Source organism: Trichosurus vulpecula, chromosome 1, assembly GCF_011100635.1.
Source record: "Trichosurus vulpecula isolate mTriVul1 chromosome 1, mTriVul1.pri, whole genome shotgun sequence".
NCBI lineage: Eukaryota > Metazoa > Chordata > Mammalia > Diprotodontia > Phalangeridae > Trichosurus > Trichosurus vulpecula.
In genome coordinates this window covers 39,789,482-39,933,660 of record NC_050573.1, presented here as the reverse complement: position 1 = coordinate 39,933,660, position 144,179 = coordinate 39,789,482, and the positions used below count along the sequence as shown (strand labels likewise).

General features: G+C 41.9%; 1 protein-coding gene across 2 annotated transcripts; it reads right to left on the bottom strand.

Annotated features, from left to right (window-relative positions):
• Positions 1-42,180: 42,180 nt before the first annotated feature.
• AACS (acetoacetyl-CoA synthetase) lies at positions 42,181-128,456 on the bottom strand. Of its 2 annotated transcripts, XM_036740770.1 has the most exons (18): positions 128,019-128,456; positions 117,923-118,026; positions 116,992-117,112; positions 109,210-109,323; positions 102,906-103,003; positions 92,082-92,196; positions 83,671-83,752; positions 79,270-79,417; positions 75,718-75,798; positions 72,835-72,959; positions 63,988-64,052; positions 63,726-63,848; positions 60,181-60,294; positions 57,229-57,354; positions 53,292-53,361; positions 50,009-50,067; positions 48,429-48,631; positions 42,181-43,713 (listed from the first exon to the last, which is right to left on the bottom strand). In XM_036740770.1, the coding sequence occupies exons 1-18, from the start codon at positions 128,149-128,151 to the stop codon at positions 43,576-43,578; spliced, it is 2,019 nt and encodes a 672-aa protein (XP_036596665.1). In that variant the 5' UTR covers positions 128,152-128,456; the 3' UTR covers positions 42,181-43,575. The 2 variants fall into 2 exon arrangements, with proteins under 2 accessions (XP_036596665.1, XP_036596666.1); XM_036740771.1 differs by lacking the exons at positions 48,429-48,631; positions 50,009-50,067 and having other exon boundaries at positions 43,580-43,713; positions 128,019-128,330.
• Between the last annotated feature and the right edge of the window lie 15,723 nt (positions 128,457-144,179).

Below are 144,179 nucleotides of genomic sequence, written 5' to 3'. Positions count from 1 at the left end.
TACCTTTGACCAAAAGGAGGAAATGTGGAAAATATTATACTATTTTATATCATTTTTGTAATTTCAATAAGACTCAGGGCCTGAACTACTTAACCAGAAGAAAAGCCTGATCCTAACAGTCTCTTTGTTCTCTTGTATCAACAAATCCAGATGGAGCATTTCTTGCTCTGTCCATGGTCATTAAGGGTGAAAACCTTGAGCCCAGACACTATCTTGAATTATGTGACTTTTCCTTATCTTAATATTTTATGGGCATATACTATGTGGTGGAATGTTAATGGCCAATTAAACACAGAGATCCTGGGGCTACAAATCCAATTGACACTTTGACAACTATCTAATTTGTTGTATTTACAATCTATTTCATTAAGGAAAATCCTCTTCTTGTATCATGGTTAAACATACATGGGGGTCATAAAAATGAGGTCATACAGGCTTGCCAGCTCTGCTAAAATAACGTATATAAGTTTTCTCATTGCTTTGTTCAGGCAGCCAGAGCCTATGCTCTGACTCCTTGTACGTACAAGTAAGCTAGCTCCGCTATGCTTTAAGGGAAAATAATAAACAACATGGATTTTTCTATCACCTAGCTCTGTTGTTTCCTTCAACCAAATTTTCAGGTTTAACATATTACATGAGAAGCAATGTGATGTAACAGGTAGAACTGGCCCCAAGGTCTGGAAGACCAGGGTTCAAGTCTCCCCTCCTCCACACAATGAGTGTGTCACCCTGGGCAAGTCACTAACCTTCAAATGCCTCCCAGGAAACTTTCTAAGGCTGTCTATAACAGAGTCTCTGTAGTGTATGTCAGCAGAGGAAGTTCTTCACTGGACATTCCCTCCATGGATGAAATCACAAATCTGTTTAAAAGATAATTACTATATACACATGTCATTTGAACCTCACAACAGCTTTGTAATAGACATGATATGAATATTGTTATTGTATTATTTCCATTTTCCAAATGAGAAAACCGAGGCTCAGAGCGTGAAGTATTTGAGCCATACAAGGTCTGCTGAATTCAGGCCCTGCTTACTTTCTGTCACACTAGGCTTTCTCAATGCAGCCGATAGTATTGTCGGCTCCTGCAAACTCATCACTTCAGTCACTTTCTCATCCAGGGGACAATGTTAGTACACAGGAGCCAAATTCATTTGCTCAAAAAATTTGCACTCCAAAATCATTTGCACACAAAAAGTAAATTAAAAACATATTGTTTACCTTTCTCCAGGGCCGAGCTTTAAAAACGGAAACGGAGAGAGAGTAGGAGAGACAGACAGACAGAGACAGAGACAGAGAGACAGACAGAGACAGAGAGAGAGAGGAAAGAAGAGAGGGAAAGAGAAAGAAGGGAAGGAGAAAAAGAATGAGAGAGAAAGGAGGAATAGTGAGAGAAAGGATGGAGGGAGGGAAGAAAGAGAAAGAGGGAAGAGAAAGAAATCAGAGAGAGAGAAGAGGGAGGGAGGGAAAGGAGGAAGGGAGAGGAAAAAGAGAGAGATGAGACAGAGGAGGGAGGAAGAGAAAGGAGGGAGGGAAGAAGAGAGAGAAAGATAGAACAGAGGGAAGGAGAGAATAAGAGAGAAAGGAGGAAGAGAGAGGAGAAAGAGAGAGATGAGACAGAGGAGGGAGGAAGAGAAAGGAGGGAGGGAAAGGAGGAAGGGAGAGGAAAAAGAGAGAGATGAGACAGAGGAGGGAGGAAGAGAAAGGAGGAAGGGAAGAAGAGAGAGAAAGATAGAACAGAGGGAAGGAGAGAATAAGAGAGAAAGGAGGAAGAGAGAGAAGGGTGAGAGTGGGGAAAGAGGAGAGAGAGAGACGAAGACAGAGAGAGACAGAGAAGAGACAGACAGAGAGGTTTGAAGATTGTCATAGCAGCATTATTAAAATGTACATATATATATATATACATATATATATATATATAGTTGCAAAAACAGAAGCACCTTGGTAGCTCAACAATGAGGGAATGATTAAATTGCGATACGTTAATGGAATGGAACGCTGTAATGCCATCAAGACTGACAAGTGTGAGGAATACAAAGAAATCTGGACAGATTTTTTATGAAGTGAAAAAATCAGAGGCAGAAGAATGAAGTGGCCCAAAGAGCGATCATATAAAAGGAAAAAGCAACAAGAATGGGTTGTTGGCCTGGACCAGCCTAACGTGCCCTTCAAGGGAGGGGCTGAAGGACTATTCTAATACATTTTGCATTGATGTGATTCTAATATTCCAATGGATCTGGGATCTCGTGGCTTTGGATTTCCCTCCCAAGAAGCAGATTCCCAAATCATTGACATGGACCCATCCTATGCCCCACCCCTTGTCTGTCTCTTCCCATAAGGTCTTCACAGGGCTCTGAATGTACATAGTTTACAAACAAGTTTAGTTGATTGAACAGAGGTTCCATGTTAAGCTAATAATAAAACACTTCATTTTTAATGGGACTGAAATTCAGAGCAAAATATTTGGTCTGGGGGCAGGTGTGCAGAGGCCTCTGAAATTTCTCCCAACTATATTATCACAAATCCCCAGAGAAACATTCTTAATATGTGGGAACAGGTACAATTACATGTCTTTGATTTAAGAGCAACCAAACAGTTTCCTCTTCTGTGTGTTTCTGCAACCTGACAAAGGACCAGATTAATGGCGGTCGTATTTCACACTGGGGGCTGTCACCTGGATCCCAAAGAAAGAACAGTGAAATGTCTCTACCCAGGCATGGGGCTTGTCCGGCAACTGATGCCATGCTTGGGACCCAGTGCAGTGAAAGGGTGCCCTGGAACAGTGATTTTTTCCTTTCCAGGAAGAACCTCTTCCCATTGGGAGCAAACAAAAGAAATCTAATGTTTCCCGCACACAACAGCCTTCCACACACACGAAGACAAGTCTTTTCTCCAGGCTCCCCCATCCCCAGTTTCTTCAATCAGTTCCAGGCAGCATGATCTATAGCCCTTTTACCGTTCCAGTACCCGTCTGTGTGACCCTGAGCAATCCATTTAAACTCTCTTGGTCTCAGTTTCCTCATCTGTAAAAAGGAAATAATCATAATCTCCCTCACAGAGTTGTTGTGAAGATCAGATGAAATAAAATGCAAAGTGTTTTATGAGCCTTAAACCGTTATAAAAGTGCTAGCTAGTTCTATTATTTCTCAACATGGGACCTCCAAAACTGAACAGAGCTCTCCAGAACGGTTCAGACAGAGGCAAAGCACAGCAGGCTTATCAGATCCCTCATTCTGAATATTATTCCCCTTTTCCATTCAACCTAAGATCAAATTAGCAGTTTTGGCTGCCATGTCACACTGTTCATGAATATTGAGCTTGTGGTCCACTATAAACCCCAGACTGTTTTCAAACAGACTGCTTTCCCCATCCTATACTTACACAGTTGAATTGTTGGGCCCAAATGTAGAACTTGGCGTGCTCCTCTATTAAATTTATCTTGTTAGCTTCAACCCATCTGCCAAATCATTTTAAATATAAATTCATTGATACATTTCATTTTGTCACAACAGATACTTTCCAACAAAACCCTTGATAAAATATAGAAACTTCAGCAGCATGAATAATTCGATCATAAGTTTATGGGAAGATCACTCAATCATAGGTTCATGGAAAGAACCTCTGGGCTCATTGAGACCTCTCCCTCTTATTTTACAGATATATAAACTGAGGCACAAAATGTTACTAACGTCAACTGTTACATTTTACTAAGGCAGCCTTGCCTTAGTCACACTGACTTCATTTCCTTCGTTATGGTCAATGTGAATTGTTGCTGTTTTAGGCTCTGCTTTCTTTGCTCTGAATTCAAGTCTTCCCATGCCTCTCTGAATTCTTTATAATTCAGAGGCAGCCAGGCAACACCCTGGAGTCAGGAAGACCTGAGTTCAGTTCTGGCCTCAGATACTTACCAGCTGTGCGATCCAGCTCAAGTCGCCTACTGTTGTCTGCTTCAATTTCCTCAACTGTAAAACAGAGATCATGATAGCCCCTAACTCTCAGGGTTATTGTGAGGATCAAATGAAATAATATTTGGGAAGTGCTTAGCACCCTGCCCGGCATAGGGTAGGTGCTTAATAAATGCTTCTTTCCTTCTTTCCTTATAACCATCATTCCTTACAATTTAGTACTATCCCATTGAGCTTTAATATCATGATTTATTCACTGTCATAATCTTTTTTCAGTCCTGATTCTATCATCTGGAGTGTTAGACATCTCTCCAGCTTTATGTCATCTGCCAATTTGACAGTCATGCCTTTTTCCAGATCATTGATGAAAATCATAAGCAGCATAATCACAGAGTTCTGGGCACTCCACTAGGGACCCTCTCTATGTGGACAAAAACATATTAATCAATACTCTTTGGGTCCAGTCAATCGACTAGTTCCAAACCCAACCAAATGTACTAAAATCCAGGTCATCTGGGCAGGAGGTGACTATTATCCTTGTTTTACAGTTGAGGAGACTGAGGCAAACAGAGGTTAAATGGCTTTCCCAGGATCACACAGCTAGTAAGTGTCTGAGGCTGAATTTGAAGTCAGATCTTCCTAACTCTAGGTCCATCACTCCATCTATCTACCGTGTCACCTAGCTGCCCCAAAGATATGACTTACTCTATGTGGATTTCAGCAAGGTATATTTTACAATATCTCCTATTAGAAAGATATTCTTAAGAGACTTGGCAAATGTAGCTTTCAGCAAGGCATATTTGAGAATACTCACCATTAGAATGTGAGCTCCTTGAGGGCAGGGACCATGTTTTCCCCTTCCTTTATATCCCCAGTGCTTAGCACAGTACCTGGCACATGGTAAGTGTTTAATAAATGCCTGTCGACTGACTGATTAACAAAATATCCACCTCCCTGATCAAAAAAGAAAATGAGTTAAAGCTGCCATGACTTTTCCCTAAGGAACCCATGCTGGCTTTTAGTGATCACTGTTTTACTTTGTTACCTGCCCAGAACTCTCAGAGAGGCTGAAAATTCCTGCCCGAAGGTTTGGCCAAGAAGCTTCCCCCTGGATTTTGGCCAGTCTGGCAGTTCTGGAGAGGGACACACAAGCAGTATATTAAAGCAGCCCAGTAACGGCCTTGGCCCAGGCCAGGGTACAGGCAGTTTTTGTAGGAGAAATTGATTAGATTGAGTCAGCGACATATAAAAGCAAATTGGCCTGAGTGGTGTCCAATCCATCCAATGGACCTGGGAATAGGAAACTAACAGGAATGCATCTCAGCTGCCAAGAGATACCAGAAAAATTTCTAGTGACAGACTTTATCTGATTGGAGCCAAACACAAAAAAAAGCAACTGATTTTGGAAATGGACCAGAAAGTAGAGAAGCACTTTTTTCCTCTTTATTTATAGGTTCTTTTCCACAATCAGAATGGTGTTCTCAAATATACCATTTACTATCTTTTCATTACAGAATCACAGAATTTCAGAACCTGAAGGCACTTTGGAGGCCTGCCAGTCCATCCTGTACCTGAATAGGAATCTCTCATATACCGTCCTCCATAAGTGGGCATCCAGCCTCTACCCGAAGACCTCCAGGGAGGAGAAACCCCTCATCCCCTGAGGCAGCCCATTCTGCTGGGGAACAACTCTAATTGTGAGAGTTTTTCCTAATATCAGCCTAAACTGGCTTCATTGCAGCTTCCACACTGTTCCTCCTTCTGCCCTCTGGACTTAAACGGAGCAGAGAATTTGGTTTTTGAGCATCTCACTGTCCATAGTCATGAGTTTGTGCCAAGTGGAATCAAGAGTTTTGATTCAAGCTTAACTCTTTCCTACTTTTTGTGATTATCCAGTAAGGGCTGTAAGCCATGACACATAGTAGGTGCTCAGTAAATGTTTCTTGATGATAACTCCTTTACTTACAGGATTAAGGATTTAGAACAGGAAGGTACCTTAGAGTTCATCAGGTCGGGCCCCTTCATTTGCAAAAGCAGATGAGGAAACAGGGTCCAGAGAAGGGAAGTGACTTATCCAATGCCACACAGCCAGGATTCAAAACCAGTTCTCCTGAATCTACATCCAGTGCTTTTTCTAACCCACCTGAAAATGTCTCACTAGCACTCAAAGTTGCCATTGGAAATGGAGGGGGATGATGGTAAAAGAGGTTGGAATGTAGGGAAAACGTGTCTCTTTTCTTCTCAAAATGGTGGGAGTGTCAGGCAGGGTGATAGACAAAATGGAGTCCTTGATGGATTCCCCTCCAGGTACAATTTGTGGACTAAAACCCATGACTCAGTGTTTGCACCCATTTCTGCTGTTTTAATAAAGAGTTATATTCAATTTCCCTTCTCTGGACCTCAGTTATTTCTTTGGTAAGACAAACAGAGTAATACTCTCACTGACTAGCTCACAAGGTTGTTATAAGACTCAGACAACAGGCATTTATGAAGTGCATACTATGTGCCAGTCTCTCTACCCTCAAGGAGCTTGCACCATATAAAATGGAGTTGAATATGTTGAAGATGAAGTTGAAGGAGGAGGAAGTGACCAATGGGAGAAGTGGAGCAGCATGGCAGAGGGAGGGTGAGAAGGCCATGGGGAAGTAGGTCAGATGTTCCAGGATCAGGAGGCCCCGGTTGCAGAGGGAAAGGTGAGATGGGAGCTAAGGCATGATGCTGATGTGCCAAGTGGTCAGAAGCACAGTCAGAAGGGGAATGAAGATTGGCCAACTTTGAGCCCTTCCCCAAAATGGAGGCCCCAAGAGTAATTCACCAATGAGAGAAGGTGGCTGTCATGGTGGATAGGTGTTCCACAGCAAGAAGGCCACAGGGGAGGATGGATATTCCAGAGGAAGGAGGCTCCAGATGCTGAGGGAGAGATGGCAGCTAAAGTATGGTGTTGCGGGCTAGAAAGATTCAAATAAGATAATGCAGGCAAAGTGTTTTAGAAACCATAAAACTCATATCAATGTCAGCTACTATTACTTTCCACCTTCTTCTGTTTCAATAACAATAACTCACATTTCTTGAGTGCTCTAATGTTTATAAAACACTTTCCTCACAACAATCCTATGTGGTAAGTAGAATAAACATTCCATCTTCAAGGAATCTATGATCCCTCCAGTGATCCAGCCTGCAACTCCTCCATAACTTTTGCTTAGATGACCCTTGCCTATGGCTCCCATTAGTCTTCCATAAAGGGCTCAGCCAATGTTCTAGAAGCCGGCACCACATCATGGCTGGGCTGTCCACCCATTGTGCCTTCTTTCTGCTAGATGACCAGCTCCCCTCCTCTTCTGATCCTAGGTTTCCAGGATTACATCTTTTACTCACTTTTAATCCATAAAGGATTATTAGTGTTACATACACTCAATTTACACCCACCCTGCATCTCTCCATAATCGTCCAGATCAGCTTCAATTTGGATTCTTCGGAGACAAAGATGTTCTAAGATTCCCAGAATGATACGGCATCACTGGAAAAATATTGGCATTTTAAAATGGGTTATTATTTCTACTAACAACTTGGGATCTCTGAAAAGGCCATATATTCTTCTCTAATCAATAAAGAAGTACTTGTTAAGCTCCTATTGTATGCCAGGGACCATGAAAGGTACTTGGGATACAAGAAGCATACAATCTCACTCAGCCTCTGTTTACCTCACTTTTTTCAGCTCTAAAATGGGACTAAAAACGTCTGCCTCGGGCAGCTAGGTGGCGCAGTGAGTAGAGCACCGGCCCTGGAGTCAGGAGGACCTGAGTTCAAATCCAGCCTCAGACACTTGACACTTGTACTAGCTGTGTGACCTTGGGCAAGTCACTTAACCCCAATTGCCCTGCCAAAAAGCAAAAAAAAAAAAAAGTCTGCCTCACAGGATTGTTGTGAGGATCAAATGAGATCATATTGGTGAAAGTGCTTAATACAGTGCCTGGCACATAGTAGGCACTATAGAAATGCTTATTCCCTTCTCCTTCCCTTCCTATTCTATAGGGATGGGAAGGTAGATAAATAGATAGATAGATAGATAGATAGACAGATAGATGGATGGACAGATAGATGGATGGACAGATAGAGAGATGGATAGAGAGAGAGAGAGAGAGAGAGAGATGGAGAGATAGATAGATAGATGATAGATAGATGGATGGATGGGTGGATGGGTAGATGGGTATGGATGGAGGGAGGAATGGATGAATGGAGAGATGGATGGATAGATAGATAGATGGATAGATAGACAGAGACATATAATTTCTATAGTGAAATAGAATATGTATTATAATATAGAAATAAAATATATAATTTCTATGTAGAGAATATATATTCTATATACAATATCTATGATAATATAAAATAAAAAATTTCTATGTAGAGAGATATGTACTCTATATACTATATTATAATATATAAATATATGATATATAATTTCTATGTAATGAGAATATATGTTCTACATACAGTATCTATTATATATCTTTTCTATGTAGAGAGAATATATATTCTGCATGTATCTATTATAATATATATAATTTCTCTAAACAGTTTCTATGTATATTCTACGTATAATATCTATTATAATATATAATATATATATTTATGGAGAGAAAATGTGTACACACATTATACAAAATACAAAATAAGTATTTACAAAGTGCATATGGAATAAGTTACAAGGTAATTTTGGAGGAGGTGGAGGCATGAGCAGCTAGGGTAGATCGGGAACAGCCTCATGTAAAGGCTAAGCTAAGGTTTGATAGGGATGCCAAGAGGTGGAGGTGAGTGGGAAGGCCTTGCAGGGATGGGGAGCAGCCTGTGCAAAGATACAGAGAGATTCATGAGGGGTGTATGTGTGTGTGTGTGTGTGTGTGTGCGCGCGCGCGCGTGTGTAAACAAGAGCAAGAAGGCCAGGTTGGCTGGACCAAAGGGATTATGAAGGACAGTGATGTAGAATAAGGTTGGAGAGGTAGGCTGGAGCCAAGCAGTAAAGGGCTTCACATTCCCAATAAAGGTATCCCCCCTAGGTGGTTCTCTTGCTCCTAATCAGTTCCGGGCCCAGTTCATTGTCCATGTTCAGTGTCTTTTCAAGAGATATGCCCTGATAGACCAAACCAATGGGCCAACCATTCAACTTTAAAATGGAGAAAGCCAGAATGTTAACCTCTGGGAATCCCATAATAAAATGCTGACACAGGACAGAAAGACAAAGATGCCTAGATATAGAGCATCATTAAGAAAGAGTAAAGTAGTCTGGACAATATGTATTCTTTGTCTCCTTGGGGTTTTTGTGTGGATAGTTAAGCCAAATTTAATTTCAAGTGACCATGGATCTCAGTAAGGTGGCATGGAATTGAGGTAATCTATACAATGCCCCTAGAAAACAGGAATATTTGAAAAACCTCGACCACTACAAGAAACCTCTCCCTTCCCCTCGAGCTTTGCCCTGCATAGACATCCTCAGGGACAAACATTGCTCCATTTTATTTCTCACATGATATTGATCATCCGAATCAACAGAGATATCTCTGTTGTTGCATTTGTAAGAATAGAAATCAATGGACAGCTAGGTGGCGCCATATTGCACACAGCAGCACACATCATTTTCTCAAGTTCAAATCTGGCCTCAGACACTTACTAGCCGTGTGACCCTGGGCAAGTCACTTTACCCTGTTTGCCTCAGTTTCCTCATCTGTAAAATGAGATGGAGAAGGAAATGGTAAACCACTCCAATATCCTTGCCAAGAAAACCTCAAATCTGGCCTTAGGGACCCTGTTTGCCTCAGTTTCCTCACCTGTAAAATGAGATGGAGAAGGAATAGCAAACCACTCCAGTATCTCTGCCGAGAAAACTCCAAATGGGCTCACAGAGAATCAGACATGACTGACCAACAACAAGCAATCTCATAAAGAGACAGCTTTAAAAGACTTTAGAGCCCTGATTGTGGCAATGATAAACCTCAATTCCAAATAAAGGAAAGTGAAAAAAACACACCACTCACCCCCTGTTAGGTTTGCCTCCTGATAAACTGAAAAGGCACAGAGATATTTACTTTCAGACATGGCTAATGTGGGAATTTGTTTTGTGGGACTATACAGTCATGTATTGAGGGATTTATTTTTCAAGGTTCGTTTTCGTTTTTATTTGCTTGATGGGGAACAGTTAAAGGGATAGTGTTTTTCTTAATGTTTGTTCACTGGAAAAAGAAAAGACAGAGATGGAGAGAAGAAAACACACTCGAGCAGTGTGTACACACACACACACACACACACACACACACCCCACCCCGCCCGCCCCCCACCCCCACCCCCAGCAATAGGAGAATGGTGTGAATTATAGTAAAACTTGTGGATCACAAGTCCACAGATTCCCCATAAGGGAGGAAGTAAAAAGATACTCTGTATGAACTTGAACTGGGTATAGAACAGGGAGTTTATTCCTATCCTGAGGGAAATGCTAGACATAGAAAGAATCACAGGGTGCATTAACAGAACCATTTAAATAAGACTCAGTGATTTGTAACTACAGTTAACAATCAGTTGGGAAGCTAATATTTAAGCCTCATCAGAACATAAAACAGTTTGAAAAGCTGCTAATTAGCCATTTTGCATTTCATCTTGGTTTAGCACCGTTCGGTCAAAGAGCCAAGTTCGATCTTACTAGAAGCTTTCCTTGCCAAAAGCCTACATCTGCCATTCTGGGGACCGCCTCCCCTGCCGCCATGCATCCAACTGCCAGTGGAATCTCTACGGGGTCCTGTGTGTTTGTACCTCTCAGGGTACTCGCTCACCTAAGATCGTGAAATGACAAACACAAAAGGGGGAAAGGCAACCAGCACAGGCCCAATCCAGTCCACACTCCATGCGGAGAATAGAGGCAGAGTGGTCGTGGTACTGAGTAGAGCCTCCAGTGGAGTCACATGATGCCACCTGAAGGACCACAGCATAGAGGGCCAAGCCAGAAGCTGTCTCTTCTTTTCAAAGGCCCACTGAGTCATCAGCTTTTCCAGCTCAGCAGCCCATTAGGGGACTGTTTGTCATATCCATTGCCAGCCCATGAGACATGAGTCACGCCCTGCTTCCATGGGGTCTCCTAGAACCAGGAATGGCAATTGAGCATGCTGGGGGTAGGGTGAGAAAGGAAGGCTTCCCACTTCTTACATGTATTTTTCATTTACTCATCTATGTACACATCACCATACCCCTGCCTCCAAGTAAAACTAAGCTTCTTTTTTTAACTTTTATTTTGTATTTTATTTTCCCCAGTTACATATAAAACAATTTTTAACATTCATTATTAAAACTTTGATAGAACTAAGACAGAAACTGCTTTTGTTTTGGTCTGCAAAGCTCCAACTCCTCGCATTTTAAAAATGCTTGTTGAAGGAACAAATGAAGCTGGACTGAACAAGCAGATGATAAGGCATTAAAACCCACTTGTCAGGCCTCAACTTATTTTGTTCCCTCTCGGTGGCGTATGAGAGAGTTTAAGGAGGTTCTCCACGTTTACCTAATCGCTCCCTGATTGGGCCAATGCTCTCAGCAAACACGTTCTGTGACCCAATTTGAGTGGCCCTTTACAATTACATGGAGCCAGCTAATTGCCATCTTTGGGTTCCATTTGTTAAGCTAATTGAACAAAATAAAGCTAAGTAATAATCAGAATGAGATTTATAATTGGATTCTTGAAAACCTGGACAGGGAAAATATTTCAGGTATAAGCGTTCAGAGAGGGCAGGTTTGGTAGATTCTCAGGGCATGCTGTGACCATTATCCTATACAAGGATAGCTATCAAAAGAAGGATGGCAAACTCTTAATAATTATATGAAAGAATGCTGCAAAACAATAAGAAAAAGAGAAATACACACCAAAAACCCTGAGGTTTTGTTCTACTCCTATCAAACTGGCAAATACAACTGATGATTTCTCAATACTGAAGCCGGTATTAAAGTGACCAAAGGAGGACCGGCACACCAATGCATTGTTGGTAGAGTTGAAAGTTAGTCCAGTCTTTCTGGAAAGTAATATGGAATTATTCCAAGAGAATGACTAAAATGTCCAGAACCTTTGACCTAGAGATTCCTGTGCTTGGCATATACTCAAAATAAGGCAATGACAAAAAAGAAAAGCCCTATGTAAACCAAAATATTTATAGCACCACTTTTTGAAGCGGCAAAGAACCGGAAAAAGAAGCTAAAACAAATTGTGGTATGCGAAAGCAGTGGAATATTACTGTGCTATTTAAAAATGATAAATGGGGTAAATACGGAAGAACCAGGAAAACAATAGATGTAATAATTACAACAGGACACATGGAAAGGACAAGAGAAAAAGGACCGAAGATGAATGTAGCAGAACTACGCTAACCAAGCCTGACCCCAAAACAGATGCCAAAGAAGGCACCTCCCACTGCCTCTTAGCAAAGGGGAGGGAATCCAGGCGGGGAACACTGAATTCTAATGGCAGATTTTGTGCACGCAGTTGTTGGTTTGGTTGATTTTTTTTTCTTCACCCACTCTTTTTTTGTTTCAAGGGATGGTTCTCTGCAAGAAGCAATGTAAAAACAAAGAAGATTAATAACTTCTTTTAAAGTCATGACTGAGTTTCACCCTGACTCATCTAAAAGGATTTCTTCTTCCCAGCTCCATCACTAAGGTTAATCGTGCGCCATAGCAATAGCTGACATTTGTATGACACTTTAAAGTTTGTGGACCGCTTTACTTAGATGGTCTCACGTGAACTTCACCAAAACCCTGTGAAGTTGCTGCCATTATTACTCCCATTCTACAGATGGGGAAACTGAGGCTAAGGGCTTGCTCAGGGTCACACAGTGAGTAGATATCCAAGGTAGGATTCTGAACTCAGGTCTTCCTAACTCCAGGTCCTTCATCCTATTTACTGTACCAAGTTGCATGGCTAGAGTAACAGCTGACATTTCAATAGCCCTATAAGATAGACAGACAGATAGACAGACAGACAGACAGACAGACAGACAGACAGAGATAGACAGACAGACAGACAGACAGACAGAGATAGACAGACAGACAGACAGATAGATGGATAGACAGACAGACAGATAGATGGATAGACAGACAGGTAGATAGATGGATAGACAGACAGATAGATGGATAGACAGACAGACAGACAGACAGACAGGTAGGTAGATAGATAGATAGATAGATAGATATGGACAGACAGAGATAGATACACAGATAAATGGATAAATAAATTAGATAGATAGATAGATAGATAGATAGATAGATAGATAGATAGATAGATAGACAGATAGATAGATATGGACAGACAGACCAACAGATAGATAGATGGATAGACAGACAGACAGATAGATAGATAGATAGATAGATAGATAGATAGATATAGACACAGACCAACAGATAGATAGACAGACAGACTGACACATAGAGATACTCACATACACATACATATATACACACATGCACATACATGTATGTGTGCGTATGTGAGTGTGTGCATATATATAATGTATCTGTATATATATATATATATATATATATATATATATATATATATATATATATATATATAATTTCATTTGAGTCTCACAAAGAACAAGTGAGGGAAGTATTTCTATGGAATTTATTATCCTTATTGTAGACAACTTGCCCATTCAACATCAGACAGAGATACAAACACAAAACTAGTCCTTGCCCTCAAGAAGCTTATTTCATAAGGTAATAGTCAACTCACATTCAAATCCCTTCCCTCTCCCTCTTCTTCCAGCCTCAGCTTATCTCCCACTTTTCCCCAAAAGGTAATGTCTTCTTCCAGCCAAGCTAATCTCATTGCATCCCCGACAGGCCAAACTCCCACCTCCAGGCCTTTGCTCATGCAGTTTATCACCATATTCTACCATAACTGTTGATAAGAATCCCAACCTACCCTCAGGGCAGCTGGGTGGTGCCATAGTGCATAGAGTGACAGGCCTGGAGTCAGGAAAATTCATCTTCCTGTGTTCAAATCTGGCCTCAGACACTTACTAGCTGTGTGAGCCTGGGCAAGTCACTTAACCCTGTGTGCCTCAGTTTCTTTATCTGTAAAATGAGCTGAAGAAGGAAATGGCAAAACACTCCAGTATCTCTGCCAAGAAAATGTATACAGAAATATATACTTTTGCCACATATGTATATATACATATATATATACATACATACATACTTGTCAAAATGATGTACATATAGATGTACATATAGATGGTGTACAGAAATATACATATAGGTGATGATATAGATATAGATAGATATGGAGTTTTTTATTGTTGTTCAGTCACTTTATCAGTTGTGTCTGACTCTTCATGACCCCATTTGGGGTTCTCTTGGCAAAGATACTGGAATAGTTTTGCCATTTCCTTCTCCGGGTCATTTTACAGATGAGGAAACTGAGGCAAACAGGGTGAAGTGACTTGCCCAGGATCACACAGCTAGGAAGTGTCTGAGGCCAGACTTGAACTCATGAATCTTCATGACTCCAGGCCTGGCGGTCTATCCGTTGCACCACCTAGCTGCTCTATATCTGAACAACATGACCCCAGTTCAATGTAAGCTCCTGGAGAGCAGGAATTCTTGCATTTTTGTCTTTGTGTCTATCCCCAGACATCTAGTACGGTGCCTGATATGGTTTGTGTTATCCAGCTCCTGGTAAGAAAACTCCTAATGCAGTACAGCAAACGTTCTTAGAGAGTGATTCAGGACATCGTGAGGTTAAATGATTTCCCCAGGTATCTAGAAGATGTGCAATAAATGCTATGAAGGGAAGATGGGCTTTTTTCTGTTTTATTGATGTGCTTTTCAATTCAAGTTAATACGCATTTATTAAGGATATACTATGAGGCAGGCACTGGGTTAGGCCTGGGAAATACAGTATGACCAAACAGTCCCTGACTTCACGAAGCTAATTTATTGCTGGGTAAGAGAATGAGGAAGGCAGGGCAGGGGCACATGTGAACTAAGATAATTAAATACAAAGCATCTATACATATAAAGTCATTTGGGCAAGTCAGGGCCCTAGTAAACCGAAGAGGCTTCCCAGAAGGAAGCTAGGACATTCTCTAAAGGAGAAATGAAAGGGAGAACTTCAGGCATGGGGAAGGAAAGCCTGTGCAAAAGCATGGAAATGAGAACTAGAACACGGCACTCAGGGAGGAGAAAGCAAGCCATTTTGGCTGGACCATAGAATGAAGGACAGTACTGTCTAATAGGCCTGGAAAGGTCAACTGTAGTCATATTGTAAGTGGCTTTATAAGCCAAGCAGAAGATGCTATATTTTATCCAAGAGACAAGAGAGAGAAGCTTCTGAAGCAGGGCAGGAACATGGCGGTAAGGTGGTATGGTAATATGGCGACAGACTGTAGGGATGTCAACATGCAGCTGCATAGAGAATGGGTTGGACAGGCAACTTCCAACTAGAAGGCCCTTGTAATGGTTTTTGTTTTGTTTTGACTCTTGGTAACTTCCCATTCACAATATTCCCTTCCAGCACTCTCACTCCCTTTGGGACAAAGAAATATAATCAAAGTAAATCAACACATTAGTTATGTCTAAAAATGGACTCTTCCTGCCATGCCTCTGGTTAACCCTTTCTCTGCCAAGAGGTGTGAAAAAGGTTTCACTATCTGCTTTCTGAAGTCATTCATTGATCACTGCGCTGATCAGAGTTCTAGCCTTTTCACTGTTGTTTTCCTTAACATCATTGTGACCATCATCTATTTTAGAGGGTTTTAATCTAAGGCATGGGTGGGGAACCTGCGGCATTAAGCCATATGTGACCCTCTAGGTCCTCAGGTGCGGCCCTTTGACTGAATCCAAACTTCACAGAAACTAGTTTGGATTCGGTCAAAGGGTGCCACTTGAGGACTTAGAGGACCACATGTGGTCTCGAGGCTGCAGGTTCCCCACCCATGATCCTTAGATGAACTTATTTTTTCTTAATATTTTGATATCTGTGTTTCAATATCACTGGTTTCCTCAGAAAACCTACATATTTTATTTTGGTAATTAAAAAAACCCTTATTCTGGGAAGGGGTTCCTCAGCTTCATCAGACTGCTCGAGGGGTCCATGACACGAGAAACACCTGCTTTAATCTGTTCTCCTGACATCATATACTTCCCTCTGCATCCATTCAGACAAGTCCTTCCAAGCTTCTCTGAATTCTTCAGTCATCATTTCTTACAGCACAGTAATATTCCACTGTATTCAGGTACCACGACCATTCCCAACTTGGGGGCACCCACCTCTAGTTCTTTACTGCTGTTGTTGGTTGTCCTTCGTTTTCAAAGAGGACAATCTCAAGGGTGATGACTTGACTTGTGTGTGTATCGGACTTAAGTGAGGCATTGCTGTGCAGAGCCGTGAGCTTCACTCCCACCTTGAATCATCAAAGGTCAGTGGCAACACAAAAGTCCTTGACTGGAGATGGCCTGGGATGTGGGTACTCTTTACTATTAAAAAGGAGGCAGCTAGGTGGCTCAGTGGATAGAGCAGGCATGGTGTCAAGAAGACCTCAGTTCGAATCTGGCCTCAGACACATACTAGTTACGTGACCCTGGGCAAGTCACTTAACCCTGTGTGCCTCACTTTCCTCATCTGTAAAATGAGCTGAAGAAGGAAATGGCAAACCACTCCAGTATCTTCACCAAGAAAACCCCAAATGAGGTCATGAAGAATTAGGCATGACTAAACAACAACCATTTTAAAAGTTATTATTAATATTGTTGTAATATTCCATTCCCTTTGCCTACTCTAACCCCTTTGGTGTACACACCCAGTAGTGTCATCGTTGGCAAAAAAAAAAAAAACATATGTAAACTTTAATGACTTTTTGAGCATCATTCCAAATTGTTTTCCAGAATGGCTGCACCCATTTATAACTCCACCAACAATTTATTAGTGTGCTCACCTTCCCACAGAGCCTCCAACATTCGCCATTTTCACCTTTGGTCATCTTTACATTCTGATGCATGTAATGTGCAACTTCAGAGCTGCTTTAATTTACATCTCTCTCACTAATTATTAATAAGTATTTGTTGAATTGATAGATATCCACCATGTTCCCACAGGCCATTTGACTGCTGAACTCATAGGAGGGATGATATGCCTGAGAGGGACCCCATCATGGGACACCCAGAAGGCTTTCTCAAATTAAATATAATCTCCCAGGGTTAAACAAACCTTTCCCAGATACTCCACCAACCTGTGAGGGGGAATTAATCCTATCCATGAGATAGAATCACTTAATGCCAATTGGCAGCGTCAACTATGCAGGGACCCCAAGCCTAGAAGAATTATCATAATGGAGTCTCCTGTAGTTTTGAAAGTATTCTCACCAAGTTGATACATGAAAATAATTATGTAACATTTATGTATTGGCAAGAACTTGAGATTCCTCTAATGGGGGAAGACTTTCCAGGTTGGGAAAAAGTACAATTCATCCGAATTCAAAAGAACTTGAAAACTCCTTGAGGGCAGGGTCTGTTTGATTTTTGGTTTTGTATTAGCATAAATTAGCCCAGCACAGAACTTGGCACAGAGTAGGTGCTTAATAAATGTTTGCTAATTGTGTGGAAATTTCCACTTCCCTAGAAATAATGTACTGATACATAAAAGCCAGGAAACATATTCTTAACGGGAACAGCTTTATTGACTTAAAGAGTATAACTGCCAATACTTTTAAAGTCTCAGTAATGAACCACTCCCTCTCCTAGGGCTGATAGCAACCCCTCGTGTTGTTTGTCCTTCGTCCTTGAAGAGGACCAATGACATCATGAGGGTGATGTCTTGACTTTCCAGTGAATTGGATTTAAGTGAGGCAGAGCTGCAAAGTCATCAGCCTCACTCTCTCCTCCAGAGCCATAGGAGTCCAGTGGCAAGACAAATGGGAAGGGGGTTGGCTGCCTTGGTAGGCACTGTACCTGTAAAATGAGGTCCTTCTGTGCCTGGGATGCTCTCCCTCCACACCACCACCATTTCTTGAAATCCCTAGTGCCCTTCAAGGTTATATTGAGGTACCATCTACTGATCCCCCAAGTTCTTAGGCTCTTTTGCCAAAATGTATTTTTGTACTTACTTGAATACAATTTATATTTAGTTGTATCCACCCAGAAGAATATGAATTCTTTGAGTGCAGGAGTTATTTCTTTGTCTTCGTATTCCCAGCACCTACCACAGTGTCTAGCACATAGTAGGTGCTTAATTAATGCTTATTGAGTTGAGTTGAATTGAATTGAATTGGACTGAAAGGACTTGCTATAGTTTGCAAACCAAGAGTCACCTCCCCGTCAGGACTGGGGGCTTTAGCAAAGGGAGGAGTATAAATAGCACTTTTAAAAACCTCACCATTTCAATCAAGCCAGAATAATGGAAAATCCCGCTCACGAAATGCCATCTTTTAAAATTTTGACGTATGAATTGACTCTTCTTCCAAATCTAATTATAAGTTTAGTGTATGCGAGAGATTGCAGCTGAGTCAATATCGTTTTTGAGACTGCGTACGGCAATCGATATATCTCACTGGGGCACAGTTTTTAAAAATCGATTTGTCACTGCAGAGCAGCAATAAAAGAGCGGAGCCGCTCCCCCCATCCACAGACCCTCACCCACCCCAAGAAAATAACCTCCACTTCTTTGCTGTGAACAGGGCCTGTCTAGAGGAGCTGGCTCCTATCCCCCAGGCTGCTCCCTTGTAGGGGAAATATGTATTGAGATGACTCCTCACCCACTGGGCCTTGGGTTTGGAGGAAAAAAGTAAGACTTCTCTAAGATTAACTTGTCTTTCCCCAGGGCTCTGCAGATAGGCTTATACCCACACTTTGAGGGAGGCTTCCTTCTCATAGCCCTGCATGCAAACTTTTATTTGCTTCTGTGTGAAATTAAATTTTTTTAAAAATAAATAAATAAATAAACCTGCAGAATCTTACTAGCCCAGGGAATTAGTACACTGGCAGCCAACAAACCCTTTTCTTTCATCCCCAGTAACATTAGATTCTAGTTTACGCCTGACACACTAGTGCCAGAGTGAGGGTCAAGACGTCTCACACACACACACACACACACACACACACACACACACCCCATTCTCATGGAATCATAGTAGTTTGAACAGGAAATAATCCTGCCAATCATTTAATCCAATCCCTTCTTTCATTTATTTTATAAGGAAGGAAACCAGCACCTTGAGGGCAGGAACTACTTTGACTTTTTCTTTATATCTCTAGTGCTTAGCATAATGCTAGGCCCTTAGTAAGTATTTAATATTTAATTAATTTAATTAGCTAATTAAATTAATTAAATATTTAATAGGCTTATAAGTTCATTGATTTATCCTAGGCCTGCTTGTCAGTAAAGGGTGAGGAATTTAACATTCATATAGCTAACCGGGACGTAGCCACAAGGCATTGTGGCTTTCAGTTCAAATGACAAACATTTATTAAACACCTATCCACTGTCTGCAAGGCAATCTATCAAGCAATCAACAAGCATTTCCTAGACTTGCTGTGCTAGGTGCAGGAGATGAATAGGAAGCCCCAGCCATCCAGAAGCTTACCAGCATGCTACTGGTGGAGAAAACATTAATCTTATAAGTAAATGCAAATCATATGCAAAGTAGTGCCAAGTAATATCCAAACACACACACTCACTGACCTGCTGAAAAGAGCCCTATGTCTTGATCAGCCCTTCTCCATCCATGAGGCTGAGCAGATCCACTGTTGACAAAACAGGGTGAAAATCAATCGATATTTATTAAGCGCCTACTATGTGCCAGGTAGGGCAGCTAGATAGGACAGTAGATAGAGCGATGCAACTGGAGTCAGGAAGACTTGAATTCAAATAAGGCCCCAGACACTTCCTAGCTGTGTGACCCCAAGTAAGTCACTTAATCCTGTTTGCCTCAGTTTCCTAATCTGTAAAATGAGCTAGAGAAGGAAATGGCAAACTGCTCCAGTATCTCTACCAAGAAAACCTGAAATGGGGTCATGAACAGTCAGACATGACTGAAAACAACAACAAACATGTGCAAAGCATGGTACTAAACACAGCCAGGTTACATTTAATGCCATGTCAACCTGTTATCTGCAGGCAAAATCAGAGGGACCGAAGCAAGACTAGCTAAACTATCTTACCCTTCCCTAATCCAAAGGCATGAACAACAGCCTAAATTAAAACCAAGGCTCTGCAGAGCCCATTCTAAATCTGATTATGTCCAACAATTTGTCTAAGATCGATACCTCTCCCCTACTACCACCACTATCAGCCTCTGAAGACCCAGGATGATTACACAGCCTGATTCAAGGGAAAAACATTAACTTGGAGTCAGCAAGACCTGAATTCAAGTCTCAGATGTGACCCTGACTAATTATATAACCACAGGCACGTGACCTTACAAAAAAAGAATTCTGGATTCATTATTATGCAATCTGGGGCAAATCACTTAATTTCTCTGGGTCTCAGTTTCCTCATCTGTAAAGTGAAGGAGTTAGATTAGATGACCTCCCAGCTTCACTCTAGCTCTGTGCCTGTTTCCTTACCTGTAAAGTAAGAAGGTTGTCCTAGATGGCTTCCTAGCACCCTTCTAGTTCTATGTCTATTACACAGTACAATTTTTCTGAGTTTTGTTGCCTCATTTACAAAATAGGGATTATAATACTGGTCCAAGATTCTACTAACCAGCACAATTTGTCAAACAGGGAAAGAACTACAAAAGAATCAGGTAAATAAGAGCCTCTTAGAATGTCAGAGCTGGGAAGGCCCATAGAACATAGACTGCAATCTGGGAGTCATCATTCCTCATCAGGGAATTCCCTTTACCAATGAACTTAAAGACTGAGTGTCTATCCAGTTTCTCTTCTATCATCTAAACCTTCATTGAGTCTAAGCTTTTTGCTGGTGGAGGGTGTTGCCTCGATGTTGGTGGCTGCTGACCGATCAGGTGGTGGCTACCGAGAATTGGGGTGGCTGTGGCAATTTTTAAAAATAAGACAACAATGAAGTTTGCTTCATCGATCGACTCTTCCTTTCACATGAACACTTGGAGGTCATTGTAGGGTTATTAATTGTCCTGGTTTCAATATTGTTGTGTCTCAGGGAATGGGGAGGCCCAAGGAGAGGGAGGGAGAAGGGAACAGCCGATAGGTGGAGCAGTCAGAACACACGCCATTTATCAATTAAGTTCACCATCCTATATGACCGAGTTTGTGGTGCCCCCTAAAAATTACAATAGTAACATCAAAGGTCACTGATCACAGATCACCATAACAGACATAATAATAATGAAAAAGTTTGAAATATTGTGAGAATTACCAAAATATGGCACAGAGACACAATGTGAGCACATGCTCACATTGGAAAAAAATGGTGCCCATAGACTTGTTCAATGCAGGGTTGTCACAAGCCTCCAATCAGTTTAAAAAAAAAATAATAATATGAGTGTAGTAAAGAAAGCTAAGTAGAATAAAACAAGGTATGCCTGTACTTCACGTCTCTCCCCACCCCAGTCCAACTTCCATTCAGCCCCTAAAATGTAGGTCTGACCATCTCTCTCTCTCTCTCTCTCTCTCTCTCTCTCTCTCTCTCTCTCTCTCTCGCTCTCTCTCTCTCTTTCTCCCTCTGTGTGTGTGTCACACACACGCACACACACGCACGCACATGCACACACACGCACGCACACACATACCTCTACTAAAAAAAAAACTCCTGCATCTCCCTATTGCCTCCAAGAGCAAACACAAAAGGTTCCATTTGACATTCAAAGCCTCCATAACCTAGACATTTCCGGTGTTTTATACCTTAGTTCCCTCCATGTACCCTTTGATACAGTTTCACTGGCCTCCTGGTTGTTCCAAGAATAAGACTCTCTATCTCTCCACTGTCTCCCATGCCTGGAATACTCTCCCTCCTCAACACCAACTACTGACCTCCCTGGCTTCCTTTAAGTCCCTAACTAAAATCTTACCTTCTACAAGAAGCATCTCCCAACCATTCTCAATTCCAGTAACCTCCCTCTCTTAATTATTTCCTTTTTATTCTATATATAACTTACTTTGTATATATTTGTTTATATGTTGTCTCCTGGATTAGATCATAAGCTCCTTGAGGGCAGAAACTATCTTGTCTTTTTTTGTATCCCCAGTACCGGGCACATAGTAGGCACTTAATAAATGTTTTTGGATTGAATGATAGTAGTCTCAGTGTGTGTTGTTTTCTTAGCTCTGTTTACTTCATTCTGCATCAGTTCAAGCTAATCTTCTCATGCTTCTCTGAACTTATCGCATTCCTCATTTCTTATAGCACAGTAATATTCTTGTATTCATGTAATATTACATTCATGTACCACAATTTGTTAAGCCATTCCCCTATCTGTGTATCTGCCCTACCTCTACCCACATCCCAAAAGAATATAAGCTCCTTAGGAATAGACACCATTTCATTTTTATCTTTGTATACCCAATGCCTTGCACATCATAGGTATTTTATAAATGTTTGCTGAATGACTGATAGATTGATCCCCATCTAGGAAAAAGAGGCAATGGGAGAGAATAGCAAAATTTTTATCCAAAACACATCCTCCCTGCTGGTCCACCCAACAGCCCACCAACTGAGGGAAGTTTAAAAAGTCCCAGCCAAAATGGTTTTGATGTAATGCAGGGAAAATATATTTGTTTTCCCTTCTTCAGTCTGGAGCCATCCATGCCAAGACTAGGTTCTGGATATATATATAGTAAAGTGAGCTAGCACTCCACTGTTGGTTCAAATATTCTGGACTCCAAAGGCTGGTTACCCCAAAGCACCCAAGTTTTTTTAGGAAATGTGGCTTAGTACTCCTTTTCATAGAGGATGGACCCAAATAGGGTGGAGAAGGAAGAGACAGGCAAGCCAAGACCCAGCTCTGTCCCAGCGAGGTTTGAAATAGTAGAAGACAGAGAATGAAGAGCCAGAAGCCATAGGCTCAAATCTTGATTCTGCCACTAATTTGGTAAGTGACTTTGGGACCTCTATTCACTCCAATCTGTCATGAAATGACACCTCGAAATGATCAAGGCCCTTTCTCACTTTGACAGTCTATGAGATTATACTCTAATGCGAAATTAGATGAAAACCAATCAGAACATGAAAAGATAATTTCTGCCACATCTTAAAAAAAAGCAGCACTCTAGAGAAGAACTCGGTTCTGTGGGGAAAGTCAAAGATTCCTCTAACCCCAGGCCAGGCTATAATTAGCTCCCTTTTACAGGAAGGCTAATTAGAGCCTGGTCTAATCCTAATGATCTGAAAAAGCTTTTGGGTATCATATTTTAGGAAGGAAATTGAAAACTTGGAAAATATCTGGAGGTCTCCTCCCCATCTACTCCTCCTGGCTTCCCAGGCTTCCTTCAAGTCACAGCTAAAACCCCACCTTCTACAGGAAGCCTTTCCCGATTCCTCTCAATTCTAGTGCCTTGCCTCTGTTGAGTCTTTCCCATTTATTCTACATGTAGCTTGTTTGTCCATTATTGTTTGCATATTGTCTCCCCATTAGACTGTAAGCTCCTCAAGGACAGGGACTGTCTTTTGCCTTTTTTTTTATACCCCCAGTGCTCAACACAGTGCCTGGCATACACTGTTATTCTTCAGTTGTTTTCAGTCATGTCCAACTCTTCATATTTGGGGTTTTCTTGACAGAAATACTAGGGTGATTTGCCATTTCCTTCTCTAGATCATTTGACAGATGAGGAAACTGAGGCAAACAGGGTGAAGTGACTTGCCCAGGATTACACAGCTAGTAAGGGTCTGAGGTCAGATTTGAGCCCACGAAGATGAGTCTTCCTGACTCCAGGCCTGGCACTCTACGCACTATGGCGCCACCTAGCTGCCCCATAGCAGGCGCTTAATAAATGCGCATTCACTGGTCAACTAGGATGGCCAGAGGGCCTCACGTTGATGGCATATAAAGACCAGTTGAAGGAACATGAAATATGGAGAATTGGAGAAGAAATACTTGAGTGACAGAACTAGGGAATTTGCAAAGAAGAGAACTTTAGGCTTGTCATAAGGAAAAATCTCCTAATTAGCAATATACAAAGTGGCATGGATTGGCTGCCTCTGATGCTAGTGGGGTCCCCCTTCCCACCTTGGAAGTCTTTAAACAGAAGGCAGATGGCCACTTGTGGGGTTTGTTGCAAGGAATCGATTCTCAGTCAGATGCAAGTTGGACTGCCAGGCCCCGGAGGTCCCTTACTCTTGTGAGATGCTGTGAGAAAGCAAATGAGAGTATGGCACAGAGGAAAGACAGTATTGGATTTGGAGTGGGAAGACCTGAGATTGAATTCCACCTTTGCCTTGTACTATATGTGTGACCCTGGGAAAATCACTTATCCTTTCTGGGCCTCAGTTTCCTCATCTGTAAATGAGGGGATTGGACTAGATGGCCTCTGAGGACCCTTCTAGCTCTCAGTCTACATAGCTGAACTCACCCAGGTGAGCCAAAGGAGCAGGGTGACACGTATGTGCCAACAGCATCACACTGCTCTGGGAAAGGAGAGAACATCCATATAGCCAGAGCTGTACGCCCCATCTCTCCTGGGAGCACAGACAGCAGGACTACATCCAGGTACTGGTGGGCTCTGAACCACCATCCCCATTCCCACTCAACTCTTTAATGAAACCCCCAGTGAACACGTCAAAAACCATCACAATCTCTTTTCCACAGTATGGACCCAGCACATCTTTGGGGATGTTTGTTTGTGGGTGGTTTTATCTGGGAGGGAGAGGAAGAGAATGAGGGAGTTACGAGATGAACAAGTTTGAAAATCGCCATCAAGGATAATGAATTGACTAACAACTGTTTCTCTCCCTTGGAAGCCTTCCCTCAGAAAACATTAATGAAAATATGAGATAATCCATTTACAACAACAGTGGCCAGGAGCTCCGACATGATAAACCAAGACAAAAGAGACAACGTTTAGCTGGTAATGGATTTTAAATATCCTCCTAACAGGCCTCATGCCCATTAGCTTATGACAGTTCTGAAGGTTTTGTGAGCAAAAAGCAAAACGCTATTAGAAATCCTTTCCATGAAGTGAAAGGTAATAATGACTTAGAAAAAAGCCACAGTCCATCAAAACGGCTATTGAGGCTTTCAAAGCCCTAATCATAGATCCCCAGAATGCAGCTTTCTCACACACTCAGCACCTATTTGCTTGATCATCCAGAACATAGCTCCACTTATGGACCCAAGTCTGACCCCCGCACCATCAAGGAGCAGAGGCATTCTGACTCGGGGTTCGGCTGGCCCTGGGTCAGATTAGCAATCAGAAAGTGGGTAACCCATGAGCCTGGGAGGTGGCTCAATCACTAGTAGAAGCAGAATCAAACCAGAGCCTTAGTCCAGGAGACTTGAACAGAGAGCGGTGTGTGACTATGGATTCACTCACAAGCCCTTTGGAACACAACACCATACGTTAGTCCCCCACCTTAGCAGCCTCAAAGTGATCCTCAAATTCACTCCTCCATCTCCATTGTCCCCATATCCATTAGCTGCCAAATATTATCAATTCAGTCTCTACTACATCTCTCAAATCCATACTGTCCTCTCTTCTCCCATCATCTCTTCTCTCCTGGACTAATACAATATTCTCTAAACTGCTGTCCCTTCCTCAATTTTCTCTTCTACTCCTATGCGTCCTCCACTAAGCTGCCAAAAGCACAGATCAACCTGTACAGATTGGACCTATACAAGATGGACTCATAATTGAACAAGAGGAGAATGGAGAGGATTGCCTTTGGGAAATTGCCATGAAAGCAAAGGACCATCTTTTTAATACCTGGGCTGCTGTATTGCAACAAAACCTGTATGTAATACACCAGTCTCCCAAGAATTAAAAATGAATATCACACAGAGGGCAATGGAAAGGCCCATCGTGGGTATTAGCAGGATGTAGCATCTGACCAATGCAAAACTTTGAAGCAAAACACCAAGGAATCGTAAGATAGGAGGGGAAAATGGGCTGCTCACACAGCAAGGACAAGGGGTGATATATACATAGCCAGAGCGCTTCACTGGTCCCCTTAAGATTTCAGAAGAAAGGATGGAGAACTTCTGGCCTTCAGCACATTAGATGGACCCCTTGTAGCAATAGGAGAAAATCACATGGAACATGTAGGCATAGATAGGGTGCAATCTGCATCAGGGGAAGGAATGGCCACATTGAAGATCTCAGAATCATAATCAAAGTTTAGGGCTGGAAGGGACCTCTGAGGTCACAGAGTCCAATCCCCTCATTTAATATGTGGTGAAACCAAGGCACAAAAAGGTTAATAGCCTAGGGTCATATACTCAGTAAATATCTGAAGCAGGTCTTCCAGACTCAAAGTCTATGGTCCTTCCCACTATGCCAAGTTGCCTCACAATTCCACCAGAGTTGTCTCACCGTGTGACTCTCCTCCTCAACAAATTGCAATGACCCCTCCCCCGCCATTACCTCTACGATCAAATACTAATTCCTCTGTTTGGTACATAAAAACCCTTCACACCCTGGCCCCAACTTACCTTTCCAGTCTAATTATATACTACTCTCTTTGGAGGCAGCTAGGTGGTGAAAATAGATAGAAATAGATAGAAAACTGGACCTGGAGTCAGGAAGACCTGAGTTCAAGTCTGGCCTCAGACATTTAGTGGCTGTGTGACCCTGGGCAAGTCACTTAACCTCTGTCTGCTTCAGTTTCCTCGGTTGTAAAACAAGCTTAACAATAACCCCTGGGTATTTTACTGCAAACTCAATACGAGTAAATAGTTGCCACACGTCCAGCGTAAAAGCTAATTTGATCATAGGCTGCGTTAAGAAAGAAATTTTGTGTCCGATGCACAAGAGGTGACCATCTTGTTGAACACCGCCCTCATCAGGCGACATCTAGAGTGTTTTGTTTGGTTCTGGACAACACGTTCTAGGAGGCAATGGGTGATGCAGTCGTGGATGGAGTGTTGGATACGGAGTCCGGAGGGTCAGAGTTTGAATCCTGCCCTGGGCATTTGCTAGCTGCGTGACCCTGTGCAGCGGCAACTTAGGTTTGAAGATCTTTCCCACCCATCAATAGGCCATGTGACCTGCTTACGTCACAGGAAGCCTAGGTCACATGAGGTGGGAGGAGCTTCCTGACAGGAAAAGGAAGTTGTGCCACAGGAAATGCAGAGAGAGAGCAGCAATGGCTGCTAATGGCCGCCCTGAGAGTTAGAGCTGGACAGATTTGTTTTTGGGAAGACCCCAGCAGGGGGTCGGAGAGTTTTTGGGGATGGCGAGGCTCCATGTTGTGACATTATGTATCGAAGGCTTCACTGCTGTGATGGATCAGGCAGATGGCTTATGGGACGTGGTTCTCTGGTGTCTGAATAAACGGTTTACTTCTTCTACCTCCTACGTGGAGAGTCTCGAATACTTCGCGATACAGAAGCACACAGGCATTTTGACAATCATCATCTACGCTGTTATTACTGCCTTACTGATACACCCCGGGCAAGTCATTTTACCTCTCAGTCTCCGTTTTCATATTCGTAAAATGAGGACAATAACACGACCCACCTGGCAGAGTTATCGTCAGCATCAGACGAGGGAATATTTGTAAAGTACTTTGCAAAGCAGGAAGCGCTAGCTATTGCCATCACCATCACCATCATCATTATTTTAGGAAAGACACTGACAGGCTGGAGAATATTCAAAGGAGGGTCACCAGGAAAATAAGGGGACTTGGAACTTTCCAGGACTTAACACAATGCCTGGCACATAGGAAGTACTTAATAATCACTCGCTGGGTGAAAGGATTTATTAAGGATGCCTAGCCTGAAGAAGAAATTGGAGAGGACCAGAAAGCTGTTTTCAAATATCTGAAGAGTTGTCATGTGTAATGGGGATTAAATCTGCTCTGCTCGGCCCCAGAACTATGAGTGACGGATGGAAGTTGGATGGAGAGATGCAAAAGGCACCTAATAATAAGCACCGTGTAGGAGTAGAACCAGTCGCCCCAAGATAGTCATTTCCCTGTCACTAGAGGTCTTTGGATCAAGACTGAATGACCTGGGTCTGGGATGCTTTAGAGGCTTGCACAGGCGCATTCAATAGTTTCTGAGGGCAGCTTTGAGGTTCGGTTTCTTCGTCCACTCTCCTTAGCTAAGTAATTAATAGGCCCCAATAAGAAGCATTTTCCTACATTCAGATAAACCCCAAGATGTCTCTAAATGGGAGCCTGACTCAGAATTACTGAGGCAGACCTCAATCAGGATGAGTGCTCCTACTGGTTGTGAAGTAAAAATGAGATACAATAAAATGAGATACGGAAAATTTTGGAGACTAGGAGAGGTACCACAGGGCTGGATGTGCATGAACACTGTTCTGATCTTCAGAAGGGTGAAAGGAAGGTAGTTCCTTTAAACTATGAGCCGATGAACTCAATATTTATGCCTAGCAAAAATCTTAGACTGAATTTGAAGGGTGAGACAATTGCACTTCAGCCTCCTGGTCCAGATTCCCCACTTGATTCTGATGCTCGCCAGCAACAACAACAAAATCCCTGGCATTTGTTCTGTATTTTGTCCAGCACAAGACTTTCTCATCTTCTTACAGATCCAACACAGAACTTGTTCTCAAAGAGTTTACGATGGGGCACCATGGCCGGCTAAGCATGGTGGCCTAGGAGTGATCACCAAGAGCAAGCAGAGGATAATTAAGAAAAAACCACACCAATATAACTGGATGCTGGTAGACAGCAATTCCCCCCTGTTCATTCACTTAAGCATCATCCTCTCAGGAGCTCATCCCTCCATCTGTTGGCTCACTTCTCACGGTCAGGCACAGATTTAACACTCTTCTCTTTCCTGTCTCTCTCTTTCTGGAAATGGAAGGGACTGAGTTCTCCTTGAGCTCAACTACATGTCAATTGGAGAAGTTCTGTCTGCCACAAATGTCATGTTATACCATAGAAGCAAAGAACTGGAACCAAAGTAGGAATCCAACAACTAAAGAAAGGCCCGATTGTAATCAGCCTTTTTTCAGTCGTGTCCGACTCTCTGTGACCCCATCTGGGGTCTTCTGGGCAAAGATAGTAGCGTGGTTTGCCACTTCCTTCTCTAGATCATTTTACAGATGAGGAAACTGAGGCAATCAGGGTTAAGTGACTTGCCCAGGGTTACACAGTTAGTAAGTATCTGAGGCTTGGGGCAGCTAGGTGGCACAGTGAGTAGAGCACCAGCCCTGAAGTCAGAAGGACTGAGTTGAAATCCAGCCTCAGACACTTGACACACTTACTAGCTGGGTGACCTTGCTTGGGCAAGTCACTTAACCCCAATTGCCCTGCCCTTCCCCCTCCAAGAAAAAAAAAAGTAAGTATTTGAGGCCAGATTTGAACTCAGGAAGATGAGTCTTCCTAAATTCAAGATGGAAGCTCTATGCATAATAGTGCCGTTGAGGGAGAAACAAATGTAGAGGGGGAGAAGAAAACCCAGGGATGCAGGGATCCCAAACCAAAGTTCCCAGGAAGGGGCCACCTGGAATGAATTTGCAGACACAAGCATTCTTTAAGTCAAGGAGGCAAAGATTTATTATGCTTTTTCAGCAGGCAAGAGTTCTTAGAGAACCTGCAACCATACAGAGGTACAGTGGGGATCTTTATAGAAGTTAACAGGGGATTGGGGGGGGGCATGTCAGTTAAGTGTTTGGGGGTGGGATTAGGGAGTGCTTTAGGGCATGTTCAAGCAGTGGTTAGTTCTTAAAGGAACATGCACATTTAGTATCTACTGCGCAAGCATATTACCCAGAGTTCTCTAGGAAAGAGCCCACGGGGGGGGGGGGGGGGTGTTCTAGGGGGTGTGGTCTTTACTGTGAAACTGTCACTAAGTTCACTCTCGGTGGGGGCTAAAGGGGGATCTCTATGTGTTTTCTTATCTAGGGTCTTGTTAGACAAAATACTGTCTCTAAGATACATGTTAGAAAGGGCAGTGAATAGTAAATATGGTTATGACTCAATGTTCAGTCAATTATCAGCATCTGGAATCCAATCTATAGTTGCGCATAGTTGCTTGCTGAGGAAGAAACAGAGATAAGTTGGGTCATGCTACCCTTTAGCTAGAGAGAGACAGCCTGGGATAGAATGTTTTGGGAACAAGATGTGTTTATGAAAACTGGATGTATTTTGAATTTGGGGTTCAGGCACAGGCACCCAAGCAGAGGCTGTTAGGATTTAGGGTCCAAGTACAAACACCTCATCAGTGCCACTTATCTACCCCTTCAAATTGTAATACATGAATATAATGGGATATTACAATGCTCTAAGAAATAACAAATTGGAAGGATTCAAAGAAACATGGGCACACTTATATGAACTAAAGGCAGAGTGAAGTCAGCACGACCAAGAAAACGAGACATACAATGACTACTACTATGTAAATGAGAACAAAAATAAATAGAACTGTGAACTCTAATTTCAATGATCAAGTTTGTCCTGGGATAGGAGTTGAGAAAATAACACCTCTCTCCCTTCATTGGATTAAATGAGATAATGTATTGACAGTGCTTTTCAAACCTTATAGACCTATATAAATGCTAGGTATTATTATTATCATTATTAATGCTGAGGTGAGGAAAAAGGGGTGTGGAATATTTTATATAATGTCAGACATAGCTGATGTTGGTCATTTTTACTTAATTTTTTCCTCTGTCTTTTTTAGATACATTACAAGGGAAAGTTCCCCTGGTATAGGAGTCAGGGAGGGACATGTTCAATTCCATTCAATTAAACAAACATTCATTAAGCACCTACTATGTGCCAGGCACTGTGCTAAGTGCTAGGGATACAAATAAGAAAAAGACAAGGGATTAATACACAAAATGAAACTGAAAGTATGGGGGGAGAAGAATCACCAGTGTGTACCCAGCAAAGGGTCATGGTATTCTACTGACTCAAAGCCTAGCTAAGCTGCTGATGGAAAAACAGTTACCTGGAAAGTCCTGAAAGTTCAGAGCCCTCTGTAAAGGAATGCTTTGGGGGGAGTTTATTGATTCACCTTCCAATCAGAGAGGAGAGGGTAAAAGTGGGAGTTGACAAGGTGTTGAGTATCAAAACTGAGTCAATCTAAATGGTGACGAGATTTCGAGTGTTCAGTTTACCCTGGGGAAGGCATGATAGTCCATGGAGTCAAAACCAAGCAGAACTGCTGATGGAAAACCGAGAGTTAGCTTCTCAGTAAATATCCATCTGTAAAAAGCTAACTGGCCAAAATTGATTTAGAGTGCTACTTACTGGCTCAACCAATGATACAGGAGATGCAATCAGTGGCAGTTTCTATGGGGGAAACACATTGGAATGGGGCCTCAAGCTGATAGCATTACAAGAACCCGACTCCTTCCTAGGCATACCCCTAGAATCAACAGTAGTTTTGCTCTGGGAACCCAACCTGCTTACACACATGTGGGTTGAGGAAGTGAGTCCAGTGTCTACACTGATGTTTGCTAACAGGGTATACTGGGAAATTAGAGGAAAAAGGTTTATAGAAAAACTAAATGCAGTCCAGCTGGTGTACCTTATGGCCATATCAAACACTAAAAATGCCCAGGAGTATTATATTTTCCTTCTCTCTTATTAAGTGAGTTCTTACTATATTTGGGCCAAGTCATGTCAAGGGAAGTCTCTGCTCTGTGTGTCTTCAACTGTCTGTTGTTCCAAACCATCTGTCTTCCATTAATGAAATATTCCAGCATCACTTATTAATAAGTATGTGTATACTAAATGTGTCAGGGACACTTCACAAGAATTAATTCCCAGTGTAAGGAAGCGTTAATGACTCCATACAGCTCATAAGAAATGAATATTGATCAAGCTTCAGAGGACCTGTGTTGAAGCAAAATCAAGTGGAGAAATTTATGGCATATCACCAACACACCCCCAAGATAGGGCTGATTCCACATGTAAACATACTTCATGCTTGCTACCTGTGTGACCTTGCAAGGCACTTAAACTCTCTGGGCTTCAGTTTTTTCAACTGTAAGATTAGGGGTTAGGATATATGGCCTCTGAGGTCCCTTCCATCTAGAGAGGGAGAAAGAGAGAGAGAGAGAGAGAGAGAGAGAGAGAGATCATATTAGATAGATAGATTCTATAGAGAAAGTTAGAAGCCTCCCTCCTTTTGTGGGGCTATATCCCCTAAATTGATTTGGGGTTGCCAGTGCTTACATGGTACTGATAGCTGGCATAAAACTTGATCTACAGGCCAAGACAAAGACCCATTCTCCCTCTAGAAATGCCTGTGAGAAAAGCATAATATCTGTATCCTGTTCTTGATTCTTCATCTCAGATCCATCTGGCTTTAACTTGTGCCCTTCAATATATTTTGCTAGGATACACGAATTTTGTTCATGGGTTTCTTGTTATTTCTCTGGAATGTTGGTATATTTAACATATAACCACTTCTATCGAGGCTAGGAAGGGTGAAAAGATGAGTAATAAGAGGCAACACAGTATCTGAGTTAATTAAAACACAGCATGTTGCTTGACTGGTTCCTATATTTAATTGTATTATTCTGAACCCTAGTATAATCCAGGGGTATATTTGGATAATTTTTTATTAATTAATAAAATTGTATATCTCTGTATTGATAATTAAGATGGGTTTTTAGCAGTTATTCAATCAAGTGCCCTTGAAGAGTTTGGCCTTTGTTTCCTTGATTAAATTGGGAGTCCTTGATGACCTCCTTGCCTCAAGGGAAAGCCTAGTTTACATGGGTTTGAGTGACATGTTTGTGACATCAGAGGCTTTTAGACCACATGGGTTTAAGTCGAATTTTTGTGATGCTTTTAGGTCATGTGGGTGAGTTGCGTGTGTGACTCACCTTTGACCCTGAACAAGATATATAAACCCAGAGGTTGGCGTTCTCCCTTGAGGCTCTCACTCCTGGAGGAGTGTTGGCATGGGACTCTGGGCAGCCGCTCTAAGAGCCTCCCGGCTTGTCAACCTACATATTGATGGTTTCTTGGTAACTATGAATTGTATTTTGTCTGTTTATCATGTACGTTTGTAATTTGTTTGTATTTGCTCTGAAGTTCAGGGTGCTGGCTTTTCCCCCTGAACTAAGTGAATGATATTTGTACGTTGGATTGAAATAAGATTGTTAACCCCTTAATGTTGCTTTCCTTAGTAAAGCAGATCCAAAGAACCTGTGCTGGCAGCCTTCTTGTTGTTGGACTTGTGTTGGTCTTTGACCCCCCACAACAGCTGCTAGCAGAATTGTTGCAACAATCGCTCATTAATTAAACTCACTGCCCCCACCAATTCATCAAATATGGAAAAAGCTTCTTATTCAACAGCATAACCCTCTACATATTAACTCCCTTAACCTCTTCAGATTAAACAAATATAAAAGTTGCTGAATATATAATGTACCAACAATTAAATTAATAATATAACAGACATATAGTTATTTACAATATTTTAGTAAGAATGATTACAACCAGAATTTCCTTAAACCCTCAATTGAACAGCAATGACTTCTCTTTACTTCTGAGGACACAATCACACACCACTCAGTTCATCCAGAGTAACACATAATATATATATATATATATATAATAAGCATTCTCTTTATCTCTTTTTAAGATAGAAATTAAAACAATTACATTAAGAAAGAAGGCCTCTCCATTTTCTTTTTCTCCAGCTTCTCTCTAGCTATGTTAAAAAAGAGTATCTTTAGTTTCTTTCAAGCCCTTATTCTTAATAATCTCTCCAGACTTATTCCTCATAAAATTCTCTTTATTCATAAAATAACAGTTGATAAAGTAACTGTTTTAACAAGAAAAGTATTTTTCCTCACTTTTTTTTCTCTCTTCTCCATAGTTTATCTCATAGATCAAAATTTAGTTCACAAACACTCCCTCTGACCCCAAAGGGCAAAATGCCTCACAGAATGACAATTACAACTCTCCAAACCATCAGCCAAATTGCCTTTTCCACAATATTCCATTTGGTTCTTAAAGACGAAGTAACAATGTCCATAATCTCCACAAAAGAGCCTAGTGAAATGGGTATTATACACCCATTTAGAAAACATTTCCTACTAAAATGTGAGGAACAAATAGGATAGCCTAATCACCTCTCCAGCTTTCAAACCAAAATCTCCAGAATGCAGAAGAATAGTACCTTCCACCCAATGAATGAAGTCATACCAGTGTATCAGAAAGGTCCACGGGGAAGGGAATGGAATAGAAAGAAATAAGCATTTATACAGCACCTACTACATTCCAGGCACAGTGCTAAACAAATATTATCACACTTGATCCTCACAACCCCACAGTGTGAATGCTGTTACTATTCCCATTTTACAGTTGAGGGAAACTGAGGCAAACAGAGGTTAAGTGATTTTGCCCAAGGTCATAGAGATAGTGAGTGCCTGAAGCTGGATTTAAACTCCTATATTCACTGCACCAGCAACCGCTTCTGCCATATGACTTACAAATCACTGGCAAGGAAATAGAAATGAATCTTAAAAGAGTCAGTCGACAGATTTACGAATGACAGACCCATCAGTGAAATTAAGAACGACAATTTACATTCCTATAGCATTTTAAGGTTTACAAAGTATTTCCTTCACGATAACCTTCTGAGGTAGCTTGTGAGACATTACCCCCTTTCCATAGATGAGGCTCCTGGTGGGACATTATCCCCTTTCGATGGAGGCTCCTCAGAGTGAGAGAGGAGAGGAGATTTGCTCAAATTCACGTGGCTAGTACATCCTGGAGCTGAAACTTGAACCCGGGCCTCAACTCCCAAGTTTAGCAGACTCTCCATTACACACTACCTCTTGCCTGTCAACCCGTGTAAGATTCATTTCTATTTCATTGCCAATGATTTGGAAGTCATATGGCAGAGGTGGTTGGTGGTGCAGCGAATACAGTGCCAGTCCTGGAATTTATATCCAACGTCAGGAGCTTACTAGCTGTGCGACCCTGGGCAAATCACTTAACCTCTGTTTGCCTCCATTCTCCTCAAAGATAGAAGAGGCAAAAGCCGGGACATTCATTCAGCTTTCAGCCGAGCATTTATTAAGCACCTACTATGTGCTAAGCATTATGTTAGGGACTGTTTAAAGACAAAAAGGTAACATTCCCTGGACAAAAGAAGCTTGCATCCTATTAGGGGAAAGAATGTATTACACAGAGAAGTAAATTAAAAATATATACCAAGTAAGATCAGGAGTGAAGGGTATAACTGGGGGAATAAGGATTGGCTTCCTGTAGGAGAGGTCACTTGGGCTTCTAGAATGTGAAGGTGAGGAGGGAGGGCATTCTACATTTGGGAGGACAGCCTGTCCAAAAGCAAGGAACTGGAAGCTGGAATGTCACATATGGAGAACTACTGGCAATTATAGGTCAGTAGGGCTGGAATGTGTACATGTGAACAAGAGTAAAGTGAAATCAAGTCAGTTTAGGAAGAGCTTTAAAAGCCAAATGGAAGAGTTTATATGTTATCCTAGAGGCAAGAAGGAATCACTAGAGCTTCTTAGCCAGTGGAGTGAGTCAGGGCTGCGCTTTAAGAATATCAATGTGGTAGCTATGTGGGGAATGGATTGGAGAGAGAAAATGAAAGCAAAGTGAACCAGTTAGGAGTCTATTATTATGTTCTGGCTGAGAGGTGATGATGTCCTGAACAAGAGTGGTGGCCATATGAATGAAATGGAGATATGTATGAGAAATAGTGAGATAGAATCAATAAAGAGGTGAGGCTAAGTCCTAAGTTACAAAAAAAGATGTGGGGTCCTCAAGGAATTAAGAAGGGAGAGAGATTTGGGGGGGGGGGAAAATAATGAATTCTATTTTGGACATGTATTTGAGATGACTGTAGGACATCCAATTGGAGAAGTCCAATAGGCAGTTGGTGATGCAGGACAAGAGTTAGGGCTGTACATATAGATTTGTAGAGGTAATATTTGACCCCACAGAGGCTGATCAGATTACCAAGAGAGACAATAAAGAGAGAAGAGGGACCAAGGCAAAAGAGGAATGGGACATAGATGATGGTCTAATAAAGGAGACTGGAGAAAGCAGTCGAGAGTGAGCAGCATCACAAGAACTCATGGAGGGTAAGTGGTGTGTCTAGGAAGAGATGCTGACCAACTGTCAAATGCTGAAGAAAGGTCAAGAAGAATGAAGACCGAGAGAAGGTCACCAGATTTGACAGCTAAGGGGTCACTGGTGAGCTTGAAAGGAGCAGTCTCCATTGAGTGATGAGGTCAGAAGACAGATTGCAAGAGATTAAGGAGTGGAAAGTGAAAAAATAAAAGCAATGAGTATAGACAGCTTTTCTTGGAGTTCAGCTAGGAAAGTAAGGGGAGATTTAAGATGCTCATTTGAGAAGGGAGGACCAGGCACCTACAACTACTATAGCCAACCTCAAGAACCAGCCCTATGTCATGCACTCTATCTCATTATTCCTCCACCTTCCAGCTGCAGCCAGGCCTCCCTCATTGTCCCTCACAAATATCATACTTGCTCCTGAAGTTAGGACTAAAATCTGTCAAGTCCACCAAAGTGTTTTGCCAGGATCCAATGCAGCACCCCTTTCCTTCACTAAATTTCAAAGAAAGTAGCTCTAGACTTCCCCAACAGATTGTGAAAAGGAAGTTAGAGGGGAATTGGGGGGAGATAGCCAAAGGGAAATGTGGGCAAGAGACATATATTATTCTGGAGGATAGAAGGCAAACTAATTATTCACCACAAATCTACATGGGGTTGGACAGAGACTTGCTTTTTAAGGGACAAGGAGAGTTCTTAAAGCTCCAAGAAGGAGAACTCTTATATGAGGGTTGGGGCTGTGGGAACCATGTGCCAAAAAAAAGTAACTGTAGTTCATGAATGTAATGGACTATTACTGTGCTGTAAAAAAAAAAAACAAATATGATGATAAAGAGAAGTATTAAAAGACTTACATGAAGTGATGCTGAGTGAAGGAAGCATAGCAAAGAAACTATTATGTTTATAATAATATTAATGAAAAGAACAAATACAGAATAATCAAAAGGGAATATTGCAAAATTATAAAAGACAAGCATTTCCCCAAAGGAATAGTATGAGAAGACACAGACAAAATATTATATTTTTCAGAGGTGGAAAGTCCAGTTCAGTCATTTCAGTCATGTCTGACTCTTCCTGACCCCATTTGAGGTTTTCTTGGCAAAAATACTAGAGTAGTTTTGTCAATTCCTTTTCCAGCTCATTTTACAGCTTAGGAAACTGAGTCAGAATTAAGTGACTTGCCCAGGGTCACTCAGCTAGGAAGTATCTGCAGCTGGATTTGAACTCATAAAGATGAGTCTTCCTGACTCCAGGCCCAAAAGCTTGATCCACTGCAGTGCCACCTAGCTGTCCCAGGAAGTCCAGTGGATGAAACATTGCATACATTTTCAGATTTTTCTATGTATTGATTGATTTTGCTGGGGGAGGCTTCTCTTACTCTTTTTTTTTCTTTAGAAAGAGGGCTCCCTGGCCTTCCATCGAAGCCTTTGGATCATGGCAAAAAGACACAAATTCCTTTTGGCTTGCCTGTGCCCAGGCATTCTTCCATCCCCAAATGCTTTCCAGCTACTCACTGTCTGAACAAGTCCACCCACACTGCACCTCAATAGGCAACGGTAGCCTGCCTAAGCTCATTCCTTAATGATTAACATGCTCTCACCTCATCATTCCCTCCCCATCCCAGTGATTCCGAACACCCAGCTGCCATTGCTCAGATTCCATCCTTGGCCCCCACTGACCGTCCTTCACTGGGTCTCCATCTGGCTCACACATGCTATGCCCCACAGGGCTCTATTCTCAGCCATCTTCTCTTCTCATTTATCATATATCACTTGGTCAGCCCAACTGTTCCCACGGATTCAATTTTCATTACTAAAATGGCACCTAGGTGGTAAAATGGATAGAGAGTTGGGCCTCAGTCAGGAAGACCCGAGTTCAAATTCAGCCTCTGAACCTGTGAGCTTGGGCAAGTCGTTCAACTTCAGTCTGCCTCACTTTTCTCAAATGTAAAATGGGGAAAAAAACACCTAACTCCGGGAGTTGTTGTAAAGATCAAATGCGGTGTTTGTAAAGTCCTTAGCACAAACGCTTGCCACAAAATAGGCACTTAATAAATGCTTGTTACCTTCTTTATATGCAGATGATTCTCAGATTTGATTTTCAATTCTCAGATTTATTCATTTTACTTTGCTCCTGACCTCTAGTATGGCAGTTGTAGCTGCCCACTGGACATTTCAAAGTGGATCTCAAAGACTTCTTAAATTTAACATCCCCAAAAGAGAACTCATCATCTTTCCCCCCCCAAAAAAACCTCTCCCTCTTCTTAACTTCCCTACTACTTTGTTGAAGCTACCACTATCCTCCCAATCACCCAGGCTGGTGACACCTAGGGATCAGAGTCCACTCCTCACTCTCTAATGCTGCCAGACCCCACCTCCCACATCATCAGTGGCCAAGTCTTCTTAACTACGTATACGTCTGTTGTGATGGCAAGCTGGGTGGGACTTTTTGCCTTTGTTTTTTGTTTAGGAGTGCTTCTCAGTACTAAGTCAGTCAAATTACAGGAAAGTAGGGTGGAAGGGAATGGTGGCGGGGGCGGGGGGGGGGGGGGGAGGGGGTTAATAGAAGGTAGGGAAGATTGGGGGAGGAGGAAGTCAAAAGCAAACACTTTTGAAAAGGGACAGGGTCAAAGGAGAAAACTGAATAAAGGGGGACAGGATAGGATGAAGGGAAATACAGTCAGTCTTTTACAACATGACTATTTATGGGAAGTGTTTTGCACAAGGATACATGTTTAACCTATATTGAATTGCTTGCCTTCTCAAGAAGGGTGGGTGGGGAAGGAAGAAGGGAGAGAATTTGGAATTCAAAGTTCTAAAAACAAATGTTAAAAAATTGTTTTCATACACAACTGGGAAATAAGATATACAAGCAATGGGGTATAGAAATCTATCTTGCCCTACAAGAAACTAAGGGAAAAAGGGATAGGGGGGTGGAGTAGGGTGATAGAAGGGAGGGAAGACTGGGAAAAGGGGCAATTAGAATACATGACACCTTGGGATGTAGGGGAGGGCAGAGATAAGGAGAAAATTTGTAGCTCAAAATCCTGTGGAAATGAATGTTGAAAGCTAAAAATAAATTTTAAAAAATAATATTAAATAATTTTGAAAAAAGACAGTCAAGTATCTTTGATGAGTCTTGCCTTTCAAATGTAATGGCAAGCAAAGTGGACTTTTTGTTGTCTTTTGTTCTGTAGTGCTTCTCAGCACTAAAGCAATCAAGTTCCTTTGATTGAGTCTTGCCTTTGTTTGAATCAAGTCTTTGAATTAAGTCTTTGATGACCTGCTTAAATCACAGGAAGGCTTAGGTCACATGGGTTTGAGTCACACGGTTGTGACACCCTCTGTCCCTGAAGAAGTGTAAATATACTCTGAGGTTAACATTTTGTTTTGGGGGGGTTTCACTCATTGGAAGAGTGGTCGAGTGATTTGGCCAGATGAGACTCTGGGTATCCATTAAGAACTCCCTCAGCTTTGAAAACCCAGATGTTGGTGCCTTTTTCTGGTAACTACGTATGTAATGTCCTGGTCAGACAGCTAGAGGCCTGTCGATTTCTGTGTTATTTGCTCTGTTTAAACAATTTCTGCTTGTAATTTCTGTTTGTGTTTTCCCTGAAGTTCAGGGTGCTTTTTCCCCTGAACTAAGTGAATGATATATGTATGTTTAATTAAAGTAAGGTTGTTAACCCCTTTAAGTTGCTTTCCTTAGAAAAGCAAATCAAAGAACTGTGCTAGCAGCCCTCCTGTGTGCTGGTGCTGTTGGTCTTACACAGCCACAGTAGCTGCAAGTAGCACTGTTGTTACATCTGTCATCTATGATCCCACCTCCCCCCCCCCACCCCTGCTTCCCTCCTCTGATACTGCCACCATCCCACTCTAGGCCCCTATTGCCTCACACCTGGATGACTGGAAAAAGCCTCCTGGTTAGTCTCCCTGCCAAAGCCTCTTCCCCACTGCAGTCTATCTTCCATTCATCTGCCATATTATGGTCTTCCTAAAGCAAAGATATGACCAGGTCACATTTGTCACCACTGTGACATGCTCATATTTGATTCTGGTGGTTCCCAATTCCCTCCAGGATCAAATATAAAATCCTTAACTTGGCTTTTAAAGCCCTCTTGGTTTGTTCCTGCTTCTCCAGTCTTCTTTCACTCCACCTACCCCTCTCCTAAGTACTCTGAGATTCAGTGACACCAGTTCCCTGGCTGTTCCACAAACAAGACACTCTTTCTCAGCTCTGGGCATTCTCACTGGCTCTTCTCTTTACCTGGAATATTCTTCCCTCCTCACCTCTATCTCCTGGCTTCCCTGGCTTTCTTCACATCTCAGCAATCCCCACATTCTACAAGAAGCCTTTCTCAATCCCCCTTCAAGCTAGTGCTTCCCTTTGTTGATTGTCTCCAATTTATCTCCTATTTGCATATAGTTGTTTGCATAATATCTCCATTAGACAGTGAGTTCCTTTTGAGCAGCGGCTATCTTTTGACTTTTTTGTATCCCCAGTAAGTGGCACATTGCCTGTCACATAGTAGGCACTTAATGAATACCTGATGACTAACCTATTATATAGGATGGCTCTCTGGGAGGGAGAAAATGTGGGGGGAAAAGATAAAAATAAAAATTTATTTAAAAAAAAAAGTAAGAGGTGTTACTCCTGTGTAGAGGTGGAAGGCACACGGGTAAAACATTGCCTCTGATGCTAGATGTTGTAGATGGGAGAGCAGGAGGACATAACCAGAACCAAGCAATGCTACACAGAGAAGTTTCATGGTTGAAACACTGATTCCCAGGGAGCAAACTTCCACAACCCTCACCTTGTCCCCACTGAAGGCATAACTAAAAGAGCACATGAAAACTAAACTGATTACCGGGCAGGAAAGGATACTAACCAATGGGTACCACCATTATGCTTATGGGCTCAGACGCAAGTCCTGATTCTATCACCATGTAAACAGTAAACTATGCATCTTTTGATTCTGGTGATCCTGGTGAGTTGGTGTTTACTCCAGAAGAGGGCCGGGGGTGGATACTAGCATTCCCAGGTCATTCAGGTGGAATAATAAACCAAAGAAGTCAGAGGCTTCCCCAAGTGTACTCAGGCCTTCTGTATCAGGAGGGATATTCTAACACAAGGGTCAGACTTCCAACTCTAAATCTTTATATTGTTTATATTGATTATACTGTTTTCCCCCATCTGGACTATCTTCTGCCTACCTCTTCACATAACCAAATACTCTCCATCCTTCAAGGCCCGGCTCAAATTCCATGTCTGTACCATTCCATGAAAGTCTCAATAAAGTCCATATGCACATCTCCATCCTCAGAACTTATGCCATACCTTGTTCCCATATCTTTCACCTTGGCATATGCCTTATGTTATTAGCAGGTTGTCCCAGGTAGACTGTAAGTGAATTCTTGGAGAACAAGGACCAGTCTTGTAATTCTCTTGCATTGAACCCCCCATAGCAGAAAGCAGCCTGCTAAGTGGAAAGAACATGGGATTTGAAGACAGAGGAGTGGGCTTCGATTCCTAGCTCCGCCACTCTAGGTGACCATGGACAGATCACCCCATCTCTCCTCTCAGAGCCTCGTTTTTCCAATCTATAAAATGAGGGAGCTGGACTAACTAGACTCTAAGGTCCTTCCCAATTTTAAGCCCGTGGTACTATGTGTGACTATACAAAGGGACATTATGCTGATTATTAATCAAAACCTAATATTCAATTGCAAGGATATCTACACCTGAGACTTCAAACACGACTCTACTTTCTCCACATTCCTGTAATGACATAGTAGAGATTACAGATTATAAACCTGCAGAGTTTCTGTCTTCCTCAAAGGTCAGAATACCACGCATATTGGACCATGAGTGTGACACAGAGAAAAATGTTGTTCCCTCACACAAAACTACACTCTGAGCCCCAAGTCCCATGTAAATGTGCAGGTGGACACAAGGGAGTTCTGGTCAGTACCCCCAAAGGCTCAGAACAGCTAATCACTCTTACTGGAAAAAGTTTACAAATGCAAAACTTGCTGATAAGAGGAAGCAGGTGTCAATATAACAATATGTCAATTCGTCAGTGGAAATTAGCACGGTCTTCCTTTTAAAAAATGACAGGCATTTATACATATGTATAATATATAGACATCCATTTATTTGTTGCACCATATTCCTAACAGCACTTTTTCCCTTTGTATTATAACCTGGAAGAAAAAAAGAACTGAAAAGATTAATTTCATTTGGAACATTGTGCTCTGTTTAAAAAAAATACAAAAACAAGTAACAGAGTTCATAAAATTCATAATGGGATAAAATAAAGAGTTCACCAAAATAATTTGTTGGTGTAACATGGGAAGCTCTAATAATGAAATTTCAACATGAAACTAAAGAAATCACCACATCCAGAAAGTACAATAATAACAGAAACTGAAGGAGTATTTTCCTGAGGGCACAAAGTCTCAGCCAAGCTCCTGGGCATCCTCACCTCCATCTCTCCCAGAATCCAGGGCTAGCCCCAGTGCTAGAAGGATGCACCTCATCAACAAGGCTAAATACATTACGCAGAACAATCTTTCTATTTCTACTTCCAGAAAAGAAAACATCACTCAAGGGTGCAAATGTCTATCACCAAAACATACAAACCCAACACTTTACAATCACATTTAAAAATTTTTAAACTACAAAAAATCAAAAATCAATTCAAGAGGAAAGTCCTATGAAATATTAAAATCCATTTGTCAATGGGAAAGTGCAGGCTTTTCACAAATCTGGTTCAGTGAGCTGTGACACACTAGCACAGGCACATCTAACACAGCCTAGCAGCCACTCAGCTGGAGAGTTTGTAGCAATCACCTATCAACAGCTCTGGGTCTAGAGCTACACCTAGACCTGTCTGAGGGCCTGCTGATGCTCAACGAGAGATTAGCCTCTCCTGAGGAATTGTCCAAGGTGCAGTATAAAACCTAAGGTACATTCTTAGAGTCCTGAGGTCCAGTTTCCCCTTGAGGAGCGATCGAGGTCATTCAGCAGATCCACTAGAAAGCTCTCATCATGAATCTAAAATCTCTGTCACTCGTCAGAATAAGGAACTTTTTGAGAGCATTTCAGTTTATCTAGAACATTAGCCAGGCCCTCAACTTCCCCTTGGACATTATCCTGTCACTGAACAATGGTCACAAAATACACATGTGCACTCCTATATACAATTTATGTGTGTCTGTGTGTTTGCATGTGTAGTCATACACATATTCAAAGTCTCTCTTTAACTAGATATACATATAGATAAATAACCCCACCCCAAAGCTAACTTTCCCTCTAAAAACCAAGATAACCCTCCAAGTTGTCAAAAATGCAGGATACAAGATCTATTTAACTGCTCAAGAGGGAAATCATTTACCCCTACTATTTTATAAAGCACTTTGTGTAAGTTTCCTTTGTGAAAGAATCTTCAGTATTTAAATAATTTTTGAAGATAGGAGAGTTCTATGTACAAAATGTATGTCAGAGAGATGCACAATTCAGTCACGTTTAGAAATTCTGAAGCTCGGGAATATTCTGGTACAAGTCCAAGGACTCGGGGTTGGAGAAAGAGCCACGCTGTTCCACCGATTTCCCAGCAATGATGTGTTTCACCGCAACTTCCACTTTCTTCCCATTAATTGTATACTGGAAGGTAAGACAGAAGAGAAAAATTCAAGACACGTTCCTCATAAAAAAAAAAAAACCCTCCCTGTCACGTGCACATACTATTGAAGAAAATCACTGCCCTGCTCAAACAAGAATTCTGGTTATCTGACCATATGCCACACACCTCAGTCAGTCTCAGACCTAAGCCTTCCAGAAGTACCAGGGGAACACAAGAGGTCACCTTTCATTTGGAAGAATGTCTTCTCCTCCTAAAGCTTACTCTATCATCTAGAACCTGAACTCTGCTCAATTTAATGAACACTGGTGAAGTGCCTATTATCTATAAGGCACTGTGAGAGACACTGGAGGCACAATTTTTTTAGTAGTCCCTGGGGCTCTCTCTACTAAAGGATAGGACAGAGAGAGAAACATATACAAGACAGGGAGGGAAGAGTGGAAAGGAGAGATTGGATAAATTATTCCAGGATACCTTTCTATCACTAAAATCAGGGGGATTGTGGAAAACTACATGGAGAAAGTACCACCTGAGTTGAACCCTGAAGGAAGAAATTCAAAAGGTGGGGGGTGAAAAGGGAGTGCCTTCTTTAACAACCCCCCTCCTCTCCTTACTGAAATAAAAGCACCAAACTGCTAGGACATCAAAAGTCTATCTGACCAAGCCTATTACTCTAATATTACAAGTGAATTCAGTCTTCATCACTGCACAGGGCTTCAGGGCCTTCTGTTCAGCAACACCTGGGGAAGAAGCTAAATCATGGCAGAGACCTTGGCTTCAGAAAGTTTACGGTCAAACACAGTACAAGAGTTGTTCTGTCCTCTTGGTTACTTCTCAGGGTTCAGACTCAGAGAGGTAAAATAAATGTGTTTTGTCAAAGTGAATCTCAATTCCTATAAAATCAAGGAAACCTTCCTGGAAGAACTAAGTTTCAAAGAGTAGAGAGATTGGAGAGGGTTTAAAAGCAGAGATGTCAATGAACCTCCAAGAAATAAGGCTGCTGAAGAGCCTAGGAGTCATCAAATGAATGAAACAGTATCAATTAACTTCAAGGTAATTCTTCAGGTCTGACTGTTAACAATTCTAGTATGAAAGTTCTTCCTGAAGTTCTAAATTGTACTCAGCTCTCTCTAGAGATACGTTGTGCATAAGCTTCCCACCCACCCACTCCCCATCAAGATTGGATTTAAGTAACTAACAAGCATCAATGGGTAAAGAAACTTTCTTTTGGAGCAAACCCATCGAATATAGAATACAGCATGGTAACGGCATGACCACTTTACCATGGACACATTTTTACCTGAAGCATAATTAAAATTCAGTCATTTGAAAGAGTCCATCAATGTGCAAATAAATTAATGATCTGAGAAGCAATGCCCCAGGGCCTGCCTGTCATCCACATCACACCGCCAACAGCTTATTTCTCTCCTATAAAGTCAAATGTCTCCTGTGCTGTATGTGCTTATAAGTGCTATACAAAAGGGTCCAAGGAATCAAAAATATGCCTCTCCTGTCAGTCAGGAAAATAAATAGACTGTCATTTAAGATAAAGTGTGCAGCTTTTGCCTTTAATGGAAGAATCACAAGGCCCAGCCTCTCTTTTCTGGATATGTTAGTGGTCACTAATGGTGACAGATGTCCTAATTCAACTATCTGAATGTGGTAGGAGGACTTGTAGAAATTGGAATACTGAATCCAGGTCCTTGCTAGCCCACTGGGCTCCATGGGAAGGTGGTAAAAATAAATCCTTAAGTTCTGTTGGGCCTCTTGTCCCTAAATGTCATGCCAGCTCTGAATGAATTCAATCCAATTTTATAAGTATCCAATGTGTATCTACTATGAGTTTAGAACTGTTTTACAAAGTATTGTGTGTAGTTGAGAGACACGAGAGACTCAAAAAACAAGACGGCATAGGCCAAACGGTTAAATAAATCACAACTACAGGAATTTAGATCAGAACAAGCTAAGTGTGGGCTGGAGTCGTCAGGGAACGCTCCACGGAAGAGAAGGACCTTCAGCCAGGCCAAGAGAGACAGACAGATTTGGAGAAATGAAGAGGAGAAAGAGCAGAACAGTATGTTCTAGAAAGAGCAAAGAGGCAGAAATGAGAAGGCACCATCCAAAAGGCCTCAGAAATATGATGTCAGAGTTGGGAGGGCCCTTAGAAAATCATCTCAGTCCAGCCCCACCTTTGACAGACTCAGTCCCACTTCAAGGAGACAGGCATACTATCACACTGCTAGGCAATCTGTGAATAATTTGGAAAAAAGATTACTGAAATGTCCACACCATTTGACCCAGAGATCCAACCACCAGGCAAGAGCTCCAAGGAAATGAAAGAGAGATCAACTCTAGCAAAAAACTAGTTACAAAGTAGGGGCTCTGTACCAGAATTGCCTCCCCCGCCCCAAATTACTTTGTTTTTGCTCTGTATATATGTGTAGCTTTATCTGCTGTTTCTTCCAATACAGCGTAAGCCCCCTGAGGGCAGGAGTGGTTTGCTTCTTTATGTAACTACAGGACCTGGCACAGGGCCCAGAACATCATTGGTGACTGAGAAATCCTTGCTGACAGACTGTTTCAACAATCTGGCTAGCAGCTATTGTGGGGGTGAAAGACCGACACAAGCACACTACCAGCACGCTGCAAAAGCCCAGGTTCTTTTGATCTGCTTTACTAAGGAAAGCAACATTAAGGGGTTAACAAGCTTACTTTAATTCAGCATACAAATACTATTCACTTAGTAGTTCAGGGGGAAAAGCCAGCACCTTGAACTTAGGAGCAAATTACAAACAAATTACAAACATCGACAGACAGACAAAATACAATTCATAGTTACCAACATCTAAGTTCAGCCCGGGAGCTCATAACAAGGGCTGGCCCAGAGTCACGAGCGCCACCACTGCTGTGGGTAAGAGCTCAACCCCTGGTTTTATATCTTTTTCAGGGTCAACGGTGAGTCACACATGTGACTCACCCACATGAGCTAAAATTGTCACAAAGAGGCGACTTAAACCCACGTGGTCTAAAAGCCTCTGATGTCCCAAACATGTCGCTCAAACCCATGTAAACTAGGCCCTCTCCTGAGGCAAGGAGGCACCAAGGACTCCCGAATCTAATCGAGGAAACAAAGGCCAAACTCTTCAAGGGCACTTGGTTGAACTGAGTGCTGAGAGCCCATTTTGTTTACCAACACACAGATCAATGGATCATCATTGAACTTTGATAAGTGACACATAGGAAGAATTCAAAGAAACATGGGAAGACTTGTATGTACTGACAGGAAGTAAAGTGAGCAAAACCAGGAGAACAAACAGAAAAAGCAACACAGAAATGAATGCCGTCTAATTACAGTGAACAAGGCCAGGCCTGGAGAAGAGTGCAGGAGAAGCCCCCATCTCCTCCCTTCATCAGAGAGGTGGGAGACCGAGGGCGTGGGATGTAAACACTGCCAGACATACTTGATATGTGAGTTGTTCTGCTAGAGTTTTTTTTCTCTCTTATAAAGAAGACTTATTGGATGAGGGAGATGAAGGGATATGTCGGTAAACTAAAGTGAGGTCAAAACAACAAGTTCTTAAGCCCCAAAGACAGGGAATGACTTGCTCAAGGTCACCCAGTGAATTCACACCAAAGACAGACCAAGGGCCCAGGCCTGATAGTCTCATCACAGTTTTACACACAGCAACAGACACTCAATATACTTCTGGTTTGTGGATTTCTGTATTTTCAGATCAACTGTCCTCACCCACTCTCCATATTCACATTCCTAATCCATATTAACTATCAGGTTTCCTGACACATGATTAAAAAGAAATCCTAACAGTTCAGGATATTTTGTTTTTTAAGCAAAAGAAAGAAACTCAAGGTTGCCAGAAAAAGAAAATAGTTCTAGTGATCTGAAAAATTTAATGGAACTATAGTAGTCAATATTTCCTAATAATGCATTTCTACAGCTAAAGAACTTATCATGTCTTACACATTCACACCAACTTCTGGGCAGCATTTTATTTTGTTTTTCTCATAGTGGATCAATTTAATTTCAAAAATATGTTAACCAGGTGGTGTTTTCTTGTGGCCTTTCCTTGGGAGACATAGACTCTGTAAGCTTAAAATACACAACACTGTTTGTACACACAGGCGTGTATGTACACACATGCTCAGCAGTTTGTGTTTCAGATTTACAGAATGCTCTCATTGTATAAGCAAATGAGAGTTAAAGCTGCTCTCCAATCTGCGTGAATTCCTACTCTTGCCTCAAATGAAAAACTCAGCAGATGGAAACCAAGAAGGGGAAGCCAGCTTTCTTGAGCTAAGCCTCTAAGGTACCTCAATCTAAACTTTCCCTCTTCTTCACAGTTTAATATCAAACCTAAAGTAGACAGACTACCTCGGTGGCTCTAAAAAGTCACAATTCATCTTCTGAACAATACTTCCAAGAAGGCTCAAAAACTGTATTCGTGAAAAACAGGCATTTCTATTGGGCTGTACACACACGCCCAATGGGCGTACATGCTCAGAGACAGTTTAAATGCAATCTCTGGACAGCAGAAGGCAGGAAAGTTAAAAGAAGACAATGCACTAGACAATGCAGAGAAGCTATGCAGAAAATGTGAGCACAGCCCTTCACTGCAGAAACTTCCGGCACATCTGCTCCAAGGTAAAACGACATGCACCTAATGGTTATTCCAAAAATGACAGAAAAGACAGCCACCTGGGCGAGGGCTCACCAACATACCGGGATGTCTCTGGTCTCCAGGATGAGGCTAGGGACGTGCCTGGCTGACAAGCCAAGGCGAATGGCATCCTTAATCCTCTTCACCAAGTCCTGACTGAATAAGTGCTCAGGAACCATCTTCAGGAACAGGATCACTCTCTCTTCCCCATCCTTATTGTACTGTGGGACACACAGGCTGTCCATGACTTCCTCAAAGGCTTCGACTGTGGAATACAAAAACAACCCCCACATCTTCTCAACTCTCCAGCTTGGGTTTTATTCCAGTCGAAGTCTCTCCAATTTATCCCAAAGGTAAATTTCCTCCCCTTACCCTCCCATTTCTTTTTCTACCCACACATACATATGCTCAACAATCCAGGGGCTGACAATCCCAAAGGGAAGCCTTCAGGAACCCCAGCATTGCTTCTCCCGGTGGCTCATGAGCCCCAGAAGGGCTCAGGCAAAAGGGAACTCTGCTGCAGAGTGCAATTACATCAGAAAACACGTTTCTAATTAATACTTTGGCCTTTATGGTGTAAACAGTAACCTATTTAGTCCATCACAACTGTAATAGACCTGAAATTCTCTCTACCCCCATGTACTCCTTAATGCTGCTCCCTACAAATCACTGAGAGTTTGGGGAGAAGAATGGGAGTAATTCTTTGAGATTTTCAAGAGGAAATTATACGTGAAAATATACTTTGTATAACTAAGATTAGCCTAGCTAACAGCGCATATCAACATGGGCCTCTTTCTTCAACAGCATTATTACGTTCTATTGTTAAAAGAGGAAACTTCACATGGTTGTCACTGTTAACCATATTTAGGCTGCAGCTATTTTTCCAGCTGTTGGCTGCCACATAGAACTTAGCTGAGAGGGAACAGCACCCGAACAAGATGAGGCAAAGCCCCACAAAAAAGCTTCATACACAACAGGAGCTAAAAAGAAAAAACTGTTAACCAAACAATAGGTGTTATGGCCAAATACTTAAGGAACAACAACTGCCAGTTGTATAAATTTCCAAGGCACTGGCTGAAATTCAAGTATAAGCACCCACTGCTTTAGGGGATAGTTTATATTTCCAACAAAACTGGCCATTTAACTCAAGCTCTTGGTCTAGCTGTGCCACGTGTTAGGGACCTCAGCTTCATTTGTAAAACGAGGGATTTCAACCTGGTCATCTCTAATGGCCCCTCCCACTGCATGAAACTATGTATGTAGCTAAGGCTGACTGTTTGGACCTAGTGCAGAAATCACTTAGTCAGGAGAGCTGGGCTCTAGTCCTTTTTCTAACGCTAACTGGTGTATAACTGGCAATGCCACTGCACTTGTGATCAATCAGCTCTCCACTTGCAAAGGACACTGATTATCCTTTTAAAGTATTATGAGGCTAAAACCAGATCACTCTTAAAAGCACTCTGGAAAGCAGAAAATGGGAAGAAGTCTCAAACATGGCAGCAAACGAATAAGTGACTTGCTCAGAAATAAAAACTGGAGACTTGAAAACTCTGAGTTCTGGACTGCAAACCCTCCCCCCCCCCCACCACAATATTTCTCTTTGCTAGTAGAGGCCAGCAGGTAAATGAAACAGAATTCATACCAATATTATAAATTTCAGAGCTGCCAAAGCGGACTCCATTAGGGTTGAGTGTACCATCACTGAAAACAAAAACAAACACATTAACCCAGGGCTGCTCCTCAGAGAGGTGGCAGGGAGTGAGCTGCTTCCCATAAGCATCATCAGCCATGACATTTATAACCACATGCATAGTTAAAAGTCACACTCAGAAAATCTAAAGTCAAACAGCAAGACTTTCAAACTAGATCTTAGTTAACACGTTCCACCTTCATGCAGAAATTATCCAATGTCTCCACTAGAGAGTTGGGAGAGAACAAGCTTTGAATTCTGACTCAAACACTGATTAACTGTGTGACCCCGGCAAGTGACTTCTGGGCCTGTTATTTCATCTTTAAAATGGAGCTAATAATATCTGTTAATATCTATACCACCCAGGATTGTTGTGAGGGTCAAATAACATAAAAGTATGTCAAACACTTTGAAAACATTAACATGCTATGTAACTGGGCCGTTAAACTCTTACTCTATCTACTCAGGATTTTCACTACAACGGCTCCCTTCCCATAAGGAACAAGAGGCGGCCTTGAACTGACAGCCACATTCCCCTACGTGTCCTTAGCAAAACACCACCAAGAACATACAGGTGTGTCAAGCTTTATGATGCAGCTGGAAGAATAAAAATTCAATTAAACAAACAATTATTACTAAAATGGTCCCTGCCCTCAGGGGGCCTACATTCTACTGGGAAGGTACAACACAGACACAAACGTAAGTTACAGACAAAGTAATTTCAGGACAAGAAGAGGAGGGAAGGGAGGAGGACAGGAAAGTCTCTCCTAGGAGGTAGCAGTGATTTGAGCCTTGAGAGAAGCCAGAGACTCTAAGAGGAGGAGGTGGAGACTGTGTTCCAGGCAGAGAAGTCACACTGGGCAAAGATAGGGGGAAGAGATGAGGGGCAAGAGGGAGACCAGTTTGGCCAGAACATAGAGCAGGGAAGGTGGAGTTGGGTGGGAAAAAAGTCAGGCAAAGTGAGTTGGAGCCAGACTGTGAACGACCTTAAATGATGAAGAGCAAAGCTTCTATTTGATTCTCTAAGCGATAGAGAGCTCTAAGCTTTCTAATAAGGGGGATAACAGGGTAAGACTTGTGCTTTCGGCAGAATTTCTGGGCAGCTCTGTGAAGGACGGATTGGAGCGGGGAGAGAATGGAAGTAAAGGAACCAGTTAACAGACCTCTCCAACAGTCCAGATAAAAGGTAATGAGGGCACAAACCAGAATAATAGTAGTAGCTGTTGTACCAATAATGATAACAGAAATAACTAGCATTTACATTAACTGGCTGAATCCTCACAGGAATCCTGGGAGATGAGTGCTGTTACTGGGCCCATTTTACAGATGACCTGCCCGGGGTCACACAGCGAGCAACTGTCTGGTCCTGAATTTAAACTCAGGCGGTCCTGACTAAAAGATGATACAGCGCCTGCCTCTGGGAGGGTCTACAGAGTAAAGGAAAGAACGTGAACACATGAAAAGATCAAGAACGATACCAGAGAGTCGATGTTAAGGGTCAGATCAATGGCAGAAACAAGTTCAAGGGAGGGCGCGTTCACTGAAGGCCAGTGGCTTCCTGGAAGCAGAGGAACTTGAACTACGTAAGACCCAGTTAAGAAGGAGACGCCTGAAGAGCAATTCAGGCAGACAGAATAACGTATACAAAGGTAATGAGGCAGAAATACATACGGCCTTTTCAGGGGTCAACAAAGTAATCTAGAGAGGGGAGCAGTGGGATGCATGGCTGGAATAAGGCTAGACCCAGATGCCATCGGGGAGTGAATAAGAAGAAATGACATTCATATGGGATGTCCCAAAAGTCTTAGTGCAGTTGTAACCTTTTATAACTTCAGAACTCTAAATGCTATAACTTAAATTTTAAAGTCTAATTATTTAACTTTTAAATACTTATTTAAAAAATACTTATTGACTCATAACGGAACATGCTATCCACATTCAGAAAAAGAACTTGGAATCTGACTGCAGACAAAGCATACTATTTGCTGTCTTTTTTTGTTTCTTCTTTCTTGTGGTTCCTTCCATTGGTCTTGATTATTCTTTACAACATGACTAACATGAAAATATGTTTAATATGAATGTATATGTAGAGCCTACATCAAATTGCACACTGTCCAGGGGAGGGGAGAGGGGAGAAAAGGGGAGCAAATTTAGAACTCAGAATCTTATGGAAGCAAATGTTGAAAACTAAAAAGTAATTAATTAATTTTTTAAAAAAACTCCAAATGGGGTCACGAAAACTCCAGCATTACTGAAATAACTGAACACAAACTTCCTAACTCCAGGTCCAGTGTTCTATCCACTGAACCACCTAGCTGCTTCCCCTAAAAACTTTTAGAAGAATTAAAATTCAAAATCTAAAAGAATTTTAAAATACTTAGTTTTATGCATTTTGAATCCCAGATTTTTAATTTTAATTTTAACAAGACTCAGCAGCCTGTCATCATGCAGTGCATGTACGACACTAGATGACACCTCTTCAGTCTGAGGTCCACCTTGGTCAACTGATCTATTCCCATTAGACTTTTTTTTGGTGGGGTCACATCAACACTATGACAGATGCACCAAAATCATATCCTCTGGATAATCTCTAGGCCAGGACTACAAATGTAATCCTTTCATCACTGACTAAGAGCTGAGGAAAGGTTTTACCAACTTATTCAGAAACAGACTAGACCAATGTATACTTTTTCATAACAAACATCAATATGCAAAAAAAAAGTCAGTAATTAACCTTTAAAATGTTATTTTTCTACATTTGTAGCATTTATAATTCTGAAGTTATTAGAACTCTAAACTGTACCAAGTCATTTGGGACACACCTTTAAGGTCCACAAAGCATTTTCTGAGCCTCATTCACAGGCTCAGAAAAGCTAAGAGACTTGTTCATGGTCACACAGCAACTAAGTGTGAGAGGCAAGAGCCCACTGCTACAGCCGCTGCACTAGGCTCTGCTCCAAAGAACAGGATGGGGATCTGAGAGGTGACAGAATCCCGTGGAGTACCCAGACTCCCCCTAACACAGGCGTTAAGGATGATACTGAGGACGTATCCAGGAGTTAGCCTGACTACTGGTCCTTCTTGCCCCACCTGCCCATACCCTTCACAACAACCTTGCCTCATCACCCCTCAATCACCCCCCTTCACATCCCTCTGCCCCCTCCCTGTTAAAATGAAGTGGAAAATCTGGATATCAAGTGGAGGGTGGCTATAAAGTGAGAAAACAGCACCTTACCTCCGACCAAGCATGATGATCCCTCCGGTCTTGGGATTTATTTTACAGTAGTCACCATGGGCCCAAATACCTTCATATAAACAAAAGGCAGAAAAAAGCTCAGTTCTCTGGTAGAAAAGTTCTTTGGACATAACAGCCTGTGTAGACTTCAAGGCTGGCATTACAATGATAACACATCACTATTTATGTACAAGATGCTCCTGGTCCACCAGACTCCCTAAAATGCATGCTGAGATGTTTTCCCATTAACCAGCTAAAATCTCTCCTGTTACCATGCTGACCAGTGCTACATACGTGTAGGATGGCTGGCTGGGTTAGGCCAGGAATGGGTGCTAGGTCATGGCAAAGAAAAAACAAGGGGTCTAGACAAGGACCCATGAAGGTGCCCTCACTAGCACGGCATTCTAGCCCACCAAGGGAACCTGAGTGCTGTCAAAATCTAGGGGGAAAAATAAAGTTCCCGTTTCCAATCCTATTTCTCATTCCATTTCTCCTCCTCTCAGGTGCTACAACGTCCTTTCCGTCCCACTCCCCCCGCCAAAAAAAAGCCTAAAGAAAGTCCAGGGCCTGACAGGAAACTCCCATAGGAGAAAGCTGAACCCTGCTCAGAGCCTTGGGTAATACGGTTAACGCTCAATTATCCATACTAATAGAACCCAGATCGGGGTACAAATAATCCAAAAACTGGAATGCTTTACATGAACGTTCCTGCAGCAATACTGAAAGAAAATCAAAATACAAAAAGTGTCATGGAGTCCTTACAGCCTCAGCGAATCAAACCAAACCTAATGACTGAGCCATCTCAGGGCAGCATGATACAGTGGGAAGAACAGTGGCACCAACTCACTCTATGCATGACCCTGGCCAAGTCTCTTGACTTCCCTAGAGCTGGTTCCCCATCTATAAAAAATGAGAAGCCTGGACGGGAGAGTGTCTAAGATCTTCTTCCAGCTCCAAAATCCAAAAGGCCACCTCTCTTCTCATCTCTTGCTGTGTTGTCCTCCTCTGGGGAAAGTGCTACTGAATCTGGATGTTTAATGAGCTCCCAGAGAAGCAGAACCTCAGGATTTAGGATACAGCAAAAAAAATCAACCTCAACGGTGAGGACAATGGCGATGTCCCAAAGCAGAGACCTTCCATATGTGCAAAGAGCTACCCATTCTTGGTCTCATGTGATTCTTACAACCACCCTGAGAGGTTAGCAAGTGCTACTACTGCTTTCATTTTGCAGGTGGGGGAAATGAGGCACAGGGAATCTGCTCCAGCCCCAAAATTAGTAACTGTGTTGAGGTAAGATTGGAATTGACGTCTCCCTCCCTCCAAAGTCCAGGGCCCTATCTACGACCCCATGCTACCCCACATATTTGTGCTTATTCACAGTGGAATCACATGATACCCCAAGCAATCTGCAATTTGATTTTTACTCTCACCCATGTTAAAGAAATGAAACCTTCTTTACAGCCTATTTCTGTCTACATTCATTGTAATCTTGGAGGAGAATGATTTCTCCAAGTTACTCCCTACTGTGTCAAGTCTGGCTCTTTGCTTTTATCTGTCATGATAGGTTACAGTGAGTGAGAGGTCAGAGAGGCATGATTGCCACATCTGTTTCTAGGATTTAGAACAAGTCCATGTATTTCCAGACAGACAGACAGCTATCCCAAAGTTACTCTATCCATCTCTTTCATGAGTTAACGGAGGTTGGTCATATACAGTCCCCCTTCTCAAACCATCCAGCCTACAGTCTTCATCTCTTTAGACTCGCAAACACAGCAGAGCCCCCAGCCCCAGGGCCATTTTTTCCACCTCAATTACTCATGTATGCATCGCCCTCCTACCCAGTCTGCTTTATGACTTCACCAGCCCAGCTACAAGACTGGTGCTGAGACCCAGCAGGTGCCTACAGACCTACAGATCATCCTCTGGCAGCAGTCAAGTTCAACGCACTCTGCCATGTGCTTCCACTCTATTACATCCATGGCTCCCTTCATTCAGCGATGGAAAATACTGAAGGTTCTTCATTACAAGGTGTGTTGAATGAGACATACAGTTTTTTGGACATAGACTAAAACCAGTGTGGTAAAAAAAAAAAAACTGCTGGAATCTACTCTTTCTGAAATTGCGAAAATTCAACCTGGGCTGAAGTTTGCTTTTATGTCATTTAAAAGGGGGCAGCTAGGCAGTGAAGTGAATAGAGTGCTAGCCCAGAGTCAGAAAGATCTACGCTCAAATCTGGCCTCAGGCATTTACTAGCTCTGTGAATCTGGGCAAGTCACTTAGCCCTGTTTGCCTCATTTTCCTCAATCTGTAAAATGAGCTGGAGAAGGAAATGGCAAACCACTCCAGTATCTTTGCCAAGAAAATCCCAAATGGGGTCACAAAGAGTTGGACACCACTGAACAACAAACATTTAAAAAGAAAGGGTCTGCCGGAGGTGGAGGTGGGTGAAGCAAAGAGGAGAATGCTTCATTTTTTTTAACCTGTCTTTAAGTGATTTAAAGCACAGGTACTGCTGTTATATAAGGTTTTGTTATTCAGTCGTTTTTCAGTGATATCTGAGTGGTTTGCCATTTCCTTCTCCAGCTCATGTTACAGATAAGGAAACTGAGGCAAACAGGCTAAGTGACTTGCCCAGGGTCACACACTTGTAAGTATCTGAGACCAAATTTGAACTCAGGTCTTCCTGATTCCAAGTCCAGTGCTCTATCCACTGGGCCACCTAGCTGTACTTATGTAAGGACTGCTGCTAATTACATGAAATTCATCTATTCATCTTAATGCAGGCCCTGCTGGATCTTTCTCCAGAAATACTTTGTTATTGGCACATACTTGAAAGAAAGAAAGCTGCATTCTTTAAAAGTACTCTAAAATCCAGAATCACAACTAATTTAGATAAGCATTTCTCAAAATAGTTTCAAATCAATGACATTTGACTGTACATCAAAACTGATGGTGAAAGCAAAGGTCTGTCTATCACCACTGTTATCAGCTGTCAAACTAAATCAATTAAAATATTTTTCTTCACTAATGAGAAACTAAATGTAATTTGCTACTCAGTTCATTCAATTATTTACTTAGCACCTACTTTGTTTGGAGCAAGCACCAAGGCACTATGCTGGGCACAAAGCCTTCTACAAATGATATGTTCACATTATCGTATGTAGCATAGCAGAGGGTTGAGAGGTAAGGAGAAATAAAAGCCAGAGCAAATCTTCACTGGAAACTTTTCAATTCTCAAAATGTGGCTTCTATGACTCTAAGTTATCTTTCTGGAGAATAAACACTTAGTATAAATAACTCCAGAACAAACGGCTGCCTCAACTACAAGTTAAATAGCAGTAGTAACTTGACATTGGTTATAAAATAAAATAGGAAAGATCTAGGAAGCTGAGCTTTAAATAAGAGGCCCCTCCACTTCAGTAAAAGGCATGACCCAAAAATTAAGAGCAGGAATGTCTTTGAGTATGAGCAGTGTGCTGACTATAAATCCCCATCCTCCTCCCCGCCGCAAAGCATATTTCTTATTTACATCTCTGTAATGGCTGGACAATGGTTTAGTTGATAGATCTAAAAAATAAGAACCAAATAACCTTTCCCATACTTCATTTCTCCCCAGATAAGTTCACACCATGATTGAGCAAGGTACCCCAAAGATGCCCATGCTGGCCATCTGTTGAGGCCATACCTGCTCAACTACCCTGTTTCTGGGGGAAGGAAGTTATATCAAACTAAACCCAGATTACAGAAAGTCCCAAGGTTTCAAGCATAAGATGGCATGATATTTATCAAAAAATTCATCACCACTCCACTGGCAGAATGAGAAGTCCAATACTAGGCTATTGGGGAAGGAAATAATGACAGGAAAATTTAATTGGGGCTCACAGAAGGGTCAACTAAGTCGGGGGGCTTAGCCCTGTTTTGGGTCATCCAGACCTACCTGGGAACTTAGAGAAATAAGCCTTCCTGTACTTGCTACCATTCTTATCATTCCAGAAGTATGTAGGTTGGCAGGGTATCGGTTTGGTGCAAACCAGTTCACCACTCTCGCCCCACACTGCCTTTCCTAGATTTGAAGGATGAAGAAAGAAAAAAAGAATTACATGTGAAAACCCACAAAAATTCACATTTTTCCAAAGCTCCTTTATTTCTATGTACTTAACAAATCAAAAGTTTCAAAGCCAATCAATCTACTAAGAGGGAGCAATTTTATTCCTCCAATCGGATTTTTGAGAGGCTGTTATCACACATTTACTGAGCCCTTACTGGGCACTAAAGGGAATAAATTTAACTAACTTTTAACTTCTCCAAACACTTCCAGAGATTACATGCAGCCTAGGACAGCTAGCACACTGGATGATAGTATAGAGCCTAAAAGATCTTAGCAGGTTAGAACAATGGGACAGCATGCCTACGATGAAGTTTTATAGGAATAAGCATAAAGTTCTACACTTGAATTAATCAGATCAGACTTAGAGTTGGAAAGGTCTTTCAAGGTTAATTGGTCCAAATCCATCATTTTACATAGGAGAAAATTAAGATGCAGAAGAGATGAAGTCAGAGAGGTCACAGCTCAGGGTATCCAGTGTTTTCTCTACTATCCAAGCTGCCTAGAGCCTCACTCCAAAAAACAGTTTCACAAATATAGCTGGAGGGAAAGCAGCATTAAACAAAGTTCCAGTAAAAAAGGTCTGGGAGTTTGGGCTGACTACAAACTCACTATGAGTCAACAATAGGACACATCAACCAAAAACAAATCATCCTATCCTAGGCTGGATTTAAAAGACTGGTGTCTTTTAAAAGGGAAACAATAGTGCTGCCGTGTTCTGCTCTGATCGAGGCACAGTGAGAGTGTTGTCGGAAAATCATAGATGAGCGGGTGCCTTCCCTTTCAAGACATCCTCCTATCTACTGTACATGTATCTTGTGTGTACCTGGTTGTTTTTGTGTAGTTTCCCCCACCAGAATGTAAGCTCCTTGAGGATAACAACAAATGCTTTTGCCTTTCTTTGCATCTCCGGCACTTTTCACAGTGCCTGGCACGTAGTAAACACTTAATAATGCTTGGTGACTAGCTGTCGAGTATTTCTGATGGCTAAAGGCAGGTACTTAAACACCGAGCTGTTTTTCCCTCAATGGCCTGTTTTGGGTGTTGGTCTCACCAACCTTACCTTGCAATCAATCACTGACCAAGGACTCAAACCAGGAGAACCAGAAATGGTTCCAAAAAGCAGAGTAAGTATTAAACTACGCTGGGGAAGGGATGTCAAAAGGAAAGAAATGCTCTGCAGGGTGGAAGAGAGATCCGCTCAATTTCAAAAGGATTTAGGTTTTATTATCTTCATTTTACAGAGAAGAATGGAGGCACAGGAGCAAAGACTACACAGCACTTTTTTACAACTGTTCTGACTCAGTCATTTAAAAGCAAACAAAGGCATCTGATATCAGGTAAGGAAAGTGAAAGCCCTACCATACTCAGCCCTGATCAATACATATCTGGAATATTAAGTCCATTTAGATACAACACATTTTAGGATAGATACTGATAAGCTTGAACTTTCCAGAGAATGACAAGTCTTCTTAATTTGAAATTCTCTGAAAGAATGTTTGTCCAAATGAGTAGTGATGATTCTGAATTTCAAAATACTTTTTTAAAAAATGGAATTTTCTTTAAAGGCCTTGAATTTATGCCATGTGAAGAAAAGCTCAAAAACCTAGGAGTATCTAGCCTAGAGAAGAGAAGCCTGAGGGCTCTGGGGAGTCAGGTTCCCTAGCTGTGGTTTAGGCCAACTATTCTGGAAAACAACTGGAATTATGCTCAAAAAATGACTAAATTACTGAAACTCTTTGACCAACAGATGTCACTGCGTATGTATTCCAAGGAAGTCAAAAAGAAAAAGAAAGGTCCCATATAAATAAGAATATTCATGTACCTCACCTTAGGATATTTAAAAAAAATGGAAGCCAAGTAATCTTCTATCCACTGGGAAATGGCTGAACAAACCATGGTACATGAAAGTAATGCAGTAATATCACACCCAAAGAAAGGGGTGAATATAAAGAGTTCAGAGAAACATGAGAACTGATGCAGGGCCAAGAAGGCAGAACCAAGACTACAAGATACATGATGACTACAATAACATAAGTAAAATTCAGGTTAAATGCAATCTTGAGTCTATTGACATTCATTGTGACAGAGACAGGCAGACTTGGTTGCTGTACTAGTCAGTTTTGCTTGACTGTTTTCTTTTTATTATAAAGGTAGCACAAATGGAAAATGACTGGTGATGTAAAAATCATAAAGACATCAATCAAAAAAATTCAGAGAAGACCTAGAGGGGATCTCGTGGCTAGGCAGCTGGATGGATGAGCTTAGAGTCAAGAAGACCAGAGTTCAAATCTGGCCTCAGACAATTACTAGCTGTCTGACCCTGGGCAAGTCACTTAACCTTGTTTGCCTCAGTTTCCTCATGGGGATCATAATAACACTTACCTCCCAGGTTTGCAAGTATCAAATATTTGCAAAAGCACTTACCGCCATGCCCTAATAAAAACTTGTTCCTGTTCCCCTCCCCCATATTTGATGGGCTGCCACATGAAAGTGGGATCAAATTTGTTCTGCTTGGCCCCAAGGGCAGAACTAAGAACAATGGGTAAAAGTTACAAAGTTTTGAGAGCAAGCTCTTAGTAAGGAAAAACTTCTGAAGATTAGTTGATTATTATGCCCCAAAAGGTGAGGTCTCAAAGCAAAATCTGGATGACTACTTGTTGGGTACGAGGCACAGAGGATTTTTAATCAAAGAAGAGTTGGACCAGATGACCTCTAAGGTACTTTCCTAACTCAAAAATTATAGGGTTCTATTTAAAGAAAGATATACTGCAAACAAGTTACCTTCCTCACTCCATGCTTCCACTGCCATGCCCAGGTTCCTGGCCTGAATTTCTCCTTTATAAACTGGAATTGAAACATTTTGACCCATAAAACAGGAAATTATGTCAGTACCACCTGCAATGAAAAGGATAGGGAAGATTCACAATTCAAAAAACTGAGGAAAGCTATTGATTTTGTTTTAACTAGCACACAGAGGCCAAGGACCCAAAATACTGAATATCTTTTCTCCCAATAGAGGCCTAGCTGCTGAGAACCACTGTGGCATTCCATTTCCTTTTCAGAAATGCTAAGGGTATTTAAGAGAGAGGAAACAGTATCATCTGGAGAGGTAGAGTCAGAAGATCAGACTGGCAGGAGGGAGAGAGCCAAGACTGAGGGCTTCCTGCTACTGAGGCCACCTTTTTATCCACTACTCCATCCTGGTCCACTGTGGGCAGAGGGCATGAGTTCAAGTCCACCCCTCTGCCTCTGGCTTGATGAATGAATTCCAACCTGATGGAGGTCCCAGGGAATAATCATCCGAAAGCCCTTCCTAAAATTAAAGAATCAAGCTAGAAAGAGGGGGGGAGGAGACAGAGACAGACAGAGACAGAGTGTGTGTATTAGCTCACTAGAAGATATAATGCTCTGAATTTCTGAGGGTTTCCTTCTATCAGCTACCTGAAGGGAATAAAGGAAGTAATCCCTGCCCTAAGGGAATTCCTCCTAGGAAATTTCTGGTGCTGGACATCCCTTCACTGCTCTAGAAAGCATGAGTGACAGGTAACAGGAACAGAAGCATCTCAATAACTGATGCTGCCGGGGCCAGGAGCCAGGCATGGCATCCAGAAGAAAGTAGGGTCTCACAGAAGAAGTCATCGTTAAGTAAACGATGTACGGATCTTAGGATGACTTGGCCAACCAAGCCATTAAAGGTGGTTCAACACTAAAGGTGTGCTGCCTGCACTTTGGACAGAGATGAAATTCAAAAAATAATTACCTGCTATAGAGTTATGGGGAGAAGGGAAAAGTAAAGAAAATGAGGCTTTCCTTGAAATCTTTTCCAAACTAACACTCTCTTTTGAAAGCCAAAAAAAATCCCATTTAAATGAGTTTGTGAAAATTCCATTTCCTTTAACTCCAAATCATATCGGTAAGAAATTATCTTGCCCTGACATTACACTAGGTGAGAATCATTCCATTTTCCCCCAGCTACTAACAGAAATGCTAATTTCATTAAAGTATCTTTTATTGGTGCATTTTTTAAATGTCAGTCTATCCTAAGGCTAAAGTACATAAGGTATTTTTGTTGCAAAATAAAGAAAAAACCATAATAGCAATGAAAGCCATACCACGCAGATAAAAAAGCACAGATTCAGAATGCCATAGCTGAAAGAGACTTTAGAGATCAACTCTCTATTCACTCTACACAGCAAGAAACTGGGCTCCAAAGAGTTTGGTCAAGTGACTTGTCCCAGAATTCACCCCGCTGGTTAATGGTAAATCCATGATGAAAAAACAGATGTGCTTATTGTCCTCAGTCTGATGCTCAGGATGCCTTTGTCTTGGTCACGGCTGGGTCAGCCAAGACTCATGTGAAATGCCTCCTCACACTCATCTGTAGCAAACCAAGGCCACCACCTTAGGGAAGTGAGGCCTACCAGCCCCTTGGCCCCCTAGACTCTTGCAGCAGCGTCTTCACTGACCTTCCTGCCTCCTCCCAGCCCTCACCAATCCCTCTTCCACACAACCACCAGTCACTTTCCTCAAACACAACTCTGACCATGTCCTGGCCTGGCTGAGAAACTCCAATGGCTCCCCATGACTCCTAGACTCAAAAATGAGCTCCTGTGTATCTCTTTACCACCTACCTACCCCTGCCAGTTACACAGCACACCTCTTTACACATGCTAGAGTCCGGCCAAACGGACCTTCTAGCCATTCTTCACATACTACATTTAGCCCCAACCTCCATACTTCTGCCCACACCATCCCCTGGGCCAGGAATGTGCTCCCTTCCTCACATCTGACTCTTAAAATCTCTAGTTTCTTTCAAAGCTCAGTCTAAACGCTAACTCCTCCCTAAGGCTTTTCTTGTTATTCTCAGTAGCTACCGCCTCCTCCTCCAATTTATCTGGTACAAATCCTCTATGCATTTGATGAGGTGTCCCAAAAGCTAATGCTCAAAACTGCATGAAGATTTTTGGGACATTCTATATGGGTAAATGTTGTCTTCCCTGAATCCTTCCTTGAGGCACTATTTTTGTCTTTGCATCCAGAAGCCAGTATAGCACCTGGCATTTAGGAGCTTAATACAGGTATACTGACTGATGGGAAAACTCCTCGTTAGGTGTACTGTGGGAAGAGAGGCAGAATAATTTACTGCTGGTGGAGCCATGAAGTTGTTTAATTATTCTGGAACATAATTTGCGGTTACATAAGAGACATGACTAACTTTTTAATACTATTTGATCCAGAGATCCCAGTGCTGGGACTTTATCTGAAGGAGGCTGCTAAAATCAAGGAAAAAAACAAATGAACAAAAACATCATGGCAATATTCTCTCTGGTAACAAAAAGCTAGAGACACAGTATGCAACCAACAACTGGAAATGGCTATACAAATTATGGATGTAAATGTGGTGGAATATCACTGCATCATACTCAGTATTCAAATAAATCCATGACCAACTGGTCAAGCTACAATTATTATCATGAATGTCCCTTTATAAATACTTATCATTAGATCTGCATATAATAAAACCCCCGTGACAACCTCCCTCTTTGCCTGTACAAGGAATAGCTGTGAGTCATCCTTCTAGTTAGCTGCAATTTCCTTCTGTCTTTTGATTTCTCTTATAGAATAGAAAGAATATCAACGGATAAGATTCAGCTTCTCTGTTAATATATCCTCTCAGTGGTCACTGGATAAGGAGTTCACATTTAGACTATCAACTGTCAAGTGAAAGTTTATAAGCACCATAAAAACTGGGATTTTTATGTCTTAATGTACCATAAAGATACATATGAAGAGTTCAGAGAAACATAGAAAGTGATGCAAAGTAAAGAAAGAAAAGCGAAAGGAATATATAAATACAGCGATTATAATGATGTGAGGAAAGTAAACATGGAAAGACAACATTTTGAGCAAAGAAAACATTCACCGTTAGTATCATATTCCTAACGTTAATGGACATATTCTACCTTTCTGTTATTAACTTTTTTCTCAGTGAATGCACGTTGTAAAGAGGTTTGTTTAGTTATTTGTTGGGAAGTAACTATTGTGTCCAAACCAAATACATCAATAAATTTTAAAACATGAAAAGCACTACTACAAATACTGCTACAAAGGCTAATGTGGAAGAGCAAGTCAACCAAGATGACTAGGAGAAATAGTCTAGAGCTAACGACAGAGATATCTTCAGCCTTGAACTATTAAGAGGAGTATTTGAGAATTAGATAAAGACTATGTCAACCTGGAATCCAAGTATTCCCTTGATCCATTCATGACCTCCCACCTCTGCTCTTTCTACCCCTTCCCCAGCACCCCAGTACTCTAAGAATTACCTGAGATAGATCCAAGGAGGACATTCCTCTTTATACATTTGTAAACATACTCATAGCTTTGGGCTTTTAAAGGGGACCCCGTAGACAGGATAGTGTGAAGAGTCTGAAGATTGTGAGTTTCCACTAAAATGAAGGATAATTAAAAGGTTACAGTTAAAACCAATTTTTTTAAAGTATCATTTATACAGAAGAAATACAGAATTAAATGTATTGCATTTCCTTGAAGGAAATATGTCACAAGAGCCTTAGATAATCTGTTTACCTGGTTTCAAGTTTCTCTCTTCGAGTACAGACAGCCACTTGGCCCCAGTTCCAAGAATTGTGATCCTAGGAGCAAGAAAACGCATGGATATGGAAAGAAAACAAGGGGAAAAAAGTTTTCACTGAGTTTGTACATTTCAAATATTAAAACTTTCTAGTACTGGTAGTTTACTTTCTTAAGTTGTTTTCTTTTTATTTAGATTTTTTATTTTTAGTTTACAACACTCAGTTCTGCATGTTTTTGAGTTCCAGATTTTCTTCCCTTCCCTCCCCTCCCCACTCCTCCCAAGATGGCATGTAGTCTGATATAGATTCTATATATACCTCTGCATTAAACTTATTTACACAATAGTCAAATTGTAAAGAAGAATTATGACCAATGGAAGGAATCATGAGAAAGAAGAAACAAACCTCCCAAAAAAGAAAAAAAAAGAGAGCAAACAGTTTGCCTCAATCTGCATTCAGACTCCGTAATTCTTTCTCTGGATGTAGCTAGCTCTTTCCAACATGAGTCCTTTGGAGCTGTCTTTGAACCTTGTATTGCTGAGAAGAGCCAAGTCTACCAAAGTTAGTCATCACAGAAGCAGTATGACTGTATATATCACTTTTCTGGGTTATATTAATGATTAGTATTAACTTATCAAGTCTTTTTTATTTTTATTTTTTTCCACTTCATAATAGTATTTTATTTTTTCCGATTACATGTAGATTGTTTTCAACATTCACTTTTATAAGATTTTGAGCTCCAAAATTTGTTCTCCCTCTCTCCCCTACTCCTTCCCCAAGACAGGAAGCAATCTGATATGGGCTATACATGTAAAATCATATTAAACATACATAAAGTCTTTCCTCATCCTAGGAAACATGTTGCCATATCTTGACATTAAGCATCTATGCTATCTTCACATCTATAGCAATTAGTTTTATCTAGACCCATCATCTGCACTTAAACAGGCTTTAAGTACAGTTACTTTACATGATCGTAAATACTTTGTTTTAAAAGAGAGAACTATAAAATTAAATGCCCTCGAACATTAATGTAAATATTTCCTCTTTTGATGAATTGGTGAGGATTGTGTGTCTACACTCCCAGATTCCTGAGTACCTGTCGCAAGAGGGGAAAGGAAGGGAGGTCTACTTGCCTGTAATTACATTGCTACTGCCACAAATTAAAACTGATAAAAACACAGCGATTTCCCTCCAAAAAAATATCATACACGAATTCATGCTTTTACCATGGATCAAATCACTTGGTCATTATCACCTTTTTCTCAAATAGCTGGAGTTGCTAACCTTCCAAAAATATTCACACTCAGTGATTAATACCTAATGCTACAGATAATCATGCATTATGCTGAAAGAATAACGAAGAAGAGAAGTAAATGATTCCCCTTTCATCTTTTTCTAATACCTTACCCACACCAAAGGAACAGTCAATAGAAATATAGACGTGAGGATTACTTTTTTCTCCATCACATAAACAATAACCCTAATGTATGTAAAAGTACTCACCCACTCTCCGTTATCCACGCCAATGCAGGGAGGTGGTGGAACAAATAAAAACACATGTGTACAAGTGCTTCCCCAACCCAACCAGGAACAAATGCTGCTGGCCAGAATGGGTGTGCTGTCTATCTTCCCTGGGCCAACACTCTCAGCTGAGTCTCAGGGTTTTCCTCGCTGTCTTCAGGACTCTCAAACCCCTCCTTCCTTTCAATTACTATTATTAGTCTTTTCCTCTGACACTTTGCAGAGCAAGTAACAGAAATCTGTCTATAGAATTTTTTTAATTTGATTTTGTTTTATTTTTGCTTGTTTTTTGGCAGGGCAATTGGGGTTAAGTGACTTGCCCAAGGTCACACAGCTAGTACATGTGTCAAGTGGCTGAGGCCGGATTTGAACTCAGGTGCTCCTGACTGCAGGGCCAGTGCTCTACTCACTGCGCCACCTGGCTGCCCCTGACCTCGTTTTATTGAGAGGAAGCATGGTCTAGTGTATAGAAAGCCAGCCCTGGAGTCAGGAAGACCTGATGTCATAGATGCTATTTGACCTTGGACAAATCAATTGCCTTTTTAGTAAAGTTCTCCAAGACTGTAAGTTGTCAGTCTCTGTTTGTTGTTGTTTTGGGGTTTTGGTGGGGCAGGGGTTACATTTTTAAGTTCCAAACTGTCTTCCTCTGTCCCTCCCCACCTGCACTAGAGAAGGCCACCATCTGACACACACATCTCTTTTCACAGGTCCTTTGTGGTTGATTTGGGTATTTATAACACCAAGAATAACCCGGTCATTCACAGTGAACAATACTGCTGTTACCACATACAATATTCTCTGCTCGTCACTCGTCATTATTTCATCGCAAGTCTTTCCATGTTGTTCTAAAACCAACCTGCTCGTCATTTCTTACAGCACAGCAGTATCCCATCACAATCATACAACCATTCCCCAACTGACGGGCATCCCCTAAATTTCCAGGTCTGTGGCAGCACAGAAGAGAGCTGCTGTACTTTAGAACACATAGGTTCTCTTCCTTTTTCCCTGATCACCTTGAGAAACAGACCCAATAATGGTATTGCTGGGTTAAGGCATAATAGGCATCTTTCCAGACTGCTCTCCAAAATGGTTACATCACTTCACAGTTCCACCAACAGGGTATTCATCTCCTAGGTTTTCCTCATCCCCTTCATTCCTGCCCCCTGTCATTTTCTCCTTCTGTCATTTTACCGTATCTGATAGGTGTGAGATGATACCTCAAAGCTATTTTAATTTACATTTCTCTAATTAACAATGATTTAGGGCAATTTTTCATATGACTATATGTAGCTTTGATTTCGTCTTCTGAAAACTGCTTATTCATGTCTTTTGAACATTTATCAATTGGGGAATGACTCATATTCCCATAAATTTGACAGAAGTTCTCTATATATTTGAAACGTGAAACTTTTATCCAAGAAACTGTCTATAAACTTTTCCCCCCAATTTTCTGCTTTCCTTCTAATCTTTTCTACACTGGTTTTGTCTGTACAAAACCTTTTTAATTTAATAGAATCAAAATAATTACAATGTTCTCTATCTCTTGTTTATTCATAAATTCTTCTCCTATCCATAAGTCTGATAGGTAACACGCTCCATGTTCTTCTAATTAAGATATCTCCTTTTATATCTAGGTCATGTATCCCTTTTGACCTTATCTTGGTAAATGATCTAAGATATTGGTCTATACCCAATTTTTGCCATATTGCTTTCCAGCTTTTTCAACAATTTTTACCAAATAGTGAATTCTTATCCCGAAAGCTTAAATTTTTACATTTGCCAAACATGCTAGTACTATATTTACTACCATGCATTGTATGTCTACTCTGTTCCACTTTTCTATTTCTTAGCCAGTACCAGATAGTTTTGATAATTACTGTCTTACAATATAGGTTAAGATCTGGTACTGCTAAATCTACTTCCTTTACACTTTTTTCATTAATTCCTTTGATATCATAACCTTCTGTTCTTCCACATGAATTTTGTTAGTATTTTTTAGCTCAATAAAATAATTTTTGGTAATTTAATTGGGATGGCATCGAATAAGTAGATTAGTTTGAGTAAAATTGTCATTTTTATTATATTGGCTCTGCCCACCCATGAACATTATTATTTCTCCAATTACTTCAATCTGACTTTATTTATATAAAAATGTGGTATGACTGTGCTTATGTAGTTCTTGGGTTTGTCTTGACAGGTGTTTTATCCTGTCTGTGGCTATTTTAAATGAAGTATCTCTTACTGTCTCTTCTTGCAGGATTTTGTTGGCAATATATAGAACTGCTGATGATTTATACGAGTTTATTTTATATCCTTCTCCTTTGCTAAAATTATTCATTATTTCAACTAGCTTTTTGGTTGAGTCTCTAGGATTTTGCAAGTATATCATTATATCATCTGCAAAAAGAGATAGTTTTATTACCTCACTGCCCATTCTGATTCCTTCAAATTCTTTTTCTACTCTTACTGCTATTGCTAGCATTTCTAATACAATACTGAATAATATTGGTGATAATGAGCATCCTTGTTTACTCTTGATATCACTGGGAAGACTTTTAACTTATCCCCATTACAAATAATGCTTGCTGAAGGTAATTCTTCTTAACATTTTAAGGAAAATTCCGTCTGTCCACAGAAATTGGGGTAGGAAATGTTTTTAAGCCTTTAGTTACCATATAGTCCAGTATACTTTCGAAGCTACCTTCAGAATTAAAGCCAAGTCTCAGTAGACATTTTGGAATATTTCACATCTTTTACATTTTCCACAGACTCAATTTAATTGAGTAGAATTAAGACTCAGCAACATGAGTAGGAGCAAAAGCAGCGGATGATGGGAGTGATCCAAAGCTGAAGCTTGGCAGGACAAGATTTTTGTCAAGATGAGGAGACAATGGATTCAAGGGAAGAGATCAGTGAGAGTTGAACCCGTTCACTGATGAATTAAGATGGGAAAGGAGTAAGAGTGTAGCAAGGAAAAGGGTGATGGCCTAGGAAAGAACTGAGAGACAGAGAGATGGAAGGTCACACTGAGGACAAAGAACAAAGTTTTGGAGCCGCAAAATAGACAAAGAGCAGTAATGACAACAAACTGTGATCAGATCAGGAAATTTCAGAGTTCATGACCATGGAAATGGTATATTCACGGGGGATGGAAAGAGCAAAATATGACCATTTCTCCGGGTATAGCTGAAATAAGGTGGAGGACCAGGTCATAGGAAATGAGAAACTGGCAGGTTAAGGTTTCTGAGGGAGTATCAATACGTATGTTGAAGTCCCCTAGTATGAGAGCAACAGTTGAGGCCAGAGACTGTAAGCCAGGCACTGAACTCACTGAGGAAATAATGTCCAGAACAATACTGGAGGTCAGCAGACAATAGCTATCAGAATTTCGATTGGGTGGTATATAAAGACTGAGTGAACCTCAAAGGAGAGGTTACTGAGGGATGATGGTAGAGAGAGAACCTGGAAGTAGCAATGGGGAGCAAGGAGCATTCTAACTCCCACCTTCCCTACAACTATTAGGGGACAGGAGGGTGGGAAGAGGTGGGGAATGAGTAGAAGTGCAGCTAATGCTAGAAAGGGAGGTCAGAGAGGCTCAGAAGGGAGTCAGGTTTCAATGAGAGCCAAAATTTGGAAGGAATGGGAAAGGAAAGGATTTAAGATGAAAGCAGGTTTGTTGCCTATAGAACATGCATTCCATAGGCTACAATGGAAGGGACTGGTAGCTTTAGAGTGGAATACTTGGGGGAGGGAGTGTAGGGATTTAAAGACATGGAAGTAAGGGAGAAGGCACCGGAGGAAAGAGAATAGGTTTGAATAATGACAGTCAGGGGTTCAAAATCATTCAGATGAGAAGGATGTGACCGGATAGGAGTTTGTTAACTACTGAAGAATGAGTTCAGGTAGGTTATCACAAGGGTGTGGTGGAACCAGCTCTAACTGGTTTGCTAAGAGATTATTACATTTTCAGTATAAGCATTTACACCTCAGAAATTGCTACAATTCAGAGAAATCTATGGATTTTTTGATTGTCTAGACTTAAGAAGGTCTGTTAAGTTAATAATACAGATCATACTTAAATGTGTGTTGCATACATTTTGTCTCAGAAAGCCTAGTTGTTAAACATTTAGCTGCTCACTCCTGTATTGCTCTTATATACACTGTCTGAGCACAAATAAGGCAGGAGATTCATGGAAGGAAGCCATCATCAGACTGGAGGCCTGGTGACTGAAGGCTAACAATGGACAAGTACAGTAGGACTGAAGGTTTATTTTCCATCCACTACCTCATCTGAGTCTCACTGCACCCCTGGTTATCAGTATCTCTAGGATGGCCTCAGGGTAATATCCTCTCAGGGCTTTAAGCAGCCTCAGAGAGGGGACCAGTGAGGGGAGCTTCCTTCCCAGCAGGCAGGCTAGGCCAGACCAGCTGAGAGGCAGAAGAAGCCTGATGGAATGGCATCTACCTGGGTTTCTTCCCCTCTTGCTGGAAGGCAGGAAACCAGACACAGAATGGTTTTCCCTTCTGTCAAATTAGGAAGAGGCCAAGTGAGGAGACTGACATGGAATGGAATGGTGTTTGTATATATTACATAGCACTTTTAATAGAGACTGGAAAGGTGTCACTAAATTAATCACCAACCAGTGTCCCAACTAAAAATGTCTTCAGAAGCCCTGCCCAGGACAGATGGTTCAGCCTTTCTGGGAAGCATACAAATTCTTTCAAGCCACAAGGGGAGCCCTCAGCAAATCACTGCTTCAACGCACTGATCACACTCTAGTAAATTACTGAAGTAATCGTTTAGTAAATGATCCCTGAGTAACTCCCAAAACGATTAACTTTCACTAAGAGAACAGCCGATTCAACCTACAGGATCTTGCCATCTCTCACTACAGCATTATGATAATGCCCAGTCACAGATGAGCAAAAGTAAGCAACTAATACAACCCAGTGCCAACCCAGTTACTAGCAAAATCCAGCAGGGCCCAGAGTGTGTCCCTAACACAAAACCATTCATCCAAATCCTCTAACACACACCATTCATCCAAATCACCCCACACCCACTGGACAATGTGTCCCAGATATTTCCCCAATAAAGAAAACAAAAATAATGTCTTTTTTTTTAAATAAAAAAACTCTTGTTAATTCCTTCAAAATCCCTGACTCTTGGTGTGATAAACTTAAAAGAAAATCTACAGTGATCAATGAGGTTTAATACCTAAATTTATCTACATTAGTTAAAGCATCATAGGAATTTCAAGGGCTCTGTTTCGAACTTCACAAGTTCTGAACAGTCATCAACCTTAGGAAGAAACAACAGTTTTAATGACTGCATTAAGTCAATGCCAGTGCTTCTCTTAGAAAGAGAGAGACAAAGCTAAAACAGAGAGCCTGTCGCTTCTTCTCCCACCTCCCCACCCCAAACTCTGCCATCAGTTACTGACAGAATGGTCATCCTATTTCACTGTTTCCTTCCCAATTAGTCTCTTACCTTCACCATGTAGACATGCATAAATTTAAATATGCCATTAATGGCACACACAAACATATCCATTTAAATACACAAGTGCAAAGATGAGCCTCCCTTGGGGCCTTGTTCTCAGCTTTGTTACTAACATGTCGAGGAGAAACATTTTCCTCCCTCTAAACATACCACCATAATTTTTCTATCTGCAGTCTGGTTTCAAAGGCTGTATATGTATAAAGAGTGAAGATCTTCCTTCAATACCAAGTTTCAAGGGATTTTATTAACCTTTCTCTGGAAACAACCTCATTAGGAAATATCCTAATAGTATGAGCCAAATGTCAGGATTTAAATATTACACCGACCAGGCAAAACTGTATTTAAATGATGAATGGACAAAGTTTAAGAGCATTCATTCTACCTTCTATTTTCTATCATGAACAGTTCAAAACTTAAATTACATTTCAGGCTCAGGTTTACTCCCAGTCTCATGAAGGTACCGGGACTCCTTATAAACTGAAAAACAATCCTTGGCCAAAGAGAAATGAAACATCACTGCTGAAATGTATTAACCAAAATAAAATCCTAAAGAATTTGGGTTAATTTTATCTAGCAAAGAAAACCCTCATAAAAAAGGATCTTTTGACATTTCCTAACAATGATGCCCTGAAAGGGAACAGAAAGGCAAATATGAGACCACTTCATTTTTCCCCACCTTGCTTCCTATAATCCACATGCACCAAAGAAATGGCCAACATCTCAGTTTATACTGGCTTGTGTCCATTCTCTAAAATCCTAACATTTTCCACCAGGAAGGAAGACCAGACCTTCTGATGTGAGGTTACCAGATGGATACCTGCAATAGTACTGCAGAGAAACAAAAATGATTTCTGGCACTGGCTCAAAGAATAGTGTTTCTTTACCAAAAGAAGCTAACGACTGTCAAACTGAATCAAAGGCAATGATTGAACCAACCCAACATCCTGCTTCTGATGAGAACCAACTTGTTATTCATGAGGAAATAGTATTGTCCTTCATAACCTAGTATCATGCCTTCATGCCAAGGTGCTTCATAAATGACTGCTGACTGATCAACCTCCCAACGTGGCCCAAATAGCTCTAGCTGCTCTCCTTTAATTCTGCATTACAACCCTATCACCCATTAACTTAGGGTCAATCAATCGGTATCTCATCTCACCACCATCGGCCCTCCCTGTACTGGCGCCCCAAACCCTTCCACACCCTCTTATCAGCTACAAGCTTGCCAATCTTTTTCCCTAAAACCTAGGGAAAAACAGAAGCCTCACTCAACCCACTAGAGACTTTTTTTGGTCCTTTTACTTGGTTTGTCCTCCTGTATAAAAGAGTATTCCTGTTCCCTTTTGTCCTCAATTTGCTACTGCTGAGCTCTAAGGAAGATCCTCTAAAATCCATTAATATCATAGGTCTGGTAAGTAAGTCTGTATTCATCCTTTTCAGATCCTTCATGACTTTTCAGAATTCAGTAATCCCTCTCCCACTCCTCTTCTTGAGTCTTCATCTTCCCAGACCGAAGAGGGCTTGGGTCATCATATTAGTCTGTTCTCATGCTGCTATCTCCTACAATCTTCCATTCCCTTCATCATTTAAACCAGCCTTCCTTGGACTGGAACTGCATACAATATTCCAAAGAGAATCAATCCCAATTTTGTACAAGGGCAGAAGGAAAATATTTTCAGTTTTGTTCCAAACGTCCTTCCCAGTGAAACCCTGAGTTCAGGTGCCTTCAGGCACATATTAAGAACAGCTGTCATTACTTTCAAAATCCTTTTCTTCAACGATAACCAACAGACATTTACCATCTTATTTACCTACCCTAATCTGTCCACCAAATCCCAGAGCACATTAGCTGTTGGGACCAAGGGAGAACCATCGTACAAGACCACAGAAGCTCCTGTTGCAAGCACAGACACCAGCCAATTCCACATCATCCAGCCAGTCTGGAAAAGACAAAAGGACCAATGTTTACACCAAGAGAAATCTCCCCATTCACTCAGCATCTTGTTTACTTGGATGGCAGCCATCTATGATGGGTCAAGAAGGCCTATTCCCTTCCACAATTAGACATTTTATACATTCAGTACAGCATGAAAGGATGTGTAGGGCACATGAACAATACCATGGCTAACTCAAAAGAATTTAAAAAGGCAACAGGGCAAGAGTCAGGACAGGCAGGGAAGAGAAGAGATCAAGAATATGGTTACTCTCCATACATAAGAGGTTAGCACTGGAAGACCAGCTCCAAGCACTACAGTTCACTTGGCAATTATTAAAGAAGTGGAGACCCACCCTTTCCCTCATTTAGTTCTAGGAATCCTCCAAATAAGGAAATGAAATACTGTGGCATAAGTCCTCAATTAAGGACAGAATCATTAAGTTTTAGCAAGGAAGGCCAGTGCTTACTAAAGGCTCTCTCCCTGATGTAATCAGACCTGAAAAGGTAAAGTAAAAGAAAGTTTGGAGAAATTCAAGCTATAAGTCAACTACACTGGTTGCCTAGAGAATTCACTACATGGGTGAGCACAACGAAAATCATAAAACCACATATCACCAGAGCATTCTACATTGCAGAGCCCTTAATTCTTCCATCTTTGGCATCAGCCGACAATGACAAACCCAGTTTTCCAAAGAAGACCAATTAAAAGTTCCCCATTCAGTATTACAGAAAGAGCAATAGGAAATTGCGTTTAGCTTGCAACTCTCATTTAAATGCTGTTATTTTTTAAAAGACCATGAAACTCATTTCATTAAAAAAAAAAATTAAAGCCCTCCCTCCACCTTGATAGCACTATACCAAAAGAAGAGCAGCGCCTGGGAGTCCTAAATAGCACCACTTCCCCTCTATTCACTGCCAATAAGACTGCAAAAAGACAAGGAAGAGGTGTCAGCACTGGCCTGGTAGAGCTGGTACCTGGCACATGGAGACGAAGCCACTTAATATGGATTACACTGTGATGCTGCAGACAGTCATCATCCCTTACAAGTGTATAGCCCTTTATAGTTGAAGGCACTTTGGAATCCATTATCTCATTTGCTAAATAGGTTATGATGGAAATAGTCTGCATGAAGATGAAACTATTCCAAACCATAAGATGCAGCTTAAATTTACCATCTGAACAAATGTCCCAGATCCACAAGCACTTCTATCAGCTGATGAAAGGCCCTATTGTTTGAAGTCATCAGGTTCCAAATGGGACAGATGAGCTGTCTCCTCCCTTTAGTGGATGGGTGCTTTTGAAAATTCAAAACCTCAAGTCCATAAAATGTTGATTTATTAAACTCAGCCTTAAAACTCTTCAGGAAAGAATGCCAAATGAGAAATCTGAATGAATAATGACATCCAGTGCTTACTATAATCCTGGTTCCAAGGGCAGATGCCAGACGACAGCTCTCCTCCGAGGTATAGGTATTCCTTGGGCCAACGTGTTTGAGCAACACATGCTATCCAAGTCTCTCCCCTCTCCTACCCTCCTACCAACACATAAGCCATCCCTAGTCTGAGACAGAACTATCCCTCTCCCCACCCCAATTCCACTCCAGGGTAAACCACACAGATCCTTCAGCCCCAGATTCTGTCCTCTAATAGAGGTCATGCCAGACAGAAGTGAGGGGCATACCTGACACATATGGGATTTCAAATAAATCATTAGAATTTTGTTACCTCATAATTTATCGTTGCCACCCCCCCCCCCCGCCATGCTATAGTAGAAAGGATACTGGACTAAAGGTCAAGACACTTATGTCCTAGTTCTGGCTTTACCTCTAACTAGCTTCTTGACCTCCAGTATGTCTCTGGGACTCTGTTTTCCCATTTGTAAACAAGGCAAGAGGACAAAATGCTTTCTAGAGTCTCTTCTAATTCAATTCAAGTATTAAGAGCTCTGTGTACAGCACTGTGGGAGCCTCTGGGGATACAAAACTGAAATAATTCTCCCTCAAAAGTCTTATATTCTGCTAGAACATTTTAGGACTCTATGTTTCTAAACCTATTCAGATTTTCAGCTTGTATTACTCTTCAGGGAAAAAAAATTCCTTATGATTACTGCTCTGCACATCCTTAAACTTACCTCTTTCAGGCTTCAACAAGTACAAGCCAAGGGTAGTTCTAATGTCTGGAATTCAATGAAAAAAAACCAGTTTGCTCTATATGTCCATCTCCATGAATTAAAAATCTCAATCAAACACCCTCTCAGTCCTGCTCTTTCCAGAATGGAGAGACCCAACCTTTACTAGATGTTCCCATGGCAGCCTTTCTATCCTATTACTTAGATAAATTATCTTTTCTTGGAATCCCATAACACATGAAGAAAGGTCTGTACATATTGGGGTCACAGTGGGCAGCAAGAACAGGATGGGATTTCGTCAACTGCAGGAGAAGACACGCTGGCAAGAATGACAAATAAGCATGTGCTGAGATTCAGGAGAAGAATCTTCCTCGTAGACTAATGATCCAAAACGGTCTGATTTTTTTTATACTGCCTCAGGGATTCTATTAATGTGCACAGTTGTAGAGAGAGAGAGAGAGAGAGAGAGAGAGAGAGAGAGAGAGAGAGAGAGAGAGAAGAAAGGGAAAACAACATGCTGAACTACTGAAGGTGTTTCCAAGTCAGAGATAAAGGGGAAAGAAAAGAGAGGAGAGTTTTATTTACATGCACACAATCCTACCTAGGCATCTGGAACAAAAACCAAAATACTTACCGTGGTATAGTACATAATGATGTCACTGCTGGTTGTGTCTCCATGAAGAATGTGTTCCTTGAGATGCTGGAGGAGGGTGCCCTACAGAAATGGGGAATAAAAACACATTCAATGGAGCTATTTTCTTTTTAAGACATCTTGGTACAAAATGTATTTCGGTAACTCAGGCACATTGCTCAAGGAAAAGAAAAGAATCCACGTCTTTTTCCACTCCAAGAAGCTTGCTTTCTGAGCCCTTGTGAAGTGATGAGTAATTTCATCATGTCATCTTGTTGCCACTGATACTGGGAAATGCTAGCGAATTGGACAGGAAAATGCCAAGGGGCTAAAACTCTCCATGTTTTCTGGTGCTGGATGGACTAATGGGCCTTGTGTGGAACCTGCCAACCGCAGGCTGAAAATAAAAATGATAGAGAAGAGTGTACAATAAAGACGGGGCCCCCAGTGTAAGCAGCATATGCTTTTGGGAACAAATACTAAATGAAACTGTGCAAATCATGATCCCCTTTCCAAGTGAACGGGGCTGGCCTGGATATGGCAATGCCATCGATGCGACAAATGGCACAACACTGCCACCTACTCGTCATCTGTCTACTTAGCAGACCAGAAGTCAGAGCTCAGGACTCTTAGCCACGGGCCTAAAATGAAACGACTGATTTGTGGCCAAGTCACTCTTCCGCTGAATTTTAACTCTCATTTCTATGAAATGTCATGATTGGGGAGGGGGGAGGATGACAGATGGATCAGACTTCTTATAGACTATAACTATCTGCAAGTAGGGATGTTTCACTCTTTAAATTTGTATTCCCAATGCCCCGCACAGTGCCTGGCATGTAGTAGGCACTTAATAAATGCTCAGTGATTAGGAAAAACAGAACAGACTCTAAAGGGCAAAAGGGAGCTGCTCTTCTATAAATAGCATCCATTCTTTGGCTCAGAGTTTTTATAAAACTAGGTAATGAGCACTTGGTTCTAAGGCAGAATGAAATAAAAACAGAAATGCATGCTGAAAGAAACGAAGGGCCACCATGGGCCTTGAGAAATCTCCCTGTACTTTGGGGCCCAGTCCATCTCAGACACCTCCAAAAATTTAAGTCTCCCATGCAGCAAAAGGGCCTTGTCCTAAGGCAGCTCCATCCTCTGAGGAGGACGGCACAGACCCCTGCCCTGTGGATGGTGCCCACCTGTCTGATAATCGGCCTAACAAGAAGGAGTGCTGGCAAAGGTCATGCCAGCATGATCTCCTCTGATCCTCACAACAGCCTATGGGGCATCTACCACAGGTATATTATAAGCCCTTTACCAATGAGGAAAACAAGGTGGTTTACTGCCTGGCTCCAAGTCACTGGCCCAGCCCTCTGCTGAACCTCACAAGCGATGCCCCTCCCACCTCACCACACTGCCTCTCCTAGAAGAAGGTGAGAGCGCAGGAAGGAGATTGCCCAGAACAAGCGGCTGGACCTCAGTCAGTCTGGTCTGCAGAAACATAGCTGTGACCCAAAGCCTAGCTACCTACAAGGGCCTTGCTCTCTCTCCTTTATTCTTGAAGTCAACACTTCAGGGTTTACCAATAGGCCTCAGGAACCTCACAACAAAAAAAGGGAAGAGGAAGGGAGGGACAAAAAAATACAAAAAGAAAGATTTCTTTACAAATATTAAAAAAAAACCATCAACTAGTGAGCTGCTATCTGACTAACATAATCCCAACACCAATACAGAGAATTACTAAAAGGAAAGTAAATTCTCAAATGTGCAAAAAAGGATACCTGCTGACAGTAACCATTCCCCTTCTCTCTTTTTGACTTGTTGCTAAAAACTAACATTCAAGTACTATTTTTCTAATAGTGCGAGAGGATGAACCACTTGAGCCTCTGCTAACTGACTAATCCTTCCCTTCAAAACTATTAAAAGTTAGCCCACAAACCAGTTTCCATTAAAACATATAAGGATCAGAGAAAAATGGTTTGTTCATCCCTCCCTCTCTTCTCCTTCCCCTACTCCACTGGACTTGAATAGCAAGAAGGTTTAAAAGAGGTAGCAAAGCCCAAGTATAAGAGCTGTCTTCAAAGAGGGTAGATTACAATTGAAGAAGTTTAACTTTTATAAAACAAATCGGATTTTGAAGCATTACTTAAGTGAGCCCTGTAGCACAGCATATGCTAAATAAACAATCACCCTTCATTTCTCTTCTCTGTAAATTATGGATTTTTTAATATCAGGTTTGCTTAAAGGAGGATACTCATGGAAACTCACACTCTCTCTCCATTGCCACAAAATGGTGAATGCATCTAATAAAGAAAACAGGATTTTGTTTCTCCTATAGACAGTTCTCTGTTTTAAACTTAGGATTTCGAATAAAAGGCTTTCAGATACTTCTCCGTACATTCAAATGCCTTTCTTGCAGTGAGCTGGGCCTCAGGCAGGATTCAGAATAAGTTTCAAGCAGGACAAACAAAGCAGATTTCTAAGATCTTTTAGGCGTAAGGGAATGCAAAGGAAGACTTCAGTAACCATACTACTCCCTATAAAACGGGGAACTGTAAGCTGTTTGGCCAACAGAGTTTATTTCTGCTGCTGCTTTTCTATCTAGTTTAAATGGTTACACTTTAAAAAGGATCAGTTGGTGCCTCCTTTCCTAGAAATTTGAATGTTTATATTAAAATGAAAAAACTCCTGATTTTTTTTCTCAAAATATGCCAGACCAAATAACTTTACAATCAAACCAAATTATATATAATACAGTTTTATGTTCCTAAACTAACAAAGTGACCCTAGAACTAGACAGTGCTAAAGTGTGATAATGTATTTATTTCCATTTGCTCCCAAATTTTCTTCATTTCCTATCTGTCTCCTAAACTTTGGGGAATGGAGAGGCAGCACAGTAGAGTAATAAGAGTAAGGAACACTTTGGAATCCAAATGATTTCAGCAGGACTCCTACCTCTGACATCTATTAGCAAGCCCCGAACCTCGGTGACTCTTGGCTTCCTCATCTGTGAGATAAGGATAATAATCTCTACCTCACAGACCAAAGGAGCTTCTGTCTGTAAAACACTTTGTAAACTGTGAGGCACTAAAAGAAACATCAGCTCTTGTGATGGCGATGAAGACTGGCAAGTGTTTTCTTTCCCTGCTTCTTCAGGAAAGCAATGCTTCAAGAGGGAACAATGAGGAGTGGTCTACTTTACACTAGGGTAAAAATGATTTCTGGGCCCCTGAAGTCACTGGTGAGGTCCACAAATGCATGCAAGAAAAAGGAGGCATTCATTAGAAGTATAAACACCGTACAGGCAGCACATCCCAACTGGATTTTGGTAGCAGAGTAATTTGCATTTTGAAAAAAACACTTGGGTGTCCATCAGTGTTATTTCTCCTGATGCCCAATGCCCGATACTCATGACGGTTTTGACACTAGCAGCTGCCAGACTGTTAGAAGCACCCCTTAAACTGTTATCCTCCATCTCTTCATTCATAAAGTTAGGGTTTTCAACACTCCTCTAAAGCAACACAAACTGTGAACAGTACCCCTCCAAGCCATGGAAGGAGAACCTACCCCAGCAGAATGCACCATGCACTTGGGAGCTCCAGTGGTGCCAGAGGAAAACATAATAAAGAGGGGGTGGCTGAAAGGCAGCTGCTCAAACTCCAACTGGGGGGCCTGGTCTCCTTTCCCAGCTCCAAGGAAGTCATCTAGAAATATGCTGCAGACAGATACAGAAAACGAAGTTGTTAAAGATCACCCAGGGTTTTCTGAAATGTGGCACACAACCCTGAGGGCCACCTGAGAAATGGTCCTTGCTTGCAATGCAATGGAACCCGATCTTTCCAGAAGAACAAAATACCACTGGAAGCTAGAAAATACACAGTTAAACTTCACTAATTTTATCCTAATTAAGAAAAGTTCATTTAAATTAATAACAGCTTTTCATTTTGGAGTTCAAAAGAAACATGGTTATTAGCGCTTTACCAGTCACAGGGTCAATGTACAGGGCCAAGACTCTTTAGCAAAGCTTACTCTATTTCGGGAGTGCAGGTGATTTCCTACAATCCTTCTCTGCCTAAGGTTTTCAAGACTTGCTATAAGCTCAAAAAGTCCATCGCCTGGTGGCCATTTTCCTGGTCAAGAGCCTTCCTGCACTTAGCCGGGCTAAGTTAGCTGCTGGGCTTGCCCCTGAAGACCGTCTGGTGCAAAGGAGGGCAATGAAGCCCTGAAGCTGGACCTTAGGACATGTTAGAGAATTTTATAAATGCTTTAATAAACTCAGCAAATAAAAATCATTTGTAATTATCACATTCATTTTTGCATGCCATCACTGTCAAAGGGGCTTCTTCAAATAAGTGTGCTAACTTTCCTCTTAAAGAGGCTAATCCCTGTTTTCACTAATTATCTGATTTGGGCAGTGAGGTGTTGCAGTGGATAGAGCAAAGGGCATGGAGTCAGGAAGACCTGAGTTCAAATACAATCCCCAGACACTTACTAGCTGTATGACCCTGGCAAGTCACTTAACCTCTGTTTACCTTAATTTCCTCCTCTGTGAAATGGGGATAATAACAGCACCTGCTTCTCAGGACTGCTGTGAGGATTAAATGAGATACTAATCATTTTAAAGAGTTCAGCACAGTGCCTGACACCTAATGAGCACTACACAATTATTATTTTGATTATTATTGCAAACTCCTCCTTCCCCAAAAGTTGGGCAAAGACAGCCCAGAAGGTCTAAACTATTGAATGTGCCATGGTTGGGAGAGTTTAAGAGAGCTATCTAGAGCACTGGGTTCAGGGACTTGCCCAGGGGGCACCCCAGCCAGTATGTGTCAGAGGCAGGATTTGAACCTGTTTCCACGGCTCCGAGGCCATCTCTATCCACTAGGCCACACTGCCTCTGAGTGGCTGCGTTCAAATTAATTCACTCTTACTGTATTATAGGGGGTATGCCACTTGTCTGCAAGTTCAAGAACCAATCGATGACTTTCACTGTGACCAATGCATACTTCTGTGTGCCTCACACCCAGTAAGAAGCAAATGCCGCAGGCTGCTCCCCAAGAATGAAGGGCCAAGAGATAAAACCTCATGGAAGTTTGCAGGTGCCCATCTCAAAGGCCTCCTCCCTGAGTTACGACAGACCATGAGTTGTGGGGCCACAGAAAAAGGCAAGGCCCACTGAAGTGCCTTTTTTCTATCTTGAGATTAAGAGAAACACAGGCTAGGGAATCACACTGGAAGAAACCGTAAAGATAAATAAGCTTATCCAATTCCCTCATTTGACATGTAAGTAAGCTGAGGCCCAGAGTGGTAAAGTGAATTGTTCCAGAGCAGACTGTTATTAGGTGACAGAGCTGAGACTCTCCAAAGAGCCCACCCAAAAGCCTGACTCCCTATCCCTCACCCTCTGTCCACAAATGTAATTTTCTACCTGTCGCTGGAAAGAAAAGTTCAGCCTAAAGACACTTGCTAAGGATGACAATGTCGCCATGAAAGCACAGCATTTCATCAGTCAGCCAACAAGCCTTTCTCCAGCATTTCCACTGCACCAGGCACTGGGCTCAGGGCCATGTTGTACTTTCTGACATTGGAAGGCATCCTTAAGGACACTGGAGACTGACCATGGGGAGCTCTGAGGGTTTAGAAAGTGCATGAAAAGAAGGTCTCTCCACACACAGTGTCCCTAAAGTCTGGACACATAGGAAAATTGACCGCAATGTGGAGTTATTGCATCGAGTTTATGCGAATCTTGCAAAGCGCATCAACCTTTGCATCACAAATGATGGAAATCATACTGAAGATGTTATTTGTTAATATTCCAAATAAATAAAATGTGGTTGAAAATTTCATTCATTTCATTTCTTGAAAATATGCATTTTTGCCTGTGTCCAGACTTTGGGAACACCCTGTAGTAAATAAACACCCCACACTACTTACAAGTATCAATAACATTATTCACTACTGGCTTTTGCAGCCAACAAAAGGCTTTTTTGTACCTCCACTCCTATAGGAATTCCATTTATATAAATGTTTAATCCAACAGGTACTTGACAAAAAGAAAGCCTTTTCTTTCAAATGAGCGAGAAGTCAAACCAAATTGCTGCCACTTTTGTTGCTTTACTAAAACTCAGAGGATTTTTTTTTTGCCCCAGTGCAGTCACTGTATCTGTGTATAGTGTTTTTAGTTTACCTGGGGCATCCAGAAATCCAAAGATAAATAGTACTGGCAAATGAATTGCAAGGGTGTAATGAGGGAAGCTTCTTGTATTGTACAAAGCTAAATGAAGTGGATAATGCAGCCCAGCCAATGTTCTCCATTACTGATAAACACATTCTGAATTCAAGAGATGCCCAACTTTGGGTCAGACATTTCAAAACTGTATACTCAGACAGCTTTCTACAAGGCAGAATCATAACACCAATTCTAATTCCCTGTCTAGAGGTACTAAAAATAGGGTATCAGAGCCAGAAAACTCTTCAGATTGTAGAAGAACCAGAGAGATAATTTCCAACTCTGACATGCTAACTTCCTGTCCCTCACACCCAATTCACAGATAAGTAAGCTGAGACTCAAAGAGACAAAATAACTTGGTAACAGTTACAATGAGTTTGTAGCAGAGCCAAGACTAGAACCCTGAGATCCTCACACCCTATCCAGTCAGGACACCAATTAAAAAAAGAGGAAAAAGCCTCAGTGACATGGAGCCATCAAGCTGACTCCTGTTTTCAGGTGAATTAGCTTCCTTATGTCTACAGACTCTCCACCATGGATGAAGTTCAAGTTCCAACTCTGTAGCACAGCCCAGTTTGATATGGCTTCTGGTGACCCTCACTACATCCACTGCTATAAGAATCAATCAGCACCTGCAGCTGACCAATCAATGTGCTGGTTCCTTGGCCTGCCCACCCTCCTTTCTTCTGTTCCAACACATCTTCCTTTGTCTGTCTATACAAACCCTCACCAGAACTCAGAGCACATCTAGGCCTAGTCCTCCTCCATAAAGCCTTCCTGGACCACTGCGCTCTCCCCCACCTCCTGGAGTCCTCATTGTATCTTACCCAAGATGACTCCATAATTGTTCAAGACAGGTCACAGAGTGCACTGGAAAGAGTACTGGATTGGAGGTCAGAGACCCTGGGTTCCAATCCCAGCTCTGTCACTTATCAGCCATGTAAGATGGCTCAGTCCTTCCCTTCTCTGGGCCTCATCATAAAGGGGGCCTGGAGAGATGATCTCTCCTGTCTAGTGACTGTTCCATTCCTGTCTGGGCCCTGCTCCTGACTCTATGGACTTCGTGCTCCAATCAGTCCCCAACAGCCTTCTCACTCTAGCCTGTCCCTCTCCCCCTGTAGCCTTGTGGCCCCTTCCTCTAGCTGGTCACAGCCTCCAGAACTTCCCTTTGAAAGAAAGGCCCAGGCCAGCTATGTTTCCTCCTTCCCACCTCTCCAGGCCCTGTTCCTAACTCTCCAGACTTCTTGTACACAATCTCCCACTTTTCAAACATGCACCCCACTCCACCCCCCATGTCCCCTGCTTTTCAGCTCCCTTTCATGAGTTTTCTTCCCCACTAGAATATAAGCTCCTTGAGCGCAGGAACTATCTGCTTATACTTGTATTCCCAGGACTTGGCAGCATTTGACACAAAGTTAGCTCTTAAAAAACGTCTGATGACTTGATTTTTTATCACAGAGCCCTTTAGTAGCCTAAGGAAAACTGTAAACCCTTCTCAGAATAGTTTTAAATAAAATTTAATTCATAATTGAAGGAACCAGTAAATTTCAATTAGAAGTTAGTAAAAATAAAGATGTAGTTTTTCCCCATCCAAGGTCATGGGTTTACTGAATCTATCCACACAAGGATCCCAGCTAAGAAGCCCAGTCCTAAGGTCTCTATTCTCATAGAGATCTATTTTACCTATGGGAACAAATATAGATTCTACTGTATCAGGGCAGACTGAAGCATCAGCATACCTATGAGGAATCTTCGAAATGTCAATCTTCTCACTGGAGCCCACATATGGGATCACCACCACTTTTTTCAAGTCAGGAAGCCCTAAGAAAGGTGGGAAAAACAGAACAATACGATAATTTCCTCTCCGTCTCTGGTTTCAGAAGAAGACCGTACAGTGAAAGGGGCTAGAGAAGAAGGCCTCTGTTAAACGCAGAAGAGGAAATTGTGAAGGCAATTCGGAGAGCTCTGAAACTGCCCAGAAAGCCAGAGTTTGAACCTGGTAAAAAGAAACTGGGGAGAACAAAATGACAAGCTTAAGAAGAACACTCAACCTGAAGGAGGAGAAAGCTAAGAGAAGGCCCTAAGAAGGAGGAAGAGAAACAAAAGAAAAAGAGGAAATGTCAAGCGCTGAAACAGGGAAGAGGTTACTGAGATAAGGAAAAGCATATTGGATTTAGGGGTCCTGTTATTAAATGATGTTGAAGAGGCTCTCTCACAATCACGTTAACATGGTGCTGATGATGCAAGTGCCCAAGTGGTTTGAAAAACATACAAATTCAAAAACATACCAAAAAACCATAAAAAATACAAATTGAGGTTTTATCTGAAGATGAGGGAGCTGGATGCTTTGAAGAGACATCAGCAGCCTGTCCTCCAAAGAGCAACAGAGTCACAGATGCTAGCAGGGGAGATACCGGGTCTGAGGAAGAAGGAAGAATAATGGCAGCTCCCTGACAGGGACACTGAGGCACGTGCCTGTTGGGTCTTGCATCCAAAATGCGACAGAGAATTCCACAAGACTTACCAAATGTGTGGCAGTTCCCTACTTCTGGTGAGTTAAGTAGGAGGCACAGGCGGTACTTAGTGCCAGAGGGGAAATATTGCATGGAATTATGGAACCTGGGGCAAGACCCTGACCCCACTTAGGGGCACACACATTTTCCTCACTGCTGTCCGTGCAAGCCAAGGGATGCAGAAGCAAAAAGCAGACCGGGCTAAGAAGATGCCTGAGGATAGGATCTGGATTTCTAGTCCATGGCCTAAAACACAGGAATGACAGAACCCTTGTAGTACATGGGACAAGGATGATTCAGAAGAACCTCCAAGGGACTTCAGAATGAAAAGAAGAAAGTGCATGTGTACCTGCCAAGCTAACACCACAGAGCACAAAAGAACAGTAGGAGAAACATCCAGAAGACCACAAGAGACAAGCTGAAGAAAGGCATCTGGTACCCACAAACCTCTACGTCCAAGTGTACAGAGGACAGTACCGAAACAGTGAAGCCAGGCCTGAATGCCAGGGGCAAATCTGACCTCCCAAGTCTCAGCAAGACTAAAGACAATACCCACGATGTGACCGTGACTCTGGACAAGGTGCAGCTTATTCCAGAGAAGCAGGGCAGGTGACAGGAGACCAAGATAGGTGAAGGAGGGGCAGCTAGGTGGCACAGTGAGTAGAGCACTGGCCCTGGAGTCAAGAGGACCTGAGTTCAAAATCAGCCTCAGACACTTGACACACTTACTAGCTGTGTGACCTTGGGCAAGTCACTTAACCCCAATTGCCCTGCCTTCCCCACCCCAAGAAAAAAAAGATAGGTGAAGGAGATCTGCTCAAGTGAGGGGTTCAAGAAGCCCTGAGGAGACTCTAGGAGAGATCACTGAGGTGAAGATCAAGGCAGAGACAAAGAAGAGGGTATACTATATGGACAGACTGTCTGGACTTAAGGAGGAAACAGATGTGTTCTAGACACAGATCCCAAGCTTAGCACCCACATGACAGGAATTTAAATTATTTCGGTATCACTTAAAGCTCTAGCTCTGCCAAAAGCAAAACAGATAATAACTAATTGATTTGTATCTCACGGTAATTTCCTCTTTAAAGAAAAGGAACCAAGAAAAGAAAATAACATTCTGGATCTGATTCTCATCTAATGGAAGAATTACTTCCGGTGGAAATGGCTGGAACCTGTACATTCCAAGGGGGAGAAGCTTATTTTCTTCCACAATCTATGCCAGAAAAATAGAAAAAAGTCAAGCATAATGTAACATATCCCCTAGATTCTGGGAGAACAGACTTCAAAGGGTTCTGAGAAAAGATTGATAGGATTCCAACAACTAAAATTACACTGTACATGCCAGTCCAAGAGTGATGGGAAGACCGGAAGGGCCAAAAGATGAAATTCTGAAGACCCAAAGAGAAAGAACCCTGATGTGAAGGAAAAAGGGGAGTTGCCTGAAACAACAGGAAAGTAACCCACCAACTTAGATTTTTAAAAGAAGATGGAAGCCAGAGCAGGTAGCAGAAGATGAATACAAAAGCATAGCAGAGTTCTGTAGGAATACTGTCAGGAGAGAAAAGGTAAGAAAAGGGGTTTTAAAGCTATATTGGATATTATTGTATGATGATCAACTGTGAATGACTTAGCTATTCTCAGCAATACAATGATCCAAGACAATTCCAAAAAACTTATGATGAAAAACACTATCCACCTCCAGAGAAAGAACTGATGGAATCTGAATGTAGGTTGAAGCATACTTTTTTTTACTTAATTTTTCTTGGGTTTTTTTTTTTGGTCTGTGTTTTCTTTTGCAACACGGCTAATATGGAAATACACTTTGCATGGCCTCTCATATATAAACTATATCAAATTCCTTGCCTTCTCAAGGAGGGGGAGGAGAGGGAGGGAGATAATTTAGAACTCAAATTTTTAAAATATTAATGTTAAAAATCGTTATTACGTATAATTGGAAAAAATAAAACAAAAACATTTTTAAAATAAATAAATAAAGCTATATTGGAGGAAAGAGGCATATCACAGAAGGGATAAGGACCATTGTTTGAGATGAATGAGACAATGTTAACTGACTAAAGAGAGAAAGTAGAGCTGCTAAATTCACAGTCTGCTTTTTCCTCAACCAGGAAAATGAACCTCTGGACCTGAACAGAGAGAATAAAAATGGCTAATAAGAGAGCTGATAACCAATATAAGTAAGGAAATAAATAAGGCTTACCTAGCTACCACTGATGAATTTTAGTCAATTGCCCAGATGAACTCTATCCTCGAATGATGAAAGTACTGGCACACGTGACAGCTGAGCCACTAGCAGCAAGGTATGAAAATCATGGAGAATAAGAGAAGATCCACAGGAATGGAAAAGAGCAAAGTTGTACAAAATTTTTAAAAGGTAAAGAGAATGGAAGCTACAAACTATAGGATAGACTTCAACTCCTGGAAAAATTCTAGGAAGTATTATAAAAGATGGTTAGTAAGCAGATCACCAAGGGCCAGGCATGAGGAACATGAGGAACAAGTCATTCATCCTTTCTGAGGAGGTCACTGAGCCCCTAGACAAGGGGGAGGGTGTCTCTACAGTTTACCTACATTTCAGAAAAGCACTTGACAGTCTCTTCTGCTATTTGTAACAACAATGCTGCTTGCAGCTGCTGTGGAGGTGTAAGGCCAATAACACCAGCACACAGGAGGGCTGCTAGCACAGGTTCTTTGATCTGCTTTTCTAAGTAAAGCAACTTTAAGGGGTTAACAATCTTACTTTAATTAAACATACATATATCATTCAGAGGAAAAGGTCAGCACCCTGAACTTCAAAGAAAACATAAATAGAAATTACAAGCAGAAATTATATAAACAGAGAAAATAACACAAATCAGCAGACAGCGCTTCTGTCTGTCCATAGTGATACATTCATAGTTACCAGAGAGAGAAGCACCAAAATCTGGGTTTTCAAAGCTGGGGGGGGGGGGGGGGCCGCATCTTTAACAGCTACCCAGAGTCTCATCTGGCCAAACCACATGAACACTCTTCCAATGAGTGAGCCGGTCAGCCCACAGAGGGCATCACAACCATGTGACTCAAACTCATGTAACTTAGGCTTTCTTGTAACTTAAGCAGGTCATCAAAGACTCTTGATTCAAACAAAGGCAAGACTCAATCACAGGCACTTGAATGCCTTAGTGCTGAGAAGCACTCCAAAAGAAAAAACAGCAAAAAGTCTCACTTTGTTTGCCATTACACTATTCCATAGTAAAGCCAGAGATACATGGACTAGACAAGAAAAGATGAGTTCAGAACCAGCAAGATGGCCAGACTCAACAAGTCATCATGAATGGTTCTGGGTCAGTTTGGAAGGCAGTTTCCAAGAGTCCTGAGAATTCTGCACAGTCTTGAGCTGTTTAACATTTGTATTAACAACCTGGAAAAAGGTGTAAATGGCATTCTTGCTGGATATACAGGTGACCTTAAGCTGAAAGGGATGGAAGAGAGAGATGGCCATGTCAGGATTCCAAAGAATAATCGCAGGCTATCCATCCACAGGAATGGACTGAGTCAGATAGCATGTAGTAGAGGATAAACCTAAGGTCTGACACTTGGGTTCAACAAAGAGATTTAGTAAGTATCAGACGAAGAGAGTAGGTTAGACAGGAAGTTAGTCTGGAAAAAATCTGAAGTTTCCAGGGAACTAAAAGCTTCCAATGAGTGAACTGTATAACAGAGAAGCCAAAAAACTGTAATAATAATAATAATATTAACAGTAGTTGTTGTAGTAGTAGCTAGCATTTATATAAGTGCTTTAAGTTTGCAAAACACTACATGCTATTTCATTTGAGGCTCAAAACCCTGGAAGGTAAATGTTAATATTATCTCCATTTTGCCACAGGGAAAACTGAGGCAGAAAGTGGTTGAATGACAGAATCTAAACTCAGGTTTTCCTGACTCCAAGTCCAGTTCTCTATCTATCCACTATGCACCTTCTTGAGCTTTATTAAGAGGCAAACTAGCAGGAATAAGGAGATGACAGTCCCACTGTACTTCACCTTTGTCAGGCCACATCTGAAGCATTCTATAAGGTCAAGACCTCCACATTTTACGAAGGAACTGATAAGCATCCAGAGGAAGGCAATCAGGCTGGTGAAAGACCTCAAGTTCATGGTATATGAGGACAAGTTGGGAGAAATGGAGATGTTTAGCCTGAAGAGGAGAAGACTTAGCGGGGTACTGGCATCTATCTTTCAATATTCAAGGGCTATCATTTGGAAGATAGATTAAACTTGTTTGATCCCAATGGGGACAATGAGAAGCATGAGTGGAGGGGGGCAGAGCCAAGATGGCAGCTGGAAAGCAGGGACTTGCGAGCCCTCCCATCCAGGTCCCTCCAAACACCTATAAAAAATGGCTCCAAACAAATTCTAGAACTGCAGAACCCATGAAATAGCAGAGGGAAGCAGGGCTCCAGCCCAGGACAGCCTGAATGGTCGTGGGGTAAGGTCTATCACACAGGTCTGGGGAGCGGAACAGAGCAGAGCCCAGCGTGGGCAGCAGCAGGACCAACCAGACCAGGAGCCAGGTGAAACAGGCCCTAGCACCCTGAATCAGTGAGCTGTGGCAGTTACCAGACTTCTCAACCCACAAACACCAAACACAACATAGACCATTAGTGGGAGAAAGCTGCTGGGACAGAGTGAAAGGAGTTCATGGCTTGGCCACTGCCCCAGGGGCAGTGGGGGTGATGCAGCTACAGAACTACAGCTGCAGTTGCTTCAGGCCCCAGGCCCACCTGGTGGGAGGAATTAAGTGGCGGATCTGAGTGGGAGTGCAGAGCCAGCTTAGATCTGAGTCCAGTCTGGGTTGGCGGTTCTTGGGGGAGGAGTAGTGCTGGTGTGTCAGAGTTTACTATGTACCTCTGAAAACAACAACACAGCCCCTCAACCTTGGGACAAAGTACTCTATACTCTACAAGCAGTCAGACACCGACGAAAAACTCAAGGGTCAAGTAAGTTGGCTGGGAAAATGGCCAGGCAGCAAAAACGGACTCAGATTCAGACTCAGACTTTTGAATCTTTCTTTGGTGACAAAGAAGACCAAAACATACAGCCAGAAGAAGTCAACAAAGTCATAGAGCCTACAACCAAAGCCTCCAAGAAAAACATGAACTGGTCTCAGGCCATGGAAGAGCTCAAAAAGGATTTGTAAAAGCAAGTTAGAGAAGTAGAGGAAAAATTGGGAAGAGAAATGAGAGTGATGTGAGAAAACCCTGCAAAACAAGTCAAGGACTGGCTAAAGGAGACCCAAAAAAATACTGAAGAAAATAACACCTTAAAAATAGACTAACTCAAATGGCAAAAGAGCTCCAAAAAGCCAATGAGGAGAAGAATGCCCTGAAAGGCAGAATTAGCCAAATGGAAAAGGAGGTCCAAAAGACCACTGAAGAAAATACTACCTTAAAAATTAGATTGGAGCAAGTGGAAGCTAGTCTCTTTATGAGAAATCAAGATACTATAAAACAGAACCAAAGGAATGAAAAAGTGGAAGACAATGTGAAATATCTCATTGGAAAAACCACTGATCTGGAAAACAGAGCCAGGAGAGATAATTTAAAAATTATTGGACTACCTGAAAGCCATGATCAAAAAAAGAGCCTAGATATCATCTTTCAAGAAGTTATCAAGGAGAACTGCCCTGATATTTTAGAGCCAGAGGGTAAAACAGAAATTGAAAGAATCCACAGATTACCTCCTGAAAAAGATCCCAAAAAGAAAACTCCTAGGAATATTGTAGCCAAATTCCAGAGCTCCCAGATCAAGGAGAAAATACTGCAAGCAGCCAGAAAGAAACAATTTGAGTATTATGGAAACGCAATCAGGATAACACAAGATCTAGCAGCTTCTACAGTAAGGGATTGAAGGGCTTGGAATGATATTCTGGAGGTCAATGGAGCTAGGATTAAAACCAAGAATCACCTACTCAGCAAAACTGAGTATCATGCTCCAAAGCAAAATATGAATTTTCAATAAAATAGAGGACTTTCAAGCTTTCTCAGTGAAAAGACCAGAGCTGAACAGAAAATTTGACTTTCAAACACAAGAATCAAGAGAAACATGAAAAGGTAAACAAGAAAGAGAAATCATAAGGGACTTACTAAAGTTGAACTGTTTTGTTTACATTCCTACATGGAAAGATGATGTGTATAATACACGTGACCTCAGTATTAGGGTAGCTGAAGGGAATACATATATGCATGTGCGTGTGTGTGTGTGTGTGTGTGTGTGTGTGTGTGTGTGAGTGTGTGTATATATATGTATAGACAGAGGGCGCAGGGTGAGTTGAATATGAAGGGATGATATCTAAAAAAAAAAAATCAAATTAAGGGATGAGAGAGGAATATATTGAGAGAGGGAGAAAGGGAGAGATAGAATGGGGTAAATTTTCTCACATAAAAGTGGCAAGAAAAAGCAGTTCTGTAGGAAAGGAAGAGGGGGCAGGTGAGGGGGAATGAGAATCTTCCTGTCATCGGAATTGACCTGAGGAGGGAATAACATACACACTCAATTAGGTATCTTACCCCACAGGAAAGGAGGAGAAGGGAGATAAAAAGGGTGGATGATAGAAGGGAGGGCAGATAGGGGGAGGAGGTAATCAAAAACAAACACTTTCGAAAAGCGACAGGGTCAAGGGAGAAAATTGCATAAAGGGGGATAGGATAGGAAGGAGCAAAATATAGTTAGTCTTTCACAACATGAGTATTGTGGAAGGGTTTAACATAATGATACGCATGTGGCCTATGTTGAATTGCTTGCCTTCTTAGGGAGTGTGGGTGGGAAGGGAAGAGGGGAGAGAATTTGGAACTCAAAGTTTTAAAAACAGATGTTCAAAAACAAGAAAAAAAAGTTTTTACATGCAACTAGGAAATAAGATATACAGGCAATGGGGCATAGAAATCTATCTTGCCCTACAAGAAAGTAAGGGAAAAGGGATTGGAGGGGAGTGGGATGACAGAAGGGAAGGCTGACTGGGGAATGGGGCAACCAGAATATATGCCATCTTGGAGTGGGGGGAGGGTAGAAATGGGGAGAAAATTTGTAATTCAAACTCTTGTGAAAATCAATGCTGAAAACTAAAAATATTAAATAAATAAATGAATGAATGTATAAATGAATGAATAAATGAATGAATGAATGAATGAATGAATAAATACAGATTTCAAAAAAGAGAGAAAGAAGCATGAGTAGAAGCTACAATGAGACAAATTGTGTCTGATGTAAGGAACAACTTCCTAACAATCAAAACCATCTAAAAAGTAGACCAAGCTACCCCAGGAGGCAGTAGGTTCCCTCTCATGGGAAATCTTCAAGCAAAAGCTGGATGATTCTTTGTCAAACATGTTGTAGAAAGCATTCTTTTGGGAGTGTAAAGTGTACTAGGTGGCCCCTTCAACTTTGAATTCTGTGATTTCTGTGACAACAGACAAGACACTGTGCTGCCATTTTAAAAAAAATAACATAATTTAAAACTTCTATCATATACCACTCCTTCTCTTCCATGACTTTTAAGAAGTGACAGAGAACCCCCACTGCTCTCCCAATCCCAGTCAAATAGGTCCTGAAATACCTCAATCAACCAAGAGAATCAGATACCTTTAACAACCCGGTGCAGCTTCTCCATGTGGTTGTGTTCTTTGCCATTATATACAACAGCTTCTACAGAGAGGATAAGTTTCGGCTGAATTTGGGAAAACCTGTCCAGTACACCCTGAGATGGAAAAGAAAAAAAAGACACCATTAATTATTCAAAAGTCACTAATTTTAGCATTTTAGGAGGAGGAGAATTAAGTCTGTTACAATCAATATTCCCGTACATCCACAGAACACAAAGAGAACTAGGATAAGATGACTAGAGGTATGAACAAGAATTCATCAAAAATAAATAAATAAAAATCCTAGGATCTTATAAAAAGAATTAAAGCACTTTTTAGATATGAAGATGAAAAACACAGAAACCACTAAAGTAATAAGAAGTAAATGCTAAGGAGTAACATAAAGCAGTAATTATGAAAACTGGCTGCAAGACAGATGGGCATAGCACACAGAGTACTGGCCTCAGAATCAGGAAACCCTGGGTTCAAGTCCTGCCTGGCTGACACCCAGGGAAGGCAAGCCAGAGAATCTTTCAGTGCTCCAGGCAACTCTCTGAAAGCAGAAAGCTGCAGATCTGCATTGAGTAAAAAGAGTTTCCCATCCAGAAGCTTCCTGCACTAATGAAATCACCAACTGGTACAAAAGAATAAAGGAAAAAGAGGAGCCGAGAGGAGAGAAAAATGAGAAAAAAAAAGGAGAGAAAAACATTTTTTAAAAATAGATCAATGGAACAAAACAGTGAAAACAAAACCCAAAAATCAAATACAATATACAGAAGAGATCTATGTGTTAAAAACTCAAGATTATAAAAACATTAAGGAATGGAGACATTATTGAGTAAAATTTCTGGGAGAACCAGGAACAACCATCATGACCAAGTGGGGGGTTCAAAGTCTAACTCTCATACCATATATGACAATAATCCCAGTGGAACAGTAATAGAAAAAAATTTAAATGGAAGAAAAATGAATGCTATACCTCAGTTTCAGAGAGGAGAAAAATGTTATTAAATAGAAGAAAATTATTCAAGACAAAATTGATGGTTTTAACGTGATAAAACTTCTGTGTAACAAAAGCAGCGTCTCCAAAATCAAAAGAAACAGGTGAGGAAAAGCGTATTGTTCAGTTGTGTCAGTCATGTTCAACTCTTCATGATTCCTTTTGGGGTCTTCTTGGCAGAGATACTGGGGTGGTTTACCATTTCCTTCTCCAGCTCACTTTACAGATGAGGAAACTGAGGAAAAAAGGTTAAATGACCTGCCCAGGGTTACCCAGCTAATAAGTGTCTGAGGCCAGATTTGAATTCATGAGGATGAGTCTTCCAGACTCTAGGCCTGGTGCTCCATCCACTCTGGCACCTAACTGCACTATAAAAGGGGAAAACAGCATTAAGATTTTGGAGATACTCTATTTGTATTGATTCGTTATATACTTATCCTGTAAATATTTGTATATGCATTTGTTCTCCCATTAGAATATAAGCTCAGTAAGTAGAGATTGCTTCATCCTTTGCATTTATATCTCCCTGGAACACAGTAGGCACTTAATATTTAATTTATTCAAGACATGACTCAATCACCATTATCTATGTAAAACCTCTACTGATTCCTCAACTGTTAGTGTGCCCACCCTCTCCAACCACCTTGTATTTCCCTGCCCCATTTATTTGTATTTATGTTTTATTTATTTATATGTATGTTACATACACACACACACACACACGTATGTTATGTGTTAGAATACAAGCCTGCTGAGAGTAGAGATTATTTCATTCCTAGTATTTGTCTCCCCAGAGCCTATCTCGACAACCCAATTTCCCCTTGTTTCTCCCTGGCTCTGTTCCTTTAAACAAGGACTCAGACAGATTGCTCATTTGAGTTTGTTCAGCTGAAGCATTCAGAGTCTAGGCTTTCATATGTACATACACACACATACACAAATACGCACACACATATATACGAGCACACATATATCCCTCGCCCCATGACCATGGCTCTTCTATCTGACCCTGTGTGCCTAAGGAAGGTGGCCCCCAGGTAGGAGATACATAGTCCATTACTGGACTTCACCACGAAGTCTCTGCAGCTTGGCTGCATCTGCCAGAGCCTACCGAACAACAGTACAACCTTCAAGATCCCAGAGTCACTTTCACACCACAAGAAGCACTAAGTTCCCTAGTTCTTCATTAGACTGTGAGCTCCCTAAGAGCGGCAACTAGTTTCTGTTGTTGTTGTCAGCTCTCTTTGTATCCTCAGCAGTGTCTGGCACATAGTAGGCACTTAACAAAGGTCTGATGACTTCATTTTTGTCTTTGTACGCCAAGCACGTAGCACATTTGTTGAACTAAACTGAACTGAAGGACAGTATTTCCAATAGGGCTAAGATAAGAAATAAGTAAATGCATGGTAGCTCGGAGGTAGACCTGCTGGCTCTGGGCCATGAAGAATGAGGATTACCTGTGGTGGTCTGATCTCCACCATATACGATAAGCTCCTGTAGGGCAGGGATCATACCTCCCATTTGGCGGTGTACCCCAGAATGCTCAGGAGACACCCAATAAAAGAGACGGACCATCCGTGTGTGGCTGCTCCCTGAGCTCATTTACATGAAGATGGAATCCTTTCATGTGCTGGAGTTGAATCAGTATGCTACTAAGGTCTTCTTAGATCAAACTCTAGTGTTCATTTGCTATGTGCTATCACAAGATGAAATATGGTTTCCAGAGATGGTCTATTTCAAAAAACAAATCTTTCTGTGTTTTTATAAATTTCTGCAAAATACATTTTACTCCTATTCAGACAGGGCATTCAACAGCAAGAACCAAAAATTTATTAAAAGTATGCTGGGAGAAGGAAGTTTTTATCACCTCAGTTCAATTACTTAAGCATTAAGCACTGTAACATGGCAATGAGTCAAAAAGCTCATTGCCATAATTCACTACAAAAGGAGGTATTTTCTCTGTTCTCCCTTGTCTATGATCCCCCTAATACAGTGAGTGCATCTTTATTGAGTTCTGCAGTGTTCCACACGCTGAGCAGATAGAATGATTTTCCTGAATTGCTAAAAGCATGAGAAAGGAGACTGTTAGAACATCAGCAGCAGAACAAGCAGAAATCTCAACTAGTTTTTCTTCAGTGCCTAGAACTGTATTCAAACTGCTGCTTCCAATATGCCTCGGACCCGTGTGCCTCGAGAATACAGGAGGCCTAACAAATGTTTCTTGAACTGAACCGAACCAAAACTGAGGTCCTGGTTCGACCATCCCTAGCTCCTGAGAAGCACAGCACAGTCTCTGACCTGAAAACAGTGCTTGCTAACACTGGTTAGTTTAAATCCAAACAGTGCTAAGCCGAGGTATGTGGGAATGTCACAAAAAGATATTGGTTCAGTCTCACTAGCCTACACTTGGCATGGTGGCACACACCATCCATGAACCTGTCAGTGTGAGGACCGCAGCACCAACAAAGACTGTCACCCCACTACACTGAGCTTAGGAATGGCCTTCTAGAGTTGCTGTGGCCAAAAAATATGTCAACTTACAACAACCTAGAGATGACACTCTCCATACCCAGGAAGGTGGGGCCTTGTATGACAAAAACAATCCAGCACATGCTCATCCCTACCTGCCAGAGCTTACGTTCCACAAGTCCAGCCTCTAAAAACCAGGGACCCTCCATGGCATGAGGAGGTTTAACAGTAGGACTTAAGTGGAACTCATACCAATATTTATTTTAAAATGCTTTTGGATGAGGACAGACATAGAAATGTGCATTTTTTCCTCAATTACCTAACACTCAGAAGTTTGCCATCAAATATTTGGAACAGGAATGAGAAGTTGCCAAGCACAAGCAGCCAGGAAAACAGCCAAGAGGGAATCCCAGCAGTCAGACAGCTATTCCCTTCTTCCAGCCCCACTCTCCCCCTCATTGGCACGTGCTGCACCCCCCACCCAATTGCTCCTAACTCAAAGCTTTTACATCTCTTCATCTCCATCCCTTTCACTCCTGATTCTCAGATTGTGCACCAATGGGGGCTGGCTTGATAGGAGGTGTCTTGAAAGGCCTCCCATTTCCTGACCAACAATCTATCCAAGGATCTGTGCCCCATCTCACCTGCTTCCATGTCTTTCCTCTTGGTTCTACTCCATCACAGACTATAACCAGGGAAGATGGATCAAAATATTTTAGTAACCAAACGACTTAAGGCATTCCTGTTACTTCTTCCAGCCTTGTTATCTAGCCCACAAATGTCACCCAGGTGACTTCTCACACAATTCTATAGGCATTTATTTAAGTGCTCCTATGTGCCAATTGTGCCAGGTGCTCCTATACAAAGACAAAACAGTCCCTGCCTTCCAGGAGCTTCAAGTCTTCTACTGGGGAAAAACAAGACATGCCCAGAGAAGTCAATACCAAATAAATGCCAAGCAGTTTTCACCAAGCAGCTTGAACAAAAGGGGGTATGAGGAAAGTCCTTCAATGACTTTTCCATTCCCCACTCCACAGCCCTCACTTGCCAAGGTACATCAGGCCTATCCGTGAAGGAAAAGCTGCCAACACTTCACCTCTCCCCACAAGAGATGCCTTCACTTCAACACACGAGGCAAACAGGCTTTTCTTTACTAGGGTCACTGGAGAGCTGGGAGGGACCCTTGGAAGGATACCCCTGCCAGCTCCAGAGTAATTCTGGTCTCCCTACAGAAGAAATAAAAGGAGAAAGGAAATAATCATTCTGCAGCCCCTGTTACCCACACATGGAGAGGGCCCTTAATGTGCCCTGTCCCTCTACCTACAGGCACTCCTCCGTGAATGACCTCTCCTCCCCATTTCTTGGAATAATTCAGCAGACTTAGGGAAAATGCAACAATGCCAAAATCTGCTTTGAATTCCCAACTGCCCCGGCTGTGACTGGATGAGGGTCAAGAAGAAGCAGCGATCTCTGGTAAAACTTGACTGAGAAAGATGTGAAAATAAAGAGTTAAGAGAGCTGGACAGTAAAAGTAATGGTCTCTAAGCAAGGACAGACAGCGCTTGATACGAGCCAGATGAAAGCTCTTTCCCCAGAAGAAAGAGCAAATCACCTTGGGAAGGAAGTGCTCATCACTGACATTTTGTGACCAATGAGAAAATTCTGACGTGACAAATTGGCCATTGCAAGTTCGACAATGTCTCCATCAGGCCGCCCTTGGCCCTAACCCCGGCTCTGCATGCAGTAAGCTGTGCTGCCACCTAGTGCACACGCAGGAGAACAGCACACCCTACACACCTCCTTTAAAGAGGGGCTGGGGGCAGCTAGTGGTGCAGTGAGTAGAGCACCGACCCTGGAGTCAGGAGGACCTGAGTTCAAATCCAGCCTCAGACACTTGACACATGTACTAGCTGTGTGACCTTGGGCAACTCACTTAACCCCAACTACCCTGCCCAAAAAAATAAATAAATAAAATAAAATAAAATAAAAAAGGGGGGCCGCAGTGAAGCCCGAGCAGCCCCCGATCCGGCAGATCTGAGAATCGTGAGTGAAAGGGATGGAGATGAAAGAAGTAAGGGCCGGACATAAAAGCAATGATCTCCACCTGCTTACTGTCTCCAGACACAGCAGAGACTCTTTAAGAGGCTCTCCCTTCAGGGGCAGAGCCAAGATGGTGGAGTAAAGGCAAGGACTCACCTGAGCTCTCCCCTAAACCCCTCCAAATACCTTTTAAAATGACTAAACAAATTCTAGAGCAGCAGAACCCACAAAGAGACCGAGTAAAACAAATTTCCAGCCCAAGACAACTTGGAAGATGGGCAGGAAAGACCTGCTGCACCAGTCTGAGAGAAGAGCCCAGTCCAGTGCAGACTGCACCAGCGCAGCAAACCTGGTGCAGGCCTCGGGGAGACTGAATCACTGGCAGCAGTGGTGGTTTCCAGACCTCTTAGCCCACAGACACCAAGGACAACTCAGAAGTTCAGTCAGAAAGGTCTGTCACACCTAGGGGAGAGTGGAGCACAGTCCAGCACCAGCGCAGTAAACCAGAAACAGGCCTTGGCAGTAACTGAATCGGCGGCAGAAGCAGCAGTGGCTATTTCCAGAACTTCCAGCCCACAGACTTGGTAAGGGAGGTGAACAACTGGTCAGAAGTTGATTACAAGCACCAGCCCTGGAGTCAGGAGAACCTGCGTTCAAATCCAGCCTCAGACACTTGACACACTTATTAGTTGTGTGACCTTGGGAAAGTCACTTAACCCCAATTGCCCTGCCTTTCTCCCTCCCAAAAAAAAAAAAAACAGAAGCCTATTACAGGGATCTCTGTTAGCACTGAGGCAGGACAGATCCGGGTCACGGTCCTGGGTGGTAGTCCCAGGGTGAGAAGGAGTACTAGCATAGCAGAACTTGCAGCAGCAATGGAAAGAGGACCCTCCTCACAGTTCCAGGGTAGAAAAGAGTGCTTGCAGTCACACAGAGCAGAGCACAGGCCAGGAGAGTAGCAAACTCCTTTTATCACATCACCTCTGAAGAACTGAAAACTTAGTGGGTCCCTAGAAGTATCTCTGAAAACAGCTGCACAAAACCCCTGAAGCTTGCGACAGCGTACCCTCCACTCCGGAAGCAGAGCCCTACTTTAATAAAGAGTTAAGTCAAGTAATAGGCTGGGAAAATGAGCAAACAACGGAAAAAGACTCTTGACTATAGAAAGTTACTAAGGGGACAAGGTAGATCAAAACACACACCAGAAGAAGACAATGAAGTCAAAACTCCTACATCCAAAACCTCCAAGAAAAATATGAATTGGTCACAGGCCATAGAAAAGCTCAAAAAGGATTCTGAAAATCAAGTAAGAAAGGTGGAGGAAAAATTTGGAAGAGAAACGAGAGGGATACAAGAAAATCATGAAAAACAAGGCAACAGCTTGCTAAAGGAGACCCAAAAAAATACTGAAGAAATAACACCTAAAAAAACAGACTAAGCCAAATGGTAAAAGAAGTCCAAAAAGTCAATGAGGAGAAGAATGCCTTAAAAAGCAGAACTGGCCAAATGGAAAAGGAGGTACAAAAGCTCACTAAAGAAAATAATTCCTTAAAAATTGGAATGAAGCAAATGGAAGCTAATGTGAGAAATCAAGAAACATTAAAATAAATAAATAAAACAAAACAAAAGAAACAATAAAACAAAACCAAAAAATTAAAAAATAGAAGATAATGTGAAATATCTCATTGGAAAAACAACAGACCTGGAGAACAGTTCCGGGAGAGATAATTTTGAAATTATTGGACTACCTGAAAGCCATGATCAAAAAAAGAGCCTAGATATCATCTTTCAAGAGATTATCAATATGCCCCAATATTCTAGAACCAGGGAGTAAAATAGAAATTGAAAGAATCCACCAATCACCTCCTGAAAGAAATCCCAAAATGAAAATTCCCAGAAATATTATAACCAAATTCCAGAGCTGCTAAGTCAAGGAGAAAATACTGCAAGCAGCCAGAAAATAACAATTCAAGTATGCTGGAGCCAAAGTCAGGATAACACAAGATTTAGCAGCTTCTACATTAAAGGATCAGAGGGCTTAGAATATAATATTCTGGAGGGCAAAAGAGCTAGGATTGCAGCCAAGAATCACCTACCTTGCAAAACTGAGTATAATCCTTTGGGGGAAAAAATGGATATTCAATGAGAGAGAGGACTTTCAAGCATGCTTAATGAAAAGACCAGAGCAGGGAATGCTTCTGTTATGTCTTGATGATCTTAAGAGAAGAAGGAAGAAAGAGGAAAAAGGAATACACTGGACAGGAGAGGGGTAAGGGACAGGAGGGGGAGGCTGGTGGAGAGGAGAGTTAGGGAAATTATTCTCACATAGGAAGCACTAGCAGCCATCTATATAAACAAGGAGGAAAGCTGAGGGGGAACAACTGATATGTGGAACTCATTCTCCTCTGAATTAGTGAAAATAGGGAAGAGTGCGCACACACACACACACACACACACACACACACACACACGTACAGAAATACATTTTACTCAACAGGGAAATAGGAAGGAAAAAAGAGAAAGGGAAAGTAGAGGGAAGATAGATTATGGGAGGGTGCTGGTCCTAAGCAAAAGAAACCCTAAGGACGCACAAAAATATTTATAGCTCTTTTTGAGGTGGCAAAGAATGGGAATTTGAGGGGATGCCCATAAATTAGGGAATGCCTGAATAAGTTATGGTATATTAATGCAGTGGAATACTACTGTGCTATAAAAAATGATGATGGGGATGGTTTCAAAGAAACCTGAGAAAACGTGTATGAACTAATGCAGAATGAAGTGAACCAAGAGAACTTATATAATGACAACACTATGGTAAAGACAGACAGCTCTGAAAGAACTAGGGACTTTGATTAGCATAATGATCAATCATAAGTCCACAGGACTAATTATGAAACCAAGAATAACCTAACCAGCAAAACCGAGTATAATCCTTCAGGTGGAAAAAATGGATATTTAATGAAATAGAGGACTTTCAAGTATTTCTGATGAAAATACCAGAGTTGAATAGAAAATCTGACTTTCAAACACAAGACTCAACAGAAACATAAAAAGGTAAACATGAAAGGGTAATCACAAGGATTTCAATAAAGTTAAACTGCTTACATTCCTATATGGAAAAGATGATACATGTAACTCCTGAGAACTTTATCATTATTAGGGCAATTAAAAGAAGTTTACATAGACAGAGGGTATAAGTGTCAATTATGCTTGAATGATCTCTAAAAAAAATGAAGGAATGAGAAAGGGATGCAGTGGGAGAAGGGGGAAGGAAGAGGAAGAACAGGGAAAATTATCTCACATAAAAGAAGCATGCAAGGAAAAGCTTTTACAGTGGAGGGGAAAGTGGGGCAGTGACAGGCAATGCTCAAACCTCACTCTCATCAGAATTTGTTCAAAGATGGAAGAACATACACACACTCAACTGTGTAAAGAAATACAATATATACAGAAATGTAACTTACAGGGAAATAGAAGAAGGGGATAAGAGAAAGGGGGCATGACAAAAGGGAAGATAGATTAAGGGAGGCAGTGGTTAGAAGCAAAATAGACTTTTGAGGAGGGACACGATAAAGAGAGAGAGAGAGAAGAAGAAACAGAAGAAAACGAGATGGAGTGGAATACACAGTTAATAATCATAACTATGAATGTGAATGGGATGAGCTCACTCATGAAACAGAAGCAGATAGAACAATGGATTAGAAACCAGGATCCAACAATATGCTGTTTCCAAGAGATACTTTAAACAGAAACACACATTTAGAGTTAAAATAAAGGGCTGGAGCAGAATCTAATATGCTTCAGCTGAACTAAAAAAAAAAAAAAAAGGCAGGGGTAGTAATCACAATCTCGTATCTCGTACAAAGCAGAGCAAAACCAGACCTAATTAAAAGGGTTAATTAGGGAAACTACATTTTGCTAAAAGGTACCACAGATAATGAAGTAAGTTTTCTGATGGACATCTCATTTCTCAAATATGTATATGTGTATATGTATATGTGTATATGTGTGTGTGTGTGTGTGTGTGTGTGTACATATATATGATAGAACTGAATCAAATTTATAAAAATAAGAACCATTTCCTAAATGTTAAATGGTCAAAGGATACAAACATGCAGTTTTCAGAAGAAGAAAACAAAGCTATCCATGGTCACTACTGATTAGAGGAAGGCAAATTAAAACAACTCTGAGGTACCACCTCGCACCTATCAGAAATGACAAATGCTGGAGGGGATGAAGGAAAAACAGGCACACTAATGAACTGTAGGTGGAGTAGTGAACTGGTCAACCATTTTGAAGAACAATGTGGAACTAGGCCCAAAGAGCTGTAAAACTGTGCATATCCTTTGACCCAGCAATATCACTACTAAGTCTGTATCCCAAAGAGATCAAACAAAAAGGAAAAAGATTTCTATGTACAAAAATATTTATGGTAGTAGCTCTTTTCTTTTCCAAAGAAGTTGAAATCAAGGGGATGCTCATCAACTGGAGAATGGCTAAACCAGTTATGGCACATGATCATGATGGAGTACTACTGTGCTATGGGAAATGATGAGTGGGATAATTTCAGAAAAATGTGGTAAGATCTAAATGAACAGATACAAAGCAAAGTGAAAAGAACTAGGAGTATGTTGTGCACAGTAACAGCAATGTGGTATGATGATCACTACGAAAGACTTGGCTGTTGTGATCAATACAATTCCAAAGGACTCATGATTTTAAAAAAAATGCTATCTAGCCCCAGAGAGAGAACTAATGAACTCTGAGCAAAAACTGAGGTATAATTTTCTCACTTTATTTTTCTTGCTTTTTTAAAAAATATGGCTTATATGGAAATATTTTTGCATGATTTTACATGTATACTTGATATCCTATTGCTTGCCTTTTCAGTGGGTGGGAGACAGAATTTGGGACTCACAATTTAAAAAGAAAAGAATGCTTTTTAAAAAAGAATGTTTTAAAGGAGAACAGAGAATAATAATCTTTCAAACTTGTTCTCTCTAGCTATTCTAAAACCAGTAATAAGAAAGGTAAGACCCTACCGTGGCCCTTCTACTGCCAAGCCAGCCACAGCTCAGTCATTACACCCAGGAGTGAGCACAAAGAGTCCCAGCCCCTGCCCACGACATCACTTTTAGATTCCTTTCCTGTAAGGAACTGAAAAGGCCATCAGCTCAAGATAAATTACATGAACTTAGAGCAGTTTTCCTGTCAATGGCCACAAGATGTCAGTGCAGGCACAGGACTGAATTGAGCAGGAGTCTTCCTGGTGCAGGGAAGACCTTGCCAGAAGAAAGCACTAAGAGAGTTGCTTACGTTCACTCCAAAGTCTGGGGATGTGGAACTCCAAATGGCCCCAATGCTTGCTGCACCCAGCATTGCTTCTACCGCATAAACACTGTTTGGCAAATAACCTGAAACAAAGAAACACATGATACATGACTACAGAATACACTGAAGTAACCTCTGCTTCATGAGAGTGGTTCCTTGGCTACTTTCCCATGCTCACCTATCCTGGCTCAGGTATTTCTTAGGCCAGAGGTGAAAAGATATTCTTGTTCTTATCCAGAGTAATCTACCCAGAAGCACAGGTGTGACTGGGCCCAGGAATTAAAAAGTGGCCGTGTCACCCCCAAGTATTGCTCACTCTATAGGGAACAAAGGTGAGAAGCAAATCAGGGGTATTGTGTTTCCCACACTAATGCAGGTGCTGAATGACTAGTACGTAATGACAGAGGAGACACATAGAGGCACTAAAGAAAATTCTGACTGCATTTGTTCCTTCATTCACTTAACAAGCATTTATTTACTGAGTTCCTGCTTAGCATGTACAAGGAAGGCCCTCTGTGTTTCCTGGTAAAGAGGCATGCTAAGTGGCCACAGATGGGGAGCTATGGCCAAACAGAGTTAAGGAATCATTTCAAATGCTATTTCCACAGTAAGAACCAGAGTGAATACAAATCAAAATAATGGGGTTACTTGGAGATAAACGTGGCTGTTTTTCAATGCCAGCTGAACCACCTATTTTCAAAAGTTATTGATGTCTTTTGTTTTTACATAGCATTTATTTCTAAAAATATCCCACCTGCCGCCTTACCCTTCCCAGCAAACTATCCTTTGTAATAAGGATGAAAGAAAAATTTCAACAAACCAACTAACAAATTAGCTGTCGGACACTGCGCCATAGTCCTTACCCACAATACCCTAACCCACCCCAGCCCTACCTACACACACACACACATACACACACACTCCCCCAACTCCTATAGCCTGTCCCCATGCTTCTCTGAATTCTTCATAACTGTTGTTTCTTATGGTACAGGATTATTCCATTACATTCATATGCCACAATTTGTTAAACCATTTCCAAATCAATGAAGTCACCTATATTTTTTACTGCCATATTTCACTGTTTATGTCTTCAAGGAAAAACACTATACTAACATGCCTCCTATTTACCCCTCAAAAAGAACCTCAAAGTGAATTAGGACCAACCCACAAATTCATATTTTTCCAATGTGAAAATCCACTAAGCTAATATTTAGCTCACAAGAAGGAAGTAACTACTCAAGACACTTATTCAATATTCAGTCCAGTTCAGTTCAGTCTTTTAAGACCTACCTGGCTTCTTAGTGACTAAAAAATGACAGAAGTCTGTTCTTTCTTATGACTGACCTAAGTAACACTATCAGGAACAAATATTCCCAAACTGTCTCCTACTATTTCACTGATAAACAGAATAACATAGTTTCCTTTGAATTTTTTGGTTAAATCATCTGGTTCCCTGCTCTGGGAAGGGAGTAAAATGAAGCAAATTTCTCTACACAAAGAATCATTCATTCCCTGTAAACCTTCTCCCTCCCCCAAAAACATACAGTTCTGAAAGATCATATTTATAACAGAGCCAAGGAAAACAAACAATAAAGCTAGACTATGCTTAACTTAATGGCAGAATTCTCCATGAGCAAGGTAGAAAAACGTAATTCAGACCCCATGAAATGTTAAAGGATTCTTCTTTTCTTCCTTCTTTCTTCATTTTTTTAAGAACAGGGAAAGTTCAGCCTCACAGAGCCCCAGAATTGGTAAAGACCTAGTCTAATTTCCTTGGTTTAAAGAAAAGTAAACTGAGTTCTAGAGAAGTGATGTGACTTGCACATAATGAATCAGTGCCAAAGGTGGCTTTAAAACCAATGTCTCCTGACCACCCTGTTCAGTCCTCCTGCCTTCCCACCATACTAACTTTACTCCCTATGATGTTTTTTAGGCCCCGAAACAGACAAATTAAATACAGCCACTGCAAACACACTCACCTTTAACTTGCTTATAGCTTAGCAATGCTCTGTGAAAACCAGAGTCTTAAGCAAAAAATATACTAACTAGAACAGACCTAAGAAAAGTAGGGTTTGGGTCTGAAAAACCTGACCTACTCTGGGAAATGGTCCAATTCCCTAATTTCCTTCCAGAAACCAACAGTCAATGAAACAAGACATATTCCTTAAGCTCCTGCTATGTCTTTTCCCCTTCTCAATCTCCCTTTCAAACTAGATAGAAAAGAGAACAACCCAGTACCTCTCAAGGTTCTCCTCTCTCAAGCTGGAGAGGGCACTGAAGGCAAATAAAGTCAAACAGTGATAGAAATTGGCTCTCCTCCAAAGAGCATCTAAGCAACTTATCCAGCCTTTTCTTTAGCCAATCAGCAAAGCAATAGCCTCTCTTCCAATCAGCAAGTTCCCATCAAAACAGCTGAGATTTTCCCATCACCATACTCTCCTTCTGGCCTCTTCACACTTAGTTTCTTCACAGCTGGCTTTTCCACTTTCCAGGCCCAAATCAGAGTACCCTGGTGGTCAAGCAGGCAATAAGCATTTATAAAGCACTTAGTATATATGCCAGGCACTGAGGGAACAAATAAAGGCAAAAACAGTCCCTGTCCTCAAGGAATTTAGATACATATAAAACATACATAAGGTAAATAAAAGGTAATCCCCGAGGAGATAGCACTAGCAGTTGGGGGACCAGGAAAGGTGGGCCATGAGCTACATCTTGGGTGAAACCGGGGAAACTAAGAGTCGGAGGTGAGGAAGATGGTCAACATTCTCTTATAAAGTCAAACTAAAGAAATCCAATTTTCATTCAGTTGTATATGTTAAGAAAAAACCAAATGGTTCTAAGTTAATTTTCCCACAGTCTCCACAGAGCTTTCTGATTTACAACTTTGTCAGTTATAACCTTGAGAACTCGAAAAACCGTCAAATGCAAGTAAGCTGATAGAGCACAATGCCCTTGAGCCCCTGTCTTTTCTCTGCCCTCAAACAAGTCCTCTCAATCCATTCATCTAGAGGGAAGTTCTCTATCCAGTATTCCCCAAGAAACTATGCTTCTTTACAAATTTATTTCATCCTTTTTCCTTACACACAAGTTATTTTTCTACCCCTTTCAGTAACCAAACAGTTTGCACAATGTATTCCTTACAATCTTTTTCCACACCATAAATATTTGCAGTTCTTAACAAATTAAAAATAATTACTAATAATAACAACAGCTAATACTTACGTAGTACCTACTATGCGCCAGACACTGTGCTAAGCATTTTACAAATACCTCATCTGATCCTCACAACAACCCCGGAAAGTAGGTGCTGCTATTATTCCCATTTTACAGAAGAGGAAACTGAAGCAAACAGAGGTTAAGTGACTTGCCCAGAGCCACAGAGTTATTAAGTGTCTGGGAATAAATGTGAACTCAGATCTTCCTAACTCTAGGCCCAGTACTCTGTCTCTGTGCCACCTGGGTAGGAATGGGGATGCAAATAGCATATAACAAAAAAAAGGTCAAATATTTGATATAATAGACAAATTTTATATCAGATCAATACAAAACAAATTTTTCTCACTCAAGACAATCAATATAGGCAAAAATACAAACACAGCAATAATACATGTTGACAAAAATAAATACATGAGAACAATATTCTATAAGAGCACATATATGCAATACATACATATATAAGAGTTCATAAACAAATAAAAAATTTCCATAGCAATGAATTATATAAAACAGAGCAAAATGCAAAATGTAGCTGCACATAAAGATATATATTCACCATTACAGAACTGTGTTTGGTTATACTAGTAATCACCTCTTCTCTGTAACATTTTATAAATGAGCTATGAAATATGTGAATGAAATGGAATATTACTGGATAAGAATTGATGATTATGAAGAATTTAGAGAAGAATGGGAAGATTTATATGAACTGATGCATACGGAAGTAAGCCAAACCAGAAAAACAATATACACAATGATAACATTACACAATGATACAACATAAATGGAAAAAATAAATAAATAAAACTGAATGTTATGTTATAATGACCCAGCTTGGCCCTGGAGAAGAATTGAGAAAATGTATCTCTATCCCTTCATTGTGAAGGTAAAGGAAAATGGATAAGGAAAATTGTACATACTATCACATATGGCTAATGTATTAGTCACAAAGAACTGGTTTTTTTTTTCTTTCTCTATAACCTTTATTATAAACGAAGAGGGTGAGGGAGGAATGGGACTTATTTAAAAACAATGCAACGTTAAAAGAATGTAAAGAAGGGAGAAAGGAAGAAGAGTAAGAAGGATGGAAGAAAGAGGAGAAGAAGGAAAAAAGGGAGGGAACAAGCATTTCTTAAAACACCTACTAGGTGCAGGGCACTGTGCTAAATGCTTTTAGTAAATTTCTTTTCATTTGATCCTCACAACAACCCTGCAAGGTAGGTGCTATTAGTATCCCCATTTTATAGTTGATAAAACTGAGTCAGAGAGGCTAAGTGACTTGCCCAGTGTCAGAGACAGTTAAGTGTCTGAGGTCAGATTTGAACTAAGATCTTCCTAACTCCAGCACTCTATCCACTGAGCCACCTAGATGTCTCTAATAGTAGGCAATTTTAATTCATTTAGTTATTATATTTATAATTAATTTAATTTCAGTAATAATAAAATTTTTAATGAGTTCTAAACCAGCATTGCCTTTAACTGCCACCTCTCTCTGCTTTGTCAGGAAATCAAGTGTTACTGTGGTTTCTAGGCACTTTTGGTTTCTTCATTGTTGTTATTGCTTTACATCCTTAAACTTTCCTAAGAAATGATGAGAATCAATCAATCAACAAGCATTTCCTATGTGCCAGTCATAATTCTAAGTGCCAGAGATTCAAAGACAAAAAGAAAACAATCTCTATTTACATTCTATTGGAGGAATTAACATCCACATACTATATGCAAGATAAATTTATTAGAAGCAGGGCCCTAGCAGCTGGAGGACTCAGGAAAAGTCTTACGCATGCTTACATGAACAGAGTTTTGACGGAAACAAGGGATTCCAAGAGGCAGAGGTGAGGAACAAACCCACTCTACGCATGGGGCAGCCAGTGCATAGACAGAGACGGGAGACAGAATGTCTTGGGTAAAGAACTATAGAGAGCAGGAAGGGAAATGTAATGAGCCTCGTAAACTGAGCCGGGTTAGAAAGGGTTTAAAAGGCAGAAGAATTTGTACCTGAGTTTAGTAGTAATTGTAAACAACTGTTTACTGAGCAGGGAAGTCAATATGGTTAGACTGACCTTTGCAGCTACATGAGGGAGGGTAGTTAAAAACAAGGCACTCTGGGAAGGGGAGCAAGTTGCAGCATCACCCTAAGACAAGAGGGATCCTGAGAGGCAGAGGCAAGGTGGGTGTGCACCGAAGGCATGTGGGACAGCCAGTGGGAAGGCCAAGAGAGGGAGATGGAGGCCTGGGTGTGAGGGAGAAAGAAAGCCACTGACATCCATGGATATACAGTGACTTAAATGGAATCATCATTCACTAACATCTGTTGACTATTACTACATGCATGACACTGATCTAAAAAGTGCCCTACATGTTCACCAAGTAGAGAGAAAAATTAATTATTCCTACCTTCAAAAAAGCTCCAAAGAGCCAAGAACCAAAAAGTTCTACTTAACACCATGAGGTCAATGTCCTTAGGCTTATTAGAGGCAAATCCTATAGTCACAAAAGTGTCAAAGGGTGAGAACTGGAAGGAAATTTAGAAAAATAATCTAATCCCTGACTTTTGTAGGTGAGGAAACCCAAGGACCAAAGTGGAGAAAGACTGGGACAATGTCACACAACTAATTAATAGGAAAGCCAGGACTAGTCCTCTAATCTTTTGAAATGACAAATAAGAGCTCAGAGTCTAAGTGAGCAAAAACATCCTCAAACAAGTTAGATTTTGTCATCTGCAAAGGCAAATAATATTAGCATTGGTCTTAAAGTCAGAAGCCATGGGTCCAAGAACCAACTCTGCCACTAATTAACTACATAAACTCAAGCAGGTTCTCCCCCAACCTAGGCCACAAATTCCTTCACTGTAAAATAAGAGGACTCTGACAGATGATCTTCAAGGTCCCACCCAAGTCAACTATTCAGTGATCTACAGGCTGACCAAGCAGAATGCAGCAACACTGTTCTCTCCATAAAAATAACATTTCTGCCAAGACTGAAAGCCCATTTAGTAAGAGTTTTTTCTGGGCCCTGTGCATCTCATCCTCAGTACTGGCCCACTTGGACCACAAGCACATGGGATACTTACCAACCACCCTGTCTCCTGTTTTCACTCCGATTTTCCTCATAGCTGCAGCATACAAAGCCACACGTTGTCTTAACTCTCCAAATGTCACCTTTACAATTTCCTCTTTGCCTTCCCCTGAAAAGAGAAGAAGAGGTTAATCGTTCATGGACCACCAGAGAGAAGTATGCATCTGCCAAAGAGTTATAGGATAGACACCCAAACTGTACAGAGAAACATACTCTCTTGTCCTAGCTTTTCACAGGCTATGATCATATGACTTCAGTCACCAGTGTTCTTCTGATACAGTAAGAAAAACCTCATTTTAAATAAAAACTGTTTCTAATAAGCTACAAGAAAATGTTAGTCTATCAAAAGGCTTGTATGTACTTAGGAAACTCACTATTTAAGAAAAATCAGTAATAAATGCTTCAGCAAGAACAAATAAAACATATCTTTGATACGCACTGATATTAAAGTATATCATTATAGTTGCCTAAATTGAGGTATACAAGTCTTCTCCTTGGTTATCAGGGAAATCTTCTGTTTTATCACTTCTCAGTAAAGCATTCAGCGCAGTGCTGAGCATTTTGGAGAAACTTAATAAATGCTTCCTTCCTTCTCTCCTTCCTTCCCTCCTTCCTTCTTTCCTTCCACATTACCAAGACAATCACCTTCTATTGAGTAAAAAATGGTCAGTACCTTAGAATCCTCCAGCTCCAAGATATCATGAGCCTCCAGCTGCTGCTTATATAAACAGAGTTGGTGTTTTATTGCATATTATTTTTGCACCACTCACTGGACCATGAAGGCAATGAACAGTTCATGCAATTTCAATTTATTTGGAGGTATCAGAGGCTCACAGGATTATACATGGAAAGGATTAGATCTAATACAGCCATAAGAGCTCAGAATAGAACTTTGTGAGAACGAGAACAGAGCTACGGAGATTAGTAAGAAACTCAGACAAGGGTGACACCCAAAGAAAACGAAGTTAATAAAATGGCCAAATTCAGAGTCTTCTTTTTACTTTCTCCTGCTTAAAAGGAATTCGTAAGGTAGGGCCCATCTGGTCTATGGACATTCATAAATTTTAAAATGGATAGGAGTTAAGGGGTTTCAATGTTTAAAAAAAAAAGAAAGACAAATTCAACAAGCTCAAGGTATATGAACACTATATCCCACACTCTAAAGGGAAGTGAGAAAAACAAATATTAAAATGGTTGCCAGTCCCCAGGTAAGATGATGGTGCCAGCAGCCTGGTATTACCGGCTCAAGAGCACTTTTATAATCATTTCAAAGATCCAGAGGTTTACCAAAAGCGGGGAGGAGAACACCCTGAAACCTGCGTTCTTCAGGATCAGAAAGGCTGAAAGGTAAACTTTTGGATCTCTGATTCTTAAGTAAATCTCACAGTGCCCAGAGGCTGTTACTGTCCTTTCCTTTTTATTCACTCTCTCAAATGGACAGACAGACTGCCAGAAGGGTTAAACTTATCTTGCCTGGTTCCAGAAGGCAAAGATAGTAGCAAAGGGGGGAAGGGAGAGAGATTGGAAGATTTAGGCTAGACGGCAGGAAGGACTTTCTAACAACTCATCAGAGCTGTCCAGAAGAGAATGGGTTGCTTTAGGCCAGAGCAAGCTTCCTTTTAATCCAACTTTCAGAGGACAGAATGAATGGCCACTGAACAGCCATATTGTAGAAAGATTTTCATCTAGGTATGGGTTAGGCCTTTGAGTTTGTCACTCTGAGATGCTGCTATTTCTATAAAACAATTGTCTGGGTTAATTCCATCAAACAGAGAGATTAAGTACCTATATATGTAAAGCACTGTGTTAGACAATGAGACTAGACAACTACATGTTTGTTGACTTGAATATAAAAATTAAGTACCAAAGTGTGGAACACTGTGCAAAATCCCCTTTCCGCTCCAAATCTATAAGCCGATGATCCCTTACCCTCAAGGAGCTTAGAGTCTAATACAGGGGTACATGTATGGAAATCAACACAAAACAAAATGGAACATGATTATTGTATGAGAAAGGTACTACCCAGAGTAATGCATCTAAGTTAGCAACACTCAGCATCTAAGATTTCCCCTTCCAGTCTTCATACACAATAGATTATTCACTATACATCACTGGCATACATCTGAAAGAATGATGTGCCAGCTGAATCCTGTTCTTAATCACTAGGGATTTACATTGTTCTTTTAAAAATCCCAATGAACCTTTGCAAAGCAAATAATTCTCTCCTAATCTGTTTTATAAACCAGAATCAAATACATCAGGTTTGCTTAAAGCAACATGCACCTGAAGCTCCCTTCCTAAACCACTATCTTGGTGTGGACTGACTTTGGGGCTTAGTAAACCATGGCCCTTAGGCTAGAATGAAGAGCAGAACTGCCAAGTAGGACAAATCAGGAGTCCTTTCCCGATGCTTCAGAACACTTTTCTTAATCCCATAATGAATATGTTCACAGGTGTAAATATATGTTGTTGTTGTTTTTAAATCAAGTTTTTAGGATGGGCTACATGACTGGATTGCCTCAACTGCCTCAGCAATGTTGCTAACAGCTGCTGTGGAGGCAAAGGACCAACAACATGAGCACACAGGAGGGCTGCTAGCACAGTTCTTTGATCTGCTTTTCTAAGGAAAGCAACTTTAAGGGGTTTACAATCTTACTTTAATTAACACACATGTATCATTCTCTTAGCTCAGGGGAAAAGTCAGCATCCTGAACTTCACAGAAAACACAAAGAGAAATTACAAGCAGAAATTGTATAAACAGCAAAATAACACAAATCAGCAGACAGGCTGTCTGCCCAAGCAATATATAAACAATTACTAGAAAGAGAAGGACCAACATCTGGGTTTTAAAGGGGGGGGGGGTGCAGCTCCTTGACAGCTACCCAGAGTCTCCACACCAACACTCTTCCAATGAGTGTGCCCCCAAAAACAAAATGCCAACCTCAGAGCTCATATACCCTGTTCAGGACCCTGGGGCTCAGTGTCTAGTTAGCAAAAAGGGGTGTGGGAAAGACCTTTAATCACCATCACCCCATCATATCCATTGTTTCCAATCAATGACTCTTGATTCAAAGACAAGACTCAGACACCTGATTGTCTCCGTGCTGAGAAGAACTCCAAAACAAAAGACCTCACTTTGCTTGCCATTACATTTGAAAGGCAAGACTCTTCAAAGGTACTTGATTACCTCAGTGCTGGAAAGCACTCCAAAACAAAAAACAAAAGGTCCCACTGTACCTGCCAGATGCAAACAAAGGCAAGGCTCATTAAAGGCACTTGACTGCCTTAGCATTCCAAAAGAGAAAACAGCAAAAAAGTCCCACCCTGATTACCATTACACTTCATTTTAAACAAATCTCAATATAGTAAAGTAGACATCTGGAGGCTGTGATTATGACAATCTCATATATCCAAAATAAGATCCAGAAAGAAAGCCAAAAAAAGCCTCCAAATAAGTATCACAAAGGCCACATACTAAAATTCATGTAGTTTTACTCACAAAAGAACCTGTACTCATGGACTACTAACTCTTATTTCACATGGAATTTTAACAAGCCTAATTATTTAGTTTCCTTTCAATTTCTATTTTACCTTCTGGTTCTAGAAGATCAAGGCAGTTTTCCCTGATTATTTCTTGAAAGACGATGTCTAGGCTCTTTTTTTGATCATGGCTTTCAGGTGGTCTAATAATTTTTAAATTATCTGTCCTGGATCTATTTTACAGGTCAATAGGTTTTCCAATGAGAGAGTTCATATTGTCTTCTATTTTTTCATTCTTTTGGTTCTGTCTTATAATTTCTTGATTTCTCATAGAGTCATTAGCTTCCGTTTGCTCCATTTGAATTTTTAAGGAATTATTTTCTTCAGTGAGCTTTTCTACCTCCTTTTCCATTTGGCTAATTCTGCTTTTTAAGGCATTCTTCTCCTCATTGGCTTTTTGGACCTCTTTTGCCATTTAGGTTAGTTTATTTTTTAAGGTGTTATTTTCTTCAGTATTTTTGGGGTCTCCTTTAGCAAACTGTTAACTCATTTTTCATGATTTCTTGCATCACTCTCATTTCTCTTTCCAATTTTTCCTGTACTTCTCTTACTTGATTTTCCAAATCCTTTTTGAGCTCTTCCATGGCCTGAGACCAATTCATATTTTCCTTTGACTTCATCTTTAACTTTGACTTTGTCTTTGACTGTTGAGCTTTGACTTTGTCGTCTTCTTCCGGTTGTATGTTTTGATCTTCTTTGTCACCAAAGTAAGATTCTACAGTATGAGTTTTTTTTCACTGTTTGCTCATTTTCCCAGCCAATTACTTGACTTTTTAACTCTTTGTTAAGGTAGAACTTTGCTTCCAGTGTGGAGGGTGGACTGTCCCAAGCTTCAGGGGTTTTATATACCTGTTTTCAGAGATACTTCTAGGGACCTGTATATTTTCCATTCTGTCAATGTAGTACTATCAAAGGAGAGGTGTCTACTCCTCTCCTTTAAGAAGGATTCCCTCTCCACTGCAGCCACAAGCTCTGCCATGTCAGCACTCTTCTTCACTCCCGGACTGCCACCTAGGACCAAGACCCAGATCCAAGCAGGGTAAAGCAAGAGATTCCTACCTCAGCACCAGCAAAGAGATCCCTGAAATCCGCTCTTGTGGGCTGCTTGATCCCCCCACCATCTGTGGGCTGAGAGCTCCAGAAGCAACTGGCACTGCCACCTCCGACCCTCCAGGGCTAGGGCTACACTGCATTCCTCTCTCACCCAGGTCCTGACAGACCTTTCCTACTGACCTTCTAAGTTGTCTTCGGTGTTTGTGGGTTGAGAAGTCTGAAAACAGCCACAGCTCCCAGTAATTCAGTTCCCTGAGACCTGCTCCTGGTTTGCTAGGTGGGTCCTGCTCTGTACTGATGCAGCTGTGCTCCTCTCCCAGCCTGGTGCAATAGACCTTTCCTGTCAACCTTCCAAGCTGTCTTGGGCTGGAAATTTGTTTCACCCTCTGTCATTTTGTGGGTTCTGCTGCTCTAGATTTTGTTTAGATTTTTTTACAGGTATCTGGAGAGGTTTGAGGGAGAGTTCAAGCAAGTCCCTGCTTTCACTCTGCCATCTTAGCAGAGTAATTATTTGACTTCCAAGCACACAGCAGACTAGATACAGTAAATTATAAGAGGGAAGGTGGGAAAAAGACAAAAACTACCACTGATGAATACTACGAGTGCAGCAAAAATGTTCAGATCTCACTATGAGGGAGGAGACAGAAAAACTGTTAGAACCAAACACTCAAGTAAAAAGGTTAACTGGTTAGGGCCACTTAATATGGGGCTGAATAGCCCTACATAGCTCAACAATCCCAAATGACATCAATGTATTAAGGCATAATATAATAATGTTAGTGATAATAATCCCCTCCATTTATGTTGCGACTGCAGGGTTTACACAGTGCCTTCCTCACAACCAGCCTGTGACTGAGGCTTTTCAGGCGTCAGCATCCCCATCTTACAAATGAGGAAAATGCAGCTCAGCAAAGCCAGAGAACCTGCCCAAAGTCACACAGCCAGAAAAGGGCACAGACAGGCTACAAACCCATGGCTCTCCAGCCTCTATGTTCAATTTCCCTTCCCCTGCACCAGGTTGCCCTTCAAGCAAGCAAATGTTTTCAACATAATGTAAGCTTTGCCACTTAAAGAAGTGAGCTTTGGTCATCTAAAAAAGCTGACCTATTTGGAACACTGTTAACATCCTAGGGAGAGAGTGGGCAGTGCCAGGTGGCAAGGGGGGAAGAGCCGAAGAAGCACCTTGAGTTGGGCAAAAAAAGATTGCCCTGGAGCTGCCAGAACAGCTGGAGTGGACGTCACACTGCACAGTCACTTGGGTCCAGGTATTTTTTAAAAGGAGAAAAATAACGGAAAGGTAGCTAGTATACTCCTCCAGGACCAAATCAGACTAAATGAAGCAGTGACAAAGAGCATGTGGTAAGCACAGAGAGGTTGGCTGAATCCCAGGGAAGCAGGCTAGTTCTTGCCCTGGGGGCGCTCCTAGGTTATTCCTCCCCTCTGTCACCACTGTAGGGGTCTGTCATTCATACTGCTCCAGAAATGGAAGATTAACAGTGTAGTCAAATCCAGGCTAGCAAGTATTCTCTATCTGAATTAGACCAGCTGAGCTACTACCAATTTCTGCTCCCTAGAAGCCAGCAGTATAACATACATTCCCTAACAATATTAGATAAAATTTCAATGTATGTAAAAGTCCAACCTTACAAAAATAAATAAATAAATAGAAATGATTATTTACTTCATAAAAAGAGTAACCACAATTTCTTTACAAGACAGTGCATTTAAAAATTATTTGTGCATTTAAATTGCATTTGAAAATTATTTGATTTACTCAATTTATCAGGAATATAACTATTAAAATAAGTTGATACATACCTGCACATTCTATTTTCTAAAAGAGAAAAAAAAATCCGATGGGAAAATCACTGGGCCAAGTTTTGGTAGACTTGAGTCCTAGCTCTCCACTGCCACAACTAACTGGATATGTATGAGCTCACTCCAGTAACATGGAACCCCTGTACTGCCACCTCTTCATCTATAAAGTGGGAGTGAGCTTCCCACTGATGTCTCAGAAATAATGAGAACATAATGAAAATCTTTTAGCAAGTGAATAGGAGATAATGAGGGTCCAAATAAAATACTCTTCTTTTCCCCAAATGATAAATGGTAAAGGGATATGAACAGACAGTATTCAGAGGAAGAAATCAAAGCCACCTACAGTCATTAGGAAAAATGCCCTGCATCACTAATAATTAGAGAAATGCAAATTAAAACAACTCTGAGGTACTATCTCACATCTATCACATTGGCTAACGTGACAGAAAAGGAAAATGACAAATGCTTTTGTTGGCAAAGTTGTAAACTGGTCTGACCAATCCAGAGGACAATTTGGAACTATGTCCAAAGGGCTAGCAAACTGTTACCCTTTCTACCCTTTGACCCAGCAATGCCACTACTACATCTATGCACCAAAGAGATCAAAGAAAAAAGAAAAGTCATATGCACAAAAATATTTATAGCAGTTCTTTTTCTGGTGGCAAAGGAGAGGAAACTGAGGGGATGCCCATCAACCAGGGAATGGATGAAGAACTATGGTATATGAACATGATGGAATACTACTGGGCTAAAAGACATGATGAAGGGGTTGGTTTCAGAAAAACCTGGGAAGACTTGTATGAACTAACGCAAAGTGAAGTAAGCAGAACTAGGAGGATAATAACCTTCCCAGTAACAGCTACATTATAACAATAAATAACTGTGAAAGACTGAATAACTCCAAAACAATTAAAACAATTCCAAAGGATTCATGAGGAAAGCTATCTACCTTGAGAGGCAGAGCAGATGGACTCAGAGCGTAGATTGAAGCATATTTTTTACTCTTTTTCTTTTTTTCTTTTCAGAACATGACTAATGTGGAAATATGTTTTATATTACTTCGACTGTATAATAGGCACTGTAATAATTGCCTTCTTAATGGGGAGGGGATAGAGGGAGGGAGAGAATTTGGAACTGAAAAAAATTTTGTATTAAATTTAAATTAATCTTTAAAAATACCATCCTCTTCTTGCTAAAAACTAACAAGATCTCTGCTAGACTGGACCGCCTGAGCGTCTCCTCTAGTGCTTAGCACGGGACTCTGCACACAGCAGGTGCTTAATAAATGTTTGCGGTACTGAAATGTTAGCTTGGGCACTTGCAACATGCACAGAAGAGAACCTGAAATGAGGAGTAAAGACTCACTTGCAGCATACAGGGCAATCTTGTCATTTTCCTTGTGTTTCAGGAGGTTTTCAGCATAATTCAGACGACTGCCTTTGAACCACTCGGGCACGTCAGCAATTCCCTTCGACATATCAACAACCTGGAGAAAATGATAGTGCAAACTAAGAACCAGGAAATCATCACAGTTGTGTTCTAAGCCATCCAACTAGAAAACTAGCCAGCTCACTGACCCAAAGTACTCTTTGAAAGCATTTTAAATGTGTTAAAGCTTTCCCAATAGACTTGAAATGAAAAGTAGACACTAATGCCATGCATACTGGATTTTCTCCATTTCGTTTGGAGAAAATCAGCCAACTTCCCAAGTGAAAACATCAAAGGTAATCTAGAGCAGACTGAAATGCTAAGGTCTACACTCAGTGTCCATGAGACAGCTCAACATAATTTTCACTGAAATTCCATCCAATGTAGCTTCTTCAGTAACCCACAAATTTGATATTTTTACCAAAATAAACAAGGATGTAAGTTTATTGGTGTTTTGCATGCTGTTAACTAACCATATCTCTGCACCACACAAAACAGATGAGGAAGTACGGCAGGGGCTGAACCTGGGATTTTACTGGTGTAGGGAACTTTCAGTGTGGGAATTCCCTCCACCAATACAGATCAGCAACTTTTCTTCACCTTAAGTGTCTTAGAAAGTTGACTGGGAGTCTAAGAGGTTAAATGACTTGGCTATTCTCACACAGTGATTATGTGGCAGCACGAAGACTTAAGTTCAGGTCTTTTGGACTCCAAAGCGAGTTCTCTATTCACAATATCGCATGGTGACAGGCAGAATAAGCTGTGAATAACAGGCCTCCTTTCCTCAAGACCCCTGGTATTTTGTAGTGTAAAGAGCTTTGTAAAGTTATCTACCTGAAGGGTAAAAACCTAGAAACGATATACTCACCTCATCATACATACGAGAGAAGATAATTCCACTGAATTTCCAGAACTCTGCCCAGAAATCTGAGTATGACTCCACCGACCACTGATACAATTCATTGTAATTGGCTAAAAGTAAAGAAATTAGAATCACAAATAGGTAACGTTTCATAAGAACAATTCAGCATTGCAACAAGGTGCTTCATTTTTATTGGGAGGCAGTTCATGCAATTACACTTTTGGAGAGTGCTAGTTAAGTAAGAAAGAGATTTGGGAACAAAGAAAATCCAAATCAAGATTCCCATAATGGATAGCCACTATTCAGAGTCACCGAGTAGTGACTATAAGAGTAGTCTATTATTTCAAAGGTCAACAATTAGCACTTGGATAACAGTACTCCATGTAAGGAGAAAGAAATTGGTAGAACTTAGGTTAAAGTGAATAGAATATTAAAATATTAAAATAATAAAATTAAATAATTAAAAATTAAAGTGGAATATTAAATAAAAGTTAAAATGGAATATTAAAATAAAAATTAAAATGAAATATTAAAATAAAAATATTTAAAAGAAAATATAATGCAAAATAAATGGAATACCAGTTCCATTCAAATACATCAGGGCCAGGCACCAGCACTGAATGAAAGAGCCTTTCATTGGCTTCAATGTAATCTCTTGGAAATCCTCTGGTAATGCCACTATACTAAGTCACTGACCAAGTTCATGGTTATAATGACAAACAAACTGCACTTAAGATTCCCAAGACTTGGGACTGAGGTCTAGCTCTGACTATTACAATATGTGCTTAGGCCCTTAAACTCCCTGGGCTTCAGGTCCCCCATCAATGAAAATTAATTAACTTTACTTCCCAGGGTAGATATAAAGAGAAAATGAAAGGCTTTCAAAACCGTAAAGCACCACACATACATATATATGTACAACTACTCATCACCCCTCCTCCCCTATGAAAGACAAGCTCATCTGTTTCCAAGGTACTCAGGGCCAAGAGGCCTGACAGAACTGGATCAACTTGTCTTTAGAGAATGAAGAAAGAGCTCAAACACAACAGGACAAGATGAAGCTCTCTAAAGCTCTGCAGTGTCTTTGGTCCAACTAGAGCAGAACGTGCTCCAAACTGGAATATATTCTAAGAAATCTCATCCTCAATCAGAAAATATCTCCAATTAGTCACAGGAAAGCAGAAAAGGAAAAACGTCTAGTCCTAGGCCAACTCCTCTGTCCATTTAATCAATCAAGTACATATTTAATCCAAACTGTGTGCTCAGCCTTGTGCCAGAGGGTGCCTGTGGACCCCAAGGGAATGTGTATAGCCTGCTCTGGACTGCTTACAATCCAACTGAGAAGAAAAAAAAGGAAGATCCCTGAAACTATTAGGAAGCAATAAACAGCACATGATTCGTGGGCAAATACTAATTTACTACATCAGTTTCATAGATACTCCCTTTACCAGCAGAGACGCCAACCCTTCCAATGACTTGCTTATTAAATCTGCCTTTGATACCAAACTGGGAGTGATAGTTAATGCACTGGATGTCGGGATTCTGAAAGCTCTTGACATGCTAGAACAGTGGATCAGATCAAATAAGATGATATTTAACGTGGATAAAGTAAATACATACATACAAGTGTAACCAGAATTGTCTTTGTTTTCTTTGAGTGACTCAATTTATCTCAGTGAGCTTTACTAGGTGCTAAGCCCCAGGCCCAAACCCCATTAGGTGTTAATGTAATCCATGTGGACGTGAACATCCCAGGGTCCTAAGGGGAGGGGCCAACTCAAGAACCAATCACCAGAGCCTGAGCTCTGGTGATTCAGATGATGTCTGATGATGTCTAAAGCCCTATAAGAAGGGAGGACAGAGCTATTGGTGCGGGGCTCTGGAGATGGTGTTGATGAGGAGACTCCGGGCAGCTGTAGCTAAGGAGCCCTCCAGCTTGTAAACCCGGATGTTGAAACTTTGTTGAACTGTGGTAACTGTCTGTTGGGACTTGAATCAGACAAAGTCTATTGATGTCTGTAATTTGCATTTTGTTTTGAAGTTCAGGGTGCTGGTTTTTTTCCCCTGAACTAACTGAATGATATTTGAATTAAAAGTAAGCTTGTCAACCCCTTCACCTTGCTTTCCTTAATTAAGCAGATCGAAAGAACCTGTGCTGTTGGCAGCTTTCTGGGTGTTGGCTGTGGGTGAATCTTATACCCCCACAGAAGCTGCCAGCCAGGTTGTTGACACAACAAGACAGAGCAAACAGAAGGTAATCTCAGAAGAAGGGAGGTGGGAATGGCCTCTTGCAGAAGGCAGGACTTGAGCTGAGTCCTGAAGGAAGCCAAGATGAGGGAGAACATTTCAGGCATGGGGACAGCCAATGAAAAGGCACAGTCAGCAGACAGTGTATCGCATAAGGAATAGCAAGGAAGCCAGGATATCTGTATCACAGAGGTGTGGAGGGGAGTAAAGGATAAAAAGACTAGAAAAGTAGGAAGGGACCAGGTGGCAAGGGGCTTTAAATGCCAAATGAGGTTTTAAATTTGATCCTGTAGGTACCAGGAAGCCAGGGGAGTTTAGTAAGTACCACAGATGCTGTAAAGGCAAAGACAAAAAGATCGGATAACAGACTGGATATGTGGAGTATGTGAAAGTGAGGAGCTGAGGATGACGTTGAGGATTCAAGGCTGAGTGACTAACAGGATGGTGATGCTCTGGACAAATAGTAAAGTTGAAAAGGGGAAGGGCTTGGGGGGGAGGAGAAGGAAAAAGTTCTGCTTTTACATTCCTACAAAATACCCAATTTTAAATGTCCAAAAAGTAGTTGGTGACATGGGACTGGAACTCAGGAGTTTAGGGCTGGCATATATGTATCTGAGAATCATCTGCAGAGATGATAAAACCGAACTCATGGGAGCTGATGAGATCAACAAGTCAGATGGCACAGAGAAGGAAAAGAAGAATGTTCAGGATGGACTCTTGGGGTCACCAAGAGTTTGTAGGTGTGACTTGCAAAGGAACCTGAGAAAGCACGGTCAGGCAATTAGGAGGTGAGTCTCTAGGAAAAGAGCACTGTCACAAAACACCTGAGTAGAGAATACCTAGGGCCGCTAGGGGGCAGCATAGTGTACAGAACAACAAGACTCCTTCCTGAGTACAACTCTGGCCTCAGACACTGACTAGCTGAGTGACGCTGGGTGAGTCACTTAACCCTGTGGGACTCAGTTTCCTCCTCTGTAAAATGAATAAGCTGGAGAAGGAAATGGCAAACCACTCCAGTATCTTTGTCAAAAAAAAAAAAAAACAACCCAAATGGGGTCGTGGAGTCAGACACAACTGAAAATGACTGAACGACAAAAGAAAATATCCAAGACTAGATGGTGTCAAAGGCTTCCATGAAGTCAAAAAAGATAAAAGACTGAGAAAAGGCCATTAAGATTTGCCCATAAAGAGGTCACTGATAAGTTGAGAGAGAACAGTTTCAGTTGAAAAACAAGGTCAGAAGCAAGGAGAGCTATGGAGGGCAGAGAAGCAAGTGAGAGGAAAGAAGTACGGCAACTGGTGTACAGAGTGTGCTTTCTTGGAGATTTCAGCTGGGAAGGAGAGGAGAGCTATAGGCCACGGCTATGGGGGAATGGGCAAGTCAAGTGAATGATTTTTAAGGATGGAGGCAAGGATAGCCAACTATATATAGGACAGATACATGGGAGGGGAGGAGGCTTCCTCAGCGAGGGAAGCCTTAGCAAGTTATCTTGTGTGACACTTCACAAGGTTAGAAAGGGGCCTATGCTGACCCTTGTGCTATTAACATTTTTATCAATGGTCAAATAATATAAAAAGGTACTTTTCAAAGGAAGAAATCCAAGCTATCAACTACCATATAAAAATGATTCAAACCACTAATAATTACAAAGATGTAATTAAAACAAATCTGCAGTTGTAACTCGCACTTCTAAGATTGGCAAAGATGACAAAAAAGAAAAATGACAAATGCTGGAGGAGCTAGAGGAAAACAGGTTTGGTCCTCCCTGCTCTGTTTGCTCAGCCATTCTGATAGCAACGTGGAACCATATTCCAAAAAGTCACCAAACTTTGCGTACCTTCTGACCCAGCAGTACCACTACTGGACTTAGCCCTAAAGAGATAAAAGGAGGAAAAGGCTATACATATTAAAGAAAAATGCATTACAGGTCTTTTCATGATGGCCAAAAACTGGAAACTAAAGGAGTGTCCTCCTATTGGGGAACAGCTAAACAAGTGGTGGTATATGAATGAAATGGAGTATTACTGTGTCATATAAAATAATGAAGTGGACAGTTTCAACAGAAACTGGAAAAACCTCTATGAAGGGATGCAGAGGACAGTGAACAGAACTACGACAATAGTTTGTAAAACAACAAGAACATTAAAAAGAAAAACAACTTTGAAAGACTGTAGAACACTGATGAATGCAATGACAGGCCGCAAGTTCAGAGGCCTGAAGATGAAACACACTAACTCGCCTCCTGCCAGAAAGGCGACGGACTTAAAATGCACAGTGAAACACACATCTTTGGGCTTGGCCAGTGGAGGAATTTGTTTTACTACCCATATTTGTTATGATGGGTTTATTTATTATTTTTTATTGTTAAATGGGGGCAGCGGGTGCAAAAGATAGTATCTGAAAGAAAAAATAACATTTCAAATGTCGATCAATGACTTGGATAAAGGCATAAAGGACATGCTTACTAAATTGTTGGCTGACACATAGCCAGAGGAGCTAAAAGCCAGGATCCAAAAAAATTTCAACAGGATAGAATATTGTGATACCTTGAAAGTTAAAAAAAATAGCTTCACAAGTAAAAGACAAAAGAAAAATAGTTAGATCCCAGTATGCCTAAAAAGATCTAGAAGTTTTAGACTAGACTACAAGGTCAATACAAATGAAGTAGAAAAAGAAACTGAAATTGGAAACTGAGGGCCCAGGTTTGAATCCCAGCTTGGCTACTTCCTTCCTGTCACTTAGACCTCTCTGGGCCTGTTTCCTCATCTATAAAAGGAAGGGGTGGGTTTAAATGGTCTCAAAGGTTCCATCCAGCTCTGGATCCCATGATCACGTGCACCAAGTAGAGAAATGAGTGAAGTCCTGGCTGCTTCATTTTAAGAAGAACCTGTGGCATTAATGTAGTTCGAATGAGGCTACAGATTCCAAGAGCACCCCAAGATCTATACAGCACAAGGGAGTCAGCAAAGACAAAGTGAACCAATACAGTGTTGTTGAGAGGAAACTATCACAATAAGAAGGAGCAGACAGAGAGGATGGAAACAGGTCAGGCTAGCTAGGATTCCTGACAGACAAGGGCCCTAAACTACATAGAGACCTAGTGGTTTTTACAGGGTTCTTAACTGGGCCAAGCAGCACTAGAAATTGTGGAGGGGCTGGAAACCTGGACCTGGTACACAGGTCAAGGTTTAGGGACTGGTACTGCTTCTTGGGGGGTTGGGGAGGAGGAGGTTTCTCAGGAGGTGGGTTACTCTAAGCTCTACTTTGATAGGGTAATTCAGAAGATCTGAGCCTCCCAGGTAAGCTACAGATAAGCAGAGTAGTATACACCTTTCCCTCAAATAGACTGCATGGTTAAGCAGGCAAGCATCCAAGTGCAGAAATAGGATGGCAAAGGGTATTTAGATTTTGTCATATGAGGACCAGTGGAAGGAACTGAAAGTGTTTGGCCTGGAGAAGACTTAAAAGGTACTTAACAGCTCTTCATGGCAAGTACCTGAAAAACTGTCATGTAACAACAGTTCAACTTAGGCCCAGGGTCAAAATTAGGTGCAATGGGTACAAGCCACCAAGAGGTAAATTCAACTTGATATGAGGTAGAACTTTTTAGCAAGCTGAGCTTCCCACAAGTGGAATGCTCTGCCCTGGAAGACAGTATGATGAAGCTAGGTAGCACAAGAGATCCAAGTCAGAGTCAGGAAGACCGAGTTTAAATCCCACCTCAGACACTCCCTAGCTGTGTGATCCTGGGCAACCTCTGCCTGCTTCAGTTTCTCCATCTGTAAAACAGGGCTGATAAAAGCACCTGCCTCACAGGGTTGTTGAGAGGGTAATATGAGATGATATTTATAAAGTGCTTTGCAAATCTAAAGCCTATGTAAATACTAGCTATAATATTCTCATAGTGCCTCCTCATTCACTGGAGGTTTTCAAAGGGCAGTCCTCCTATTTCAGGAAAGCACCAATCTGCCTACAATCTTGTCTCCTGCTTTTCTGTACTGTCTGCACCATTCATTTGACATATAGCACTTCCTACCTAATGCTTTTGTGTCTATTTCTATCTACAAATTCTATATACAGCCCTCCAAAATCTGGCTCTAACCCACCTGTTCAGCCTTCCTATCCCTCCCCTTCCCACACTCTCAATTCCAGCCAAACTCTCCTACTGGCCATTCCCAGAAGATGGCACAGCTGTTATCCATCTCTACCTTTTAAAATTCTTATCTTCCTCCAAAACTCAACTCCAGTGCCCCGAGAAGGCTTTCCTGATTTCTCCCACCTCCTTAAATGTTTCTCTTTTCTCCAAAGCTCTTCTTTGCCTCCATTACACCCTGCCCTGTATGTTCATCCAGGTATGGGTGCATCTGGCCTGGTAGAACACGATCTATTTGAGGGAAAGGTGTGAACTACTCTGTGAACCTCTAGCCCCTAGGACACTGCCTAATACATACTCCAGGTTTATCCCCCACAATGCTATCTCCACTATGAACTAGGGGTTCAATGTACATCTGTTGATTGCTGAATAGGGAAAAGAGGTCCATCTTGCCACAGTTTTCCAAAGAAAAGAGTACTCTTAGGCTAGTCTCATTACATGGGCCCCCTAATTACATACATACACTTCCCCTACAGCACCCCAAAGAATCTTCACTGTCAGACACATATGCTTAGCTGGAACATTTTTGGGGAGGAAAAAAGTTGAGACAATGCACTGACAGCAAACCAGACTTAGGTTAGGTAAATGAAAAAAAAACTATGACTGCATGGGGTGTGACAAGTCCTCTCCTTTGACGTGTCACTGAAACAAGCATCAGCAATAGAAGGTGGAGCTTATGGCTCTTAGGAGTCTTACTAAGGTATCCCATCCAGAGGCAGAAAGAGTCAGGTCCTGCTCAAAACTCTCTCCAGAAAGGGATGACTAAGATTTATATTTCCCATCATGGGCATTCATTCTTAGCAGAATATAAACTTCTTGAAAGCAAGAATTTTTTCCCCTTTTTGTTTCTGTAGCACAGTGCCTGGCACAAAGTAGGGACTTAATAAATGCTTTTTGATTGGCAGTAGGTGCATAATAAATGCAGTATTGAATTCAAGTTGCAGAACAAATTTCATTAGAGGTCCAAGACCAATTCTGGCCTACCTTCCAAATCTCCCACCAATAAAATTAATTGCGACTAAAAATGCAAATTGCCTCTTGGATGGAGTAATACATTAAGCCCTAACTTCCAAGTGTAAATTAGGTAAATTAGAGAAAAAGGTTTAGAGCAAAGATCCCTGCTAAGGGAAAGGCAGGTTTGGGCAGGACCCCGCAGCTTGGGCTTCCCTGCCCCCAATACCAAGAGAGGAAGGCAAGAGATGTGAAGGGAAGAGTCTGAAAAGGGGAAAAAAAAAAAAAAGGCCACCAGAATGAGCTGTGAGCAGTTGTTTTAGCTAAACATCATTTCCTTTACCATTTCAGCCAGAATAGCTGACCACACACAGGATGGGTCCTGGTTCTCTAGCTCTAAAAAAGACAAAATGAGGATGGTACAGAAACCAGAATGGTCTAGATCAGAGGTATCAAACACCAGGGACAACTGGCCCCCACTCCCGAGTGTGGCCAGAACAAGATTAAAATGTAATTTGGAAATATTTAATAAAATAAACAAAAATACAACAAAACACAAATAATATTACATTTTAAAATTAAATCATTATGCAGCCCACAAGGATCCTTCTGTACAGATTAGTGGACCCTCTTTTCTATTAAAGTTTGACATCACTGGTCTAGATTCCAATGTTATGAGTTTCCATTGTGAGAACTCTTCAAGCAAAGGCTTGAAGCAAGAGATAATGGGGAACAGTGGCACCATCCTTGCAAGGCCCTATATTGACTCAGAAAACCACTAGTTAATTACATTATCTACCTTGGACTGTATTTTTATTTTGTTATTAAACATTTCCCAGCATCATTCCAATCTGGTTCAGGCAGCCCTGGGGAGCTCTGATGACTTCTCAGCTGCAGAATTCCTTCTCTGATAGGAATAGGGCTCTTCCAAACCTGACCCTCTAGGGATCTCCCAAGTATATGATTCTAGGGCCCAACTTCCAACTCCAACCAGCAGCAGTGTCTAGCATATCCCCACCCCAACGGGTGGTTGGGAAAGTACTCTGTCTAGGTAGCCCACCCCTTCTCTTGGACTTGGGAACCTTGAACCACACTCGGAAATGGATGGGAGAATCACAGGGGAACATGAATGACCATGCCAATGGTATGTGTGAGGCAACAGAGTATGATGGAAGGAGAACTGAATTTGGAGTCTAGGGACCCATGTTTGAATCCTGCTTCTGCTATTTAACCTGGGGGACCCTAGAGAAAGCTCTCTTCCCCTCTCAGGGACAGTTTCTTCCTCTAAAAATGAGGGGTTCTCTCCCAACTATAAATCCTATGATCCTTATGGACTCCATATGTAATAAAATGGAAAACATGGCTGCAAAATCAGGGGCTGGACTAGAATGGATCATTTCAAGCTCTGAAATTTAATCACTCTAAAGCAGGTGTGGAGAACCTGCAGCCTTGAGGCCACATGTGGCCCTCTAGGTCCTCAACTGTGGCTCTTTGACTGAATCCAAACTTCACAGAACAAATCCCCTTCATAAAAGGATCTGTTCTGTAAAAGTTGGACTCAGTCAAAACGCCTCACTCACGGACCTAGAAGGCCACAGGTTCCCCACCCCTGCAAACGATTCTAGGTCCAGAGTGACAGGCAAGTCTGGATAAGAAAGCACATCTCTGGAATGTCAGAGATCATGGTAAGACCACTTCATCTGACAGAGAAGGAAAACTGAGGCTAGAGCACTTCTCCCACATGTGCAGAAAGACTACACACACACACATTGTTCTCTCTCTCTCTTCTCAGGTCCAACCACCCAGTCCTAGGCACAGCCTCCACACCCCTTCCCACCAAGAGCAGGTGACCAGAAAACGGTCCCTCTAGCAGTGGGAAAACACTAAGGCACAGAGACGTTTCCCCACCACTATCACCGGGGTACAAAAAGCCCTCAGCCTTCCGTGCCAAGGCACGCCTTTTAGGGGTTGTGGGCACGGCCGGAGAAGGCTACACCTTCCTAAGGAGGGGAAACAGGCACCTTGACGTGGGACCTTGGCCGCCTGAGGATTAGGGGGGAGGGACCCGCGGCACCAAAGTCGGGGCCCCTCCTGCTCCATCCCTCCTTCACTTATTCAGCACCAGGCACGGGAGAAGCCGGGGGGGAGGGTACTTCCCTCCCAAAAAAACTCCCAGGGCCCCTTAACGGCCAGCCTGTCCTCACCACTGATTGTGCCGACAAAGAAGGGAAACTGAGGTATGGGCACGCTCATGCGGCTGCCACTCACCAAGTGCCCGGGAGAGGGGGGAGGCAACTGTCCCTGTTGACATGTGCACTTCCTCCCTCCACGACTACGGTTTGGAGAGGGCCGCAGGAGGAGAAGCCGAGGCACCGGGCCAACGTCCCTCCCGGGACATCCGCCCGTCCGGGGCCCCGGGCTCCCACTGCTGCTCACGTCAAGGGGACGGGAGGGGAAACCGACGCGGAGTCAGTGTTTCTCAGACACACCCTGTCTCTGGTTCCTCCCTCCCTGCACACTGGTGAGGGAGGAAACCGGGCCATGAAGTGGTATTTTTCCACACACACCTCCTCTCCCCAACCCCTCCCTGCACTGTGACGGGAGGGTAAACTGAGGCACGGAGGAGGGCTCTCCACCTACACCACTCGTCCCCTCGGTGACGGGAGGGTAAACTGAGGCACGGAGGAGGGCTCTCCACCTACGGGGAGGGTTGAGGAGTGGGCCCCGCCCCCCCCGGCCCGGCCCCTCACCCAGCGCGGGCCCGCGGCCGCAGCGCACGGCCGCCCGGAAGAGGTCCATCTGCGCGTTCCTCTTGCCGTCGGGCTCCCACATCACCTGCGCCTCCATGATCTCCTCGTGCCCGGCCCGCGCCTCCTTGGACATGGCTGCGGCTCCGGTGCCGGGCCCAGAGGCCGGGTCTGCGAGGGTCGGGAGGAGGGCGGGGCGGCCGCGGCCGGGGTCGCGCGCCTTCACTCCCTCTCACACCGCCCCCCCTCCCACGAGGACCCAGGAGGGAGCGCTGCGTGCGCGCGGCCGAGCGTACGCGCGCGCGCCCCGACCGGGCCCCCGCGCCGGCTTCTCCCGGATCTGGGCAGCGGCAGCGGCGGCTGCGGAGCGGAGGGTGCTGGGGAGGCGCACGAGGGCAGCAGGAGTCGCACGAGCCGAACGAACGTCCCAGAGGGAAATGAGACGGGTCCTTCCGCCGCCCCAGTCTAAGCCTCCCCTCCGCCCCGCCCCCAAGGACCTCTGGCTCCGCCCACTGAGCTGCTGGCTCCGCCCTTTAACGGCTACTGAGAGACTTAGAAGAGGCGTAACCTTCCGCCACCTGCCTGCCAGGGCAGGAAAAAGAGTGCCCCCAAACATCTAGCCCAGCTCTTCCCAGCCGGGCTCCAGGAGGCCGGTCAGCCGGGAAGGCCAAGGATGCCCTTCTCGGCACATTGTGTCCTAGCTTCCCGGGGGAAAGAATAAGAATTCTCATGTCTAGAGCACCTTCCAAAATTAAACAATTCACGTTTATAAAATAGATTAGTCTTTATTAATAATAATAGCTAGTGTTTATGTAGCACTTTAAGGTTTACAAAGCGCTTTAGAATTATCTCATCCTGTAGCTGAAGACCCGGATGCAAGTCTCTCCCCCCCTCCACCCCGAAACATACTAGCAATGCGACCTTAGACAAATCACTTAACCTCCATCCTTCTCAGTGACTTCTTCTGTAAAATGATAATAGCCCCTCCCTCCCAGAGTTGTGATGATTAAATGAGATATTTGTGAACCTTAAAACGCCACAGAAATAGTAGAAAACCTCCAAGGGTTGTTGTGATTTTAAAAAGAAATATATGTAAAATTTGTACCTATGCCCAAAGGGCAATCAAATTGTGCATGCGCTTCGGTCCAGCAATACCACTACTGGGTCCGTATCCCAAAGAGATCAAGAAAAAGGGAAAAGGACTCACATGTACAAAAATATTAATAGCTGCTCTTTTTGTGGTGGCAAAGAATTGGAAATTGAGAGGATGCCCACCAATTGGGGAATGGCTGAACAAGTTGTGGTATACCAATGTAATAAAATACTGTTGTTCCATAAGAAAAGATGAGCAGGCAGATTTCAGAAAAACCTGGAAAGACTTACATGAACTGATGCAAAGTGAAATGAGCAGAACCAGGAGACCATTGTACACAGTAACAGCAACATTGTATGGTGCTGTACTTTGAGTGATTGAGCTCTTCTCAACAATACAAGGGTACGAGACAGTTCCAAAGTACTCATGATGGGAATGCTATCCACCTCAAGGGAAAGAACTGAGGGACTCTGAATGCAGTTCAAAGCATACTATTTTCACTTTCTTATTTTTCTTATGTGTTTTTTTTTCCCTTTTGGTCTGTTTCTTCTTTCACAACATGACTAATATGGAAATATATTTATATGTATGTATATATAATGTATATGTATACATATATGTGTACATATACGTGTGTGTGTGTGTGTATATATATATATATATATATAAAACCTATATCAAATTGTTTGCCATTTCAGGGAGGGAATGGGGAAGGAGGGAGAAAAATTTGGAACTCAAAAAAAAATTTAATAAATATTTAAAATTCTCTTTACATGTAATTGGAAAAATATAACTTATTTTTAATATTTTATATTTAATATTTAGTATAATATCAATTACTACTTGGCATAATGTTTAAATTACGTTTAACATTTTAAATAAAATTTATTTTTAAAAGAAGAAAAAAGAAAATATGTGTAAAGTGCTTTGCAAAGCTTAAAGTACTATAGAAATGCTAGTTATTATTATTAGCAATAATGTCGTGATGGTAAAATGAGAAAATATGTGTAAAGTGCTTTGCAAAGCTTAAAGTGCTGTAAAAATGCTAACTAGAAGCAGCTAGATGGCTCAGTGGACAGAGTGCTGGGCCTGGAGTCAGAAAGCCCTGAGTTCAAATTCGGCCTCAGACACCTACTAGCGGTGTAACCCTGGGTAAGTCACTTCACTCTTTGCCTCTGTTTCCTCATCTGTAAAACAAGCTGGAGAAGGAAATGGCAAACCACTCCAGGATCTTTGCCAAGAAAAGCCCAGATGATGTCACGAAAAAGTCGGACACCCCTGAACTAGCTATTAGTAGTTACTCTCCTAAGACTCCTTAAAGTGCAGAAAAGGTGTATGGGTAGAGGCAGTTCCCTCCACAAATGAAATCATAGACCCTGGGCCCTATCCTTAAAATTTACAAAATCACCACCACCCCTCCCTGCTTAGCAGCCTCGAATTGTTGTGAATTACTTTACCATTACATTCATATATCACAACTTGTTCAGCCATTCCCCAATTGATGGGCATCCCCTCAATTTCCAATTCTTGGCCACCACAAAAAGAGCTGCTATAAATATTTTTGTACATGTTGGTCATTTTCCCTTTTTTATAGTCTCTTTGGGATTCAGACCCAGTAGTGGTATTGCTGGGTCGAAGGGCATGCACAGTTTGATTGCCCTTTAGGCATAGTTCCAAATTTTACATATATTTTTTCTTTTTTTTTTTTTCATCACAACAACACTTGGAGGTAAGAGGTATATAATTACTTTATATTCCCATTTTACAGAAGAGGAAACAAACCCACGAGGCAAAAGTGCCTAGCTCAATGGATTGTAAGGAAAGTGTTTGGAGACTTACAGCATAGTAGATACCTGAGTTAACTTTCACTACCTGTGTGACCTTAGGCAAAGCACACCCCATCTGGACCTCATTTTCCTCAGAGCCAGGAGGCTTTCTTCCAAATGTTGGCCAAGGAAAGCATCTCTTATCCTCTGAGCTGGTCTTATTCAACAATTCAATTCAGCAAACACTTGTTAAGCCCCGGTTGTATGCAGAACTCTATCCTCCAGATAAAACCAAGTCCCTAACTCCACAGAGCTAATCTGGACTGGAAACGGGTGGGAGGGAGGGGGAGGGGAGGATTGGGAGGGGAAGGTGGAGGAGGAAGAAGTAGCCAGTGCTTATAATTATAATCCATAATGATAAGTGACTTGTTGTAAGTAAGGGGGATTTTGTTATTCTTTTTAGGGGATAGTTTCAAGGATCCTAGATAATAGTTCCCAGGACCCTGGCTATAAACAATTCCACCACGGTTACGCAGTGAGATATGAGGGGTAACATAGTGTGATTTTTACTACGCTTGCACCAAATGATGCTATTGCTAAATTTAACCTGTGAGGCTATTGCTGGCAATATGCCTGCTTTATCTGTTGCCCTATAAAGCAGGTGGGCACTGGTCAGTGAGTGGAGAACCCATTTGGAATTTGGGCAATGCATAGAGGAATGCATGTACCTGCCTTGATCAGCCTCCATCAAGGCTTAGGGGGAACCCGTGGGGAATATGACAGTGTAATCCTTCGTGTGCCTCAACCGGTCCACATTGAGGCTTGAGGGGATTTAAGTGAGCACACAAGCTGGAATGCTGTGCCTGTCTCAACTGAACCCCCTTCTCACTGGCCCCTGCAAGAAAGGTGATTAGGAGATCCTGTAGGAGTTAGTGCTCCCATTATCAGGAATCCATTGAGAAGACTAGACTAGAATAAAGTAAGATTATGAATCCCTCCAAAACTGTCTTCCTGTCCTTCCTGTCTGCCCCGATCACGAGTGAACCTGCTAGAGGCTGGAGTCCGAAAACTCTAGTATCTCCTGTGAAACACTTGTGAAGAGGTTCGAGTGGTCTGGGGAGGGGAAAGGCAACGACAAAGAGAGTACTGGCTTAATGCCACCCAAATGGATGATTGCCATCGTCTTCTGGTTGGTTTCCCTGCCTCAAGACTCTCTCCCGCTCAAGTCCATCCCCCCTCCACCTAGCTGTCAAAGTGGAAGTGTGACCATAACTCTCTCCCTTCTCAAAACCCCAGTGGCTCCCTGTCACCTACAGGATCAAATATAAAATCCTCTATTGGGCATTCAAAGTCCTTCATAACCTATCCCACCCCCACCCCCCGCCATACACACCTTTTCAGTCTTTTTACTCGCTTACACCCACCGAGTTCTCCTATCCAGTGACACTGGCCTATTTGCTGGTTCACGCACGTGATTCATCCCCCGAATCCATTCTTTTCCAGCAGGTGTTCCCCATGCCTGAAGCGCTCCTCTCTCTAGTCTCTTCTCCATCTCCTTGGCTTTCTTCAAGTCAAAGCTAAAGTCCCTCCCTTCTGCCAGAAGCCTTTCCCAATCCCCTAAATGGTAGGGGGAGCAGCTAAGTGGCACAGTGGATAGAACACTGGGCTTGGAATCAGGAAGACTCATCATCCCGTATTCAAATCCTGTCACTTACTAGATGTGTGACCCTGGGCAAGTCACTTCACCCTGTTTGCCTCAGTTTCCTCATCTGTAAAATGAGTTGGAGAAGGAAATGGTAAACCACTCCAGTATCTTTACCAAGAAAAGCCCAGATGGGCGCACAGAGAGTCGGAAACGACTGAAATGACTCAACGACAACATAGGTACCTTTCCTCTGTTGAATATCTCTAAGTTATCCCTGCCTATATCTTGTTTGTACATAGTTATTTGCATTCTGTGTCCCCTGTTAGACTGTGAGCTCCTTGAAAGCAGGGACTGCAATTTACCTTTGTATCTCTAGCATCTAGTAAGTGCTTAATAAATGCTTACTAACTTGATATCACTCCCCACTCCCCCATTTATACCCACTGTTATAAGAAGAAACAAGCAGCTCCTGACCCTTGTAATGTGGTCACCATTCTTCTCAGTCATGGCAGATGGGAAGGAAGAGCAGTCTAAGAAAAGCAGAGGGCACATCCAGTGCCTAGAGTGAGTGCCTAGATGGCAGCAGAATAATGACGTCTTCCTCAGGAGATCACACACCTTCTTTGATTACTGTTCTATGGCTTTGCTTTCACAGTTCAAGGTGATAAGCAGAGAGAGATTTCCAACTTGGGTTGTATCAAAATCCCCTAGACTAGACACAAATAGAGAAGTGCTTTTTAGGAATTCTTTATCAGTGCACACCTGGCTTCTCCTCCTATATCTACTCCCCCCACTTTCAGCAACAGCTCAGAGGTGGGTGAAAATATCTTCAGAGTGAGGCGTGTTCCTCAGTCCCCTCGCTTAGCGCCTACCTGTACAACTAGTATTTTCTATTACAGAAAAAAGCTAACTCCTAGGGAATTGTTATAAAGCCCGAAGAGACTAGTCTGAGCAAAACTTAGACATGAAAGACCCAGGGAAAACCAAGTGGTGTCCATAGTTCATATTATAAGTGGTCCTTCTTTGTTACAAGTGTGATATAGGCAAAGTACTAGACCTGACAACTTTCAATGGCTCACTGAGATCCGATCCAGCCTTCCTAGCCATTCTCTCCATCTTAAGTTGCCCCAAGGATCACACATTATCTCTTAAACAACTTACTATCACAATGTACACAAAAGTCTTGAAAATTTTAAAGCCCTATGTAAATATGATAGCTGAACTGAGTCATTTTATCTGAACTGAGTCAATATTATCTTTGTGTAACCAGGACTTCATCCCATCAGGCCACGTACAGAATTGTCCTGTCTGCTTCTGGCTGACCACATCTTCTGACCTGCAGTGCTTTAGGAAGACAAGGCAGGTTCATTAACACTGTGATGGTGAAGGGCAGAGAAAGGTCATTTTTGAAAAGAGGGACAGTTCATGCTGTTTCTTACAGTCTCCCTTATGACAAGTACCTCTTTCTCTCTAGACTTTCCATGAGGGACAGTGGGGAAGGGCACTACCCTTTCCTCCACCTGTTAGAGAAATGGTGAACTTTGAGCACACAGTTGCTGCAGCGCATTCGGGTAGAGAGGCAAGCCTGAGCTTGAGCCTTAGGCCCCTGGCTGCCTTGTCTAGTCTTTCTTTCCATGACCCTAGGTGACTGAACAGCAATCCCAAGATGGACATATTCAACCTTGGAGAAAACTTTATGGGTTTCAGAAGTTCAGTGTCCTTTGGTCTAAGATGACTGGTGGCAGATGGGGTTTCTGTACCAGAGAGACTGACCACCCAGAGAGGGAAAATCTCAGCCCGGATTCTGACTTGGCAGGAAGACATGGCCTTGAACAGAATTATTCGGACAGGAAAATATAAAATGTCTGTTTGTCAGTACCACAAACTGCTTCACATCTTGATGTTTTCAGTATCAACCTCCTGGGAGAATATAACAGTAACTATAAGTTACTGTGTCTTATTTTGAGTCTCTGTCGTTGCATGCTTGTGAGTTTTTGTGTTTAGCATTTCTTTTGTGAGGTGAAAATAAATAGCTGTCCTCTACCCTATTCATATTGTGTACTGAGTCTTTTTTACTCCCTTTTTGGGGAGGCACTGGATAGGCACCAAAACTAAGCTTTAAATAATTTCACCAGGGTTTTGGAGGGAGGGGTTTAAAGAGTCAAAGAGACAGTAACACAAAAGAGCCCGATCTGTCTCTTTGAAGGTCAAGTTCCCTAGAACTAAACTCAGTCACCATGTCTGTGGGCACAGAGAAGAGGGGTCTTTTAGTGGAGAAGGTGCAGCATCCCAGTCCCTTGGACCCATCAATATTTAAAATTCTTAGTTCTGAATGCCAAGGACTGAAAATAAAATTAACTATAGTTATGGCCTTGCTAGTCCTTATGATGCCCTCTGTGTCAGATGAATTTCAGAATGGCCCAAAGCCAGGTGTGCATTCATGGGAGAGTCTATCTCTCTGCCTTTGCATAAACCGTCCCTAATTCCTGGAATGTATTGCTTCCTCATTTCTACCTCTTAGAATCTTTATCCCCTTCAAAGCTCAGCTGAAGCACCATCAGGACTTTTCTAACCCACCCCAGCTAATGTCATTCCACTAAAATTATATTTTCTGTAATTATACTTTTATTTATTTTGATATTTTATTTGTTATATTTATTTTTTATCTATTTTTGTATTTACTTATGTAGTGGGAATGATCCTACTTTCTAGTTCTATGAGGGTGGACATTGGCCTCTTACTAAGGAATATACAAAATAAGCAAAGCTCTTGATTGGTCCCCATGTGTCCCCACGACTAGAATTGTGGCAAAGAGGACTGGCCACCAAATATCACAGGTGATGGATTCTTGTTAAGGAATCTCCTCCATTAGTAATTTATAAGTTAAGAAAGGTAAGAACCCACTTTCCCTTTAAATAACCTCTCTTAGGTCAGATCCAGCACCAGTTCTCCTTTGGGCTAGGTGGGAAGGGGGGACTTGTCTCTCCTCTTCCCCCAGCATCCCTACATCTCAACAGCATGGCAGAGACGATATGTACTTGCTTAGACGAGCCTGATACTGAACCTTAATCCCCTGGTGGCCTCTTCTGCTTTATGTTTCTTTCCCTGAATACAAATCACTAAACGGTGATTCTGAAAGGTAGCTATTTCCAGACTGTGATTCCAAAAGGTCAGGAGCAGCAGGTATTGATAAGGTGTAAGCATCAAGGCTTGTAGGATCTTGCAGGATGGTGAGATTTCCCAGTGATGAAGTTCCTGGAGCATGGTGATATGATAGAGAAGTCCATAGATGACCTGAACTGGAATCAAGAAAACCTGAGTTTGAATCTTGCCTCAGACCCTTGCTATCCATGTGACCCTAGGCCTCCCTCATCTGTTAAGTGGGGGTAATGATAGTACCCACCTCACAGGTTCATTAGGAGAATTAAAAGAGATGGTATAGATAAGATGTTCGAAGCTTAGAGTGATACACAAATGTTAGCCATTATGAGATCTTCTCTTGTTTCATCTGGGCCACGTTCTGCAGGTGGATACCTGAGTCACATTCAAGCCAAGACCCTCGCTGGTTGAAAGTGATCCAAGCCTGGAGAAAGCCATTCTTACTCAGCAGCATATTAGGTTACTCTCTAGCAGAAAAAGGAGATTCCTTCTCATTGTCAACTTTCTTAATCTTCCTCAGGTTTCCATTCATAGAATCATAGATGTAGAGAGGCAAGGGTCATCCAGTCCAACTCCTTCATTTTACACGTAGCCCATGTAAACTCTGGAGGGTCCTTATTCCAATTCCTACTCTTTTGGGGACTCCTGTGGGCAAGGACATTTCCCCCTCAGGGTCCTACGGGTAACCCAAAGGGTTGGAGATAATTCTCCTAATGATATCAGCTTAAGCCTTCATGGCAGTATGTTTTACCCAATATTAGCCACAAGTGCCAACTATTGTCTCTTCAATATCCTTGGTATTATCAATTTAATAGTAACATCACCATTATTGGTAATTATTAATAGTGTTAGTGATAGTAATATTATCATCCATTAGTAATAGTAACATTATATAGTAATATTGTCATCCATTCCAACCATTAGCTTTTACAAAGGGATATCTACTAAGAAGATATAACAAGCACAGAAGTATGGCAACATCCTCCCTGTTCCTGAAGCAGCCAGAGATACTCTCCTGTCCACCATCTCGGTCCCTGAGGAGAGTGGGTTCAAGTTTAAGTAGTGCTACAAAGCATTCGCCTCACCGAGTTCATTCCTAAATGTGGCATAGGAGATCAATGAGTCGTGCTCTTGCTGTATGACTCAGTGTCTAAGATACTAGATAGAACCACTGCTGGGCTGAGTCCAATAGGTCACTCCTCTGGGAGGTCTCCCTTCAGGGCCTCCTCCAGCTGGCTCTGCTGACCCCTTCAGATCTCACAAAGGATAGAAGACCCAAATAGGAAGCAGCTCCATTCCAAACCCATCCCTCAGGGCTCATGCATTCAGGCTGGTCCAATGGAGGGAAAGCATCCTCCCCTGTCCCCTAGCTGACCTTCTAGTGCTTAGATACTCATACTCCATGGTCAGTAAGAAATAAAACTAGCAAGTTTCTCCACTGGAGTCTTATGTATGCGCTTTCCATTCTGGCTCAACAGCCAATCTAAAGGCCTTGCTTCTTTTAAGCAGATAGGAAACAGTCACCAAGTCTCTGTGTGCATTCTCAGGTCCAGAGCAAGGCCCCTCCATGTACCTCTAAAGGCTTGTTCTCCAAACTCCCCAGGTAGGTCCTCATGCATGCTCCCAAGACTGGCCCTTCTCTATGTGTATAGGGGAGGTGTTTGAGGCCTTGAGAAGACCTCCCCAAGCTCACAAGCTGGGATTGTAGCTCAGGTCCTTTGACTCCACGTTTGGAGTTCTTTCCACTCCTGGACCTCTTCCTTCCCACATACCCATCAGGTCTAGTCAATTACATCTACATGACATGGTTCTCATTTGACCGCTTCTCTCCAGTAGTTTAGCATTTATTAAACGCCTGCTATGTGACAGGCGCTAAACTTTTGTTGTTGGGTTGGGGTTTTTTTTGGTCTCATGATTTATCTAGGTTGGGGCTATCAGTGAGGAATTCTTCTACCAATACAAATGAGCACCTGCTTTGCAACTTATATTATTAGAGAGGGCTGGGGCACTGAAAGGATGAATGACTTGCCCAGGGTCACACAGCCAGTATATGTAAGAGGTGGTGAAGATCCTCCTGGGTACAAACACAAAGGGAAGACAGTCGCTGCCCTCAGGAAGTTTATATTCTAAGGTGAGATACAACATGCAGAGGGGAGTGGCAGCCAGAGATCTTGGTCTAAGCAGTCACAAGAACAGTGAGTAGAGCCATAGGGCTATTGATCGCACTCCTTCTAGTATCAATGATGGTACTGATCTGATTGGGGGCAGGGGGAGGATTTGGGGGGTGAAATGTTTGGTGGCAGGGCAGATGGCAAGATGTCTGCACTAAGCAGACGTTGGGTTTTTGGTGGATGGCTGGGTGCGATGTAAAGAGCATTGTCTGCAGTCAGCTAGATATGGTGGGTTGGGGTGGATTTTCTTTTACTCATTCACTCACTCACCCATCAGAAGAGTTCAGCCATAGGGTGAAATCCCAAAGCTGAGTGGATTAACTTCCCTGGGCTAGGAGGCTGGGCATAGCCTCTGGAGATCAGGGTCTAAAGCAGGAGTGAGGAACCTGTGGGCCTCGAGGCCACATGTGGCCCTCTAGGTCCTCAACTGAGGCCCTTTGACAAAAGGCTGCACTTGAGGACCTAGAGGGCCTCAAGGACCACAGGTTCCCCACCTCTGGTCTAAAGTATTGAAATAGAGTTATCAAAAAAAAATTTTTTTAAAGACAAATTTACAAACCCCAGGTTAAGTACCTTTGGTCTACTGTTATTGGTATTGAACGTTGCTATTAAGTGGTTGCAGTGCATAGAACTCTGGGCCTGGAGTCAGGAAGACCTGAATTCAAATCCAGCCTCAGATACATCCTAACCGTGTGACTCTGGGCAAGTTATTTCACTTCTAAGTGCCTCAGTTTCCTTGACTCTAAAATGGGTAACAATAGCCTCATTGGGTTGTTGTAAGGATTAAATGAGATCATATCTATAAAGCACTTAGCCCAGTGTCTGACACACAGTTGGTACTTAATAAGTGCTTCATCTCTCCCTGTTCTTGGCCGGAGGAAAGAGGCCACTGACAGAGCAAACAGCCGAAGGCTCTTGCAGGGAGGCCTTAATGTCCTGGCTGATTGCACATGGGATGCCCACCATGCACCCATTACCTCTCCCTTGTGATAAATAGGCTTTTCTTCAGCTCCCCTCTCCAAGCCAAACTTCACGCAGCTGCCAAAGCAGATCGTCTTCCTGAAGCACAGCTCTAGCTCTGTAACTCCCAAGACTGAACTTCTCGGCCTGATTTTTATTTAAGGCCCTCCGCAGTCTGGCTCTGGCCAATCTCAGTGCCCAAAAATCTGCTTCACATACTCTAGACTGCTGTTGTCAGTCAGTCACATCTAACTCTTCATGACCCCATGGACCATCCTGTCCATGGAGTTTCCTTGGTAAAGATACTGATGTGGTCAGTCATTTCCTTCTCCAGTAGATTAGGCAAACAGAAGTCAAGTGACTTGACCAGGGTCACACAGCTAGTGAGTGTCTGAGGCCAGATTGGAACTCAGATCTTCCTGACTCCAGATCCAGGGCTCTATCCACTGAGCCATTTAGCTGGCTCCATATTCTGGACTAGACCTCCTTTAATCTGATGCTCCATCTCCTGCCTCCTCAAATTTAGACAATATGTGTCCCATGACATCCGTCTACCATTGAGCAACCCCTACTGGACCCACAGGGGCTGGGGTACGGGGCCATTTCCTGTTCTGTACCCAGGTGTGTCATTGGGGCTGGGTTCAGTCCTGGAGAGCTCCACCTCTAATGAAAGAAGGCAAGGCTGTCTGTTCTCACACTCTTTAGCTCAATAAACTCTGACCCCAGCACCCCAGGGAAAGTTTTATTTCTAGCTTGGGCAACGGCTCATGTCTAAGGTTTTCCTAAAAAAGGGAAGAAAATGTACTCAAGACACAACATGAATCATGTATGAATCAGATAATTGATTCCTTCACGAAAAAGAAATGCTAAACATAACATTAATAGAACAATTTGGGATTTGGTAAGTTATAGCTACAGATACAATCTACTGCTACTTAAATCTCATGAGAACATAAAGCAGTTTGCAGGACTGATAATTAGACATTTTATATTTCACCTACCTTCTGCAGGGTCTAAACAACTCCCAGTACACATCTGCTAGAAAAAGGGCCAGGCTTGGGACAATCCCATTGGTCAGTGGCCATCTTCTCCAATGCAGAAACTACCCCAGCCCTCAGTGGTTCCTTGATCCTTCCCAGCCAGCTCCAACCAAGTAGAACCCAGGACTTCCAGACCTCTTGTCTCCAAGCCTAGACCTGTCCACCCTTTCCTGAGAATAACTATTGATTACCTACTCAGGGAAGGAAATACAAATCAGAAACGGCAGCCAATAGCCCAGGTGTAATCTTGCTCAGTTGAGTCCATGCTATATGTGGAACGGATGTGGTTTAGAGTTGCTAAGAACCCTGAAATGTCAGGGTACAGGGCGGCATCCACTTGGAATGAATTCACACACTCAAACTTTCTTCCAGTCAAGGAGCAATTTATTGTAACACCAATAGAGGTGGTCACAGTTGCTGTGAACCTACAACTTAATGGGGGTAAGAGTCATGCTTATATACAAAAAGGACAGTGAAAAGAATCTGGATGGGATTAAGGGATGGTAAGTAGTCTGAGGTGGGCCAGGTACAATTTGGAAAGGAATGTCAAGTAAGCTAATTAGGTGATCTAGGTGGGCTGGGGTGGGCCAGTTGCCTCCAGTGATCTGGGCTGCTGAAATGTTTGGGAAAATTCAGGGACTGGGTTGCTTTCAAAGACATGGTCTTTTCCTTTTAGGGGTCCAGGTCCCATCACCCCATCAGGACCACTAGTCAGGAAGGAAGTGTCACACTTACCTGCTCAACCTTTTTCCTGGGGAGTCTAGAGGTAGCATTCCACCAAAAAGTCAGACCTGGAAGCTAACTCTTTCTTTACATCACGTAACACTGTGGCCCTTTGCCACTGGGGTTAAGGAAGGACCAGGGGACCACTCAGGTCTTGATGCATCATTCCAAAACACCAAGTTCTCCCCAAACTTGGCCAATGCACAGCCAGAAATAGATCCCAAAACACACACAGTCAAGTGAAACCAGGAAGGATTCAGCTCTTCATGGGGCAGCCCCTGCCTACACCTGGAATGAACTTCCTCCTTATCTCCACCTTTGGGGATCTTTATCTTTCTTCAGAGTTCAGCTCGGGCACCTCCTCCTCCCGAAGCTTTCTTGCCCTAGTCATTACTTTCCTCTCCTTCCTCAAATATTTCCAGAACTCTTTGAAGTCTCCTTTGCCCTTCCCTGTATCATATCCTTAATTGTGTACACTATTTATCTGCCACGCTCTTCAGTAGAATGCAAACTTCCTCAAAGTTTGGGGCAGCTTCTTTCCTGTCTTTGTACTGTGGATACCCAACCCAGTGTCCTGCATCCAGTAGAGGCTTAAGGCTTGTTGAATTGATTTGAATAACTAGACATGCATACGGGGTATGTTGAGCATGAAAGCATGTGCTAATGCCCCAAGGAGACTTCTCTGTTGAAGGAGAAAGGAGTCATGTCTAGTGACCCAGTCACTCTAGGGCCCCAGATTCCCTTACCAGCACTGCCTCTCCTGCTCCCGTTGCCTGTTTGGGGCAGGCTGGCTGTCTGCCCTTCTCCTCCTCTTCCAAGGCCTCCCTCCACTGAATTGCAGTTTGGTCAGGGGGAAAAAAAAACCTGCTGGACTTTTAAAAGCCTCCTTCTTGTTTCCTGTGGCCACTTTGATTTTCATGGTGCAGCTCATAGCTCATAGCTCTTGGGATCTGGTCAGAATGAGGAAAGAAGGCAAAAAAAGTTAAAATTTTAAATTTTAAAAGAATTTGCCAATTGTCACTAGTGCCTAAATTCAACCACTGGCCTTTGATGGCCAAGGTCAGGGATAAAACAGCTGGGTCTAGTTGGAAAAATGCACTTTTAGGCAAGAAGATAAGACTAATAAGGTTGTTCTTTATTTTAGGGGGCAGAGAAGAGTTTAACTAGGGTTTAAAAGGGACCCATTTGCAAAGCTTACATTTTTAAAAATTTAACTGCTTACTTATTTTTAAAAGTTAACTTTAGTTAAATTTTAAATCCCTCAGCTTATTTGATGGATAAAAATGTCCTTAATGATCGAGTATTCCGTAAGTGTTTGCCATTAAAAAAACAAATAAAAATTAAATTCCCTGGGACTTCCGCCTAGCTAAGTGTACTGTGCATGCCTATTGTTAACTATCATAATATGATCAAGTGAGATTATGAAGCTAATGCTTCTTGAGACATAAATGAAAGCTGCCAATATTAGATACAGAGAAGTCACAATCCTTCTCTCAAGATGAATTCAGAGAAGCCATCCCAGTCTTTGCTGCCAGGCCAGACCTTATTGCAGTGCTGACCTTCCTCACTCCCTGTAACACTACACCTTCCTCTTGTGGCCTTCACATTCGTCTCTATAATATAAACTAACTAGTGTCATATTTCAATGTTTTTTCCGTAATTTAGTTGAACTTTAACCAGGAGATACTCTGTAAGGATCCGGGAGTTCTTCCGCGTGGGTTCTCTCTCTCTCCCCTGATAAAGGTAGGAACAGATCCTAGATTTAGGAGACTTTATGAGTTGTTGTGACTGAAAAAATTTATCATCCTGCAGCCAGCTTTTCAGTGATGAGCTTAGACTGGTCCTTGGAGGAAAGCATTTGTGAACTTACTATATGAATGTCATTCATTCAACAAACATGAGTTACACGCATTTCCAGAGAAGGAAATAGTAAACCGCTCCGGTATCTTTGTCAAGAAATCCCCAAATTGGGTCAGGAACACGACTGAACACACACACACGCGCGCGCGCGAGGGTGTGCGCACCTGGTAAGAGACAACATGGGACCTGAGTTGTCCCCTCTCTCCCACTTTCTATCGATGTGAACCTGGTTAAGGTCCTTTAACCTGTCAGTATTCCAGGAAAACTTTTGCTAAGGCTCTCCATATGGATGAGGGAGTTTTGTCATCAAGAGATCAGGGATCTGATCTAAGAAAAATGTGCAAAGTGTAGTGATAGCCTCTAGAAATGTTAAGACAAAAATAAATCAGTTCCTGCCTTTGAGGAATTTATATCTTATTAGAGGGAAACAACACATAAGTATAATATATATAGACATATAAGTAAAAATAATATTAATGTAATAATAATTTTGAGAGAAGGCACTAACACGGGGGGAGAGAAGAGAGGTTCCATGTAAGGGGTGGAACTAGAGTTGAGTCCTGCAGGAAGCTAGGAATTCTAAGAAACCAAGGTGAGGAAGAAGTGCATACCAATCAATTAATCGATAAACATTTATTAAGCACCTACTGTGTGCCAGGCACTATGATAAGCTGTTTTTATACATATTATCTCCTTTGATCCTTACAAAAACCCTGAGAGGTAGGTGCCATTATTTTCTCCATTTTACGGTTGAAGAAACTGAGGCAAACAGAGGTTAAGGGACTTGCCCAGGGTCACACAGCTACTAAGCGTCTGAGGCCAAATGTGAACTCAGGTCTTTCTGATTCCAGATCCAGCACTCTATGTACTGTGCCAGCAGCTACCTCAGAGCATTTGTAGAGTGTCTAATGCAGGCCCCTTCATTTTATAGATGTAGAAACTGAACCCCAGAGAAGGGAAGGAACCAGCTAAATGTCACGCAGTGATTCAGTGGCAAGCTGGGATAGGAGCCCAAACTACCTCCTACATCAAGTGGAAATGACTCAATATTTGCAATGGGTGCTGGAAACTGTGTCTGTGTCCCAACCACTCCCCTCCACCTCACAGCCTGCCCAATGCTGTGCAAACCTAGGTTCAAGTCCGTTCAACAACAATATGTACCTACCATGATCAGGATCCTGGTGATTCAAAGCTGAAAAATGGAAGTCCTTGATCTCAGGGAGCTTCCAGTCTAATGGGGGTATGTGACACACACAAATATAATTGAGGTCTTTGGGAAGTGTGATATGAAGCAAAAGAGATAGATGGATGGAAAGATAAATAGGTAGGCAGATGATAGATAGATGGGTGGGTGGGTGGATGGATAGATAGATAAAGGGATAGGTGAATGGGAGGAGAGATAGGTAGATAGATTGACAGATAGGTAGATAGATAGATAGATAGATAGATGGATGGATGGAAGGAAGGATGGATGGATGGATGAATGAATGAATGGATAGATAGAAGGATAGATGGGTGGGTGGATGGGTGGATGGATAGATAGAAGGATAGATGAATGGAAAGATAGAGAGATAGATAGATAGATAGATAGATAGATAGATAGACAGACAAATACAAGCAAGCAAGACAATCCTTGCCCTCAAGGAGTTTACATTCTAGTGGAGGAAAACAACATAAAAGGCGAGTTGGAAGATGGGTGGAGGAGAAGGTATGGTGTGGAGATTGGTGGGAAGTGATGTGGAGGGCT

What these genes read in the sequence shown, in the direction of transcription:
- AACS (XM_036740770.1), bottom strand. Translation starts at nt 128,151, where the DNA reads ATGTCCAAGGAGGCGCGGGCCGGGCACGAGGAGATCATGGAGGCGCAG. An exon ending in TTATTTCTCTAAGTTCCCAG is followed by an intron (nt 53,362 to 57,228) that starts GTAGGTCTGGAT and finishes GTTTATATGAAG; the next exon opens with GTATTTGGGCCCATGGTGAC. An exon ending in CTCTGAAATTTATAATATTG is followed by an intron (nt 48,632 to 50,008) that starts GTATGAATTCTG and finishes TGTATTCCACAG; the next exon opens with TCGAAGCCTTTGAGGAAGTC.